Here is a 141,682-nt window from a genome sequence, read left to right as displayed (position 1 = left end):
AGGGCATTTTGCCTCAGAAGCCAGTTTTACCCTAAGCAAGAAGCAAACAGCAGTCTTTGGCACTTCTCCCAAAGCTCACAATCCTGTTGCTGTAAGCACGTACACCTAACGGCATCCCAGAGAGCACATGCAGGACTTCAAAAACCACTGCAGTTCAATTACTGATGATCAGCTCCAAAAGCCAGAAGAAAACAGAGGGACATCAGCCCATATAAGGACTATGAAGATTCTCTTGGGAATCATCTATTTAAGCCTTCACCAAAACAATCCTTGTTCCATCTACAGGCAAATACATCACAATCTATACCTTAGGAGAAATAATATATATATAATATAAACAACCTGTGGTGGATTGGGGTCTGGCACAGTTTTGGTAGCAGGGGAGGGGGCTACAGAGGTGGCTCCTGTAAGAAGCTTCGAGAAGCTCCCTCGGCTCCAATTTCGAACCCGCCTCTGGCCAAGGCCAGGCCAATGGCGCCTCTGTGAATAACTGTGTAAGAGTGAAAGAAGCGGCTGACTGCTGTCTTTGTTTTATTGGTTTGTGCTGGTGAGTGGGTGAGAGAAGGGGGGTGGGAGAGAGACACCCCTGCGGACACCCCGGTCAGTGAGGCAGGAGAGGGGGAGCTGTGCCGGGGCAGGGGTTCCCCTGCGGCCCGCGGGGGGGTGGCGGCTGAGCCCCTGCAGCCCCTGGAGCCCAGCGGTGGCCCAGAGGTCGCCCTGCAGCCCGCGGAGGGCCCCGGGCCGGAGGAGCAGGGACCGGGCCCGGAGCAGCCGCGACTGCGGCCGCGCTGGAGCCGCCCGTCGGTGGGAGGGCGGCAGCCCCGGGAGGGACCCGCGCTGGGGGGTTCTGGGGAGCTGCGGCCCCGCGGGAAGGACTCGCGTTGGGGCAGCGGGAGGAGGAATGTCTGCCGGGAGAGGGACCCCGCGGTGGGGCAGGGGAGGGCTGCGAGGGCCCCTCTCCCTGAGGGGGAAGGAGCAGCGGGGACACCTTGTGCCGGCCGGGCTGTGACCCCCATTCCCTGCCCCCTGCGCTGCTGGGGGGGAAGAGGGAGCAGAGCTGAGCCCGGGAAGACCGGAGGGGTGGGGGTGAGGTGTGTTGTATGTAAGACCTGGTTGTTTCTCTCATTCTCCTTGATGGTGGTGGTTGTGTGTTGTTATCCCCAAGTCGAGTCTGTCTTTTGCTGGTGACCATAACTGGTGAGTGAGCCCTCCCTGTCCTTTGTCTCGACCCTCAAGCCTTTTTGGTTACATTTTCTCCTCCCCCTCCCTCAGGTGACCAGGTAAGAGGTGAGGGAGCTGCTGCGTGGTGCCTTTGTTGCCGCTAGGTAGGCTCAAACCGTGACAACACCCCACAATGTTTATACATAATGACTTTTAAATGTGTTATCTAAATTGTGTTTTATGTACATATGCATGTGCACACATGCAGGCATTTTTTAAAAAGGTAAGTTGTCCTTACAAAGCTTCCTACCATGAGTGCAATCCAAGAAAGCCCAAGCTCACACCTAATATCATAAATTAAGACACAAACACTCATTAGTCCAAAGCTTGCATGACCAGTTCATCTTAATAATATAATTCAGTTCAAAAGTTGAACTAGCTTCACATTAAGCAAAAAACCTTTGCTGTATCTCACTTGTCTTACCCCTCTGCCCCTTTTAATATAAACAATTTTGTTCTTAAAGGCCTGAAAACATTTCTGTAAGAGCCCCGTCCCAATGTTTTCTTTCAAGGCCACATACCTCCAAGAGGCTTCATGTCCAGATTTCCAAGACAAAGCAAGATATGCTGTATTCCTATTTAATATTGTTCATAATTCAACAAATATAAGCCCTTTTCTGGGAGATTATGTTCTAACATATTTTTAAACTTGATTATCAGCTGTGGAACAATAATTTTTTTCCCCAGCATTAAGCTAAAAATCTCTTTGCTACAGGAAAACACTATTTACAAATTAACCCAGTTTGTTACAAATTTAGAAGCTCATAGCTATGTTCCAGTTAATTATAGATTCATTAGCTGAGTTTCCCTGATGTGACCTCATATTAAAATTTCACGTTTAGTCAGCCCTATGAATTACTCCTGCTTTAGAAAGGATAAACACTGAGCCATATATGTTCCTTGAAGTCCAAGGAGGGGGGAGGAATAAAAAGGAAAACAATCAAGTTAGAAATCAGGGAAGAGCTGAACTACAATTAGTCCTTTATGCTACAGCGACCATGACCCTAATTTTAAGTTTTCAGGAAGTATAACTTTTATTTACACACCTTTAGGGAAGAGTGTAAGTGCCACACAAGACCCATTAGAAATATAGAATTTATTTCTCTTTACATTCAGACAGCAATATATTGCAGATTTGAACATGCCACATCTTGTATCATAGGTGACTTATGGATCCTATGTTTATAGTTGTGATAGCTATTGCTAGCCTGGATCAACACAAAATGTGTTTCTGGAGTGGCTCTCTTGAGATCTTTAAGCCATTAGCAGCAATTTTCGCAGAAGGGTAGTCTTGAAAACCCCCTTCATAAAAATTCATCTGTCATAGCCTACATTATCCAGCTGCTTACTGTATCTTACCTTTACAGCTCCAGATCAAGAAAGCAATTTCAACAGTAGTGGACAGGAAAATTGAGGACTTTGCTTCCCTCAGGTAGCAGTTCTCAATAAAGGCAATACCATGTTATAAGGCCACCAAATTCCTCATGGTCCATGAACTGTGCTTTGGACAGGGCAGTTCCTTTCCCATCCTTCAGGGTCTGCAGCCTTTGCTTCCCTTCCCCCCTTGCACATCCAGGTGCAAGCTAATCCAAAAGAGTCAATCTTACAGTTCTGACAACATGCTAAAACATGTTAAGTCCTCTACAACTAAAAGTCTGTGAACAACAGGAAGAGACAAAATTGTTACGTTTAAAGCTTCAAAGTACCATGAACAAGAGGTACCCGTGTCCTGACAGCATCTGTTCAGTGTACTTCCCTTCATCCTTACAAACTCAGAAAACGGTGGTGCTTTTTTCCTTTTGTCTCTTAACTCCCCACACATTCAGCTCAAGAATACCAAGAGCTGCAGTGCATCATTACATGAAGATGGGGAGGGGCAGTGGAATGAGAAGAGTGAAAAGGGAGGGAGAGACACTGCCCTTGGCAGGCTCTGCACCAGCCATACAGACAATATGCATACATGTGATGAGGGATTTTGCTGTTCCAGTTTGTGTTTTGTTTGGTTGTTGGTTGTTTGGGGGGGGGCGATGTTTGTTTTTAAATCAAAAAACATTATTCCTGCTAAGGCTGGTTGTGCAAAATTAGTTTTCAAGAACCACTATTCAGTCTGACTCTGCTCCTGTAGACAGACTTCCTATTGATCCATTTCTCACTAGCATCTTGCTGTAGTTTTTCTGCTGTTCTTCTTTGAAAGTATCTTTGACTTTTGCTCGTTTCAGACCTCCATCCCTGGAACAGAGCAAGAGAGAGAAGTAGCCCATCACAATAGTTAATATAATACCAAGTTTGATAAAAACAGTGTAACAATCTTAGTCAACTCTAGAGTCTTAATCAAAAAGGTTACTAAGAAGGCTTTTCTTTAGAACTTCTAGAACACATGTTTATTAAAACATTTACCTTAAGCCATAATGCTGATGCAGTCCGAATTTTGAGTTTAGCCCATTAGAGCACAGCATGAGTAGGCTAACAGGTTGCAACTACCATAGAAATGTTTGCCGGTCTGGGATGCTATTTCCCTAGGCTCTAGAGGCAATCTTGTGCAGCACCACAGCTGTCTCTTGCCTTACATCATTCAGAGGGTCAGCTGGGCCTCAGTTGAATCTGTTTGCCTACTCTCTTCATCTTACTTTCAAGTTTGTGTTATACACTCCTATGAAATGTAGGCATTATGCTGCCACTTACTGAGGTAGGACATAAGAGTCAGAGCAGAAAGCCTCAAGACCTATGTTTTACTTTTTGTTGTTAGTCGGTTTTGCCAAGTAACTTCACTTCTGCTCCTTACTCTCAGCATGATGAGTCTCAACACAATGAGTCTCAACATGGGAAACAAGGGGCCCTCTTCAAAAGCATCAAGCTTTTAGGTGAAACTCAGTGTGAGAGCTACATGTTCCAAAGACTTTATGCACCTTCCTTGGCTTTTACTTTCACGTACACATATGTGCATGTGAAGTTACTCCCTCATTTTCTCCTGAGTGCAATAAAGTTATGCTGAATGTCACAAAGCTAAGGGAGTAAGCACCTCTCTAACAACACATAATCCATGAAGTCTAACAAGGATGGCATCACTCACCAGGGAAGTTCAGTCAGTCCTCCTTGGCGAGCAATGGCTGACCTCACTCTGTTGGCAAACTGAACAGCATCTTCACCTTCCTTCAAGGGTCATAAATTCAACATAATCAAAGCGGAGAGAAGTAAATTGAAACAGACTTCCACAACACTTTATCTGCCGCCACCTCAAATTAGCTCACTGACAAGCAGATCCGTCCCTTACCATGCCAACACAATCTGATGTTCCAATGTGATACTAATTTAGCTAATTTTTCCCCTTAAGTGTTGAAATTAGGCAAAAATTTTGCTCCAACAGGATGGAACATTAACAGCATTGCTACTGTGAATAGCACTGTATTTACTGCTACCCTCTGCATATTTGATGCACTGCTGATGGTACCAAGCTGCACCAGGAAATGCTAATTCCAATCATACAAAGTCAACACTAACAAAAGTCCAGTATAAAACTCTAATTTGGAGACATGGGGTGAGTAGGGGTTTTGGGGAGGGGGGGGAAGTAAAGAGGCACTTTCAGACACAGTCAGGTTCTTAAATAGTGGTCAACGAGATGCTAGATTAGATTACCTTTCTAACCATTGGTGGCATGTACCACACGTTGCAAACAATGGCCCAGCTGGTCATTATTCGCAGCAGATAGCTCACGATGTTATATTTGCTGCTGTTCCAGAATGCATCTCCAAACTGAGGATCATACTGTGAGGAATCACAAAACACAAATGACAAAACCCATTCCCCAGAGACCATCACAGCCTGTCTCAGATCCAAGAGGGATGCTTTCAGTCACATGCCAGAGTAAGAGAAAATTCACAACTGACATGTTTGCTTAGAAAGAGGCTTTAGAAAAATTAGCCTGTGCTTATTAGTGCTGGTTGTGATTACATGACAGAACCAGCAGCAGATGTCACCCATTTGCCCAAACAGCCAAAAGAACTAAGTCTGCTGCAAGCCACATGCTTCTCTTCCCTTCAGCACTAGGAAGGACTAGTTGGATCTCCCTCCCTTCCAGCTTTCTGGAGGAAGAAGCTGACCCCACCAGGTCCTACCAGCCAGGCTCCATAGGTTGAGGGACTTCACTTTCTTATTTCAGCCACTTATACGCTAGGAGTCATCCACAGCACGTAGCTAATTGCCAGAGCTACTGTGCTTTCATTAGCAGCTATGCTGAGACAGCTTCACAGCACCCTGACAAAAACAGATCCCAAACTTTGGAATTCAGCAACCAGCTATTTCCACTTACTTTGATTGCAACAGGATAGATTGTCCCTCCTATTTCAAAGCTTCCCTTCTTGAACATCATCACAGATGTATTGTTTATGCAGGTGCCTGTTCAGAAGAGAAACTGAAGTTATTACTTCACACAGCCTACCTTCAGTAGCAACACTACATCAACGTACAAGTCTTACACTCACTGAGGAGCAAATGCAGGCCCTTTATGGGTAAGTTAAGCATCCCTCCCCTGCTTGCTTTCATTCTTTGCCTTGTGACTGACTCCCTGAATAAAGCCAGAGCACGCGAGACAAAAAGCATGAGGCTGAGGTTAGATCTGTAGCATAGTGAATTGATATTCACAGGGCAAAACAATCTTCCCATTCTTCTGCCTACTGCTTCTGCCAGGAGACCAAACAGCCAGGGACAGTATTGTGTTGTCTTCCTGTAACCTCATATTAAAGATGAAAAATAGGAATAGCAATGCCCTAATAAAATCTAAGTCAGAGGTGAAGATACATTTGAGCACCAGAAGCCATGAAAGGAGAACAGGGATGACATCTACACTGAATGGAGAGAAGGAATAGTTCAGCTTCTTACCTTCTGGAAAAATTAAGATCGGGAGCTTGCTTTTATCTGCCACATGTTCCCTGAGTCTGTGGAAGCAGAAGGAAAGCTTAAAAATCAGCTCCTTTCCACTCCTCTTTCCCCAGGCAGATGCATTAAAAATATCTTTACATATAACATTTGTTTGAAAGCAAAGCCTTCTACTGGACACTAATTTGTACTTGCATTTCTGTTTCTGACAAACCTGAAGCTTTGTGAAAACCATCCCTTAGGCCCCTGGTGTATTTACACTAAGGCAACATCCTGTTTTCTTTCCTCCATATTATTTTATTAATGACTATCAGGGAAGCCAACAAGTGTATGCCATTAAGTCAGTCCAGTTAACTCTGATCAACTCAACCTGCAAGAAATCACCTACATAAGAAAGTCTTGTGCAGTGGTTCTTCCAGGCTTTGCTTACTTAACAGCAGATTGCTTAAGAGGACTCCTAAATGCCTACAGCTCACACTACTTGAATAAGACTTGGAAGACTTGGCAAAGCTGTCCTGCTGCACAGAGGCCAGTGAGGCGGTGAAGAAGCTAACCTGTCAAAATTAACCTAGAAGTTCTTTAAAAATTAGGAAGAATTTCTATCACTGTACCACAGTGTTCATCTGTATGCCTTTGGTAACATTCTACAGAAAGCTGCCTTTGTAAGCAGCTCAGTTTTATAACTGGACACATTTTTGCCCCTCATCCAAACAAGTAAAGCCTGTTATTTCCAGTGGCTCACAATTTCGAATGAAGTAGAGACAGTTTGTGTCACATAAAGCCCATTTTTTAATCAGTATCACTTTTCAACAGAATGTCCCAGAATTTGAAGTATCTTCACACCCTTTCAAAATATCTATCTGAATTCAGACCTTAGCTATTATGCTGATGGCTACCCAAATGAGATGTTTTGTGACACTCCACTACAATCCAGACCTTACCAGAACCTTTGGTCTGAACTGTTCACCCCGTATAAACTTTTCAAGCCTTCTTTGGTGACCTGGGAACCTGATATTTTGACTACAGTCTGCTGTACCAAAGCTCACACAAGCAAGCATATTTGGGTTATTCTGTATGAGTTTGCTGCATACCACCCCTCCAACTTACTCCAAGAACTGCTGTTGAGCCACTCCTATACTAATTGCTTCCACTCCTACCTACACCTACGGATTTGCAATACCTTGCATCATTCCAGCCTACAGTAATGTGGAATTACACATACCTCTTCTCTCCGCGATTACCATTTATAAGCAGCAGTCATCATTTGGAATAAGACAACTAGACATGGCTCTTGCTAAAAGGAGATGCTTTCACAAGTACGCCTTTTGCCCTCTTGAGATCCCAAGGTTCCAAGTTCCCAGTTTCCCATTGCAAACCCATCAGCTTCCTGGGCTTGTGTCTTTCCAAAGCTTTAATTCCTCATTTGCGTTTTTGATTGCTCAACTGCTCTTCGGGGATCGCGTACCCGGGCGTGGCCTCTCAGGCTCTGGTGGGGACCAGAGTCACACTAGCCCTGCAATCCCCGGCTCCAACCCACACCTCACCTTTTTGTCACTAGATGGCGGTCTTTGATCTCCGACCGTTCGAACCAGACGTGAGGACAGGCCTTGACTGTGGCTCTCTGAATAACTCCCATTAGTCCACCGTGAACCTGGCCAACCTGCAAGTCCAATAAAGCACATCAGCATAAGAGACACTTGAAAAGCAGAACTTCCTCTTCTGCATCCCGCTCAAAAAAACCCAAACACACCGAAGACTGCAAACCAGGACTGGGCAGTGCCCACAAAAACAATTAAAATGCACTCACTTGAAAGGACCTAGACACATGCATGGAAGCGTATCTCAAATATTTTACCAGATGAAGAGCCTAGCATTGACACTGCCATGGCAGCTTCACTAGCACGTAACTTGTAGACCAACTTCAACACAATTCGTACTTTTCCCCACTAACTAGTGCTCAAGTGAACATCTGTACTGTGAAAACTAAGTCCTGAACTCCACAACCAATACCCCACAATCTTTTCCCTTTCCTGGTCTCTCTCCCTCTGCTGTGGTCATCATGGATGTCCTCATACCATTGCATAGCATCCATCATTTGTCAAAATGATCGCGTCTATTGGTGATGTGTGGTTGGCAACACAAATTCCTCCTTTCTGAGGTTTGTTTTCCCTGCAATTACATAATTTTTGTTAGACTACTAGTGCACTAAGCACCACATTACACACACAACAGTTCCATAACGCTGTCAGGTGAGTCAGCATCCAGCATGACATTAACCTGCAGGTCTGGAAAGAGCCACGGCATTTCAAACAGGATACTCACATATAGAAGTATACATACACTTTTGCTATCATATCATCAGCTCACTCACTTGTTATGGTAATGGATAGTACCAGACAGAGCTCTGACAAGGATGCGGGAGCATGTGAGGTGGACCACTTCACTCAGATAGTTTTTCACACTGAAAGAAATCACAGGCATCTGGAGCATCCTAGAAAACAGCTAGACACACACACAATATTCTCCAGCCTACTCAGTGCAACTCAGGGCTGAAATTTTCCTGGTACTTTGGAGCAGAGGGATATTCCCAGCCCTACCACTCACTTGCCACAGCAGCTCAGCCAAAGCATGTCATACCCTTGGTCTCACCTAGGCAAGGCTATCATCTCCTCACTGGGTGTTTTTTATCCCAGCACTGTTATCTCCCCTACAACACCCCCTTTGAGCCTCTCATGACAGCAAGAGGAGCCCATCAGAAATCACCGACCCCAGTGCCAAACCTGGCAAGAAGCCAACCTCAGCCCAAGTTCAAAACGCCACTAAAGGCAAGGCCACAACTTTATGGATGGAGTGAGCTACCAGTAGTCTATCATCTGTAAAATCTGTCCAGTCCTAATGTGTGCATTAATGCAACTTGGCAAATTTATCCCTCATACACCACACAGTACCTACCTGCTGTTTGGCAGCTGTCCTACCATTGTTGTGCCCACAATCATTGAGGTAATCCCAATGGCAGCAAGGGTAAAGCTATAGACAAAATAGACATTAAATCAAAAAAGTAGTTCTGCTCATTTTAATATCACTTTCCCCTTTAAAATAGAAAGGGATTGCAGGAATTCAATTATTCATCAAATAGTTGACACATCCAGATCTCTAACTCAGTAATTCCCTCAAACATTGCTCAAAATCATGGTCTAGCAAGGCAGCAGATTCAGATACCCCAATGCATATAGAGTCAGGGAGCACATCCAAGTTACACTTATGTTGCCAATACACATTGACTTATGGGAAGCATTCACAAAAAAGATGACCACTAGCCCTAATCTACTCTCCACAGTAAATGCCAAGACAAAAGTGGTCTGAATGGCTTCTTAACCATTCAAAGTTTAAGCGGGTTCATCTTCAGTATCTGCTAATGCTGCTTTTGGATTAAAAAAGCTGAGATGATGCTTCCCCAGAAAACACACATTTACGTGTTCCCAGACTGACAAAATCCCTCAGCGTTCATGAGCTTACCGTAGGGGCAGCAGGAAACAATACCGCACTATAACTCCAATAACCCACACAACAGTCAGCCTCAGGCTGATGTAGTGGAAGTTGACATTAGTCCTTGTGAGGAGATTCCAGGAAACCAGTTCTTCAGAGGAAAACCTTTGAGTAACTTCATCTTCCACAATGGCCTCAAACCCTTTTCTGCAGAAGTAGAATATGTCAGAGAATTCAAAGTCCACTCGATGCAGACGTGCAATTTCTTTCTCCATAGGCGTTTCATCTCTTTCAATGATACCTTGGGAAGGAAAGGATAACCATATGAAGAAATAATTCTATACAGTAACAGTCATCTTCCAAATCACTCGCCACTCTTACTCAAGGAGACAAATTTTACTGTCAGAGCCCCTCCTACAATAGCAAATCAGATCGGTAGTTGAACACAGCATACTCTTTAGTAGGCCAGTTCTAGCTCCCCTTCCTTACAAACACCTTGAGCAGCACATATATCAAGTTCTGTTGCCTACTGAAGGTGAAACAAGAAGGCAAACCTTTTCCCACCATCTGACCAGCAACTTTATCCACAACCATCTTATGCTTCCAGAGGAAACCAAGTGAGATCTTGGCCTTTCTATTCCCTTCTCCTATTGCTGAGTATTTAATGGCATTCAGCCTCCACCATAGAGGCTTCCCTGTTCCCTAGGCCCATCCCTTGTCAGGCATTCTGGCATCCCACAGCCACATTCAGCTGAGATGTGCTCTACTGCTACCTGCCACCCCAGACCGCAACAGCTACCTGACGTCTGTGCATGGACCAGCTTTGAACCAAACACATCTCCCTCCCTTGACAGTGCAAATCTTCTCCATAAGCACAGAGGCCCACACTATTTTTTATTTTAGTTTAAATCAAACAAAGAAAAATACTCAAAAAACCCATGAAGTTGTGCCTAGAGGTGCCTTGATATAATTTAGCTTGGCACGAGCAATTGTGTTATAGTTGAACTCTGCCCACATAATGACTGGCAATAGAAAAGAAGGCTGGAGAGTTCAGAATTGCGCTACAAATAGCAAGTATTCCCTCTCCTACCCCCTTTTTGGTTTTTATACTTATGCTCCAATAAGCACTAGAGCTTTCAAAGGCAAGGACAAATTGTGTAAGCCAAATATAAAGATCAAGTAGCTGCCTTCTGGTAAGCAAGTCTGGCTCCAGAAATTGATGACTGAAGAAATCCAGAATAACATTTAACCAGAACAACCATCCCCTGAGACACTCAGCTGGGATTACAGAGGTCCAAGTTCAGGTTGCTACTCTGTCAGACACCCTCTGTCAAATTGCATAATCTCTGTGCTTCCACGTTGAGATTAAAAAAAAAAAATGGAAAAGGAAGAAGCACCCAACTGTTTCAAGCTACTAGGCACTTTCCCACAAATACACATCCCACAATGTAGAAATCTGCATCTCAAGGAAGTCTTGTCAGCAGAAACACTCTGTGAATATATTTGCTGTGCAAATCACATGCAACATTCAAATTACAAGCAAGATGGAAAATCTTTGTATTGCACTGTAGCATACATATGGGATAACATAAGAAGCTCCAAGATACACATCCCACTAAAGAAAAACATGCAAGAGAGACATCGCACTGCAACAAAACCTATTAGCACCTTCAGCTTCAGCTTTGAACTTGACAGCCACAACTTGCAATTCCACCAGGGGACCATCTCAGTGCATTGTCCTATCTCTAGCCTATAAATATAAATTGTTAATATGGCACACACAAACACCCACATGCCCTTCAGGATCTAAATTATACAAACATGCATCACATCAAATACTCTGCAGGATGGACTACACTTCTGTCTTTATTTTAAACCCAAACCCAAGCTCTAGTCTGTGGTTCAATTTTTCTCTCAGCCAGTCCCTTGAACCTCCAAGCTGTGAAACACCCAGAACTGTAGCCAAGTCAGCCCAACCTCTGCTCCATGCTGCTGCTGGGGTAGGAGACAGGTCACAGCCAAGAAACTGGTCACGGGAACTCTCCAGCCCATCACACAAGTACCACTCTTCTCTCCAGTTCCGACGAGAGCTAGGAATGCTTCCTCCTTATCCAGCCCCCGGTTTAGCATCAGCCAAGCAGCTGGCTCCCCTGGCTCCCACTTCTTGGCTGAAAACAGCCCAGGGTTCAGGTTTAACACACTGCTGGCACAGCCAAAGATAGCATGGCTGTAATAGCTTGTCTCACCAGCCTGCACTGTCATTGTCACATGAGACCCCCCATGCACAAGCTGCCTTGCAGCCTTGAAACAAGCTATTCCAAGCCAAGATCTCAGAAGCACCTGTAGGTATTATGAATAGAATTAACACACATGCTGCTTAGGTGATGTACTTAGCCTTCTTGTAATCAAAAGTAACATTTAATGACCTTTAATCCCTTGGCCATGGACAGAGCTGAGTTCACCAAAGACCACTAAAAGGTGGCATTATACAGAAGCACAGAAAATGTTACTCTCAACCAAAAAAAAAACACAAACCAAAGCCACTGCGTTACTCAGTATCACAACACAAGTCCCAAGCCTTTGAGCTCACATACTCTAGTCAGCTAATTATACCAGGCTCAAATTCGATACTATCTACTTACACTCACATTACTTGTATAAGCTGTTCTTTTAGTGGATGTCACTTTCAAAATTCTGACTAAACAGCTTGCTTTTTTTTTTTTAACCCACCAATTTGAAGAGTACTGCTGAAAGCTGGTTATTCAGCTGCAATGAGATAGACATCTAGCCTCCAAGAATCTGCTCAGCCAGGAGCTACCATGGGGCCTGGCACATAAAAGCACTACCCTTTAACACTGAGGGACCTTGAGATGACAGGTACTTTCCCATGCAGCAACTACACCAGACAACATTTTTCTTGGGACTATTCCTTACCACACCACCATCGCAGGGGCACTGGCTGCCACTTCTGTCAACAGATGTGAATATACCGGATTTGGTATGGCAGAGAAAGGTGGTGTCTCCTCAGTCATGCTCTCTCCTGTCTTTCATATTTAGGGACAATAGATTTTAAGGTCTTTAGGCAGGAAAACCTTTGCTCTGCCAGGGAACATGAAAACTTGCCACTACACATGTATCTGCAATGCTCCCTTCTGTCCTGACCACCCTCCTAGTGAGGACTGGACAGTGAGGAAAGATGGAAGAAGAGCTACACATTCCCCTTCAGCACTTAACACGAATATGTGTACAGACACTTACCTTTACCCTGTTTTAATCAGCTATTCTGTAATTCATTATCACCAGGAATTTCTCCTCCCTCAGCAAATATTGTGTAATGCAATTCGGCCTCTCCACCTGCTCATGTTCTGTCACTTCAGAGGATGCAAACTTATGTACTGCACTGTTAGATCTACACCTGCCCTGGCCCTCAAGTACCTTCATCCACATACAGGAACCCAGACTCCTAATCACAAGTCAGTTAGTCCCATGTTTAAAAAGCTCCCAAGAGCAATACACAGAGCACAGACTGACACTACAGAACCCACATCTCCCCTGCTCCCTATACCTTCTCAAGTAAGATTCCAGTTTACTGCAGTAAGAGCCACCTCCAGTGGGGAAACTTTAATTTTAATTTCAAATATAAAAAGGACATTAAAAAGTGTGCTTCAGGCCACCATTGCAATTGTGTATCCCCACCCATAAGACCGCTTGAACATAGCCTGCATGCTAATTATTATCATCTACATGAATTACCTCAGGCCATTTTTACCAACTATCACTAATGCTCCAGACCACAGAGTGCAGTCCGATTAGTCTAGGTTCTGAACTACAGCACATATTAGCACTATATACCCCTCAAGTCACCCATACAGGGGGAATAAATACTTGTAGTTTTATAGAAAGATAGCTCATAGAACATAGTCTACTAGCTGGGTCCTCTCTTCCTTTACCTTTCTCTTCTAGAGAAGAAAAAACTATGTGCCAGAACGATCAGATTTCTAGGAAGACAAGAGCTCCTACTGTATGGTTAAAGCAGCACAGTTGGATCTCTTGCCCTCCCACTGACCCATGACATGGTAGGACACTATCACCCTTACAAGAAGAAAAAGGGTATCTTGCTGCATCACTGACAACCTGTGAAACAGATAGCAGGGCACTGACATTATTTGAAAGGATCACTCACCTTGCCTTCCCACCACCCCAAAAATACCACCACTACCACCTTTCAGGACACCAATCAGTGATAGGGGACATACTTTCTCTCAGCCGCTTTAAAGTCAGCAATTAAATACGACAAATTTTAGCCTGTTTTAAGAGCTGCTGTGCACTACCTCCAGTTTATTATTACAGGTGCTAACTGACAGTTGGGTCTGCTACCATCAGAGCCTGTTTCTTGCCTGGCCTGCAGACAATATAATACCAGTGTTTACAGTATAGACAAGGACACTTCTTTGGAAATTAAATGCACACAACCAGTTCGGCAGTTCAGTTCCCATTACTGTATCAAGTTTGTATGAGCTAATTCATAGAGTCAGGTAACAATTAACTTGTCTACTAACTGGCAAGCTGGTCCTGTTTCCAGCTGTGCTGCCTAGCAAGGGAGCACAGAAAAAAATGCTGACACTGCTGTGAAAAACGAGCAAATCAATAGCAATATCGAGGCAGTTAGGAACCAGGAAAAAAACAAGCACTGGCTGCAATACCCTGTTCAGCCTTCTCCTATTTCCTGGGCAAACTCAGACTGTTCTCACTGTGTTTACAGCTCCAAAGTCTTACAGCCAACTCTGACCTAGTACAGCCTACCATGACACATACAGTATGGGTTAAGATATAGTAAGAGAACCAATTTCAAAATTAGGCTAAAGGAAGAAATACGAAGCAACTTTTCAGCTGCCTTTCTACAGATAATAAGCGTAAGAAATTTGTCTGGCAAACACAGTGGTAACTCCAGGGGGCAAAAGATGAATAGGAGCAGACTGAAAAAAGGGAACAAGTATAACACCACACACTTCCATCCAGCAGTCCTACAACAGAAAAAGCACCGAGCCTGGGAAAGAAAAGTGCTGTCCACTAAACATTCATATCTCCTCAGAGATTATCAAGTGTACTCTGATGCTGTTAGGACTGAGATAGTTAGCCAGCAGCCCTGCAAGCAGTGACCTCAAGACAGATTTCAAGACGACAAAAAAAAAAATCAAGCTCATATCATAACTCAAAAATTTCCCTCAACTGAGGACAGTCTTCATCTTAAGCTCTACTTTGTTTTGCTAAACAATGTTATTTCATACCCTTCATTTCGTCATCCCCTGACTTTTGAGCCATTCAGTACAAGCCAGCAAAAGAAGCATTTCATTCTGCAGAAACCATTCTTGTGCCGGTAGCATTGCAAAACAGTTAGCTCGTAACCACCCCACCTTTTCTCCAGTTCTCTCATGCACACATCTAACTTCTTCATTTGAAAAGGACTCAGTTCTCCTACCTTAGAACATTAGTCTTATCAATTTGACTTTACCCCAAGCTCTCACCATTAGCAGCAGGAGTCTTTAGCATCTGTGGCTGTGGCTTTTTGACACCTTTTTCGATCCGTATAGTGGCCCACTGTTGAAGAGAAAGAAAACATTAATTTCACAAATGTAGTATTCACTTTAATAAGTCACCTAGAAAAGCAACAGTTAATCAAAGACAGTTGCGATTTTCAAAGAATATCTTCACCAGGTAATCATCACTAATCATTCCATCAGATGTGTCAACAAACCCACACACAGTTCCTCTGAGGAAATACTGCCTTAACGTATTTAATAATTGAAAACACCACTCAGTGCTAGTGAAGTGCTTCTCAACTCTGCTTGCCAGTCTTTGGAGAACCAACTCGGTGCTTCACAGATGTTTCAGTTCCAGTTCAGCTTCACAGCCACCAAGAGCCTGATAGGCCTCTGTCAGTCTTGCTGCTTGCAAGAGTCATGGCCACATGGGAAGCTCCAGGAGCTGAGCTAAACAACAGCCCCTGAGCACACAGCACAAGTTCACAGAGCTGACAGACACATCTCAACTCAGCTTTCAGCGTAGTTTCACCACACTGAAGCAAAAAACCTGAAAGTCCTAGCTGGGTTAAGTCAAACTGAGGCCTGCACACACACTCCTCTAAAAACCAAAACAGCATTTGCAGTCATAAGAAATCTCATCTAAGTTCAGTCTCAGCCAAAGTGGATTGCACCCAAGATTTTTTCCATACTGAACAAAACTGAAATTGCCCCCAAGTCTGCAAGTGCTCGTTTCTTGGCATTTTAGAGCTCTGAGCAGCAGTGAAACAGGCCAAATCACTGCCTCTAGCGCACGGCTGCAGATAGTCCCTTCCTCTGCCCTTGAGAAGGGCTGCCAGCTCACAGGGATTAACTTAGTCTTTTCTAGGGGGTGGGCTGAAAGAATGAGGTTGAAATAGGTGATAAAGTAAGCTCTGCTCTCCAGCAAGTGTCAAAGCTTCCCAGCAACTCTGTTCCCTGCAAACCCCTGTGGCAGAACCACACTGGCATCAGGAGACTTCCTCTCATGTCCAGGCGTGATGGGGCTGGAACCAGTTTAACGGGTTCTCAGGCCCAAAGGCTTTCCTGACTTTCAGCTGACACTGTTCCACACAATGCTTTTAAATAGTCCTTCTATCTCCTACATCAGGCTTCATTTTCACTGGGTTAACAATTACAACCCCTTTGCCACCCCAAAACCTGCCCATGATGACAGTAGCTCTTCTGGCCTGGATCCTTCCTTTCCCTACATGGCAGCTTTGTGAAGGGATGGAAAGCTCAGCCAAAGAGGACAGACTTTGTGGCTCCCCATTATGCACATTAATTCCTCCCCCACAAAACTTAATCCTATTTCCAGGAATACTGTTGTAATAGGCATTTCCAAGACAGACAGGTGACCAGGCAGATATCAAAAGATCAGGATATTATCCTGTTCAAACTTTGACAACTTAAGCAGTATCAAAGGCATACTTTAAGAGCATACAGATGGTCCTCGCTGGTCTGCACAGAAAGGACCCAGACCAATGCTAAACCATACAGTTTCCACCTCTCCCCTCCAACAGAGCTGTGGGGCATTTGGGGATCCAGTTCCCTTTTGAAGGGTCAGTATCCTGATTCATGGCATCATCTCTACCACATAACTTCCCAGGAACAGCCAAAACTACTTACCGTATCAGGTCTTGCACACCCTACCTTTCCCATATATTCACTTGTTTTCTCAGTTCTGCTGCTGCTAAGGCAATAGCTGTTCCAGGAACTAATATTACCTGCAGGAATACCTCAGTACTTTCCAGCTACACATCATCCTTGGCAGTGCTAGGGCTATAAAAATTCTAGGAAATACCAAAATGAAACATCGTTCAATGAATAAACTATTCACAATACCTACCTTTCTACATTTCTTCTACCAAAAGGATTTGGGGGCTACAGGCAGACCAGCAAATACATTGACACAATCATTCTCTAACCAGACTTGAACCACTGTATTAAACAAATTAAAATCTCCATAAACAGGTAAGTCACTTATTACATAGACAAGTATGTTCTTACTCTTCTAATGGTCTCAGCCATATGCACTAGCTGAGAAAATAAGTTTTCATCTTTAAATCCTCTCAAATGGGTAATCAAAACCTAGCGCTGCCACCTTCTGCTTTGCAAAACCTGGAAGAACAGTTTCTGTCTGCTTAGAAAGAGCATGCAACGCTCCCTTCACAATGCTCTTGCTACAGAAATCCTGCAATTACAATCTTGTGCTAGACAACGTCAAAAAGTTTGAGCCTCAGCACAAGCCATGAAGACAGAGGCTATTGAGACATACCTTTGTAATGCTCAAAAGCTTTCAACATCCTACTGTACTGCAGTATCTTTTGACATTTTGCTATGCAAAGGAGGCAGCAGACTCTTCCCAAAGCAGACAGAAATTGCAGGGTCATGTAACCCAAGCAAGTTTCTACTGCTTAGGTGCATTTATCTACCCCATTCAGCAAAGTACATTCCTGCTTCGAAAGCAGTCTGACCTTTGGTCTACAGGTTCATCTGACTCCAGAAAGCTACAGCACCGCACCTAGGGGATGTCAGGGACAGGGGCAAAGAGAAAGGCTGGCGAGGGTAGTTCCCTTTGCCCTCTGCCCTTGCCTTCCCCGGAGAGGGGAGCACCACCACAAACTTGACACCAGCATGGCATCTTGTACAAAGGTTGCACAAGCATTCCAGGGGACAGCTGACTTGTGCTCCACAAGTAAATAGTTGAGGCAGTTTTACTTTTGGTGCCAGATCTCCCAGGGAACGTAAGCATACTTCATAAAACCAGTAAGGATGGGACCAGCTCCCCATCTTGCTCTCCTCTTGGCCAGGAGCCTTTGGGCATTCCTAAGGGCCCGTATCTACCAGACGCTACAACAAACCAGTTTTAAGTCCTCTACGTCTGCGTTCTACTTTCCTCAATCCATCATATTTCCAAAAACTATGCATGTTCCAGCAACCAAGCAGCAAAACGTTTTTACTTAGTCTAATCCTTCCACTTATTCTCAGGCACCTGAAACAAAGGCAGCATCATCAAAGACAAAATTTGAACTTTGATCAAGAGAAAAACTTTATATCCAGTTTGGAAAACAAAAGAGACACCACATGCAGCAGCAATGTGAGTAATTTCCCTTCCTTCCTGCTAGCTAGAGCCATTTCAGCTAGTTCCTATGGTAAGGAACAGCTTTATGCTACCAAGAGAATCACAGAATCATTAGGTTGGAATAGACCTCTGAGATCACCAAGTCCAACCATTGAGCTAATATCACCATGCCCACTAAACCATGTCTAGAAGTGCCACATCTACATGTTTTTTGAACACCCCCAGGGACAGTGACTCCACCACTTCCCTGGGCAGCCTGTTCCAATGTTTGCCCACTCTTTCAGGGAAGAAATTTTTCCTAATGTCCAATCTAAACCTCCCCTGGTGCAAATGAAGGCCATTTCCTTTTGTCCTATCACTTGTTACTTGGGAGAACAGACCAACCCCCACCTCACTACAACCTCCTTTCAGGTAGTTGTAGAGAGCAATAAGGTCTCCCCTCAGCCTCCTCTTCTCCAGACTAAACAACCCCAGTTCCCTCAGCTCCTCCTCATAAGACCTGTTCTCCAGATCCTTAACCAGCTTCGTTGCCCTTCTCTGGACACACTCCAGCACCTCAATGTCTTTCTTGTAGTGAGGGGCCCAAAACTACACACAGGATTCAAGATGCGGCCTCACCAGTGCCGAGTACAGGGGCACAATCACCTCCCTGCTCCTGCTGACAACCCTATTCCTGATACAGGCCAGGATGCTCTTGGCCTTCTTGGCCACCTGGGCACACTGCTGGCTCATGTTCAGCTGGCTGTCGACCAACACCCCCAGGTCCTTTTCTGCCAGGCAGCTTTCCAGTCACTCATCCCCAAGCCTGTAGTGCTGCACACGGCTGTTGTGACCCAAGTGCAGGACCCAACACTTGGCCTCGTGGAGCCTCATAGCATTGACCTCAGCCCATCGATCCAGCCTGTCCAGACCCCTCTGCAGAGCCTTCCTACCCTCAAGCAGATCAACAATCTCACCCAATTTAGTGTCATCTGCAAACTTACTGAGGGAGCACTCAATCCCCACATCTAGATCATCAATAAAGATGTTAAACAAGACTGGCCCAAATACTGGCCCCTTGGAGACACTGCCTGTGACCGGCCACCAGCTGGATTTAACTCCATTCACCACCACTCTCTGCGCTCTGTCATCCAGCCAGATTTTAACCCAGCTTAGTGTGCACCTACCTAGGCCATGAGCCACCAGCTTTCTTGGGAGATGGGGTCAAAGGCTCTAGTAAAGTCCAGGTAGATAACATCTACAGCCTTCTCCTCATCGACTAGGCAGGTCACCTGGTCATAGAAGGAGATCAGGCTGGTTAAGCAGGACCTGCCCTTCATGAACCCATGCTGGCTGGGCCCAAGTCCCTGGTTTTCTTGCACCTGCCACATAAGCGTCCTCAAGATGAACCATTCTATAATCTTCCTCAGCACCTATGTCAGGCTGACAATCCTGAAGTTCCCTAGATCCTTCTTCCAGCCCTTCTCGTAGATAGGCATCACATGGGCAAGTCTCCAGTTGTCTGGGACCCCCCATGTTGACCGGGACTCCTGATAAATGACGGAAAGTCATTTGGCCAGCTCCTCCGCCAGCTCCCTCATCACTCTCCAGTGGATCCCATCCAGCCCCGTAGACTTGTGGATGTCCAGGTGGCAAAGCAGGTCTTTAACTGCTTCCTCTTGAATTACAGGGTTTTTTTTTCTGCTCTTGATCCCCATCTTGCAGCTCAGGGGGCTGATTTCCTTGAGGATAGCTTGTCTGACTATTAGAGACTGAGGCAAAGGTGGCATTAAGTACTTCAGTCTTTTCCTCACCCTTGGTGACAATGTTCCCCTCTGCATCCAACAGAGGATGGAGATTCTCCTTTGTTTTCTTTTTGTGCTTAATGTATTTGTAGAAACATTTTTTGTTGTCTCTCACAGTGGCCAGCCTTAGTTCTAGTTGGGTTTTTGCCTCTATTTTTCCCTCTGCATGACCTAACAAGCTCCCTATGCTGTTCCTGAGTTACCTGCCCTTTCTTCCAAGGGTAGTAAACCCTCCTTTTTTCCCCCCTGAGTTCCAGCAAAAGCTCCCTGTTCAACCAGGCCAGTCGTCTTCCTTGCCGGTTCGTCTTCCAGCACACAGGGACAGCCTGCTCCTGCATCCTTAAGATTTCCTCCTTGAAGAATGTCCAGCCTTCCTGGACCCCCTTGCCCTTTAGGACTGCCTCCCAAGAGCTATCACAATGTAAGCTGATCAATCCCACAGAGGGTAAAATAATGTGTTTGTGTATTAGAGATCAAAAAGCATGAAGAGCTATAAACCATAGCCTCCATTCTACTCAGGAGATGAACAAAAAGCAAACTGGAAGGTCTTTTGGATTTATCACTTACCAGTAACATTGACATAAATCTAAGTGGCTCCTCCCAGCTTGCAAGCTGGTGCTGAGCAGGCAGTCTCAAGTACCTTGGTGCAGACCTAAGTCTTCAGCAGGGATTCCTGAAGCAATTTTGGGGAATAAGTATAAAACACCAGGATCCTGAACAGATTAAAAATAGTTCTGCAGCTGGGCTACTCACTGAACTAACACAGAAAGTTAGAAAGCAGCATGACCACAGAAGCTACACAAACACCATCACAGGTCTGATTTTGAAATTTCAGTATTCTTACTGCTCAGTAGCTTGGATGCCTTAATCACACAAGGCACATTCTAAAGATACCACATTTCACTAGGCAAGGAAAACATATCAATCTTTCCCTGAGAAGGTTTCCCTCCTCACCCCCATAGGAAAAAGCTAGTTTATCAGCACCTTAAAAAACCCTCAAACACACAGCAAGTCAACAGCCTCCACAAAATGCTCAAAGGACCAGTTTCACTTATGCATCACTAAGCAATCGCCACATCTATAGTACCTATGCAGTACTTGAGAAAGATCATCAGACCTCAGAGGCAAAACACACATATTTACAAGAGATGTCAAAAAGACTATGTCCAGATAAGATAGTTACCAGATAGGCAACTATCTCCAAATCCAAGCTTGACATGTTTCATGAAAGCACATCTAGGGATTATTAGGATCAACCACAAGTCAAGTTATCAGACATACCTCAGGAACTTCCCTGTTTCCCTAACAGAGGGAGCTTTGCCTTTCACCCAGTTTATCACCTTGACATCACCTCTGGCTTAATAGCAATGCTTGACAATGACTGAAATGCACAGTCATATGGAGTTAGATCACTGGTGTTCCCCTATTTAGAGGCACTGCCAGGTCATGTTCCCAGCAAAAGTTTATACGCTAGTTTAGGCCAGCACTCCTCCTTGGAGGCTCTCCAAACCTCAATAACAACAGGAAGACTTCATAGCACCTCCCAGACAATGCTATGTTGTTTAACGCGGCAAAATCTGCATGCCAATTATTGGGTTGTTTTGTGTGAGGAGAAGAGGAAAATACCACCACCAACAGGAGCATCCACCTCTGACTGAGGGCAAAAGATCCTCTGTGGTCTCCCATGCCATCTTTTCCTCATTCTGATGGGACATCCTTGTCACTGCCTCCAAGCAGCTTTCCAAATTCTTCTGCACATGAGTTGTATAGCAAGTCCTTCCTGGTGGACAGGTATCCAAAGAATAAAGAGTCCAGCTTTACAGAAAACACCAAGGGCAGCAGCAACAGAAATGCCAAGCAGCTTCTTTTACACCAGCTTCACAACCTGTTACTTTAAGGCAAGCTCTGAACACAGCTGCTGTTATCTTTTTTTAACAGCATTTGCTTATCAACAGTATCAGCAATCTCAGTGTTCACATGCTGTGAAATTGACAGCAGTTTCAAATCGGGCTTGTTAACGAAAAACAGCAGAGGGTAGTCCCCAGCTCTGCCAACCTTACTTGTGTGCAAGGAGCCTTGATTATTAAATCTGTGGAATACATACATAACAGCCTTCCTAGGACTGGGATCTAGGTTACTACAGCTCAGGGATTTACTTTAAGATTATGCAGCAGATTGACTAAAATACTATTCCAAAAGTCAGCCCAATCCCTGTAAACAAGTGTGTGTCATTCACATCAGGCACATCTCCAGGACACACTTCTTAACATCTGAGCTGGCAGCCTTCAGAGTTACTCCCTCACTTCAGAGCCCTCCATTTCTCCTCTGCCCAGCAGTCCTTGAAGGATACCAATCACATAGATAGAGGCCTTCATTGACACTGCGCAATGACATTACTCAGCAAAGCTTGCTTCAGAGGCCAGTCAGTTAAGAAACAATCAAAACCCCACAATGATTCACCTATTTATTAGCTTACACATTCTCCTTTTCCCTTCCGTACCCTTATACTCAGCACCACATGCAATCCTGATGGTGGTTCATGGCAAGAAGCTACAGCCTGGCGTACCTGGGACAGGACATAACAGCCCATCCCACCCACCCTGCACAGCCACAACCTACAGTTTGACTACAGGCACCAAAAGGTCCTTCTTTCCCTCCACAGGCATATTATTCTCAAGTTTAGGTCCATTCACATTGCCAGGGTCATCTGCAACACAAGTACCTTTGGCTTCACCTCCTAGCTACCAAACATTACACGCTTGTTCAGCGAAAGCGTGTTCCCTGCAGGGCAGCATAATAAGCTATTAGAAATTGCTTCAGTTACAAGGGGTCACTATCAAATCTAGATGGATCAGTTAGAGGACATGAAAAACATCTATGACTTCAAGCATCTGTTGTGCATTACAGCACAACCAGCAAAACCAACCACCCAAGAAATACTTTCTCTGCTAACTGCAAGCCCCACAATCAAAGAGCCTCAAGAGATCGGGGGGGAGGAGAGGGTGCATTCAAAGTGCTTGCAACCATCAACAAAACATCAGACCAAAAATACACAGTAACATGATGTTAGTTTATAGCTAGGCTGTTTCTTAACACAAGCGTGACCTAATAATTTCACTTCCCTTAGGCTAGCTCATTTCTCAGTATTTCACAAGGAACATGCACCACATAGTTTAAAAACACAAGAAATGTTTTCCCATTAGAAAAAGCAAGCAGGGCAGTCTGTACATGTGTTGCTGACAGGTCAATCCTACTGCCTCAGGCAGCAAGGCACACCCCAAAAAAAAAAAAAAACCACAACAGAGTATTGGAATTAGTTCTTAACAAGGTGAGCTGCAATCTGTCAAGCAGAGATCATTACTCAGGGGGGCCGATCGCTACTGCCAAAATATAGACACACAGTCTAAACTACCCCTCCAGATTTTCTACAAACTGAGGGAAATAGGGAAACAGAGAAACAGATTGCTCTGGGGTAGTGGCTGCTTTATGGGCCTTAATGAAAGACAAATCACATTCTGAAGGCTGGATTTCCCCACTGCTTGGGAAAAGAGCTTGAACAGCATGCTTGCAGGGGCCTTATCAGCCTCAACTCATAGTAGTTTATAAAAGAGGCAACGGATTAAGAGTAAAAATGAGACCAAGAGGTAAAGACACACTAAATTTAAAATTGGAAGCTACCTGATGACATTTAAAAAAAAAAAAAAACAGGGAGAAACACAGCATACTATGATGATCACAAGAGGCAGTTCTCAGCGTTTCAGCAATAGGAAAGTTTTCTGTGGCAAGTGATTTCACAGTCATCAGCATGGCAGGTGACTAGCCCAGACTAGCTCCCCATAGGAAAGAAAAGCTGGTGGAGATGTTTTTGTAGCAGTAACCCAACATTTTAAAAAAAAAAAAGAAAGCCAACACGGTACCAGAGATCCTTCTATTAACACTGAAAGGGAAGCCATAGGCAGAAATGAGCGGTTCTCTAAAAGTTTTCTTAGCTTGGTAAGGCAATTCAGAAGCAAATTAATGTACTTTTGTGATGGGAGAAGCAGATTTTCTAATAGCAAGTAGTCTGCCCGCTGTACTGCATTCCTCTGGTATTAGCATAGCTGGTCATGCTTTTCTGCTCTTTTTCCCCTTATCACATAGAAAAAAAAAATATGTATTCCATATAAAGCTGGTCATCCCTAGTGCTGTACTTAAGGGTCAAATATAACCCACAGCACAACCCAACAGAAGCACATCCTCAACACTGCTGCCTGCACATGCTGCATTTCGCTTAGGAGCATGTGCCTTGCTGAGGCAGCCCAGGACAGAGAAAAAGCTATTGTGCACCCACTGATCCCCCTTGTCAGTAACGTCAGATAGTCAAAGTACAAGAACACTTTGTTCCTAAAAGGTGCTTTTCCCCTCCTTTTCTTGGGCCATGCTTGCAGCACTGGGAACAAGCTTCTCCCCTCCTGAAACAAGCAGGAACAGATTTATTTTTATTGGCAGGAAAAAATTCAAGCAGAAGTCCAGTATAATCCTCAACTTGCTCCATACCACAGCCTAGATGACAACTGAACACCAGACGCATTTTTACGTGCCTTGTTTCATCTGGCATGACAGTGGACCAGCAGACATACCACAGCTAACTGCAGACCCTCCGTCTATTTAGTCCCTGGACTACAGTGCTCAAGCTGACAAACTTGGACCCTCACAACAGATTAGCTTTAATAAAGCACATGTTGTTACCTGACAATATATGCTGTGTAGGAAACAAACTGCATTAGGCACCGTGTCCTCCCACTTTGTCAACATGTGGGATACAAACAGGCAAAGTCAGAGAACAGCTCACTATTAAGCTGGGGTGCACAAACAGCCACCACTTTGCAAACAGTTCATGCGATCTAGCCCGTCAGAGGCAACAAAAGCAGTAGCAGCAGCACCATCCTGACTGAGCACTCTGCAGGCCTAAGGGCCTGCTCTCCTACAACAAGGCAAGGGAGACCACCTGGGAGATCCAGTGCTGGAGGCCAAAGAGGAAGCTTAAGGAAGCTAGTAAGTTAACCACTGTGCTGAAAAAGGTCTCAGCCATCAGAGACTGCAGCATCTTACAACTCAACATAGCCATAAAAGAGACTACTGCTGCTCAGGAGAAAGCCTGCATACTCAATTCAACAGCCCAGGAAGTTTCAGACACCGAGGCAACTGTGCAAGGCTAGCAGCTATCTATTTAACACTTTCCATTGCCAACACGATTTTTGGCAGGGAAAAGTCAGGTGCCACAACACATTTTCAGGGGCTCTTGCAGGTGCTCCTTAGAACCGGCTGGCAGACTATCTGCCTGTCTCTGTCAGGCTGCTAACCAAGACAGACTTGTGAGCCAAGGAACAGAAGACATTTCACAACAAAACACTTTCTTTCAGAGATTATCCCTACACAGGTATTCTGAGGGCATAAAGAATTCACAGGTAAAGCAAGGCCAAGTTGACCTAAGTGGACTACCTAGGTGGATTGAGCTTCTTCACTCTCCTGCAGCAAGTCCAACTTACTAAACTCTTCTCCCCCGAACACTTCCCAATCTGTCATTGGCTCTTCTTTTAGATATTTATGTACAATATAATTACATATTAATAAGATGTATTTTTAACATAATGAATAGCATGTAATTCCAGAAACCATTTAACACAAAAAGTAATGGCAATTCTCAGGGTGAGTCATTATTTCACAGAATGGTAGGGGTTGGAACGGACCTCTGGAGTTCATCTAGTCCGACCCCCCTGTCAAAGCAGGTTCACCTACAGCATGTTGCGCAGGACTGTGTCCAGGCAGGCTTTGAATATCTCCAGAGAAGAAGACTCCACAACCTCTCTGGGCAGCCTGTTCCAGTGCTCTGTCATCCTCAAAGTAAAAAAGTTTTTCCTCATGTTCAGGTGGAACTTCCTGTGTTTGTTTGTGTCCATTGTCCCTTGTCCTGCCACTGGGCACCACTGAAAAAAGCCTGGCCCCATCCTGTTGACACCCACCCCTTAGATACTTGTGTTGATAAGGTCCCCTCTCAGTCTTCTCTTCTTCAGGCTAAAGAGCCACAGGTCTCTCAGCCTCTCCTCATAAGAGATGCTCTAGCCCCCTAATCATCTTCATAGCCCTCTGCTGGACTCTCTCCAGTAGTTCCCTGTCCCTCAAACTGGGGGGCCCAGAACTGGACACAGTGCTCCAGATGTGGCCTCACCAGGGCAGAGCAGAGGCAGAGGAGAACCTCCCTCGACCTGCTGGTCACATTCTTCTTAATGCACCCTGGGATACCGCTGGCCTTCTTGGCCACAAGGGCACATTGCTGGCTCATGGTCAACTTGCTGTCTGCCAGAACTCCCAGGTCCTTCTCCGTAGAGCTGCTCTCCAGCAGGTCGACCCCCAGCCTGCTCTGGTGCATGGGGTTATTCCTCCCCCAGGGCAGGACCCTACACTTGGTCTTATTGAATCTCATTAGGTTCCTCCCAGCACAGCCTTCTGGTGTATCAGCCACTCTTTCAGTTTTGTGTCGTCAGCAAACTTGCCGAAGGTACACTCTGTCCCTTCATCCAAGTCATTGAGGAATATGTTGGATTTCCTCCCTTAGGCATCAGAACAGCTCTTACAAGCCACCATCATCAGTATGTCATCAGCTGCTTCTCCATACTTCTCCCCAAGACATATTGAGTCACCTCTTATCATAATATTTGATGACAGTAAAAAATAATGATTAATGATCTAAGAATAAAGAATGTAAATTGTGGTTAATCCCAGGTGAAGGCAAGTCATCCAAACAAGACTACCTTAATAGACCATCTAGATTGCTCCCTCAGGCCAGTGAGACCTTCACCTCCTCAGCTTCTATCCAAAATTTTTTTTCCAGTAGCAACTGCATCTTCTACCCTTAACAGTTATCTTCATACCATTCAAGGCCCCAGAAAGTACTTCAAGCATGTTCATTCTCACAAGAAGCCTTAAAACATTTTAACTTAAGATGCATTTAACAGATCCCATTTTTATTAGGTGGCTGGTGGGTTTTTTAGCCAAGTATAAAGGATCTTGAAGGCACTGAAGGACATGAGCAAGGTTTGACTGAAAATCTTACAGAACAAGATGAAATTAGACAAAAACCTACTTTCCATAATCACATACTGATGTATATTGCATTGCCACAGACTGCCTTGCATCATTTCACTCTTCCTCCTTACAAGTGTTGTGTTGGTTTGGGTTCCCCTCCTCCTTGGAAAAAGCATAATAAAGATTTAAGCCAGATCATTTCCACCAGCCATTTTAAAACACTCTTTCACCACCACTGTGAGCTTCAGGAGTGTTTTCACACCCATATGAGCTATGTCCCATCCAGAAAGCAGTTCCTTCGCAAGAAACTTGCTTTCTCAGGGAATTTGGGGGGAAATGGCAACTCAGGAGCTAGACACGCTTGACTCGGATGGGAGTCTGCATCTCTGAGCGTCAGCACTCCTGGCACTTGCTGTCACAAGCACTGGGCACACTGCCAGACATTTATACCCTCCAAGAGCATGACCAGGCACTGTTTCACTCAGGTGGGGAACAGCTGACACCAAGCCGAGACAACCGCGCCCAGGACACGGTACAGCCTTAGGCAGCAAGGTTTATTTCGCACTCCTGCAGGTTCAAGGAGCACACACCAAAGTCTGCACAACCACAAAATTCATACAGAGTTAGGTTTCTGCCTAAGGGTTTGAACTCCAAAACTACAAACGGACACTGATGACGCAGACAGCATGTAACCTACCTCCCTCTCCTCCACAGCCCTCGCTCCCCAAGAGACACTTCTCTGGGCTCCCCCAGCCCCGCGCAGGGCCTCACGGGCAGGAACGGCCATCCCCATCCCCTCACCACCTGCCCGCCCGCGCCGGGGCCCCCGCCACCACCCAGGGCGCGGCTGGAAGCGGCGGCGGAGCACTTACGCTTCCTCCGGCCGGAGGGAGCCGTGCCCGGCCAGCGGAGCCCGCCGGGTCTTCTCAGGACGAGGCACAAGTGCGCCGGCGCCACTGGCCGAAGGGGCGCCGTCGTAGAGAAGCAGCCCAGGCCGGGGGAAAGAGAGAAAGGCCCAGCCCCTCCGGGGTGCCCTCCGCCGCACGCCGGCCCCGGGCGACATCTCACCGGGGGCGCCATTTTGGAGTCCCCCGGGGCGGCAGGACAGGCCCCGCGGGCCGCCCCCGCTCCCCGCGACCCGGCGTGTGCGGGAGCGCCCCGGGCTGAGGGGCCGGCGGCCCCCGCCTACCTCCAGCGTCTTCACCAGGACCCACATGTAGGCCTCGGAAATGCCCAGCGAGATGCCCAGCGCCGAGGGCAGCACGATGAGGGCGAGAACCAGCGCTAGCCACACAGCACCGACCCGCGCCGCCGCCGACCCCACGTCCTCCATCACGGGCAGCGCCCGACAACGCCGCTGCCACCGCCCTAAAGGCCCGCGGCCGCCCCCGGCCCGCCCCCGGCCCGCCCCGTTCCGCCCGCCCGGGGCCGGGCAAGGGCAGCGGCGGGGCTGCCAGCGCCGTCGTGCTGCTGCGTGAAGTTGAAGGAGGCTATAGGCGGTTTATTTAAGTAGATGCTTCCACAGCGAGTGTCTTCTTGTAAACGGGAACAGAAGGTGCTCCTTGCCGGACACATCCTTTTGAAAACACAGCTCTAGGGAGATGGGGCTTCGCCTTGGGAGGTGATGCCTGGGGGACAGAACGCAGCTAAAAACAGGCCACGCCTGCACTAAAGAACACCTAGAGTAGGAAAAACGGCTCCAACCGAGCTGGACGGGAGGGCGGCAGTACTGACAGAGTGTGCTGTTGTGCTTCATCGCAGGTGCATGGGCAGGAAAGCCGTAGGAAGCTCGAAAGTAGAAGCTCAGAAAGTAAAAGAGAAAAGAAAATTTGGGGAAAGCTCCTGTATCTAGTAAAGTAGATAAGGACAATTAAAAAAAAAAAAAAAAAAAAAGAGGGACAAGGTCTGCACTTCAGCCAGCAGCATACCTGATCTGCCTGTGTTGTGTCTCGTGCCTTGAGCTGGGAAGAGGGATTCACTGAGGGACCAGCCCCAAGGGTACCTAGCCAGGCACTAGGCACATGCCAAGAGAAATTAAACTTTGTGGAAAACGGCTAGAGAGGGGTTTATCTGCCCAGTTCTGTACACAGCAGTCATATGGCACTTGACATGACACAATCTATACCAAGAAAGTTGTGTAGACAGAAAGAGATTGAAGTAGAAGAGGGATGACAGCCTTGCAGAAGCATCCTGGGGGAAAGGGAAGAACATTTTCCTCCAGGAAAAAGGCCTTCATCCTAGTGTCCGCATGCATCTTTCATAGGTGTTTCCTATAAATGGGACATTTGAATTCCCTCTCCATATTCATCAGGTCAGAAACATACCTAAGAGTCAAGTGCTTGGGATCCAAGGAAAAACCTGAATTAGACTCCAAGGCCTTAAGAACTATTTCCAGGAGAGTCATGTGGACAAGGGCATTGGATTCTACCTCCTATTTTCGGCTCTGGCACTGTGTCGCCTTGGACAAGACCTCTGCTCTCGGCACGTCACCTCTCCACCCACTCCTTGGCCCATCCTAGATAGATAATTTCTCTGAGGCAAAGACAGGATGATCCCTGGTGAAGCCTTTGGCTACAACAACCACAGAAACATCTGCCCAGCTACCTCTGAAATTGCCAACCAGCGCTTCAGTGTTTTCATCCCTTTAAGTGTTTAGTTGTGATCATGCCCAAAAGGGCCAGTTAGGACTGAATGCAGTAGCCTATCAGTGCCGTATACACATTAATGCAAGAGTCACCGCTCCAAAGAGCTGTACTACAAGGGATTTTCAAATGTTACAGGGGTAACCTGTAACCTTGAAAACTGAAAATAAAGAATTTATTTAGCTTAGTTCACATGCTTGTCAACCTCTGCTTTAGTAGAATGCAAAAAAGTCTTGCCACAGCACAGTGTATGTCAAATTTTGTGGCATATGGCAAGTTCCTGAGTCTCAGAGGGCTGAAATCCATCGGTGTTCCTGAAGTAGCAAAAGCAAATTCTGGAGACCTCTACTTGTAACATTCATGACGTGGAATCAAGACATCGCTTTTCTGCTGCAGTAGCCTGGCTATTAGACCTACTGCCACTGTCCACAGGCTCCATAAACAAATAGAAGGAAATGATGAGTCGAGTCGCTGCCAACGTTTGTATTTTAGAGCAGGGGAAGGTGACTGGTTTGGTTCCTGCTGTCAGTACACACCACTAGGGAAAGAATGCTGGCAAAAAGGTATTTTGATGGGAGGCAGTTCTAGGCACAGGCAGCCATTCTGTATAAGCTGAACAGAAGCAGGGCAGAGGCAAGATTCACACGTAAACAGAAACTCTTATTTTGTTGCATTCCCCTCCATGCTTGCACAAATAATTCACAAAGCGTTAATGTTAAATTGGAAAAAAATCAATTCTGTTCTTGAGTTACCTGAAGAACCACCTTCTCTGCCTGGGACAGCAGGGAGGATAAACGTGCCTGCTAACCTGACAGCCTCCTCCTAGTGACTGAGCTGCTGTCAAAGTCCTATCATGAACGTGCTGAAGTTCATCCTTTGAATGTATCTTGCACTCCCATCCAACAATAGCTGGCTGTTAACTGCCAAAACTCAAACAGCTTGCTTTCTTTGCCAAGTGGCCTTTGTTTTTAAAAAATATATAGCTATTATAAACCACTGATCACCTATCTACTGATATATTTGTTTCAAATTAATTCCATCATTACATTTTATTTGTTTGCTCTGTAGCCTGTGAGAACATGCAATTTCTCTGCTTCACTTTTACCAGTGTGCCTGAGCCTGTTTTCCTGAGAGAGGAGGACTTTTTTCTTTCAAGAACTAGGACCATACTTTCAGCATATGTAAGACAGCATGATTCCACTGAAGACATGGAAAGAGTGTTAGTTTTAACAATTTTCCATGCTTTCATTTTTTGAAGGCTTGTTTTATGTACAAAGGCTACATGTAGTCATGCTTTCTAATGGAGTACTTTTGAGTAAAAAATGCAAACCAGGAGAAAAAAAAATATTCCATGGGAATATATCAGAGTTGATAAACTTGGAAGAAAACATTTTCATATATCCCTATTTTTCAGTTTATTTCACAAAGTACAACGCATACAAAAAAAAAAAAAGCTTTAGTTGAAATTATATGCTTCAAGTTTATCTAAACAACGTGCTCCAAATGGATCAAAAAAGTTTTCATTTGTTTTTTATGTCTGTAGTAAGAATGCATTTACATTTATTTCCTTAATATGCACAGCTATGTAATATAATGCATGGTTTTAACAGGGGGTTAGATTGAATCAAAGACTGAGGAAAAGCACATGTAAAAGTCTCATGAGTCTTACCACAGTGTTTTTCTGAATGATTTATTTTTATGTTCCTTTGGCTACACTTATTTTATCCTGCTTAATTATCGGAGCTATCAAGTTTTGGCAGTGCGGGGCATGGCTGCAATCTTCGTTTCCAGGATGAGGGAAGTCTTGTTGAATTGACTCAGGAAGAGGGCCCGGACGGTGTCACCTCATATGGCAGTCACACTCTCCCTTTGCTAAGTTATGGCACTCGTTATTGGCTTCTGGTAGGTCAGATCTAATAAAAAGTAGCTTTTCATTTGTCTCCTGTCACTGGAGCCGGGCAGATTCAGAATATCAAACAGTTTCATCTCATGTAAATATCTGTATTTCATTGGAAATAAATAGGGTCAGGGTAGTTATCCTAGTACTGCCTTTTATCTTCTGCCATTGAGGAATGGCAGGTAGCCAGCAAACCACTCAGGGGAATACTGCGCTCTCTCGTCTGTCTTCTGGCTGCAGGCAGGTCATACTTTCTCTCCACTGCTGTGTTTGCTATAACTCACTGTAAAAATGGATGCCCTTTATACAAGGAGTCAGATGTTTTCAGCTTCATTTCGTATCTGGGAACCTAAGTGTAATTTTACCTTCTGCTGTCAGGGATCTCCAACTCTTATTACACTGAAAATAAATACACATGTCCTGGCTTCTACGTACCCTTTAAGCCTAGCAGTGTGTTTTGACAGAGATGCAGCCTTGTGTGTTGTCTCTAGCAAGGATGAGGGCTCATACACGCTGTGCGCTTCATAAACACAGCACTCGGGCATGCCCCACCTCAAAAAATTTAACTTTCATAACTTCGAAATTTAGGTTTCTAGTAGTTCAGCAATCCAGCTACAATTAAAACCCTGTTAAAAGCCCCGAGCTTACTTTCTCCTTACGAGCTGGAAAATGTGAACGCCCAAGAAGGACATTAACAGAAGCAAGCAGAAGCGGCAGGGATTCCAGCTAGAACAGCTAGGAAACACACTGCAGTGGAGACAACTGCAGGCGACAGAAACTGCACACATGTCCCACGCAACCTCGAGTGTCTCAGAGTTGCCTATGCTGAGGTGACTCGGTGAGAAAGTGAGTCTTTGATGCTGGAGGGGTAAGAGGGAGGAGAGAGATCATCTCTAATGCAATAGTCGTATGAATAAACCCCAGGGGCAAATGTTCCCAGGGGTTCAGCATCCAACACTTTTCAGTTGGATACCCTAAGCACAAGCTTTGTGGTCATTTGGCCTCTTGTCTACAGCAGGATTTTAGCACTTGGAGCATAGCAGCCGAGAGTCCCCGTCAGTCTTGGAAACAGGACCTTGAGACTATTCTAGCAAGCAACACACTTGCACATTTTTCAGTGAGACATCTCAGTGCTTGCTCCTGGAAGTTGCTAAATATGCTGGCCTTTATACAACAAAATATTTAAGTGCATACTTAAAAGCTTGGTTCTGTAGCAGTAGAGGAGCATCAGAAGGCAATTCAGCAATGGTCTTCCCTTCATGACCTTAAAAGCATCTGCACTCAACCGACCAAACCGCCTAGAAGCTTTGACCACTGTGTTAACATGGAAGGGATTTTGTGAGTATCTGAGTGGTTCTATGCATCAAGCACAGGAGGAGATGCAGACACCATCTTCAGAGCAAAAATGCTACAAACAGACAACCCAGCAGACATGAGAGAATCTGCAGCATCAACATAAGGAGCACGCCACAAGGATGGCACCTCCATTTACTGTCCACCATGACCTGAGGCCTTTCCATGGCACTTGGAGAGGAGAAATGGTGAAGAAAAAATATAGATGTGTTACTCCAGAACTTCACAATCTCCTTAATTACTTAAACCTCCAATATAACAAAACTGCCACTTAAAATGATACCGTACTTTTCTGTTCATGCCAGTATTTTAAGGAAGGACAAAACATGCTGATATCCAGTAAATTAACTTTTCTTTTTTTTTTTTCTTGAGTGATATTAAGGCTTGTACTTCTCGAAAGAGTTATTGCCAAGGTTATAGACCTCACAGCAGTGTTGGACACGCATACAGTGCTGCCACCTCCTGGTCCCACAGCAAGAGCGACCCGTCCCCGTTTGAAACGCAGCAGACTGTGCAGTGTAATGTGCGCGCTTGATGCACCCACCAGATTCCCGTGTCACACGCACGATGCAAAGGGTGAGGGTATGACATGCAAAGCCCAAACGTGAAGACAGCATCTGGATAGAAATTAGCCTCAGCTCAAATCTAACATAAATGTATTTTTTACGTAGATATCTCTCCTTCTAATCCCTTGTAGGTGTATTTTATAAAATTATATTAACAAAACACAAGACAAATGGAGCAGCTATTTGAAGTATAACGTACAGATTATTTTATTGAACGTGCATACATACTTACATCTTATGTAAATTTATAAATTATATTAGTAAAAGAGACTGACCATAGCCATATATGATGAGCATTTAAAAAAAAAACAATTATGTAATTGATAAACACAGTATTTAATGTATGAACAACTGAATACTTATGACATAGTTACAAAATAAGCTGTTTAATTGACTCTGTATAAACTTAAAAGATAGTATTTAATAGCTATCCCATATAAAAAGAAGAAATATACCTAAATTATCTAATAACCTTTTTCTTAAAAGTCTGATATGCAAGGATATAGTATTTCCCCCAATATTATTCTATTTAATATCAACCATGTAGATTATTAAATGTGTTTCACCACATGCATCTTTCGTACAGTCAAATACAAATACCAAGGGATATCAACTGATGTCAATAATCCACAATTGCACACAAATCATGACTAGTGATTAGTAAAGCAATTATCATATTAAAAGAGTTCAACAGGGCTCAACATACTGTAAAATTAGAAATCAGTCAATACCACGGCCATTATATAGAACATCATTGATTGGATGTACGAGATGCTAGCCTTGATGACAATTGATCACGATGAACCCTGCTCACAAAGGAGTCTGGTACATTAATTGAGGCAGCATTGTTAAACAGAATAATAAATGGAGGAGAAGGAGGAGGGGAGAGGCGAAATGGTTACAAAGCTAAGGTCCTTCCTGTCTGTACAACAACAACAAAAAAGCAAAGACCCAGGAAGGCCGCTACCTGTCATATGTCCACTAACTTCTAAGCCCACTTTTCCAAAACCAAGTGAATGTGTGAACCCCTCGCAGGTCATGTCCACAATCTGTGCCACAGCTGGGAAACATGCTCAAAAGAGCCTGAGCACCAGGTATATTACCTCAGCACAAAAGCAAATCCCACAGAGAGGCTAGAAAACCCAGAGGTCCTATACATAATGCATCTGTGACCATCTCCATCAGCCTACTTGAAATCAGTCCTCAAACTGCACACATAACCAAAATAGGTTCCTTAGAGCCCCTTGAGGCTAAAAAAACCCACCAGTTGACAAGCTGCCCAGGCTGCTTCCTCACTTTCATTCAGGGCACGCTGCACAAGGAAGAGTTTGAGTAACACCGAGTTGTCAAATTTGGCACTAACTGCTTGCTATTCTCACTACAGCTCAAAGAAACATGTGCTGGTAGAAAACAAGTCCAGAACATCTGCCTTATTATTCCAAAATCATGTTTTCTTCTGAAAGTGTCCCCAGTCCCAGATTGGAAGCAAAGATTATCAAGGTACTGAAGAAACTCATCACAGCAAATGCAAGTGTCATACTGCCTTCTGGAACACCCCAGGCTTGCTGCCTCTACTGAATTTTAAAATAAAAATAAAAGCTCAGGGGTTAGACCCATGCCTGATTTTGGCTCAAAGGACAGAAGTATTTCTGATTTTGGTTTGTCACAGCAAAGAGCCTGGGGAAACCCCACACAACCTAGGCTGCTGAAACTTAGAACAAGCACAAGCTTTGCTGGTAAGTACACCATGACCAATAATCAAAGACCTGGTGTTTGGGGTATGCAGAGTTATTTCTACATTTTCATGGCTTCCTAGAAATGCAGGAGAAATAACAGGCTCATTCATCAGCTTTTAGGGCAACTCTGTATTAAATGAAACATTGAGAAGGCTGTGCAAGGGAGAGTTTGCTATCACTCAGTAGATGCCACTAGATGGGAACCTTTGCACGTTTCATACAATACATGTATGTACAGTTACTGAAACACAACTTAAAACAACAGCAAGCCAGGAAAAAGAGGTGTCTCCAGTAACACAGAGCAGGTCAGCAGAAGTCAGAGACAGACTAGCATTTCAAATGTTCCCAAAGATAAGACACAGCTATAGAAAAAGACATTCGGAGCCAAGAGAATAAAAGACTCTGGCTACATCAGTCAGTCTTAACATGCAGGTACATTCCAGTGAAAGATTATTAGATGTTTTAGCAAACTCCAGTTCAGTTCTCACAGAGTACAAGAGGTCACTAAGTTACTTATCACTACATCTTCTAATAATCTATAACGTTTCTGTTGTTATAATTAACCCATGTTTCTCATATCCATGCTATGCTCCTAATAGATAGTATGCACAGGGGCATCCCCTCATATACATACAGAGCGTGTGTATATATATATATAATCCCAGACACAGAGAAAAAAAAAAGTGATGTATATTTTTATATGTAAAAAAGAGATCTCAAAACTTTTGGTCCCATCTTGTATTTGAGTCACATAAGTTCTTGGAGGCCCAGGAGATATAGAGAACCTGTCTAAAAAACTGGCTCAAATACACTAAAGCAACAATGGCCATTTACACAGAAACTTACCTTACACTGCTTTAACACTGCACAGTTACAACCTTTTTCAGATTGCTTTACACTTTTAGCAGAGCAGCACGATATACTTTTAAACACGAATAGTGGTAACATCCAAATAAACTTCTCTTAGTCCAGAGACAAAAACCCAGAAATATGAGCCAGATGCTAAAACTACTTCGGTCCGCACATTTAGGTTAAAGGGGTCAAAGCATAAATCATCTTTAGTTCTACTCCCAACCAAAGGAAACTTATGTAATAGTAATGCGAACATCCAAAAAGATGCTTTCAGAGTGCTGCTTCTCAAGCTCTGGTTTTGGAAGCCTACCTGATGAAGGAGAGGCATGTTAGACACAGTGACCCAGCCTGTATGGGATTCTGAGAGTTGCCCTTACTTATTCAAGGCTTCAGGATTCTAAATACAGGAGACACAGCTCCAGCCCAGTGCAGAAGTAGGATAGTGCCCAAGTGGCTTAAGGTCCTAGACCACCCCAGGACCCACGCTGTGCACAAAGATTCTGCACTGCGCCTTGGACATGCTGTACAGATTTTACTAAGGATCTAAAGGTGGAGTTTATTAGATATATCTAGTTTTCCATCCACACAGCTGATCAAATAGTGATGTCTTCAACAGTTAGCATAAGCAGCTATTTTGATTCTCCGTCTCACCCACATAGTAAGAGGGCCTGATTTTATTCACTCATTCCAATATACATTTGCTTTCAATCCATGGCCTGCTGTCTTAGGCATCTCAGAAGTTCAGGATGAATGCACCTAGGACTGCTTTTGTTGGTTTCAGTTTCATCAACATGATACGTTAGTACCATAACAACAATTAGCATCACTTAGATGCATCATGTGTAGCTATTAGCTAGCAGCACCAGATTGCAAGGCAAGGCTGTGTAGGTCTTCCCTACAATGATTAGCTGTATCAGAAGAACCTCATATGTTATTTGAAGGAGAGGCCACCCAGTCAATTAATAGTGCATGGTTCATTGGGTAAGGAGCTGAAGGGCAAATAGATTAAAAGGAAAATAATAGAGGAAGTTTGTGCTCTTGAGGAAGACTGAGACACAGGCTTTTCCAAGATGATGATACATCTTGTCTATGTAGCACACACAGTCAGCAAATAAAAAAAAAAAAACCACCAAAAACATTACTTACACTGAATGATTGTTTTTAAGGTTTTGTTGTTGGGGTTTTGTTGTGGGTTTTTTCGGGGTTTTGTGGGTTTTTTGTTTGGGTTTTTTGTTTTTTTTTTTTTTTTTTTTTTTTTTTTAAGTGCCTGATCCACTAAAATATTCCTTCTCTTCCATCTAAGCCTACTAGGTCACACAAATTCGCACACGACCATGCTACCCTTGATCCTGCAAAGGCAGAGCGTTAAAAAGGAGCACAAACAGTGTAGAAGCCCCGTTCCTGCAAGACCCGTGGAAGACAAGCAAAGAGGAGTAACACAAGTGTGAGCTCCTCGATCATGAAAAATAAGCTGCAGTTTACCAGCTTCCCACTCACACGTTATCATGAGAACTTGTTCTTTTTACTGTTACTATGCCCTCCTGCTGTAGTGTCCTCTTGGAAAACAATCAATTCCCCCACAGCCTCAGCACTCTAAGGACAGTATACAATTTCAGTGAAAAGCAATTGCCAAGGCCACTGCTGATAAATGCAAATGAAATACAGAATATCATGAGAAAGGAAAAGGGGTGATGGAAGGTAGGTAAAGAAAGCGCCACCAAAACCCAGGAACTTTTCTTCAAAGCAGGGCAAGACAAAGTTAATTCCCTATTTCAAGTCAGGTTGGCATTTTTACTGGCAGCTAACAAATCACACCGCACCCTTGTCATCCACAAGTTCTTACGTTCATTGTTTGCTTTAAATTTCCTTGTTCTAGGTATGTTCCTTGTACCTACTTCACAGAGTTCTTAGCTTCTTTTGTAAAGACAGCCAAAAAATGGCAGAGAAAATATAGACAACCACACTGCTCCTCCCACAGCTCAACAGGTGACGTGCAATACTTGTACATTCAGAGGTCTGAGATATACTTTTACAAGACTTGGTGTCATAACCATAATGAGGATTACACATCCAAGGGCTCTTCTCTTGGTGAGCTGGGAAGTGTTGCGGGACAGGAAAAAAGGCACATCATCTCCTAATGTCTTACAGAAGCAGAGCCCAAATAAGAAAGTTTCTGTTCCAACAGTTGTTCTCTTTTTCCTGTCTCTGGCCCCTCTTTTCACCTGTTCTGTCTCCCCTTTTACCTCTGAACAGAAAGGCACACAGTAGCAGGAAGGACGGTCCCAACACTTGCCTTAATCCCTTGCATACAATTGCAGTCTCTGTTAGTGACTCTCAGACATCAGTCACACAGAAGGAAAAACTCCCAATTTTAAACTCTGGCATATTGAAGAGATTAAACATTTATCAGGATAGTCTGTCATGTTTCTTCATATTTTTTTATACTGAGAAACTGTATCAACAGCTTCAACAGCTTACTACAGTCAGGAGCAAGCAGACTTCTTTGACAATAGGAGAGCCTAAAGCGATTTTCCTCTGTAGATCTACTGCTAGCACTCTCCCTGCCTGGGTGGTTAATAGCTTTTAAAAGGGCAGTTTCTCCTACTGCTTGCCTATGACACCAAAATTTGGACTGACTGATCCACCAAGAGAATTCACATACCTGTAGCAACTAAACCCAGGGATGATATGCCAGGCCAGGCCACAGACGAGGAGAGCTGAGTTCTATGCTATTTCTGTGCCGTGCAGCCTCAGGACAGTTATCACCTGTGTTAGACCCTCCCCCAAATTAGTTTTATAGACTCCCCAGGGCTGGGAAGTGTTCTATCTAGGCACATATCTTTCTGTAGGGTATATTTGTGCTCACTACTCAGGTTCTCCATCTCTGCTGAGACCTCAGTCAACAGGCTGCTGTCACGTAAATTTTATTAACTGTCCTTACTGACTCATCTGTCTTAAAGCAACTTGGGGAAAATAACCCCTATTCATGTGTGCCTCATTAGTGACGTTCAGATCATTAAAGAAGCCAGATCCTTCCACGTGGGAGTTACTTAACAGGACAGCAAATATCTTATACAAAAAAACACTATAGGTGATGGAAATATTTCCATCTCAGATTCCTTAGGTGCACTTGCTGTATTTATTTCTTCAGGGTGGGCTTGTCAGGAAGCAAATCGGTAGCCTTCATATCAAGCAGTAACACAAGCAGGTGGCTATCCAGAAGTAATTATAACAGGGGATAACAGAGATCACATCACAGGTTTTCTTTTATTTGTGTAATGCATACAGACAGACACAGAAAGGGATATAGCAAAATCAGAAGACACAATATAATTTAAAAATACAATATATTTTTCTATGACATTGTCCTTGGCTATTTTATCCCAGTATCACACATCCAGGCATCAGGAATGCACTGCCCTGGACACTGTTCTGCTGTTTGTCAGTGAGACCCTGGAAAACTTCCCTCGGTGCCATCCCTGGTCTTGTGACATGGAGGGGAAAGTCAGCACCTGCCTCTTGCCCTCTGACATCCAACACTTCCTCTCCAACTTGCAATTCACAAAACATATTTTGGTGAACTGCTTAAATGTCTCCTGGTATCAGGAGATCTATCTCTACAGCAATAGAGTGACTGTGGCTCACAGGAAAACTACTAATCCAAGTCATTGATAGAGGCTAGGAGTACAGAGGTGTTCTATTACAAGTTAAGGAGTTACCATTTAAGCCTTCAGGGTAACTCAAAGATTTTTTTTAAATGGTGTTTTAATGAACCTAAGTACTTTTATTGCAGATTCTTCTCACACAACAGAGAGAATTTTACTAATATATTGTAAGTCTTCCTATTTATAAAATTATATCCTTATTTAATACAAAATACTGTCTCTTTATGGCTTCCCTGCTGTGTCATATGCAAAGTATCTTACAGAGACATAAGCAAAATATGTTTGTTTTAGTATAAAAAATAGCCCCTTTCCTGGTGGACATAAGTCATGGAAAAAGGAGATGAAATAAATACCATTTAACAAACATTTCTGTTTCCCACAGATTCATTTTCTATTACTATCTGGCAATATTTTTTCTGTTGCTCTTCCTTGAAAGACTCTTTGACCTTTTTCCTTTTCAGTCCCCCATCCCTGAAAGATACAGAAAAGAAACAGCCTTCAGCTCACTTCAGGATCAAGGCAGGAAAATATTACAATATTTAGACTACATAGTGAAAGCAGTTTTCACCCTAACATTGTACTGCAAAAGACAACGTTTAAGTGATCTGTACTGCCAAGGCTTTCCACTCAATACAAACAATGCCTTTCTTTTAATCCAGGCAAATAATTCATTTTCACCAAATACTACCTCCTGGCTAGGTCCACCTGTCTCCTCTGTTTCTCTTTTTATAGTATATTAGTCTACTTATTCTAGTGGAACTGTTCAAGGAATAAAGTAGTATTTTCTGACTAGGAGTCACTAAGGGTGATGGACTACAGCCCAAGGAAAGCAAATCTGGAAGAAGTTTTAAAAGATTCCAGGGTAACATTTCAGAATACAGATCACCTAAATACGCTTTAAACCCAACCTCAGAGGTGTTGCTTCTTACCAAGGAAGCACAGACATTCCTCCTTGAGCAGCAATAACGGCCTTAACTCTATTGGCAAAGTGAACAGGGTCTTCTTCTTCCTGAGAAAAGGAAATAAAAAAAGTAGGTGAATGATTTGCTTTACAACTGAAACATTTCCTCCATGTCTCACTTAAGAGATCCTTTTTGTCAGACAGCAGGCACGTTGGTTTATGATAGGCCCACAAGCCAAATGTGACCCACAGGGCAGTTCCAGCCGGTCCTGAGGAACGCCACCTGGTTTGCCACTATTTGGTACCAAAAAGAACTAAGTGGGAGGCTTAGTGATTTCTGGGGCAAATCTCAAACAACACACAGCATGAGGTCACAGGTCTGGCCAGAGCAGGGGATGCATCTGCTCCCAGTACTTCAGTGTCAGTCTGAAGCTCAGAACACACCAACAGGATCACCTTGTAAAAGATGGGATGCCTTGAACAGGGTTGGAGCCTGGTGCATTCCAGATCAGTGAATTATTGTGAGTTCACAGGAGTCTGTCTGCCTGAACTGCAGAGGACTGAAGATACATGGAACCAGGCTAAGGGGCAGGACTCCTGCAGCATAAACCCACATTTTAACAGCTTTTCTAGTCTCTAGGAGCAGAAGAAAGCAAGGCAGCTGCATCCAAGTAAAGAAGTATTTGAGAGCAATAGAGAGCATGGTGCAGAAATGCCTGAATTTCTGCAAACGTAGTTTTTACTTGAAGTTAACTAACCTGTACAAATCTGTGCTCACTTAATTTTAACACTACAGTGTTGCTTTCTGGCCTTTGTCCGTTAAGTTGTCAATAAAGACTCGCAAACATAATGCCAACACACCATGCATAGTAATGCAGACTTTCTCCCAGACATTTGATGAGCATTTTCAAAACATACAAAAGTGTATGTACCTCTTTGACCATCGGTGGCAGGTACCACACATCACAGACAATAGCCCAGCTGGTGATCACATTAAAACCATAGGTCATAATGGAATACTTTGCACTGTTCCAGAATGCATCTCCAAAGCGAGGGTCATACTGGAAGACAAGAAGAATAAGCAAAAGGGCATGATCTGCTACCTTAGCCTAAATCACATAACATGCTCTTTTTTGGCCATGAAGTCACAGTTCAACTTGTTAAATCAGGGGCAAATCTAATCACACCTCCTAAAAGCAGCAGTAAATTCAGAGTAAAGCAAATTTCAACATTATTACAAGTTTATAACTGTTAACCTCTACAAGCAATGCAGGACCCCAAACTGTGACAGACCTATTGAAACACATCTCAGCTATAACCAGATAGAACTACTCAAAATGCAAAGACTTGTCATCTACAGATATGCCGACTGCAAAGGTTTCCTTGCAAAAGGTCACACCAGTTTTAACAATTTCTGTAAGATTAGGCAACATTATAGTTCCAGAAAAAGTAATTAACATATCTAGAGCTAGGGTGACTTGGCTAAAGCTACTCAAGAAAGCCTTGGAAGTGCCAAGAAAAGTGCCTTTACCCCCAGGGTACTCAAGAGCCAGGAGCCCTAGAACAGAAGGAGCAGGCAGAACCCAACACAAAACATAGCAATTGCAAACTGTGCTTTTCAGGTTGCTCCTAACCAGTTGTAAAGACACTCAGTGAAACATTTCCAATTCTGCACTGAACTGCAAGACATAGCGCATCATGAAAAGATCTGTTTTCTCAGGGCTTATTTAGTACCTTACTCAGAGAAAAAAAGCCTTTTTAAGGTTTACACATGATCAGCTTCTCTGACATGAGACAGTTCTGCAAATAATCCCTCAATGTTTCCAAAACTGCAGATACATTACCTTGATTGCTACCGGATGGATGGTCCCTCCCACCTCAAAGCTTCCCTTCTTAAACATCATTACTGATGTGTTGTTTACGCAGGTACCTGGCCAGAATTAAAACAGATGAAGAGTTTAATCCACTCGAAGAAAAGTATCAGCAAATGAATCCTAAACTGTCTTAAGCAGACTTAAATTGCTAAAAGAGAAAGTGAGCTTTAGTTCTGAAACATAGTTCTCTCTTCCATTATGCTATACGCTAAAGAAAACATACTGTCATAAAACTGTTATAAAAGTATTCAAAACTGACTTTTAATATCCCACAAGAGCGAATTAATTCTACAGACTAAAACCAAACACCTCACTTGTAAAGACTGGGTATAATAAACTGCAGTCGGTGGCAAGAAGTGAGAGGAGCAATAAAATCAATATAGTTGTTTCCTACCTTCTGGGAAAATTAAAATGGGTAATTTGGCCTTATCTGCAATGTGTTCTCTAAGTCTGTGGAGAGAAAATAAAATTTCAGTGTATACTTCATTTGTGTATTAGACTCGTATTTGTATTTGGCCAAGAATTTAAACATCCATTACCTCTTATAAGAAAAGTTCTTGCCCAATTACCCTTTACCAGTCAGTAGCCTCAGCCTGGATGTTTGCTAGTTTCAGGCCTTTATCTCAGAGGTTCTCTCTTGCTAATTGCAAAAGTAGGTTTTCTACAAAACTGTATATAGTTTTATTTCACCATTTTAATCCAATTAACACAAAGCCAGAGAGCAGTGGTATTTGAAGCGTGTAAAAATCACTTCCCATTTATCTTTAACAGGTTCCAGCTATGAAAACAAACTTTTCATTTGACTGAAGTATATTCCATATTTCATGTCTTCTAAGTCCATAACATCAGTTTTATATGTATCTAATGATTCTCTGCCTCTAGTTAAAAGATAGGCCACTATTTTACTACACTTGCTGCATCACTTAAAAATAAATGTATTTAAGCAGACTACTGACACAAAATCTATTGTCTTCTGAGACACCTGTCTTTCCCATGACTCAAGAGCGTGCCGTTCCTCTCCAGTCTGCATTAAAGGCACCAAAAGAAGGAGAGAACGATCCAGCATGGGGGTACCTTCTCCATTTTTCTAAGGACAAACTGTCATAGACACTTAATATTACATGTTACTGCATCCTATTTCACTAAGGCCAAGAACAGTCTCTGTAAACACCTGAGAATATAAAAACCACCGTACTGAGTCAAATCCTATTCATGTCCTTCAAGTCCAACATGCTGTCTCTGCCAGGAATCAATACTGCAGGCCTGGAGAACAGTACAGGCATTAAGCAAACATATGACACTTCTCCAGAATACTCTTCCAGCAGCTAGGTGGTAACTTAGTCTATTTTTTTTTGTGCTATGATCAGCCTCCCTTTATCCTGTACTCACAGCAGATTAACTGGCTTTGATACTCAGAGCTGATAAAAAATGTACCAGGGCAAGGCACGATCTGGGAAGCAGATGTGCTGACAGAACTCAGGTTTCTGTCCTGATATCCCAAATCAGTCTCAAAATTGAATGCACAGGCTCCTGCCTGCAGCAGGCAGGGTGATTGTGGCAATGTGGAAATTCCCAGAGGTTACAGGGCAAATGATCAAAAGTTCAGTAGACAATCGCTATGCCCTGCACCTTCATTGATGGAGCAATTCCAAACCTTACACTGATGACAACCCACAGCTGCCCACCAAAGAGAGATGTAAGGTGAGAACAGTCTCAGCTCGTGCTTGGACCTCAATTACTAGACCTGATGGGACAATGAAGCAAACATCTCACTACCTTACTTTTTCCTCACCAGATGACGGTCTTTCATTTCTGAGCGTTCAAATAAAAAATGCTGACTGGTTTGCATGCAAGATTTTTGAATAAGCCCCAGAAGCCCTCCGTGCACCTGGCCAACCTGCAAGCCCAAAAGAAACTGGTTACTATGCAAACACACACACTTAAGTGATAAAAGTCTGAACACAGATGCATCAGCTTCTAAGCTCGTGCACAAGTGACACCAACCCTCTTGGTCGAAAGTATGCACACGCTTGCCTATGTCTATTATATTGCAGTCCTGAATGTGAGTTTGAATGCTATCAAATCCCACTCTTTTTACCCGTAAATTTATCCTCTTACTCCAGACTACATCTATAGGCATCTCAACATTCCCAATATTTACCGACTCTCTTGTTCATACCAAGGAATAGCACCCATCACTGGCCAGGATTAGAACATCTAATGGAGATGTGTGGTTGGCTACACAGATGCCTCCTTCCTGCGGTCTGTTTTCCCTGCAGTGACAAACATAAAAGTAATTACTTAATGTTTATCCTCCAGACTACAGGCCCCATAAGGTGACCCATCCAGTAAGCATACATCCATAACTGAGACTTTCAGTGGCAAAAATATTTCAGGCACGCAGCTTGCCTGCAGGTCCATAGAAAGCAGAACACAAAACATTTTAAAATATTAGTATTACTATGATATACGTTAAAACTTCTGGTAGGACACTAAAGCAGGTAAGTCATCTTTCCTCATACTTTCAAGAGTCCCTTCGCATTTCAGTAGTTTTTACATGTCACCAAAACCAGTTTGCTTTTAGCTCAGAATACAAGACTTCATTGGAGTAGGCATTTTAGCTGCACACATTACCATTCATAGAGGTATATATCAAAGACTACTCGGACACTAAAACTCTAAAAGCAAAGACACTAGAGCATGATTTTGCTAATTTTTCTAAAGCGCAAACAGAAAACATTTCAGAAGCCTCCATTACATAAATCTCCACCACTAAGCAAGCAAGATATCACAAAAACTTACAGGAATACCATCCATGACTTACTTTAGGAGAGATCATGAAGAATTATTTACCAAATAAATCGACTAATAGAACAGTCCAACATTCTATGGCGATGTTCTTGCATATGATTTTAACACATCCATGGCAAACATTGAGGAAATCTCTAAGTGTATATTTAATCAAGAACACAGTACTACTCCACCTTCGCACACCCTGCCAATACACAACAGAAAACACACTAGGACATGCAACATCTTGACTGAGTCTAGATAATCTAAACAGCTTCTTGGATCAAATTGTACCACCATAGTACCTGTGCAATAGTGGAATAAGAATCCTGCTCTGAAACTTGAGACATTGAGTACTGTAAGAAACCAATACCAAACCAACGAGAGCAGGGTGGCACCACTCACCTGTTGTGGAAATGAACAAGACCACTTAGACATCGGACACCTAATGAGGCACATATCATCTGAACCTGGTTGCTCAGCCAGCATTTAACTCTGAAAGAAATGAAGCCATACATACGTTTCCAGTTCTGCGTAGTCACTCCTAGAACAATGTAACATAAACTCTCCAAATTATTCCCAATAGCTATTATTATAAAGACCATACCAAGAAGATTCAAGTGCACTAACAGTGCCAAGCAGGAGGAGCTTATCAGGTATCAGACATATTCTTTGTCCATTCTGCTACTGTAATCTATTCTAAATCCACCAGATTCAGAGAAGGGTTTGTTTTGTTTGTTGTTGTGGTTTTGGTTTTTTTGTGGGTTTTTTTTTTTTAATAGCAGTTGCTTACTGAGAAAATCTGTGACTCATACATTAACTAAATATAAAAAAAATTCAGCTAGTGAATCATGTTTGAGGGGTTTTTGTGCTGACAACATAACTGTCTCACAGTATTAATATGTAATTGGTTCAAGTAGAGCACACTTTAATTTTCCACTCTAAGACATGCTTCAATCAGAACCTATCTGGCTTACGTTGCATGTCCACTTTGAGATGCCATTGCCGTATTCTCTTCTCATAGTGCTCTATGAGTTCACAGTAGAGAAAAAAAAGCACCTCACAATAGTTCACATTAATCCTCCAGACTCCAGCAGATTTGTATTCCACCACACTAATTCAAATCCTTAAAGAAATAAAAAAAGAAATGGAAAGAGCCCTCAGCAAACACCTACCTGCCATTTGGAAACTGTCCTACTACTGTAGTGGCCAAGATCAGCAAGAGGATGTTGAAAACACCCAAGCAGAGACTGCAAAGTAAAATAATCTTAATTAAATGCTAAAAAGCAGAACTGGAAAAGCAAGCAAGAAAACCTTTTATTTAACCCTTTGATCCATTTCACAATGCTTCCCTCAACTACTAATTGCATCTAATTAGCAATACAAACCAGTTAAGGCCAACAGGATAACATGAGCACATTTTCACTCAATCCTGCACTGGGTACAAAACGTTGCGCTGCCTGGAGCCTACCCTTGCACCACACCTTGATGTGAAGCTATCACATGGTGAAGAAGTCATGTTCAAAGAGGATGGTGAGTAGCAGCTAGTGTTCTTTAATGCAGGTGAGATTTAACAGTGCCAAAAGGGACCCATCATCCTATTTCTAAAAACCTACCCAGAAATGTCAGTATATATCTCTACTCCAAGCAGTAGCTACTACATATTCATGAAAATTAAATATCATTCATTCCTAATGGCTGAGCAAAACCAATACTGAAGCCATTTCTACATAAACGTTGTCATCTTAAGCTGCATATCTAAGTTCACACAGAGGCATATGTGCTCTGCTATGTGATTGACTTCTATGACATCCCTCTATGCACTGCAGCTATGTTTTGACTATACTGTGCTCCAATCAAAGAAATTTTAAAAGCTCCTGCTCTTCATAAGAACACATGAATATTTGTAACTGTTTGGTCATATGATAAAAGGCTGGTTTTGCTTAACAGAAGAGTTTAAAAGTCCGAAAAATTTAATACATTCCAACTAGATATCTTTTTTTTTCCTCCATCCAGCCCTGTGCTCCCAGAACATTGGGTCTGCTTCAAATCCCAAGGATTCAGCATACAGTCTCCCGCTCTCTTATTCAGACGGGTAAAGCCCGATTCTTTCAATTGAAAGAGTTGTTACTTTACATAACCAAAGATCTCCAGGTCGTTTCTATACAGTTTTGCCAGATTTTAAAAACAAATTAATTACTATTAAAATGTATGGAACATCAGAAGTGTACATCTTCAGCAACTTTTTTTTTTATACACACACTTTTGGGATGTTTGAGTTTCAAAGGCATCTTGGAAAACGGAGTCATGCTAGGTTCTCCTTTCTGCACTAGTCAACAGCATATTATTTCACATCTTTTGTAAAAAGTAATATAAAAAAACTGATCCCAGCAAATTACATCTGGCTCACCGAAAAGGCAACAGGAGACAATAGCGAACTAGGATCCCAGTGACCCACACGACACTCAACTGCCAGCTGACACAGTGCAAGTTGGCATTGGTTCTGCTGAGGAGATTCCAGGACACCAGCTCCTCAGAAGAGAACCGTCGGGTGACTTCATCTTCTGCAATAGCCTCACACCCCTTCTTGGAAAAGTACATAACATCAGCAAGGTTGAAGCATCCTCGGCGCTGGCCAGCAATCTCCTCTTCCATGGAGGTTTCCTCTCTCTGGATGACCCCTGCATGAGGAAGTGAGTCTTCCTTTGACACAGCGGAATGGACAGTATGATTCCAAAAAGAGTAAAATACGCATGCTTTTTAGAAATAGCTCTCCTCCTACTCCAAGTACCATGATTGCATTGTTATGCCTCATTTATGTACTGGCATTTAGTTCCACAAGTTACTTCCCTAATCCTATCCCACATAACACCACTAAAATGTTGAAGAAAAGAGAAAAGCATTCAGAGCAAGCTCCAAATAAAACCTTCAGCACCCCACCTACTTCATTGTCACTTACCAAAAAAAACCATACGTACATGCACCTAGAAAGGTCAACAGTGAACTGCCAAGACTGCAGGCCCGTCCCTGGTGCCTCGAGTCAAATTCGGGCAGTGTTTGCATAGTTCTTGTTCTTGCTGCTGTTGTTTACTTTTACTTTTCCCCAGCTGTAACAAACACATTGCTCTGATATTTTTTCCTCAGAGCCTTCTCTCTTCCCCCATCCGTTCTCCTTTAAGAGTCGCTTAACTACCAAGAAACTTCAAAGCATCTAGATTTGTCCCCTGAGATATACATAGTGTAACACAGAAGCACGCACAGGAAGAATGAGAACACATTCACACTCCGCATCTGTATAATTATGCCTCATAGGATGGCCACACAGCAAGTCTCAGTGATGTTTGCTGTGGTCACTCTGAGACCAGATTCTTATCTGGATGGTTACAGTGACTAAAATTGTATTGATTCATACCAGCTAACACTTGGCTGTTTTGTTTGTCTTTTTTTTGGGGGGGGGGGGGATGGGGGGGCAGATGGATATATTTCATTTATCTTAATGAACATACTAACCCCTGATCAGAATCACAAAGCTTTCCTCCAGCTGCACTTCAGTCAAACCTTCAACACCCAAGAAAATCATCAGACCTGAAATTCATTAGCTGACAAACCAGTCTATATGACTAATAACTAAAAGTAGCATTAAAGTAAAAGGATTATTATAAGAACTTAACCCAGTCCCTTTCAGTCAAAGAAGAACAGAAAAATAGTTGGAAAGAGAAAAAAAAAAAAAACCTACTCCCTCACATTTTATCCCCATGCCTAGAGAAGAATGCAAATTGTAACTGATCCATAGGATGGTATAGCTCCTTTACTTGAGAGACCCTGGCATTTTGCATGCTAGAAGCAAGAGGTAATCGATACAGAGCAATGTCAAGGGCACAGAATACTCATTCCTCCTTGTAAAGACAGAGCTGATTGATTCAGAAAGTACAAAATACTGATGAAAACAGGAACAGCTTCACAAATGCTTATCAGCAATATCTTTCACTACCCACACTAGTCTCTAACATCTTTTATTCAGAAGACTCAATCACTCACAGAATATCTTGCTTATAACACACTTAAGGTCTCTTTTGTAGATTTGGAACTTCAGCAGTTATTTGCCCATCAAAATCCATTTTGGCCATTCCAGTTTTCTTACTTAACTATGAGATGCAGTTTATGTTTCTGTTTATGCTTTTCTAGATAAGATATTAAAATAGTTGCCTTTTTACAAGATGAATAGTGATATGTCACCTTCATTCAGAGATCTTACCAGTGGAGATTAAATTTTCAAGTGCCAGTGCCTTCTGCTTTTTTACTCCCTCCTCAATTTGCAGCGTGGCCCACTGTTCCCAAAACAAGAAAAGTAGATGTTGATGGTTTTCATTTCATCATTTCCAGGCATTCTGTAATCACCTTAGGTGAACACTCTGAGCCTCTTTTATTGAAGCCAGGTCTTAGATTTTCATTTTTCAAATTCAGCCTGAAGGCTGTCCTGCATGCCTCCTGTTTCATCTGTTACTCAGACTTCTTTTTGCCATTGTCAGTAAAAATAGTTTGTCTCAAATCTCTTTTCAGGACACAGGCAGTTGTTTTTTTCCTGGGGCTTTTTGTTGCTTTGTTTTTGTTTGTTTGTTTTTAAACAAACAAACAACCCACCCCCAACACTCACACCCCACCCCCCCAATTACTGAGCTACCTAAGAGACTGAGGACCATGGGTCCAAAAACTCTCTTCCCCAGTCAGCTTCAGGCAACAGAGAAAATCAAAATACTGTCACTAACATTAGAGATATGCTGGAAAAAAATAGATCAAAAATGGATTTTTAAAGAATAAAACAGATTACCTCAGCTTTAGGACATTCATGCAGTTTTTGTTAAAAGACAGAGGAGGGACCATTTTATACCCACAGTATTTTGGAGTAGTAGTTTTGATAATGAGCTTTCACCCTTCACAAAAAGGTAAAGGTTTTTATCTTTTTGAGCTAAACCAAGTTTCTCCACCCTATGCAGAGCAGCATAAAACTCCCCCATTAGCAAAATCAAATATACCAATATGCCTAATCTTTGAAGTTTTCATATTTTTGAATATTTTCATCATATATACACACATATAAATTTCAGCTCTCATGAAGACTAGATCTTCCCGTATTTACATCAAGATATCTGGCCGAACAAAGGACACAGGATGCTTGTGTGTAGGCTCTGCTCACTATTAAGGAATCAATGACCCATTCAACTTATGGCCTCACCTGCTATTAAGGCTTCCCACCTACAACATATAAGGTCACATCCTTCTGCTTCAGGACAAACTCTTGCTAAACAGTTTATTCCACTCTTACTGACATGTACAGCCATTTATGTCATCGTGAAGCTTGATCTCAAATAATCTTCACCACACTACAATGTGCTGCACGTGCCAACAACATCAACTATCTTTTTGTCATCCTTAAGTTTTGCATGCTCACTGCCAGCTCTTTCTGTAGCTATTGAAGTTTAAGTCAATAACGAAAAAAGGGACACTATCACAGCACAAATAGGATATTTTAGTTACATTTAGCTGACTTTTTTTACCAGCCATCTTAAAAGAAAATAAGAAAAAGAGAACGCAAAATGGGCAATATGATATTTTAAACTCCATGCAAACCATCTGTTATAACACCAAAAAAAAAAAACCCCAAAAAACACAAAACACCACAGTCCTTCAGTCCTTCACCTTGTCTATACTTTCCAGTTATTCCCTAAGAAAAGTAAGCTGGTACATCATCTGTCTCAACATCATCAATCTTTTGCAATATATGGAGACTCATTCGGGACTGGGGAGCCAGAGTATGTCAAAAAAGGTGGCAGCCCACACATTGAGAAATGAAAGAATATATGGCACAGGAACAAGAACATTGCAAAAGAGAGTAAAGGCAAACATGCGGTGAACTAACCTCATAACGTACTGCTGGTCCTCACCCCTTCCCCAATATCCTTTAGAGCAGTTGTATGGCATGAGGGAGGAAAACAATAAAAATCACCTAGCTTGTCAAATAAAGCCCTTTGCCTCATCTCTGCTTTCCTCTCTGTCTTGCCTATCACAGCCCTCCTACAGGAACCAGTACCTGCTGGTTGGCAAGCACTGCCTGAAATGAGCTTGCTCATACTGCCTTGAAGGATTTGGAATACCTGAAGGAGGCTGGCTTTTTAATGTCAGGTAGAAAAAGGGTGATGATCACTGACCAAGCTAACACACAAAAATACGTTAACTAATTCAAATGAGCAAGACAAGTCAAAACCAAACAAGTATTTAAGAAGTCGACTAGTAAAGCATAAAGTCCTGCCAGGCTATTACCTAGTGCCTCATAGCAGAGAAACAGTGGGACAAAAGTGGCAGCCTGTAATTAAACAGTCAGCCAAGGCTACAAAGGCAGAGGACTAGGCAGATGAGGAAGAGTTTTCAATAGGCAAGTGGTTACACAGGACTTGTAGCTCAGAAAAGAATTGGCTGAGACAGCATATGACAGAGGGCTACAAAGTCTGGGCTGGCACAGAGCAGGTGCATAAGGAACAGTTATCCATTTTCTCTTCTAATACAAGAACTAGGGAGCATCATATGCAAGCATTGGGCATGGCGTATGAGCAAGGAAAAGGTAACATATTTCCACAAAACACAGTTAAGTTGTGGAGTTCATTGTCAAAGACATATTGCCAGAGATCAACTGAAATGGGAGCAGTTTCATAAAAACATGGATGAAAATCATCATGGGACACAAAACTTTCAGAAATCATGAGCCAGCATGAGAGGCTGAAGCAATAAGCAGCTGGGAAGGTAATCCTGGCAATATGGCCATACAATCATAGGTTTTTCATCAGGCAGTTGAGTTGATGCCTGTCAAAGCCAGGTTATCTGTCTGGGTCAAACTCTGGACTGACCCAGCAGAGTAGATTCTATGTTCTTCTGCATTTGGTGGTATCTGTACATTTAATTTGTTTTTAAAATATGAAATTAGGCTCTATGATCACCTTTGTTTTGCACAGTATTGAGACAGAGCTGTCACACTGGTCTTTGTTGCAAAACAGTAATGAAAGGATGTTTCAAATACCTTACAAAAACACAGATGTTGCAACTAACATTGCAACTAACACAGAATTTACGTGTTAAATGGAGCAACTTCATTCCTAAGTTTGTTGACTGCATGAGAACTCGGGTGCTACGCTTTCCTCCCTCTCATTTCTGAAGTGATGAGGACACAAGGAGATCAAGCATCCAGTGGGTGATCCTGGCTGGAATACTGAGAACTTGACAGCTTAACTCCAACAGCCCATTTGTTTGAGCCTTCCTATAATTACATTCTGAACAAAGTAAGGGTGCCTAATACTTCATTAGATTAATCACTTTCTTCATAGCACATGACATGAAAAGCTACACAATATGGAATGTTCATTTTTAAAATATCACATCTTGTGTGTTTTCCTCCCTTTTTCCTTTTAAGTACAGTTCAGTACTCCATTTTTCCATACTGTGTAATAATTAATTTTTGCCTCTCTTCCTCTACTTTCCCATATTTTGATACCTCTTCTCCCATGTTCTCACAAAAGCTTTTTCTAATCACTCATTCCACCAGCTTTTTACAATCCTTTTCTTGGCTTTGTTCTCAGCTGTGACAAAGGTCTCAGGGCAATTACTCCACATAAAGTCTTCCGGTTACAAAGAGAAAATCAGTAGGTTTTTAGTGCAAGCCAAAAATCACCATCTAAGATCAAGCACTTATGACTTTTTTCATCCAACAGTCCTTTCTGTCTGGCCCCATTTCCCCATTCGCATTCCAAACAAGAACCCAGACCAAATGATCTGTGTATTACATTGCATGTCTGAGAGGATATGCAAGCAGTGACCATCCACAATCAGACACAAAAAGCACTTGCAAATCTAGCTGCTCTAGCGAGGGCAGATTAAATAGATTGAGAAGGGTCACAAATATTTGTTTGGGATAAAAGCACAAGTATCGTTTCTTTATTTTTTGATGTAGTGGCTAGCTCAGGATAATCATGTATTTGAAAGCACAGCAATGAGCTTCTTCCACTAGCTTAGGTGTCTGCAACATCTGCCCATACTCCACTGGGAGTTTATAGCATATTAGCTACCGCAATATACAAATGAACTATCAAGTCAAAGAATATCCACAATTATTAGCTGGCCGATGTCTTTCCTACACATGAGTATTTCTCAAGAAACAACAATACTCCAATTTCACACAGAAGCTCAGATCTCATAAAACACCAGAAGATTGTTGGCAAATGGAGCTACAGCTGTTTAACTGTTTATTTGACTCTCCACAGGACTGCAAGAACATGGTCTCGATTTCATTCTAGCAAATACATTTTCTTTTGCAGCTGCCACATTAAAAAGCTGGAATAATGTCCCTAGCATAGCTTTGCCAGTATTGTCATTTCCACCAAAGCCCATCACAGAGAAGCAAACACAAAGCTTAGAGAAAACATATTATTTCACAAATAAAAGCTTGCAAGCACATAGGAAAGAATAACCCTATTGGAAACCAAACCAAATTAATCTTTTACATTTCCAGAAATATTTTAAGAATAAATGAATGGTAATAATAGTAATTATGGGCTAACAGTTATGCAATTGAGAAATTACCAGCCTGGAAGTCTTTTACTATTATACTGTCTATATATCCTCAAACAAAAAAATGAAAAAACAACCCACAAACACAAAAAAAAACCCCACACTAACAAAAACAATCTCTCCCCAAATTTTAAAACCTTGACTCTTGCCTTTCTAAAAAGGTTTGTTTTGTTTCTAAAAAAACAAGTACCTACATTCCTTGATGGAGCAGCAGCAAAGGGTAAGAATTCTTTTCATACATAGATTACATCTTGCCCAGTTGTTCCAGTCACTGTTCACACTGCTAACACACTTCAGTGAAGTCAGGAAATCAAAATCACTCGTCATATGCCACCATTACTCATTGCTTAGGATAAAGCCGGAATTTGCAGATCTATTACTAAAACACCTAGGGCTCCTAGCAAGTTCAGTAAGGGCTACAGATATGCTTCCTTTGAAAACATAACTTTTAAAGTCAAAAGATACTTTTTTCAAGTCCTTGATTTCAATCTCTACTCATTTTTCTCAAATTGACAAAACTTGAAGGAAAATAAAACATGTTTTCCCTCTGCCTCCAAATTTGCATAGTTATTTACAGCTGTAAGAAACAAATAAAGTGTTCTTAGCTAAGAAGTTTTCTATTGATTTTGCTGGTCTACATAACAGACTAAGTCAAATACAACACAACGGAGAAGCCAGTCATAGTGCTTAAGGGTAGATTTTTGGTGAAACATCAACCAGTTATTTGGTACTTCCTAGAGCACAGATATTCGTGCAATATAGTCAGCAGTGTGCTAATACACGACTAAGCACCTGCTTTCAGCATTTTCAGCGCAGCTATCTGACAAGCCATCCTATTTCACCATCCACGCTAGCAACAGGAACCAAGGATGGTCTTTGTGCATTACCCCGTTAGCAAGATCGCGGGTAGATAACGTCACAGCTAGAAACAAGTTGACACTTCACTAGACTATCAACGTCAAGTTTTTGACATTTTTGAACAAAGGGCACATATAAGCCTGCTTTAGAGCTAACTATAGCCCAAGCAGAAATCTCAGCCATATGCTGGTGAATAATCCCCAGGACTCCCAGAAGAGGCCCAGCAATTCAATGCACAAGCTTTAACCCAGCATTTCCCAGCCCTAACCTTACTTCCGAAGAGCCAAGAGGGCCATAGCACAAGCAAAGGAGACCTAACATGCATTCCATCCTCTCTCCCTCCCATTTTCCCACCAAGATAGCTCTTCATTACTCTTTTGGCACAATGAGAAGCGTTTGAACTATTCTTCAAAGAAAACAGCTGAAATTAATCATAAGATGAAAACAGAGGAAACTCCTTTTTTGCCCACAGGACAATAAGGGAACAACTTTCAACTAAAGAACAAACAAGCCAGCCTGAACTGTAGTACAGGGAGCTGTGCTCTTCCTGTTATTAGCTGCTGCAGCAATGGGGAACTAGACATAAATTATTTTAATGTCTGACAACTCCAGCAGCAAAGCTGTCCAAAGCCCTCCTCAGGTCTGTGTTTGATACAAGAGAGTCTGATGAAATAAATTCCAAGTGCCATGAGCCTCTTACTCAGGGTACCAGTAAGAACTTAATTAGCATACCACTGGCTGATAAAAAAAAAAAAAAGTCACATATAAAAGCCAATATTACATGTATCCACTGCAGACAGTCTTTTCCCATTGACATCAGTATCTGAAAAAATAAGTAACCCCTAAAGTTTGCAGTCATGTCCTTATGCTAAAGGATGTTGATGCAGCTGAAGACAGTCCCTGCCCAAGAGCTCTTAATCAGTAGTAAAAAAAAAAAAAGAAGAATGAAATAAGACAGAATCGGCAAGGTAAGACAGAGGCAGTCATGGCATTAACTGTAACAATACTAGTAATAAGTTTTTTGCCACAAATAGTAAGCATATTCATGAAAAGCAGGTTTATGCCAGAAAGACAAAGTTAATGTACTAGAAAATGGAAATGCTTCACTGTTCAGTATGATGAATTCACAGCACCTACTTTTGGCCACTGATGGTTATGAAAAGTCGGACTTGAAAAATTATATGCAATTCTGGCTTATTAAAAGCCCCAGAAAAACTTTTACAGATATCAGCAAAATCAGGATCTTAGCCATGACCTGTTTATCTCTAGAAAAATTACACTTTTACAAGGTTGCATGGATTCCTCGAGGCTAACACAGCAGAACTTGTGACTGCTGGATTCCCCAGATTTACAACTGAAAGAAGCAAATACACACAGTCAGTACTTTTTCCTAAAACAGTACTCATTAATACCATGTAATTAAAATAATCCAGATAAAACCACTGGAACTTACGTACATCTAAAATACATGTTCTTGTAACTTATCAACTACCATAAATTAAGATATCTTTTTACTTATATTTGACTTGTCATGAGCATGAAGTATTCTAACCAGCTTGAACTAGAAGCAATATCATAGAATCTCTACTTTAACCCAAGAAAACATCAAACCAGTACCAGATTATAACCCAGCACATAACTAGTTATCATTAATGACACCATTCAAGAGAAATAACATGTAAGCTAAAGATGCAAACAACACATTCAAGTTAATGGAATTCTTTCTGCTGCCTTTTATAGCATCTATAGCGAATGTACAGATTTTTTTTTTATTAAACATGTCCTGTAGCAAACATATATCTTATTAACCCAATTCTCAACTTACCTCTAATATTTTTGTTACAATTTTCACGTAGAAATGAGAAATTCCCAGTGACACTCTAAATACCGAAGGCAACAAAACTAACACTATAAACAAACCCATCCAGATTGACAAAATCTTGCCCTCTCCAAGGCCACAGCTCTCTCTATTTTCTTCCATGCTTGCTCCTTCAAAATACCAGCCCACTGTCTTTCTGAGAATACAGCACTCATCTGTAGCGCAGAATCCAGCAAGCTTTGAAGGACAGAGACAAATAAAAACTATACATTCTAAGAGCCAAAGCTATCTCCAGGAGAAGGCTGCTACCTTCTGAAGCCCAACAGCACAAATGCTCTCAATGATAAGGGAATTTCTACCCCGTGTCCCGCCCTAACTCCACCTACTTCCTTTTAATTGATAAGCATTTACTCACCAGATATAATACAGGGGAGAAGAAAGAAAAAAACATGGTAAATAATAATATATGTTAGGTAATAAGATACCGCCAATAAGGAAGCTTGTCAATACATCAACTAGCTTTCACAAGGTGTCCCACAAATAAATTACAACACAAAATTAAGTAGGTGTGGTTTTCAGACTGCCTAAAATCTATTCTTCTAAAACTCATTTAATGCATATGAAGCACTTCAACTAACATTTGCTCAAATTAGTGACTTATTTAGTTAGACTTTCTACTTCATGGTGAAATGACTGCCTCATTTTGGTATTTGACCAAAGGAACTAAACTGATACTTGAGGTGCAAGTCAGGCTTTTTTATTTTACTTTTGAATAACACCTGTGAAATAAAGATGCACACTTCAGCAGGCAGGAGTTGACAAAGTAATAAAACCTGCTCCCTCCCCTGCTCTAAAAAAATTAGCCAAACTGTATTACAGGGTTACAAAATGCACCATGGTGAAGTAAAGTCACCTACCTTTGCATCTATTTGACTACAGAATTTAAATACAATAGATAAGCAGGTTTCTCTTCCTATCCTATCAAATGCCAATAATTTAATTCAGTATTTTTTAGGAAAGACCCAGTTCAGCCCCTTACACCAACGCCCTCTCCTGCCTTTTTGTATCTGTATCACAGAAGAAACATGTCAATAACTGTATTTCTAGAACCTAAGAGGAGCCCAGCAGCTGCTCAGAATCACACAATAAATTAACTAACCTTGGTGGAATGAGCATTTAGGATAACTTCCAAGATAGTGATACGCTCATCCATGGAAGATCTTTCCTTAGTACATGATTACATTAGCATGTCTGTCTGAAGCTGGAGATGTCCTTTTAAAATATCCCCATATACCGTTGTTTCATTTGTGTTGTGGAGCAGCCTTGGTACACACAAACTGGATTCCTTAGAAATGAAAGCAGACTCAAAGATCCTCTGTAGAAAGTGCACCCAATACTCTCCATTCAGTATCAGAAGCACAGACATCAGTGGGCTGACCACCACTAAGTCCTCTAGTTTATACCCTGCACCCAGGACCAACAAGCAGGCTGACATGTTACAAGCTGACATGATACCATGACATTATTCTTGTACCATATGATGAGCCAAGTAGCTTTTGTATCTTCAGACTTGCTGCTGAATGCCATCCCTCAGGTCTTTGTAACTGCATCACATCTTCTTCAGCAATCTAACTTTTCTTTTACATCTTCTTTTCATTATTTACCTGCTTTACTTTCTCTTCCCTTTTGTATCTTCTGCAAAACCTCACTGGTTTCTGCCTTCCCATTGCTCTTTCTCTTAATGGCAACCTCAAGCCCCTCACTCTCCCACTACAATGCTGCTGCCAGTCACATCATTATCCACTATTCCTCACCTGCCTCACCAAAAGGGTCTAGAACTAGGCTTCTCTAGGAACAATGTTTCATTGTTTGTAAACCAGCTTTGCTGCCCCATTTCTGTTTAGCTACCATTCCTCACATTCTCATTTCTGGTCTCTTCCTCAGGTGGCTTGCCCTGCTAAGACACATTCCCTAGGGTGGCATACGGTAGAGAGCTGGATGAGCAGGCATTGATCCTCTGGCACAACACAGTGCATCTCTGAATACCTGCCTTCAGCCTCTGCGCAGGGGATTGGTATGCATGTCGTCTGGGAGCTAAAATCTTTGTGGGTGTGAGGGTGGAGGTAGTTTCTGGGACCTGATTTGCGGCAGGAAATGTGGGTCAAATGAAGTATTGATAGTGCTCCAGGAAGTAACAGGAAGGTGTGGTGACTCTTTTAACAGGATGCCTCAGCAATAAGCCTAGGCACACAAAGAGGGATCATTTCTTAAAAGGAGAGAGGGAAAGAGACTTCCCTACCCTCGGGGGAGGAAGAGGTTTCCTCTCCAGAATGAGGGAGAATTGTTTTCCATCCTGTGAGACCTTATCATTTGCACTGCCTGTCTAACCCTTACAAAGTCATATACCCTGCCACACCAGAAGCACAGACACTGTAATCCTTCCCTGCCACCTTCTAAAAAAACAGAGAGCTGGCAACCCCTCCCACGCTCATCCCTCCATCAAGCTGAATGACAGAACTGCAGCCCTTTGTCAGCTATAATTTTCCCTGGCAAACCACTCAGTCCAAGACACATGAAGTTTTCTGGGGACTGCTGAGACAGCTGTCACAGCCTTACCAAAATTTTTAAAAAAAAAAAAGAAAAAGAAAAAGAACAAGTTTGGAAGGGGAACAAATAAAACAGAGAGGCTTTAGCACTCTCTTGCTTTTCACCCAACATGTCACATTTGCCACACACCAAAAGACAATTACTACACCCATTCCACTCAGCTTGCTCCTGGACAACCCACTGCAGTGAAATTATCACCTTGAATTCATGGGCCAGCCTGGGAGCCCCAGCCCCTTGCAGGATTGTGAAACAGGAGGCCATAGCAATGGCACTCACATATAAAGTGAAATAAGATGAAGAGTTGCTAGTAGCCTCTCTACCGAGGTGGTCAAACTACCTAGGTCACAGGCACCACAAGATCGATATGGACAGGTCTCTTCCTATCTTCATTCTTTGCTTTATCTGCTTTGTACCTCCCGAAATCATGCAAAACATTTCAGTGTTCTTACTGTTCTACTGCAAACCTTTAATGTCACAAGGTTTGGAGGGTAAAAAACCAAAACAAAATCCAAACACCAAAACCACCCAAACTGGGAACAACACCAAAATCAAGTGCCTCTACATCTACCTATTAACAGTACAGAATAAAAAATCCAATGCAACAGAAAATTGTCCCAAAAAGCACTAAAGGACGTGCTTGAGTACTGCAATTGGTCCACTCATGACCAAGGGTTTCAGTCTTGGTTAATTTTCTGCCAAAAGTGGCTGGCAAAGCTTCTAAAGCATCTTTCTGCTCTTGGGATCATGAGCATGGAAACAGCTGAGACATGGTGGTCAAAGCAGGTCTACTTCTTAACTCCAAAGCACTTGGGATTACTGTAGAAGTAAATCTGGACTTGAATTGTATCTCTGCCTTGTATGATGCACTTGCTTGTGATGTGAAGAAGAAAGGAATTCTTTATATGTCCAGGCAATTTATAACACAGCTTCCTATTTTCCAGTCAGAAAGTTGCCATAGCTTGTTGCACTCCCATCATTCCTGTGCCCTTCTTGCATTTATCCCCCTTACCAACAGCCAGCCTGCTGCAATCATGTCCATTTTGAAGCTGGAAGAGGTACTTTATCCAGAAGTATGAAGGTATTGCAAATAATTCAAATAAACATGCAGCAACAGAATGTAGTTTCACTCATTTGTAAGGTCCAGTAAATAAGAGCTGATGAATTCATACCAAACAACTACAAGCACTTATTTATGATGAAGTACCCTGTATCTCAGGAAAAGTCACAAGGCACTTATGTGCAAAGCTCTTTGTTCATTTGGAAGAATGAAATGCAACTTAGAAGAAAGAGATGCTGGTGACACAGGAGGAATTCAAAAGCAAAGCTCCCTTTAATTCAATGGATCTCAGATCAACACCTGCAAAGAAATTAACTTGAAACAACGAAGATATTCCTGGTCTCCTAGGGAAATGAGAAGGAGATGGAGTGGGTGTCAGCTGTCTGCTCTTGGCTCTTCATCCTTGAGGTCATTCTACTAATTTCTTATTATTAGGGAAAGTTTTGCAATTGTCTGATGGAATCGGAATTATGACCCATTGATTTTTTCACTGCAAGGAGAAGCAAAACCAGCGCTGACCTCTGCCTATCTGTAGCGCCTCGTACGGAAGGGTTAAATCCAGTATAAACAGCCTTTTCCTGCACAGGAGTGGCTATACAGCAGCCATCTTCCAAGCAGGTGCACGTACACCTTGAACAGCTAAAAACTGCAAAAGGACATCAGAGCTTTCAAAGAGCACTGCTGTGGTTTTGTCCCTCCTCTGATACGTTACCTGCTGCAGATACAGACTAGAACGAACACTGGGCATAGTCTCTGAAGAGAAGGAATCACAGAAATTTTGGGAACCGCTCTTTCCAGGTGTGCCTCCTTCCTGTCCAATAGTAACTATTCCAGCGACTCCAAAATGGCACTCCCACATAAAGTGAATGGCATCCAAAAGATGCCATTGAGGAGAGTTTGCAACCAATACCAGCTGCCTTTCTTTTAATATCTTTCTTATCAGACTACCAGAACATCGTATATCCCTGTCGTGGTTTAAGCCTACGCAGCTGGCTCCAAAAGCACCAGGCAGCTGCTCACTCAGCCCTACCCCGTCCCCTGAGGGATGGGGAGGAGAAAATGCAATCAAAAGGGCTTGAGGGTCGAGACAAAGGACAGGGAGGGCTCACTCACCAGTTATGGTCACCAGCAAAAGACAGACTCGACTTGGGGATAACAACACACATTTAATACAAAACAATCACCTCCATCAAAGAGAATGAGAGAAACAACCAGGTCTTAAATACAACACAACTCCCCGCCCCCAACCCCTCCAGTCTTCCCGGGCTCAGCTCTGCTCCCTCTTCCCCCCCAGCAGCGCAGGGGCAGGGAATGGGGGTCACAGTCCGGCCGGCACAAGGGGTCTCCGCTGCTCCTTCCCCCTCAGGGAGAGGGGCCCTCGCAGCCCTCCCCTGCCCCACTGCGGGGTCCCTCTCCCGGCAGACATTCCTCCTCCCGCTGCCCCAACGCGAGTCCTTCCCGCGGGGCCGCAGCTCCCCAGAACCCCCCAGCGCGGGTCCCTCCCGGCGCTGCCGCCCTCCCACCGACGGGCGGCTCCAGCGCGGCCGCAGTCGCGGCTGCTCCGGGCCCGGTCCCTGCTCCTCCGGCCCGGGGCCCTCCGCGGGCTGCAGGGCGACCTCTGGGCCACCGCTGGGCTCCAGGGGCTGCAGGGGCTCAGCCGCCACCCCCCCGCGGGCCGCAGGGGAACCCCTGCCCCGGCACAGCTCCCCCTCTCCTGCCTCACTGACCGGGGTGTCCGCAGGGATGTCTCTCTCCCACCGCTCTTCTCTCACCAACACAAACAGAACAGAAAGACAGCAGTCAACCGCTTCTTTCACTCTTACATAGTTATTCGCAGAGGCACCATTGGTCTGGCCTTGGCCAGAGGTGAGTCCAAAATTGGAGCCGGGGGAGCTTCTCGAAACCTCTTAGAGGAGCCACCTCTGTAGCCCCCTTTCCCACTGCCAAAACCCCACCAGACACCAAATCACCGCAGACCCTAGCAGATAGCATTCCGAAAGCACGCTGACACATAACTTCAGCCAGGTGGTGCTTCAGATGTTGATGCAATCGATTCCCTACAGGCTAAGAAAGAGATATTTCTGTCTGAGGCATATAACAATAGGATCCAGGACTATCAATCATGGTTAATCTTCTCTCAGTTGATCTTTTTTAAAGTAAATATATAGGGTATATTGTTTGCCTGTTTTGAGCTGCAACATAATCAGAAGTTGCTTACATCTAGAAGTACACCCTAGTATTGTCATTAGGCACATGAAGGTGTTACTATTGCTAAAAGTGTTCCTCTGACTTTGGTTGTAGGGCTCCCTGGTATTTCTGTGCAAGTGTTGCCGTGCTACAAAGACAGCAAAGCAGACTGATCTACTTAGAAAAGCCCTGTAAGTCAGTAACACAAAGTCAGAACAGCAAGCTGTTTTCCCAGCACCTCCTAACATCCAGGAGTACCAGGATTATGTTTTGCAGCATAAGAAAGACTTTCAAACAGGACTGACCAGAGCATTCTACAATCCAGTAATTCTGATGTGTGTACTCGCACATAAAATCTACTAAGAATATCTCTTTTCTGATCAAACTTATAACAGCTACAAGAAAAAAAAAAAAAAAGGTCCTTTTGGTTTTTGCTTATGTCTTCTCAATATTTCAACCTTACATTCAGCATACTCCTCATCTGTTTGCCACTCGAGCAAAATAATCTCTGGTAGTTCTGTTTCAATTTTTATCAAGACTGGGCTTCATGCTTCATTTTTGAAATATCCTCCAAAGGCCAGAATAACCTTAAAGATCACCTATTGCATGGTAAGCAATGTCAGGTGTAATATTTATTTATGGAAACCACACAGTCTTCATGCACTAAAGTTCAAATATCCACTCCTCTGCATTTGTACTCTAACTGATCTAGGTCTGCTGCTCTTTAGATCTGCACAGATGCCATGGACACCACTAACCAGATGTGTGTTTATATCTGACCGCAGTAAGACTGTGCTATTTGTGGTTTATCTCTGGCCATCAACAGCTGAATTATGAAAACACTGAAGAAGTATGTTTAAGTGTTGTATCCGTCATTAGGATGACTGTATCATATTTAGCTCTGACCACACAAGCCCTACCATTTCCACACAAGATAAATGCAACAATTAGAGAACCTTATTTATCATACCCTGTAGCTTACAAGAGGCTTGTGTCTTTGTATCACGGAAGTGGGAAGTCCACTCCACGTTCAGTTTTGTTTGCCTCAGCAACGTATAGATACCCATCAGATGTGTGGGCATTACATGACTGTCAACACATATCTCATATATTGTCAATTATACGCGTATGATTTGCATATCATCGATACTGAATGCAATAGAACAATTTGTCAATGCCCAACATTTATTACATTGATTAAATGCATAAAAATTTTTCACAGCTCTGGTTTAGGAGTGACTGCAATCACGGTACAGGGTCCTTTGGGGCAATTTCTGAAAGATGTCACCTTTCATCATTTTTCTCCACAAACGGCTATGGAAGCTGGTCACATCCATCTGTTCTTGCTGCCTCCACCGTGGCAACGTGGTCCATAATAGAGTCATTTGTTGCAATGTATCGCTTCAGTTGTGTTGTACTTACTGCCCATTTGTTTAATACCACGTGGCTTGCATTGGAAGAAATGCATACTAACTCTTTCCCATTCACCTCATCAATCATTCTGTATCATCTGGAGACTCGTCATTCCCTTATTCAGAGATCTAGATCATTTATGAGTGTGTTGAGAAATAAGTCTTAGCTGGTCCCTCTCTCCACTGTGACAACTGGTAAAAATCACATTTTTCCTCTTCTAAATATTGGCACCATTACCATTTTAAATAGGACTTAAGGAATTTTATTGAAACGTAACTATGTCAGAACTAACCATTCTCCTTCTAAATCTTGCCAACAACTTTTAAGGAAAAAGAAATTCCACTAAAAAGGTTAGTTTTATATGCAACTAAAAAATACATGGGTGACAACCCAAAATCATGGAAACACCTCTTGAAAGACTACAGGAGCATACATCCTATTTCATTCAGGAAAAGAATGTCTAAGGCTAAGAACATGCTTACCCATAGTCCTGGTGAGGAATGAAATCAAACATTTGCTGTCCTGAAGGGCAAAATCTCCTGCGGCCTTTAGGCTGGATCTATAATCGTGTTTCAAACAACACTGTCACTTTTAACTATCCCTTCCTGAAATTTTTTTCTAGAGCTTTCTTCTGGCTGATACGGTCAGGAACACCTGCTAGAATGTGAAAATAATATGTTACAAAAATATTAAAAAGAAGTAAAATGTCACCATTGAAAAAAGACAAAACATATTCTGCAAGATCAGTTTGTATCTTAGGAAGAAGTGGTAAAATTTACTGCTGTCAGATCATTGTTTAGCATCATTTTATTACTTCCTTACCACAGTTTATTAGGTTGTTAACTCAGAAGACTCTCACCACGATCCTGAACAGTACAGTGCACCTTCGGACATACTCACAGCTGCATGACCTGTTTCAAAAGGTACAACCTTGTTATACACAGGAGCTCAGCCACCGCCATGCCCTTTCATATTGCAGGCTGGCATGACACAATCCTCCCATGCTGAAGACATGAATACAGCTTCCTCCACCCACACTCCCAGCTGCATGATGTGGGACAGACAGATGGGTTGAAATGCTGTTTTGATGCTTTGCTAAAGCAGGCGGTTCTGTAAGTGCAGATCCTGACTTTCGGCCTGGAGCGGTGTCAGGTCCCGGAGCCTGCAGGCAGGTGACCTGCAGGCATCAGAGAAGCCGGGACACCTCACCTTGCCCTCGGGAGCAAGCCCTTGCCGCTGGCACCTGCAGTCCTTCGCTCCAGAAGCCATCCGTGAGACGCAGGGGGGCTGAACACCCTTCCTAAATCGGAGGAGGCCTGTTTCACCTTAAGGGTAAAAACAAAGCAGGAATTTAGACTTTAAGCATTACACCGTTTAGGGCAAACCGAAAGGGCTGGTTTTGAAGCAAGCCTCGCCGGGCAGGGGGCGGGAAGAGGCCGGGAAAGCGAGGGAGGATTGAAGCGGGCGCGGAGGCGGTGAGTGCTGACGCAGTGCGGGGAGGGCGGCGGCGGAGAACCCCCGCCCCGCCGCCGGAGCGGCCCAGGACAGGTCGCTGCCCGGCCCCCGCACGCCTCCTCCTCCCTCTCCCCCTGCCCTTGCTCACGGGCTGGGATGTGCCCGATCGGGCCCTGCCCTGCCGCCGGCGGCCGCTGGGGGCTCCCGCCGCCGCGCCACAGCCCGCCATTGTCGGGGGCATGGAGGGCGAGAGCACCTCGGCGCTGCTCTCAGGCTTCGTCTTCGGCGCCCTCGCCTTCCAGCACCTCAGCACCGACTCGGACACGGTGAGTGCCGCGGGCCCCGGCGCCGGGAGCGGCTCGAGGGGGCGGGGCGGGCCGGGCGGGGGGACATCGCGGGCCGGTGAAGGGGGGAGCGGAAGGGAGGAGGGAGGGAGGGGCGGCCGTTGGCCGCGCGGGCAGCCCGCCGCCGCCGCCATGGCGGAGCCGCCGCCGGGCCTGCCCGTCCCCGTCCGGAGGGCGCGCTGCCTCCCGCCGCAGGCCGCCGCGACGGGCCCCGTGGACAGCCGGGGCCTCCCTGCGTGCCGCGCTGCAACGAGGTTTGTGCAGCGTATTCCCTCCCCGCTGCAACGGAGGTTGCTTTCCGTACCGACTAATGCAGGGAATTTTTTTTTTTTCCTTTTCTTTTAAAACGTGGAGGTGTGGGACACCGAACGCCCGGTGTGGCAGCGGCAGCACCGCGCCCCCAAAGGCTGACTGCGATGCCGGTCAGGCCTTCTGGCCTCAGCCCTGGAGGTGGGCATCACCGGTACAGCCACAAACTGTTCACTTGTGAATGAAAACGTGGAATCATAGAATCACAGAATGTATTGGGTTGGAAGGGACCTCCAAAGGCCACCTAGTCCAACCCCCCTACAATAAGCAGGAACATCTCTAACTTGGTCAGGTTGCTCAGAGTCCCATCAAGCCTGACCCTGAATGTCTCCAGGGATGGGGCTTCCACTACCTCTCTGAGCAACCTGTTCCAGTGATCCACCACTCTCATATTAAAGAACTTTTTTCTAACGACCAACCTAAATCTACCCTTTTCTAGCTTAAAACCATTACCCCGCATCCTATTGCTACAGACCCGTGTGAACAGTTCTTCCCCTGCCTTCTTATACACCCCTTTCAGGTATTGGAAGGCCACTCTAAGGTCTCCCCGGAGCCTTCTTTTCTCCAGGCTGAACAACTCCAGCTCTCTCAGCCTGTCCTCATAGGAGGGGTGCTCGAGCCCTCTGATCACCTTCGTGGCCCTCCTCCGGACCCACTCCAACAGGTCCATGTCCTTCTTGTGCTGGGGGCTCCAGAGCTGGATGCAGTACTCCAGGTGAGGTCTCACCAGGGCAGAGTAGAAGGACAGAACCAACTCTCTCCATCTGCTGGCCACACTTCTTTTGATGAAGCCCAGGGTGCAAGCAGCTTCTGAGCTGCAATTGTGCACTGGTGGCTCATGTCCAGCTCTTCATCCTCCAGTACCCCCAAGTCTTTTTCTACAGGACTGCTCTCTAGCATGTCTTTTCCCAGCCTGTATTGATAGCAGTGGTGGTCCCGGCCCAGGTGCAGGACCCTGCACTTGGCCTTGTTGAACCTCATGAGGCTCACCTGGGCCCATCTTTCCAACCTGTCCAGGTCCCTCTGGATGGCATCCTGTCCCTCTGGCATATTGACTGCACCACCAGCTTGGTGTCATCGGCAAATGTGCTGAGGGTGCACTCAATGCCACTGTCAATATCATTAATGAAAATATTAAACAGCACTGGTCCCAGTATGGACCCCTGAGGGACACCACTTGTCACCATTTTCCATCTGGACATTGAACCATTGACCTCTACTCTCTGGATGTGACCATCCAGCTAATTCCTTATCCACTGAATGGTCCACCCATCGAACCCGTATCTCTCCAACTTAGAGAGAAGGATGTTGGGGGGGACTATGTCAAAGGCCTTGCAGAATTCCAGATAGATGACATCCATAGCTCTTCCCTTGTCCACTGATGCAGTCACTCCATTGTAGAAAGCCACTAGGTTCATCAGGCAGGACTTGCCCCTAGTAAAGCCATGCTGACTGTCTTGAACCACCTCCCTGTCCTCCATGTGCCTTAGCATATCTTCTAGGAGGATCTGTTCCATGATCTTCCCAGGCACAGAGGTGAGGCTGACAGGTTGGTAGTTCCCAGGGTCCTACTTTCTACCCTTTTAAAAATGTGACTTCCAGTCACTAGGGTCTTCGCCTGATTACCATGACTTCAAATATCATGGAGAGTGGCTTGGCAACTGCATCAGACAATTCCCTCAGGACTCTGGGATGCATCTCACCAAGTTCCATGGACTTGTGTATGTTCAGGTTCCTCAGATGGTCACGAACCTTGTCTTCACTTACAGTGGGAGGGACTTTGTCTCCCTGGTCCCCATCTTGTAGGCCATTAACTTGAGAGCTGTGAGGAGAGAGGTTGCCAGTGAAAACTGAGGCAAAAAAGTTGTTGAGAACCTCAGCCTTCTCCTCATCTGTTGTTACTGGTTCACCATTGCTGCTCATCAGGGGGATACGCTTTCTTTGACTTTCCTTTTCTGGTTTACGTACCTGTAGAAGCCCTTTTTGTTTTTCTTTGCATCCCTTGCCAAGTTCAGCTCCAGCCGTGCCTTGGCCTTCCTCACCTTGTCCCTACACAACTGGGCAACGTCCCTGTACTCTTCCCAGGATACCTGTCCCTGCTTTCACTGCCTGTGCCATTCCATCTTGCCTTTTAGTTTGACCAGCAGATCTCAACTCAGCCATGCTGGTCTCTTGCCCTCCTTGCCTGATGTCTTATACCTGGGGATCGAGAGCTTTTGTGCTGTATGGAAAGCATCCTTAAAGATCTGGCAGCTCTGCTCTGCTCCCTTGTCCCTGAGGGCTGTTTCCCAGGGGGTCCTATTGACTAACTCCTTGAAGAGCTGGAGGTTTGCTTTCCTAAAATTTAAGGTCCTGACTATGCTTTTCATCTGTTTCATACCCCTTAGGGCAGTGAACTGCACTAGTGCATGATCACTGCAGCCCAGGCTGCCTCCAGTCTTGACACCCCTGATGACTTCACATGCATTTGTGACCATCAGGTCCAATATCGCATCCCCTCGGGTAGGGCTGTCTGTTTCTTGCCTTAAGAAGTTCTCATCTAGGCACACCAGGAGTCTCCTGGATTGCCTACAGCTTGCCATGCCACTTTTCTAACAGATGTCGGGGCGGTCGAATCCCCCAGCAGGACAAGAGCCTGTGTGCGTGATGTCTTCTGGAGCTGGAGTAAGAAGGCTTCATCAATAGGTTCCCTTTGATCAAGTGGCCTGTAGTAGACATCAACCACAAGGCTCCCTTTATTGTCTTTATCCCTAGTTCTTATCCGTAGCTTTTGACCTTCTCAAGACTGTTCTTTAGGGACAACTCTTGACGCTCTATCCATTTCTTAACATAGAGGGCAACACCTCCATCCCTTCTTCCACTCGTGTCCCTTCTGAACAGCCTGTAGCCATCAATAGTCACACTCCAGTCATAGGATTCATCCCACCAAGTTTCAGTAATGGTCACTATGTCGTAGCCTTCCTGTAGCACGGTAGCTTCCAATTTCTCCTGTTTGCTGCCCATGCTGCATGCATTGGTGTAGAGGCACTTCAGCTGGGCTGCTGGCCATGTCACCTTTTTAGAGAGACACTCCTTTATACCCCCAAGGTGTTTCATGGATGCTACCCTGTTGGCTCCTATTTCCTCAGGAGCCCCTGGCTCATCTCTATAAGACTTTGCCTGTGATGCAGTGTCCACAACATGCCTCAGGGCAGCAGGTTGAAGGCCCTTATTATCACCCCATCCCTCCAACCCTGGTGTGTCATCCTGCTGCTTGTCACAGATAATCTTGATATTATTATCCCCCTCCCCCTTCCCATCTAGTTTAAAGCCCTGTCAATCAGCCTCGCAATCTCTTGGGCAAAGACCCTCTTCCCCCTTTGAGAAAGGTGTCTCCCATTTGATGTCAGCATTCCTGGTACTGCCATCCCATTATCAAAAAACCCCAAAACTGTGGCAGTGACACCAGCCACAGAGCCGTGTGTTGATATGAAAACATAAGGAACGGAGAACAGCTGAGTACACATTCCAGTTTTTTAAACAGGGACAGGTACTGAAAAACGAGTGAGAATCTACTGTGTTTTTAAAAAAAACAGTTCATTTTGACAGCTTTTTTTCCTCTCCCAAAGACACCATTTACACTGTCAATACTACACAGAGAGCAAGTCCTGTTCGATGCTGCTGTTAATATGAGCTTTTTTTTCTCTCCCCCTATAAAGGAAGGTTTTCTCCTTGGAGATGTGAAAGGTGAAGCCAAGAACAGCATTACTGACTCACAAATGGATGATGTTGAAGTTGTTTATACAATAGGTTAGTCTGTCCACATTTTTAAAACTATGCTTGGTTTCAGGCACTGTACAACTGCTTACAGTTTTGAATGAGGGCAGTCAACACCTTACAGCAACATCAAAGCTGCTAGATCCTGGGGTCCACATTGACATTAAAAAAAAAAACACACGGAAGGGTTATTTTGTAACATCTTAATTGCTAAAAAAATTACAGTTTTAATGTAGAAAATACAGTAATTTAACAGAAATATGTTACTATTTCTGTTATTATTAATTCCTCGAATGGCTGCTCTTTGCCAAATACCTTGTCACATTAAATGTAATTTAGGGCTTAGACTCCTCCATCTTGGCCACATCACAAACTCTCCAAGACTACAGCTGCCCTGTAAAAACTCTGCCTGTTTCAATGATGTGAACTGTAATGTGTTAGCATCTAATTTGGAGCTTATAAAATACTGTGTGTGAAAGCTGCAAACTACTTAATGTATTTCATTAAGCAGATGCCAGAAGCATTTTTCTTTATAGTCTTCATGGGACTGGAGGGGATGTGCATTTTATACTAGCCCTTAACAAAAAACATTTGTATACATGAACATGCACACACATTTAACCCATTCCTTTAAAATGCAGTTACAGAAAAAAAGAAAAAGGTAAAACAGTATGTGCCTTCTTTCCAGTCTTTCTGAAAATATGGTAGGGAGAAATTGCATCCCAATTAAGGTGTAATGCTTTCCTCCACTAAGTCTCACAGCTGAACCAATCATGTGGGGCATGTTTTCTGGTGGCATTGATCAAGTTACCCAGAATCTCATCATCACATTCTCATAGGCAGAGTTAGTTTCTCCAAAGTTTGGTGGTTTTTTTCAGTTAACTTGTGAAAATAAAAGTAGTGGAGAATTTAGGAAAAGGATTTAGAATGCCATTAGATCACCTACTGTGTTTTTTTTTCTGGTAGTCAGTCTTCCAGTTATCATCTACTCTATGGATTTCTACTCTCCAGCCTCATCTTTCATACTAACAGCATCCACACTTGCTGCAGAGTAACTCAAGTGAAATCTTTCATGCTACATACTAGTCCTGTACTCAGCAGAAGGGAGGTAAAAATAAAGTGTCCAGTTTGATTTTTCACTTGACAAAACAGAAGAATGTGTAAAAAATGCAGTTTATATAAGTGGTTCCCTCTACATTTGAAAAATATTTAAAAAAATATTCTAATTCATTTATTTTCTTAACCTTATTTAAATGTTAATGCATTTCATTTTAAGAAATTATATTATATAGAATTCTTTCTTTGTTCTTCTACCTCTTTAATTCTGATCGTAGCATACAGAAGAATATACATCTTTGCACAGTTTGAGGCTGGGCCGGCCACTAATGAATGACAGATGCTCTCTACTAACCCCTCTCCCCTCCCAAAAGGGAAAAGGAGAGAGAACAAGGGAGAGAGACTTTATGGTTTGGAAAAGAAAACTAAAACAGCTTTAATGAAACAATAACAATAAAAGAAAAGATAATAATAAGAATAAGGAAAAAATGAAATATATACAATATGTACAAATAGATACAAACCCAATACCAAACCCAACTCCCCCCCACCCTGATGACAATACGTCACCACCACACTGCAGGGCTGGCACTGGGGCAGTCCCAGGCTGGACTCGGCAGCAGACAGGGACGGGATACAGGAGCTGGACTCAGGCACTGGATTCAGGGATGCACGGATCAGTCCTCCTCAGATGTCGGCCATCGAAGAAGAGAGGAAGAGACGAAGAGAGAGACGAGACCCTCATGATCTCTCAGCTTTATACTGAATATGACGTATATGGGATGGAATACTCTGTTGGTCAGGTTTGGGTCACCTGTCCGGTTCGCTCCTCCCTGTAGGTGCGACCCTTTTCACTCCTGGCACCCCAACATCGAGTACAAGATTTAGCAGTGACCTTGGTCGCCATAAGAACAAGTATAAGCAAGGGCCTCTCTGCATCCCATTCCTTGGTACTGACTATAAACATCAGGCCTTATCACTGCTGGGAGCAGTCACTGTCTGGAAAAACAGGCTGCTGTTTCAGAAAATGCCGTTAGTTAGAGGAGACTTAACTGAAAAGTTAAAAGCACTAAAACAGAATTAGTTCTGATTTAGCCCAAACCAGGACAATCTTGAACTGATGAACCCAGAGTAATATTACCTTCTCTTTCCAGATATACAGAAGCATATTCCATGCTACCAGTTGTTCAGGTAAGAATCTTAAGTAAACAGATATACAAAAGTTAAAATTAACCCTAACTTAAATTCTTCAAGAGTTAAACAGGTATTACATTACTGAGAAAATCATCCAGCTATAACTACAGTGGCCATATCAACCCCTTGGAATTACAGATGCAAAATGCCTTATGTTACTCCTATTTTAGTTCTTCATGTACTTTTTTGGTGTTTGTACAGCATACTGAACCTTCTGGTGAGCTATGATACCATATAAACTACAGAATAATGTCAACATACTAGAAAAAACAACATTGCTTTTCTAAAAGCATACACTCCTTTCCCTCACCCTCAAAAAGAAAAAAAAAAAGAAATTAAAAGGTAGCATCAGCTATAGGCTTCTAAGCAGGTCAAAAAAGAAACACTTGTTAGCCCCATGGCAGGAGTAGTTTCAAGGACTAGTATTTAGAGTTCCATTACAGATGGGAACATAGCTATGCAGGTTTGCACACCTGTAAGGGAAGAATCACATAATTTCCTTCACAAATTTTTCTGAAAAGTAACAGATCCAGATGTTATTAGAAAGGCACTTCATATCAAATTGAAGGCATCTCACTATTTTGTAGTTTAGATAATATAGATGCTACCTTTCACTTGTGTCCCAGTAGCACTGATGCCAGAACAGCATCTGGGCTGTACAAGACTGCCTACATAGCTATTTCAGTAATGAAGTTAACTGCGCTGCCCTAGCAGAGAAGCTGTGTCAGCATATTTTTATATTTACCATGGGAAAAAAAGCTATTAAAGTGAGATGACTGCCAGACTGCTTGAGAATAATTATTTCTACAGTAGCATTTTTTATCTCTAATTGTTCTAATTTTCTTCTAGCTTTTATAATTCTGCAGGAGAACTGAATGAACTTGCCCTGAAGAAAATTCTATCAGGCTGTAAGAAGGTATCTTATTTTCAAACCTAAATCATACCAAGGAGCTTGCTCAGATTTGGGGGACCATTCTTGTATCAAGCTTTTTTTTTTTTCCCCTCTCTCCTTTTTTTTTTTAAATCTTGTCTCTAGTCCCTCACGCTGCTGGTCAAGGCAGCTGCATCATCTTTTCCCCTTGAAAGATGAGGTTATTTTTAGTAGGGTTTGCCTACATATATGTCACAACTTTATTTTTTCTTATTCATTTCTCAAGAAAACAGTTCAAATATCCCAAAGGAATTCTATGATTTCTGGCTTATGATCAGCTGAGGTCAGCTCACCCAAGAGGCTAAGCATCACTTGACCAAAAAAATCTACAATCTTCTCTACAGAAGAAAGTAGAAGCTGGAAGGAGACAAAGAGCAAAATAGGAGATCAAAGTTTGCTGAGTTTCAGCTTGAGCACAAGCTCAGAAAAACAGGCTGGTTCAACACATGGTTTTGAAGGAAAGAGAGAAGTTGTGATACTCGAATTAGGCTTAGATGTTTTAAGGGTTTCAAGTTAACTAACTGCTTGAATACATACACATCACCAAAAAATTCAGATTCATAACTTCGTACTGAATCCTCTAACTTGCTTCAGTATGACACAGGGACAGCGATTTAACAGTAATCATGAATTTTCTTCTGCCTGCAGAGTGTAATAGGATGGTACAAATTCAGACGTAACACGGACCAGACCATGACATTCCGGGAAAGACTTCTTCATAAGAATTTACAGTCACACCTATCAAATCAGGGCCTTGTATTCCTTTTATTAACCTCTACCGTGATGACAGAAAGTTGTTCTACTTACAGACTGGAACACGCTTTACATCGGCCACAAGAAGGGTAATTGGTTTGTTCTCTAGTTTTAATACAGCAGTAGCACAGCATGCACTAGAACTTTGAACAGTTTGGGTTTACTTTGTTGCACAGGAATTAACACTGTTTTACCCATGAAACTTACACATTAAGTAAGGGTATTCCTTATATTGCTAAAGCCCAGTTGAAATCTTACCCTGGAGTTCTCTTCAGGGATTTGCCTTTATAACGATCTGTAGTGCCAGTGTCAACAGGCAGGCACTGTCAGGTCATTTATGCACATAATTTGGTTTTGTGTATAGGACTTCAGCTATGCATGGTGTTCATCTTTCCGTATCATTGAAATGCTTAAGTTGGTGGTAATTTTTAGAGTCATGCTGCCTGTAGGCTAGGCTTAACAAGCAATTTTATTGTGTGACTCGTACCCAGAAAGAGGGGAAAAAACTAGAGACATTGCTCAGTCTTGTTGCTCTTGCAGTTCACCTTTTGCCATAAGTTGTCATCTATGTGTGACATTGTACATCTAGCAAGAACTAACTGTATTGTAAACCTCCATCTGGGATGCTTAATAGTCAAGAACCTTTAACTATCAAAGAGAAGCCTTTGGATGTTAATAAATCATGTTCTCATACTTCTTTTTAAGTCTTTTCCAGAAGGTTCCTTTGGTGGTTACCAACTTGGGTATGGCAGAACAGCAAGGTTACAGAACAGTGTCTGGTTCCTGCGTATCTTCTGGTTTTGTGAGAGCAGTAAGACAACACAGGTACAATATATGCCATATTTACTGATTGATAACTGTAGCTTTCAGTTAAGAGAAGTATAGTTATCTTTCTATTAAAGTATTTTAAGTGCTTTTGCAAATGCTACAGCCATACCCTACTCGCTTGTTGAGGTGTTTCCTGCAATTATTCACCTTTCCAAGGTACTTGAAAAATCAGTCAAGTCCTATACTGTGCCATGAGAGGAGCTGTCTGTCTCAACATAGGCACCTAGTGTTGAAGCTCAAAATGCTCCTTTATTTATTATACCTCCTACTAAGTGCTGTGATCATTAATTCACAATTATACGATTATATTCTTGGTCCACAGGTCAGAATTCTTTTACACCGATGGATCCTTACAAGAGGTTCATAAGATAAATGAGATGTATGCCACCTTGCAGGAGGAACTGAAGGTAAGTCAGGCATCCCTGCCGGTAAGGTTACTTCCAGCAGTACCACAAAACCAAGTCAAGCAAAGGGTACACTGCCTTGCACTGAATGAGGAACAAAGCTGTGTCTTGGATGCACATATTGAAAGATCAGGGAGTTCCATTTACTGTTAGTAGCTGCACACTAAGCTCTCAAAGTTGAAGACTTTAAGTTTCCATTTGATCAGAAGTACACTGATAAATTCTCACAAGAGGGCTATTTTGAAGGAGCACCATCTATGGCTCGTCAGAGCTCTTTTACAAGTAAAACATTTTGCACCTCATTCAACACAAGGTTTAGAGATAACTTAGCTCTAAAGTCCACCTCAAGCTCATTACTTGAGCTTTTTAATACTTTGTCCAACTTTCAAAATCATGAGTACCTTTAAGGATTTTTGCAACAGTGTTCAAGTCAGCTTCTGTGAATACGGTTAATTCTGACAAATGCTCTTTTCCTTGCAGAAAATATGCTCTACAGTAGAAGCCAGTGAACGATCTGTAGAGAAACTCTTAGCAGAGGTGAGGCAATTAAAAGAAGAAATAAAGAGGAAAAAGCAACAACGTTGTTCAGGTAAGTTAAATAAACCGCAATCCCACTCTTAGTAAGGCTTCCAAAGTTGATTCAAATGGCAGAAGCACAAAACACTTCTGAACTTGACACAGCCAAAACAGCAGTGGTAGAAGTGTGCAAGAGGGACTGTAACTCTAGCTTTTCTTTTTTTTTCAGAAGACAGAGATTTCCCAGGAGAGCCAAAGGAGAATGTCCTCCTGTGTCAGGCACTGCAAACATTTTTCCCCAATTCTGGACTTCAGACATGTATTGTTTCCTTCAAGGGCCAACAGATATCCAAGAACTGCTGTAACATTGACCATAACATTAATGTCATGGACAAACTGACTCTCATGGTAGAGGAAAGAGACTTCACTGAAGCTGAAACAAGACACTTAACCAAGCGTAAAGTCAGAGGGACCACAGCAGGATCAAAGTCATTCAAGAAATCCAGATCACTGCAGCTTCACCAAAAATTACTTCGAGACCAAGAGGACAGTGACCAGGAAAGGAAGCTTACACTGAGTAGCACTGAAACAGATGAGGATGTGTTTGAAAAAATTAGAGACACAAGTGAATACCCACACTCTCCTACTTTCTGATCTGTTAATGATTTGTCGAGATGACTTGGCACCAAAAGGTACTGCCAGCACATTCAAGTGACATATCAATTTATAGCACTGCAGCGATAAAATAACAGTGCATTTTTACAAGACCTATGGGTTTGGTGGGTTTTTTCCCAATGCATGAATCGTGTTTGGCACAGAGGTAAGTCCAGATGACATTCCTTCATTCTGCCTTGCAGAGTTAAATCTGTATTTGCTCTCTCAGGGTTTAAAGACTATGCTAGCAGTATGTTAGCAGTCATATAACTATGTCACGTACTGCTTCAGAGTAATAGAACCTCAGGCTGCTCTCGAAGAACCAGTACTACCCCCTTCCCTCAGCAGAAGCTGAGGCAGGGAGCATCAAATGAACACAGGTAGCGTGCTTAACAGAATTAGCTGTCTACAGAAATTGCCACAATTTAAATACTTTATCCTTAGCTATCCACTACTTGTTAATTTTTCCCTCCTTTCCAATCCAGCAAGGGAAAAAGGAGCCACCTGAACTTTACCAAAACCTGTGAGCAGAGGAAGTGGTCCATAGAGTTGTCCATTTCCCCGACTGCTTTCATCTTTTATACTTCCTTCAGCCAATTTTAGAGATGTGACACTTCCTAAAAAGCAACTGACATCCACCCTTCAGTCAGCGATGCGTAATGCTAGTCAACAACATTTCCAGTAAACAAGTGTATAAACATCAAAATTAGTTTTATTGTTTATTCCTTTATAGTACATTATTCTGGATACTTGACATTACATATCTTGGGGTCTGTGAGAAATGATGGGTTCTTAAACATAACTGGCATAAATCCTGTAAAAAGATAAGATGGAGGGGTTTTTAATAGGAAAGTAGGCTTGACTTGCAAAACTCAAAAGCACAGTCATACTTACCAAATACATGAGCTCTTTTAATGGCTTTTGTAATTTCCTTCTGCTTCTTGTTGCACAAGCCTAAAAAGAAATCATTTTCAGTCTCTTAAGTCAAGAATAACCAAACCATTAGTTTAAAGGGTGAAAGTGGTGGTGTTACTGACACTTCCCCTAGCTTTGTCTAAGTCTTCCTAGAAAAATGTATGTGTGCTTATACTGTTAAATACAAAAAGCCCCATGCAATTAAGGAATATTTTCAGTCCTTGATGAAGGCTACCAAGTCAGAGGAATACCATTACAAAGTGCATAAGGTTGGCAGTAGTTACTTCTGGAAAGATAGCTAATATACAGTTACTTGGAGTCACATTAATATTAACTAGTAAATTATTTAATATAATGGCTCACATACCTGTTATATGCCTGCCATAAATGCAGCCAGTATGCGGAGAAACAAACTGGGAAAGAAGCTATTTAAAATTAAGAGATCCAAAGTCAGTTTAAGAACTTTTTTTTAGAGAGCTTTAGTTTATCTTGCTACTTGCATTGCATTTTCCATTTTTTGATCTGTTTTTACATAACTCAGTTTTCTACCTGGAGACAAGAAAAAGTATAGCTTGGAGTCAGACAGCATTTTACACACCGTAACATTTAAACTCTGTAACAGTGCAGTTAGAATTGAGGACTCTAGTTGGTAAAGAACAAAGTTGTAACATCTGCACGTACAACTAGCAGACTGAACAGCTTATCACAACTGCAGTATTTGACCCTTATCTGCACACATTCTTACTCTTCAAGTGTTAAACCCCTAACATACAAATTAATTTTTCATTTTTTATCCTTGTGGGCTTCCTACACATGTGTGTAAAAACAGTAAACTGGTTACCTTCATCTAAAGACAGGAATTTTCAAACTCACCTGCACATTCTTGTAGTCCACATTTATTCCACATAAGACACATTTTTTAGGAGGCTCTTTATAGGGGTTCTCCATTTGTATGGGCTGGAATTAGAGAATTAACATCTGTAAGCTTCACAAGAACTTAAGACAAAACATGCCTTGAAGCCAAAAATGCATCGCTGAAGTTTTTCAGTAACTTTCTTACCTCTGTTTCTCTAACACACTAATTGGTACCTAGCAATCTGAAAGACTTCTCACAGCCACACAGCCATTTATATCTTGATTATAATGACAATTAACAAGTTATGTAAAGCCGTAAGGTTGTGCTTACACCCTTCACTTAGAAGGCAGTATCAGCAGAAGCTGGGAGGAAGGTAGGTCTGTCCGGTAAGAGACTTTTTTTGAAAATAATTTCAAAGCAAATGGCCTGAGAGCGCTCCTGTCAGCTCACACACTTTAACAGAGATTTCCAAATATCTCCCAAACCCTGAAGGGCTCCTTAAGCTTCAAAAAAACCCCACACCCAGCACCAAATCCTTGGAAGATGTGAATTAAAGGAGGAACTTCATTTTTGCATAGCCAGAATTTGGGCACAGAAGGAATAGTTTTAAAAGTTTTTGCCAGTACTAGACAACACATTTCTGACACAACAGCCACCCCTAGTGCATTCCCCTAAGTCTTCTTCTCAGGTACATACAGGAAATCAGCGCTACCAAAGGTTCGGCTCCGCATCCGGGTTACTGAGACAGCCGTGACCACAGCCAAGCCACCGGACTACAGATCCTTAACGGCAGCACCCTGTGACCCCCCTCAGCGCGGGGGTCCCGCTCCGCAACACGCAAAGAGTCCCAGAGTTCAGGCAGTTTAGGAGCCCGAGCTACAAGGACCGACACGTCTTCGGGCCCCCCCCCCGCTGCCTGAGCGGAGCCCCTCCTGACGAGGGCGGCAGCGACCCGAGAGCCGGCAGGAACAGCGCTGGCCGCGGGCTGCACTCCGGGAAGCCTCACCTGGTCGTCCCGCCCGGGCTGCCCGTCGTGCTGCCAGCGGCAAGGCCGCGCCCACAGCGCCGCTGCAAGGGAAGGAGCGGCAGGATTAGCGGCGAGAGAGACACCCCCCGCAGGCCCCGCGGCCGCTGGGGCCCAGCTGCCTCCCTCGAAGGGGAGGGGGACGGGAAAGGAGAGAGAACCCACCGGGCACCAGCCGCCGCCACGGCCTAGCCGCCACCGCCACGGCCACGGCCTGCGCCGCCATACTGCCTCCCAGAGCGCACCGCCCACAAGCGACGCTACTTCCGTCTATGTGCCCCTACCGCCTGTACAACTACTAGTCGCTGGCCAATGGGGTCGCGCCCTGCCCTCCTTAAGGCAGGCGATTGGCCGCTGCCTGATGACGATCTCTTTATTTCCTCAGCTCGCTGACGGAAGTGATGCTGAGGGAAGCGGCGGTTGGTTCTCTTCGCTTCATGGCGGTCCTATCTTCCCGTGGCGGTTCTCCTGCCTCCCCCTCCCGCCGTGCCCTGCTGCGGCCGTGACGGTCCCCGCAGCCCCGGTCTCAGGGCGGAGGCTGATACCCGCCCGCTCCGGCTCCGCGGGGCGGCGGTGATGGCCGAGCACGGCCTCGCCGTGCGGAGGAAGGGCCGCCCCGGCTCTGCCCGCAAGCGGAGCCGGGCCCCCGTGCAGCCCAGCGCCGTCTGCTCGCCGGTGGCTCGCAAGAGATCTGGCTCCGGTGGCGAGGCGCCGCCGGCGGAGGCCCAGGTACGGGGATGGCGGGGTGCGGGCAGGCTTCTCGGGCTGGGTATTGGGGCGGGGGCCCCGTCGGGGAGGGTGGCTTGGCACAGACGGAGCCTACCTGACCTTGATCGGGGAGGGCCCTGCTTTGGGTGAGAAGGGATGCCGTTTGTGTTTAACCTTAAAAAGATTCATTACCACTAAGTCGCTACACAGGCATCATGTGTACTTGTAGGTTAAGTGTCACTGAGTTAAAGCATGTATTCCTTTAGAAGGCAAGCAAGGTTTTCCTCATAAACATCAGAAAAGCACTTAACTTTCTTGTCAAGTTCGGGAGGACTGAAATGACTTGCATTTGATGTGTCTGCTGTACAAGTTATGCTGCCTTTTTTGGTGTTGCTTTGGAGTATTAATACTCATTATGTTTTTACAGTGTGGTAATGATAGTGAAGAAGATATGTTTGGTGACTATGACAGCTTTTATGGAAATGATTCTTTGTTAGCTCAAGTTGATATTCTAGACCTCAAATGCCTGCAGGATAAAAATATGGATATTAAAGCAGCTGGAGAAATCACACCTGGAAGTCTTCAGTCAGGAATTCACCAGAAAAAACAAGATAACTTTTCTGCTTCAGAAAATTTGATTGTTCTTAAAGCTGACAAAGAGGATGCTTTCCAGATGAATGAAAATGACCCGGTGGATAGCAACCAAGAACTGACTGAATCTATTTTAGATGACTTGCCATCATCACAACTTTTGTATTTTGAGAAAATGGATGAACTTCCTTCTGGTTCTAGAGTATCTTCAATCTCAGAAAGGAAGAATAAATGTTTGAATGCCTCCTTGGACAAAATTGGGAGTCTGTCATCTTTTTGTCCTGATGCTGAACACGGGAACATACCTACTGACTTTTCCTCAGACTCTAAGTGTGATTTGGTTAAAACTGAGAGTCTTAGAGATCATCTGAAAAGTGCTATGACTGGAAATGCCAAAGCCCAGACTCTGCAGGTCTCTAAGACCAAACAGCTTAAAGAAGCTGTTTTGTCTGAAGAGATTTGTGTTGCTAGGAAAACTATTGAATCTTCTTCTGTTGATATAGGCCCTTTTTATGGATTACCTAGCAAAGTTAAAGATCTTTTCAGACAATATCGAGGGATTGAAATGCTTTATGGTAATGTAACTAATGGTTTGTTTAAAAGAAAAAAATTGTTAGTGAAGTGTTACCCATTTTACCCATTACCCTGTAAAAATATTTAAGTTAAGGTAGAATTTAATGTAAACCATGTTGGAAAGTGATTGTCTTAAGTGGTTATTTTGGGTTTTTAGATGGGTGGGAAAGGTTGATATGGCTTATAGAATACCTTGGAAGGCTCAATCACTGGAAGCTTTTAGCAGTTTATTGAAGAAAAGCTAGGCTTAAAATATTGTATGCAAAACGTAAGTATTTTGATATTGGTTAACGTGCCCCTGGGGGTTGCTTGTAATTTTTTTTTAATTTTACAGAATGGCAGCATGATTGCTTAATGTTAGAATCTCTACAGCAAAGAAAGAATTTAATATATTCATTGCCAACCAGTGGTGGAAAAACACTTGTAGCTGAAATAATAATTCTCCAAGAATTACTCTGCAGGCAGAAGGATGTTCTGATGATCCTGCCATATGTTGCCATTGTCCAAGAAAAGGTCTGGTCTGAATACAGTGTTTCTTATACTGCTTGTCTTTTCTTATATGCCATGTTACTTGTCTGGTTTTAACACTAATTTTAGCAAACTCCATGATTGTCATAAATATGTGGTGGGAAGTGAGTGAATTCTTTCCTAAATGCTGCTCTGAGGGTCAGTAGTCTCATAGTAAAAGAGACTTAAATTGAGATGAAGATGCTGACTTATAAAGTAAAATGTGCTGAATTTGAAATAATAGCTTCTTGCAATGTTATGTATAGTTCTGCAGCCTTAGAGCTGTATTGCCCACCTTGCTAAAGAAATGGTCTTGAAATAAAAACTAATAATTTTTTGATATAAAGGAGAAGTTAATTTTACAGAGCAGATGTAACCCAAGATTGGTAACACTTGTAAACACTTCAGCTTTGCAATTGGAAAATGTAGGCATAGCTAATATGTTTTGACTAATTCAAACAGTTGATTGTGGTGCGGGTTGGCTATATGCATGATTTTAAGACAGCTCTGAAATCCAAAAATGAGCATGAATTTGTTCTGTAATTGATTTTTTACAGGTTAGGGGTTTATCAAGTTTTGGGATAGAATTGGGTTTCCTGGTTGAAGAATATGCAGGAAGTAAAGGAAGATTTCCACCAATCAAGAGGAGAATAAAAAAATCTCTTTATATTGCTACTATAGAAAAAGGACATGCTCTAGTGAATTCCTTAATTGAAACAAAAAGAATTGATGACCTTGGTCTGGTTGTAGTAGATGAGGTATGCTATATTTATGATACACAAGTATTAGGAAAGAGCAATTTTTGATTACTTGGTTTTGCTTTGAGTGTTTGTCATGAAAGTATTACTACTTAACTAAGTTTTTTCTTCATTGGTACGTAGTTCTGTAATATTGAAAGTTATTTTTCTTTAACTGAAGCATTTGTTGCTGTATCAGGACAATAGATTCCATAGTGAGAGATCTGCTGTGTAGCAGTTGATGGTGAAGTACTTAGTACCTGCTTATCAATTAGACATCTCTAATGGATTAGAAAAAACATAAATAATTTTAACTGTATGGAATGTATTTTATGTATCATAGAATCATTAGGTTAGAATAGACCTCTAAGATCATCAGGTCCAACCATTGACCTGACACCACTGTGCCCCCTAAACCATGTCTAGAAGTGCTACATAAACAAGTTTCTTGAACACCTCCAGGGATGGTGACTCCACCACTTCCCTGGGCAGCCTGTTCCAATGTTTGACAACCTGTTCAGTAAATTTTTTCGTAATGTCCAATCTAAACCTCTCCTGGTGCAACTGGAGGCCATTTCCTCTTGTCCTATCACTTCTTACTTAGGAGAAGAGACCAACCCCCACCTCACTGCAACCTCACTACAAGGTAGTGGTAGAGAGCGATAAGGTCTCCCCTCAGCCTCCTCTTCTCCAGACTAAACAACCTCAGTTCCCTCAGCCGCTCCTCATGAGACTTGTGCTCCAGACCCTTCACCAGCTTCGTTGCCCTTCTCTGGACATGCTCCAGCACATCAATGTCTGTCTTGTAGTGAGGGGCCCAAAACTGCACACCGCATTCAAGGTGCGGCCTCACCAGTGCTGAGTACAGGGGCACGATCACCTCCCTGCTCCTGCTGGCCACACTATTGCGGATACAGGCCAGGATGCTGTTGGCCTTCTTGGCTGGTTCATGTTCGGCCACCTGTCAACCAGCACCCCCAGGTCCTTTTCTGCTGGGCAGCTTTCCAGCCACTCATCCCCCAGCCTGTAGCGCTACACGGGGTTGTTGTGACCCAAGTGCAGGACCCAACACTTGGCCTTGTTAAACCTCATAGCATTGGCCTCAGCCCATTGATCCAGCCTGTCCAGACCCCTCTGCAGAGCCTTCCTACCCTCGAGCAGAACAACAATCCCACCCAATTTAGTGTCATCTGCAAACTTACTGAGGGAGCACTAGATCCCCACATCTAGATCATCAATAAAGAAGTTAAACAAGACCAGCCCCAATACTGAGCCCTAGGGGACACCACTTGTGACCAACCACCAGCTGGATTTGACTCCATTCACCACCACTCTGTGCTCTGCCATCCAGCCAGATTTTAACCCAGCTTAGTGTGCACCTGCCTAGGCCATGAGCCACCAGCTTTCTTGGGAGATGGTGTCAAAGGCTCTAGTAAAGTCCAGGTAGATAACATCTACAGCCTTCCCCTCATTGACTAGGTGGGTCACCTGGTCATAGAAGGAGATCAGGCTGGTTAAGCAGGACCTGCCCTTCATGAACCCATGCTGGCTGGGCCTGAGTCCCTGGTTGTCCTGCACTTGCCATGTGAGCGTCCTCAAGATGAACCATCCCATAACTTTCCCTGGCACTAAGGTCAGGCTGACAGGCCTGAAGTTCCCCAGATCCTCCTTCCAGCCCTTCTTGTAGATGGATGTCACATGGGCAAGTCTGCAATTGTCTGGGACCTCCCCTGTTGACCAGGACTCCTGATAAATGATGGAAAGTCATTTGGCCAGCTCCCTCAGCACTCTCTGGTGGATCCCATCCAGCCTCATAGACTTGTGGATGTCCAGGTGGCAAAGCAGGTCATTAACAATTATGGGGTTTTTTTTCTGCTCTTGATCCCCATCTTGCAGCTCAGGGGGCTGATTTCCTAGAGGATAGCTTGTCTGACTATTAGAGACTGAGGCAAAGGCGGCATTAAGTACCTCAGCCTTTTCCTCATCCTTGGTGGCGATGTTCCCCTCTGCATCCAATAGAGGATAGAGATTCTCCTTGGCTCTTTTTTTGTGGTTAATGTATTTGTAGAAACATTTTTTTGTTTTCTTTCACAACAGTGGCCAGCCTTAGTTCTAGTTGGGTTTTTGCCTCTCTAATTTTCCCTCTGCATGACCTAACAAGCTCTCTATACTCTTCTTGAGTTGCCCACCCTTTCTTCCAAGAGTGGTAAACCTCCTTTTTTCCCTGAGTTCCAGCAAAAGCTCCCTGTTCAACCAGGCCAGTCATCTTCCCCGCCGATTTGTCTTTGCCTGCTCCTGCGTCCTTAAGACTTCTGCCTTGAAGAATTGTCAGCCTTCCTGGACCCCCTTGTCCTTCAGGACTGCCTCCCAAGGGACTCTCTCAACCAGTGTTGTGGACAGCCCAAAGTCAGCTCTCCGCAAGTCCATGGTTGTGGTGTTGTGGTTTGACTGTCTCTCCTCCTAACTTGACCTAACTTCTTATCATTTCATGGTCACTAAGCCCAAGACTGCCTCCAACCACCACATCTCCCACCAGTTCTTCTCTGTTTGTAAGCAGTAGGTCAAGCAAGGCACCTCCCCTGTTAGGCTCCCTTGCACACTCCAGGAACCTCCTAGACTGTTTCCTCTCTGCTGTGTTGTATTTCCAGCAGACATCTGGTCAGTTGAAGTCCCCCACGAGGACAAGGGCTGACGATTGTGAGAATCCTGCCAGCTGCTTGCAGAATGCCTCATCATCCTGGTTGGGTGGTCTATAACAGACTCCCAGCAGGATATCTGCCTCGTTGGCCTTCCCCCCTCATCCTTACCCATAAGCACTCAGCCTTGTCCTCACAATCATCAAGTTCTACACAATTAAACCACTTTCTAACATAGAAGGTCGCCCCACTGCCTCTCCTTCCTTGCCTGTCCCTTCTGAAGAGCTTATAGCCATCCATTGCAGCACTAGAACTAGAACACATAAATGTGAAACCATGAGACTTTGTTTCTGGTGAAACCATGTGACTTTGAAACCATGAGGCTTTGTGTCTGGTATTAATAATGACTCAAGTATTAAAAAAAGAAAATACCAAGTAACATTTGACAGTCAGAATTGCCCCTTATTCTGCTTTTTAGTGGTGTGGCTGAGTTGTGCTACTAAAGGTTGATTGTAGGGTTGAATCACATGTATAACATCTAACAGGGATGTTTAATTCGTGGAATGCTTCAGGCTGACTGACCTTACTTTAACACAGTAGCTTCTAAACAGAAGGCAGCTTAAGAATTAACTTCTACTGTTTCTGGAAGTTGCTGGCTGATAGAAAAAAAGTTATATTAACTGCCACTGTAAGTGTTGTTTAAAATGTGGTTTGTTTAAAATAGCTTTAGGCTGGTGAATACAAAGATCTCCACATCGACTGTTTACTGTCAGGACTTAACTGTTTGTGTCAGTTATGGTCTAGTTAAGTGGAACGTAAATCTTGTTATCTACATCTGCTCTTGGGTCTGTTCTTCTCTGATTCTTAAACATTGTTTTAGTGAAGCTATACTTCTGGAAGGAGCTTAGCAGACAAAATTTACCAGGGGGCTATCATGAGGAAGTCCAACAAAGACATTCCTGTAATATTTGTTCAGGACTACATAATTTGGGGTTTTTGTAGTAATACTCTTAACTCGGTGATGATCTTTCATTCTTCTTTTTCCCCTCTGTGCACAGTTGCATATGCTTGGTGAGGGAAGTCGTGGAGCAACACTGGAAATTACTCTTGCGAAAATCCTTTACACTAACAGTAAGTCACGGCCACAGTTAATGTTATTAAAACATTGTAGTGATGGCATCTCTAGAGAGAAGTCATACTTTTGCTTTCTGTATTTGTGTTCTGGTGGCTTTTGGAAAACGTGGCATGACTCCATGCAGTAACTGCGTTTACTCATCTAAGTGTTAGTTGACCCTGTAATGATGGGCTGGATGTTTTTGCAGCTTTTTTGATGCTACTCTTAGAAATCCTGAGTATTGTCAAATGCCTTCCATTTCTTCATAGGAGCCTCTTAGCCATTCCGATTAAAGGCTTCTATAGAGAAGGATTCCTTTTTATGTTTACATCTCAGGTAATATTTCTTAGCTGCTACTAAACTGCTACTATTTCAAAGCTGCTGCTTTGGCATTTAAAAGGACTAACAATGAAGAAGCAGGCTCATGAATTAAATACTGAGCAGAAGTGTTAAAAATTGTGAATGTGGCAATAAATTCATCTCAACTTCTGTTTTACAGAAAACACACAAATAGTTGGAATGAGTGCAACTTTGAATAATGTTGGAGACCTGCAGAAGTTCCTGCAAGCAGAATACTATACTAATAATTTTAGACCGGTCTGTATACAAGATACCATAAACTAGCAAAGAAGATATTTGGCTTTAAAATTATAACAAATCTGTTTAGGATCCTGTCGCAGCTTTTGCGCTTAATTTCACTGTGTAATGTAATATAATGCCTGCTACTGCTTGTAATTGTAGCAGTATAATAAATCGCACTATGCACTTGTAAATGCAAGTTCCTTTATATTGTTGTTAAGCTATTTGTGTCATTTTAACGAAACCAATTTCTAAATTACAGCTGCTGTGATTAAATCATTAGGGTCATTTGATATAACTAGAATCCATACCTGAATGTGGTCATGACAATGGTTTATGAATAGTTCATGGGATCCAACATTTGTCATATTCTTTGTTATAATTAGACACTTTCTCAAGTGTCTCATAATTAAAATAATTAACTTTTTAAAAAACTCTTTGATGGCATAGAGTGTGTGCTTATGTGCATGCAAGTATGTATATGAAATGCGATGCTTAGAAAAAAACATTAGCTGAACATCAGTAATAGCTTAATCTTTAGAGAAGACTTGGTAATTTAACTAAAGTTTCTGTTTATGGCTTTTATCTTCATAGGTAGAATTAAAGGAATACGTAAAGATACGAGACACCATTTACACAGTTGACAGCAGAACAGAAAAGGGCTTTACTTTTTCACGTCTTCTTAATTTCAAGGTAAAAACAAAGTACTTATGGTTTCTTTGAACTACAGTTATGAAATGTATTATTTTACACTGATTTGTTTACACAGCTTTTAACAAAGAAATTACTTAAACATGATAATTCATTTGTAATACTTAGGAGAAATAAACTGGCAGGCTTTGGGGAGGAAAAAGGCTTTTAAAATACTGAATGCTTAACTTGATTTTTCACTTTTTTACTGCTCTTTAAGGTAGAGATTTCTTCAGCATTTTGATGTGTGAAGAGCAATGGGTTTGAATATTCTGCTTACTCAATGCTTTTTGGTTTTGGGTAGATTTTCTCAACAGTTAATCACTCTTAGATACTGAAAGACATCTTTTTTTGGGTTTTGTCAGCTTATTACTGACTTGTAGGGATTAATTTCAACCTATAAAAAGAAAAACACATGTTATGGTAGACTGCCAGTAGCACAAGAAACATCATTATGGTGTCACTGAAAGAAACTGCAGCATTAAGGGGAAAAAGCAGAGCATTTGATACTTACATCCCTCCGTTCAATCTAGATGTATTAATAAACTCTTTCAAGTGAGGACTGGAAGAAAAGTTTATTCTACAACTTCTTGCAATTATGTCACATTAAAGCAAATGGGAGTGTTCTAGCTAGTTGAGAACAAGTACTGAGTACTTAGTTTATGACTAAGTTTAAATGTTTGTCAGTCTGTGTTTGTGATAGTATTCTAGTAATCTGGAGAAAGAAGATCCTGACCACATCGTTGCACTGGTTACTGAAGTTATTCCTAAATATTCCTGCCTAATCTTTTGTCCCACTAAAAAGAACTGTGAAAATGTGGCTTCAATGGTATGCAAATACCTCAAGAAGTAAGTTTCTGTCATGATTTTTTAATTATATATGAAATAATTGGTCAGAACTTAGGATTTATCTTCACTAGTTTGCAAGTGGCTTTCCCTGGTGATCAGAAGTAAATACTTTGAATACGGGATCTCGCTAACAGCATAAATGATAGCAAACTGCTCAAGGCTCGTTAAGGAAATGTTTTACCAAAAAAAAAAAGATTTTTTTTACACAAACTGGTTGAAAAAATGGTTATTGGAGGACAAATAATAAAGAAAAAAGGAAAAGCATACTAAATTAATCTAACTTTGTGTCCCTTTGGCACTGATATCTGCAAGCTTAGAAAAAACATTTTCTCTGCAGCCCAGTGTTTGGTAATGTATGTTACCATGTGTGTTACTAGTCAGTTGAGTATCTCTGCTCCATACCTACTTTGGAAATGTAATTTGTAAAATCCAAGCCAGGCTTCATTAATAAAGAAAAAAAGACTTAACCTTTGGTGTCATTTAAATGTGATTTGATCACCTCATAATGGTCTAGCAAAACTAAATTTTATGTAGGAAGAAATTACATGAAAATAAACAAATCCCCTCCTTTGCTGTCAAAATTGGAACCATTTTTGACATAGCTATAATCTTCATTACGAGCTGACATTGGCCCTATTTCCTTTCTTCAGCACACTCGATACCCACACCCAGTCAGTATTTGATCCCTTCTGTACCTGTGCTTACAAACAAAAAGAGTTCTATTGCAGCTTACCCAGTCTCCTGTGTATTGCTGTTCAAAAGTTACTGGAAATAACTATTTCTGCAACCTAGGTGTTCGAGGGATTGTTAATGAACAAAAATAGACAGTAAGCTTGTCTCTTGATTTTTTTATGTAGTCAATGGTTGATCAACATCTAAAGAAATGCTTTTCCTCCTCTAAGAGAATTTAGAGCTCACAGGGAGAAAGAGAAACAAGATCTCATCAAGAACCTAAAGAATATTGGAAATGGAAGTGTCTGTCCTGTTCTGAAGCAAACAATCCCTTTTGGTATTGCCTATCACCATAGTGGCCTTACCAATGATGAAAGAAAAAGTATAGAGGAAGCATATTCTACAGGTGTCCTGTGTTTACTTGCTTGCACAGCTACTTTAGCTGCTGGAGTCAACCTGCCAGCTAGAAGGTTAGTAACTGAAACATATTTCATTGCTGCGTTGGTTTTTTGCTTTGTAAAATATAGCTTTAATAAACTGGAAATATTGGTGCTATTTAAAGTATGTTTCTGCTTTTGCTAGCAAATTGAAAGCATAAGGGCATTTGTGTTCAACTCAGGACACAAGACTGCAAAGTTTTTTACTTGGGAAATGCAAATCAGTAGCAAGTCCCTCAGAATGCATAGCTGAAGAGCACTTATCCAAATGGATTAAGGAAATTTTAATAAATTCAGGAAGTGCTTCAGTATTTTAGTGATGTTATACAGAAGAATAAGGAATTCTTGGTGGTTTCTTTAGATATTGTCTGAAAAACAGTGTTTAAATTGTAAAATAAATCTTTTCTGAGGAGGTATAGTTTGAATATGTTTTAACACAAAAATGTGTTATCTTTTCTTACACAAGTAAGACACTGATGATATGACTGCCGTGCTCTGTATGACCAAAGACTGTCTGCTAAGAATTCAGTTTGTGTGCATGTATGTTGGAATAATGCATCTGAGGGAAGAAAAAAATTTCATACAGACAGGTGTTGTTTTTCTAGCATAACTGATGTATGGTCAGTGTAGCTTATGGTTTTTTAGTAGGGTCTACTTTATATCGCAGTGATTTTCACTTTTAAACGCAGGCCTTTGAGCAGATGTAAAGACTAGTTCCAAAGGTTTCACAAAACATAATGAACTTGGCTTATCATTCAATAAACCTTAAACTGTTAAATGTTTTCCTGGTTGATTTACACATCTGTTCAAACTGGTGCATTTAGTTTTATTAGTTACTAAGCAAGGGACATATATAAATAATGCATTTGTAAAATTTTATTGCTGCTTTAGTAATTTTAATATTAAAGCATAACTAAAGACTTCTTTACAGGGTTATTCTCAGAGCTCCTTATGTTGCTAATGACTTCTTGAAGAAGAACCAGTATAAACAAATGATTGGCAGAGCTGGTCGAGCTGGTATTGACAGTGCTGGAGAAAGTATTCTCATAGTGCAAGAAAGAGACAAACACTTGGTAATGTTTACAAAGCTGTTGATAATTTAAATTGAGCTGGTGGGATAAGCAGGAGGAGCTGAGCTGCCTAGCTTAATTTTTGTTCACTTAACATTGCACTTGTTTGACTTTACTTTGTAGGTATTATATACTAATACCTATAAACCACCTTTATGTAGATTGTTTGCAGATGTGAACTGTAAACTTTATACATCTATCTACGCTTATTTCCATTGTAAGCTGAATCGTGTGGAACAGTATTTGTAAAAGTGTAAAACTAGTGCATAAATATTTTCCCTAAACTAGTATATTTCTTGCTCTTTTTAGGTTCAGGATTTAGTTAACAGTCCTTTGGAGAACTGTTACAGCAATCTTCTGCTGGAGTTGACCAAGGGAATGCAGAGCTTGTTGTTATCTTTGGTCGGACTGCAGGTATCAGTTAACTCTTCTCTGCAAGTAACTTAAGTGCTTGGGAATGCAAAGAAAACTTTATCTGTTGATCCTATAGAAAAAAACAAACTTTTCAAACAGGTTGGCTCACAAGTTCAGAATAGCTCCTAATCAGATAAGACAGACAAAGATTTGAGAGGTCTTTTTTTTAACTCAGTTGTCAAGTAATCACATAACGTGACAATTTCCTAATGTGTGAAAGTCAAAATTTTATCTACCTTACGATACATTACAGTGTTAATAACAATTTCTGATACTTGATTTAAAATACAAATAGAAACAGTAGAAACAAATTAGCGTGACGCAGTAGCTAGAAAAATAGAACAGATGGATAGCGATCCCATCAGATTTGTTGTAGACTGTCTATCATTCTATTTGTTGTCATCTATTTATATAGAAACACATTACCAGGCTATCAAACTGCTTCTCTAGTCAGTAAATTTTTTCATATAGCTTATGAAATGTGTTATGTGAAATGACACCTTTAAACATGCTAATCACTTGCAAAACTGATGCAGATAGCAGTTACCCGTGAAGAAGTCACCAATTTTATGTGCAGTACATTGCTGGGTGTTCAGCAGCAGCTGCTGTCTAAAGAGAAGAGCCTGTCAAAGATCATTAAAGATGGGCTAGAAAATCTAATAGAAAAAGGACTCCTAAAACGAAGAATATCAGAGAAGGACCACAATTCCAAATGTACACTAGCAATCACACCGTTGGGTAAAGCTACATACAAAGGTAAGACTTTTGTATTCTTGTTATAATCTTCATTTCAACAAGCCCTTTCATCTCAGCCTTATCTCAGCTTGATATGTTTTCCCATCTTCAGTCTGAAACTGCAATGAAAAACGAGTTGTAGAAATCAGTTTTGATTACTACATGATGTGCTGGATTGAAAATGTGAATGAACAAAGTAGTGCATGACTGAACAAGGTGGGAATGAAGTGTAGTAACATTGGCCCAACGGGAATAAAACCAGAACTCTACCCCCCAAAAAAATGATTTAAAGATTTGATTCAGTAATTGTAATCAAAATGGCTCATGATCTTGTTTTATAATTCATTTTTATGCACAGGTATTGTGAACAGGGGTATTTCTTGACCTAGAGGGAAGCTTAAGAGGGAAAGGAAGCATATGACATGTAGACCAGTTATAATAAAGAAGAGAGTATATCAGGAAGTTCTGTTTTCCTTTCATAGCATAAAGATAGAGAGTATGGAACACAATTGGAATAGGATGAATCTCTGAAAGATTCCTTCAACTTACAAGACTGTTTCATGATTTCATTAAAGCCAAGGCAATTCACAGACACTCCAAAACCACACAGAGAGCAGACATACATGGAAATAGGTGACTGCCTTTCTTCTGTTCCATTTCACTGCTTGTGTTAGGTTAGAGCACTTATTTGGGTTACAGTTATTTCTCTTCACTTCAGACGGCATAACAAGGTTTTGGGGAAGATAAAGGAAATGCTGACTTTATGTTAAAATCTATTTCACTTAACTCTACCTGTTTAAAATTGCAATACATTGTGTGCTTATTATAGGGTCTATAGACTTGGCATACTGCAATCTTCTTTACAGAGAATTGAAGAAAGGTTTGGAAGGGCTGGTGCTTGAGAGCAACCTTCATCTTCTGTATCTGGCAACTCCGTATGATATGACTTCTAACTGTAGCCCGGATTGGATGATATACTTGAGACAGGTGAGAATTTACTAGCAAACATGCGTTGGGGCATATAATAATCCTGCTTGTTACATTTTAAGTAAGTTCATACGCACAGGAAATGTAGATAGTGGGGTAATGATTTGATGAAAAGTTAAGATATGCTGTCTTATTTTCAGTCACAGGGCAGAAATGCTTTCCTGTGTTGCATAAAAACCTAAGTTCTCATTTGCACCTATAATATTTGACCCTGTTTGGGGAAACAGTGGCATGAAACACATTTGATTTGCGAGTACTCCAAATCCTGACTCTAACCTTGGTGCTAGCCTTGCCGTCGCCAGAGCCTGGTTAATCTTGCACAAGACTTTCCTATAAACTAGTTATATGTAACCGCATCATTGTAGTCTTGCAAGAAAACCACTATGAAATTAATCAAGAGCCATATTTACCTTCTGTGATGCTTGTTCATTTAATCTTTGTTTGATATCTGAGTCTACTGTGTAACTCCAGCCATGACTGCAGCTATACCTGTGATCAATACCTTCCTACAGACTGCTATGCTTATGTCAGCCTTAGCAGCACAGCCCTTATCCTAGTCTTAGACACTCTGTAAAATCCACCCATAATTCAACTACTCCCTTATCTGTAAAGGGGTGTATACTAGAGGCAGCACTAAAATCTATTTTGATGAAATGTGGCATTCAGAGATGGACAGCTACAGGTAATTCAAAGTAGGCAAAGAAGCTGCAGATCTGACTGTCTAGTGATGATAGTACTGGTCTGGTGACTAAGTACTATGTAGAGATATTGAAAAACGTTTCACTTTGAATAATAGACTTGTGTTTTCTATAATATTAAGAGAACGAAATATCTGAAAATTCTTTATAAAATCTTACTTTAGTTCAACCAGCTAAGTGCAGCAGAGCAAAAAGTAGTGGATATTGTGGGAGTACCTGAAAGCTTTATTACAAAAAAGGCTTCTGGTCAAGCCATCAGAAAGGTAGGCTGGAGGTTTCTCATACCTAAGATGACAATTTAGTAACTTCATTTAATCATTTACAAATTCTAGATTGTTTTTCTGCTAGTGTTCTTTATTTCTATATTTATAAATACATAAATAAATACGTGTGTGTGTATATTTATAAATAAATAAACAAATATTTACGTTATCTTTATATCTATTATAATATATATAAATAAATATCTATTTATTTGTATATATTATTATTATAAATGTTCTACTTATTAAGGTTCTTTTAACCTCATTGGTTCATTTTCTTAATGTTGTTTAATGCCTTTGGGTACAATATAGATATGTTTTAGAGATGTGAAGGAGTAGAGTTGAAAAGAATTTCCTTGTAGCACTATCTTGAATGTGATATTGGCTCTGAATTCTAACTTGCTTTATTCCTAGAATGTGGACAGTGCTGTGGTAAACAGGCTGTACCTGACATTTGTCCTTTATACCCTGCTGAAAGAGACCAATATATGGAGCATTTCAGAGAAATTTAATATGTCCCGAGGATATGTGCAAAATCTCCTTAATTCTGCTGCCTCATTCGCCTCCTGTGTTCTACGTTTCTGTGAGGTAGTGTGTTAAGTGAATTCCAATAAATTCTTTGGGATTGGTTTTGCAAAATCTGGAGTTTTGGTTTTTTACATTTGAACCAAACACAGGTGTTATATTTCACCTTCCCTGTGCAAAACTATTTTTTCACCTTTCCTGTTCAAAATTATTTTTCCTGGTTAGAAAAGCATGCTTGTATGGTGGTATTTCTTGTATTAAAAGTAAGCTTTATGCACTGAGAATGTGAAAATATACAAATTGTACAGGGTATTGATCAGTGTCAGTGCTGTTGGGGAAATAATTGACAGTTTTACCTTTCTCTTGGAAATAAGGCCATCTGGTTGTGGAATGTCATCTTGGGAAAACAGCTGACTTGTTCTCTCCGTTTTTTCCTCTATTGAAATAATGCATTGCCTTCAGAACTTCCCTAACTTTGGGATGTTCAGCTGAAGAGTGCTGAATACAACTCTGCAACTAGCTGAAAGGATAACTAGAAATAATAGTACTTCCTCTGTCTAAAAGCCAAATAGACTCTCGTTGCTCAGCAGAGCTCTTATCAGTCGTACCCCCCAAATACAGAACTTAGGATCTGTTTTTTAATGATCTTTGTCTCTGCAGGAATTGGAAGAATTCTGGGTTTATAAAGCCTTGCTGACAGAACTTACAAAGCGGTTGACATACTGTGTTAAGACAGAACTCATCCCTCTAATGGAGGTAGCAGGGGTTCTGGAGGTTAGTAAACCTGGCTTTCTGAGATTTTTCGATGTAAACTTGTATGCTAAATGTTAGTGGGCCTTTCCAGTAAACCGAGAACACCAAGCTAGTTTTTTATTGAGAATTTGGCATAGAGCAGGTATCCCACAACAGTCCTGGAGACTGGGGAAAAAGTGGTCTGTTGATGAAATGTGAGCTGGAGCCGATAACGATTTTCTTCCAGCTGCTGCCACAGCAACACTGAAAATGCTGTATTTGAACAATAATTTTGCTGTATCCTCAGCTGGAAAAGAGAATCCAGGTTTATTTTGCGATAAGGATTCTTCAGTTCATAGGAGTAAAGAGCAATAAAAATTTACATGTTTAAGTTAGAAGATTCTCGCGAAAATATGTGAAGTCCTATTGGGAACTTAGGCTTTTACAATCACTTGCAGTGCTGCACGTATTCTAAATAATAAACGTTAACTGGTCTCTGAATCAAAGACTCCTATTAAAGTAGGAAATCTTTTTGGATTTCAGTGCAAGGTTATAAGTAATTGCTGGACTTCTCTGCAAAATGATCAAACTTGCCCGTCCAGCCTATTGTAGAATCAGTTTGTTGGCAAACCATTTAATTTAGTGGCGCTAAGGTTTTATTCTGAGAAGCTAAACAATTATGAAGACTTAAGAGCCTAATGTGGGTTTTTTTGTATGTCAAATTTTCTGAATTGGATGCAAAAGATAGGTCACTCAATGTGGGAGCATTTCTGTGTAAGGGCAAAACCAGCCTGGACAGCATGATTCTGCTAAAGTTGTGTTTTAAAGATGACTCTTCAAAATTACTTCTATAACCAAGGTACTTCTGCACTGGAGTTAAAACTATACCGACAGCTGATATTTGTAGCAGGTAGACTGTCTTCCTGAACAGATGTGATGTGCTTAGATTTCTTAAGAATCAATCTTAAGGTTACTGTAGTGAAAGAGAAAATTACTTTTTGCGCATTTACTTGCACAGTTTTCGAAGAGCAATCTAAAACTTTTTTGTGAGATTTAAGTCATTAGTGGGGAAACATTCTGCATCATCAGTCATACTGTGCATATAACAGCCAGATTGAGCACAGAAAATATTTGCTGGCAATCAGTTATTATATTTGGTGAAACTAATGACACCTACTTCACATCAATGAACATGCGTAGTTCTGTTACCATGGAGGAAGATAATATATTGTAGGCTGTTAGCTGTTGGGTGCTAAAAAACCCCGTATATGCCGTCAAATAAATGCCTTTCTATTCCTTGTTGTCTTTAAAAGAGGAGGGGGAGGGGAACAAAAGGTAATTGACCAAATGTTTGGAGGTGTAACACTTGTTCATCGAATGGGTATTATTTCATAACTGAGGATACTAAAGCCTTGAGTATACTAAATTACTCCACTACAGTGTAGAAATGCATTTTAACTTAAACTTTGTAAAGTTCTAGCAGCATTTGTTTTGCAAAAGAAATGTTTGCCCGGAGACCCTCTGTTAGGCAGGTACTGCTTGGCTACCTTACATAGGAACAGGCTCAAACCAAGTTAAGAGAAGCAGATAATGCATACCCCCTTACATACACTGGTGATAATCAAATTCCAGAGAACCTCTCCTGTGATGTGTATCTCTGCTGTAGACGTGAGCTCACAGCCATGACTTCACACAAAACTAGAAAAATAAAAAGGATACTGTGATACTAAAGGAAAAATTATTTATAAGCTTGGAACAGGACAGTGTAGTGTTTTCTGGAATTTTGTGAAAGCTCTGTTCTGTGAAAGTTCTGTGAAAAAAAAAAAGCTGTTATAAAACTGGCCACCCTTTCACTTAGACACCTCCAAAGAATGTGACAGCGATTCCTGTCACTGACAGCGAATGGAGAAAACATAATGACAAAAGAGGATGACAGAGTCTGTGTCGGGTAGGCTCAGAGAAAATAGTGACAAATGGGTTCCTAAGAGCTGGGTAAGAGCTGGGAAGTAAATCTTGTAGCTGTATTTTTAGGGAAGTAAAGATTCTTGGTGAATATTCATGTTCTTAGAAAGATGAAGAGACTTGGATTGATATGCAAAGATGAAATGTTTGAGGTTGCTGGCACTTAATGGTAATTCTTATTGCCTGTTCTAAAAACCTAACATGATTTTTGGACTTGCAGGCACGAGCAAAACAGCTTTATAATGCAGGCTACAAAACTTTAGCACATTTGGCTAATGCAAATCCAGAAACTCTGGTCAGGATGATTGAACACTTGTCACGACGTCAAGCCAAACAAATTGTTTCATCTGCAAAGGTAAGTTAAAAACAAAGTTAAAAAAACCTGCTTCAGAACTTCAATATGTCAAAAGTGGATGTTTGAATGACATTAAAAGTGAAGGATTCAGTTTACTAGTAAAGACATTAGTGGATATTTGTGATTCAGATATTGATCTGTATTAAGAATATATTGAAATATTTTCTCGATGGTATCATTTCTCTGAGATGGTTAAAATGAATTGAGCAGTTGCTGACCTTGATGCTCCTGAACGACAGGCAAACTTAATTTTTTCTTAAAACAATTTGTTATGTACAGGATAGTGGAAAGTTGTGGTCTTTTTCAGAGGGGAAGCAAAGGGCGAAAAAGTTTGACAGCTTGTCTGATGAAATGCGGCAGTTAAATGACTACATGATCTCTGTGCTGAGTCGTCATAACTGAAAAGGCTCAATTCTGCCAATACCTCTGGACTTACTGTACAGAAATTCTAGTGGTAGTTGTGATAAAAGAACAGGATTTTCAGGATTGCAGAAATGGAAGCCAACAAGGTATAGGGGTAACCTCACCTATTTAGGTTGCTTTGTCGTACCCTGTTATTCTTTTCTTTCTAATTGTTTTCCATTTTGAATATGCATCATTAGAAGGGCCTCCATCTAATATCTGCCTCCGGGGCACACTTAATGCCTTAGCACACATAAGTAGTCCAAGGGAAAGGATCTGTAGCAAACATTGATTTGTGCCTAAACAAAAACATACAGGAAGTATTTTATTTATCAAGTGGTAGTATTTTCTCTCCTCAGTCTCTATTAGTCATCTGCTGTTGGAATGGCATCAGTTTCATGTTGGATTCTGCTGAAACAGCAAGCTTTTGGTAAAGGGAGTGCCTAGAATAAATAAATGCATGATTGGTGTGAAAAATGACGCAGTCAATAACAGAGTCTTGATTTGTATGTTCTCACAGGGTAGCTCGCACTTTGAGGTTTATGTGCTTAAAAAGAGGTCACGGCCATTTAATGGTGTAGGCTCCTTACTGCTTTTTTTGCTGCTGTGTGAGCCAAGAGAAAGGGATGTATGCAGATTCCTCATCTGCGTCAGCGCCAAATCCAGCAAGCTAGTTTACCCTCATGCTCAGACGTTAAACTGGTGGGGTTTTCTCTAACTGGGAAGTTACAAGAGTGCCTGAATGTGTTATGCTACACGTGCTGCTGGCGGACTGTTACTCTGCCACTGCCAGCAATGAACAGTTCAGGGCAGTGGGTTAGACAGTTGCTAATATCGGCGTCCTGTATGTCTGTTGTAAAATGCTGTAGTAAGAAATTTCTCATTAAGCAGGAAATTGGCAACTTGGCAGGGACAACTTACGAATGTTTATTCCAACGTGGAAAATAAATGTTTACGTTTAAAAATGCTCTTGTTAACAGTTCTAGACAAAACTGTTTATGTTCTGTTAAATTTTGTGTATTGTGTGATGGCAGAACTGAGAAAACCAGCTGTGCACTGTATGAATTTTTGTGTTAGTGTTTTTCATATGGGAATACACTAAACAGTAAAAAATATTGGTGGTAGTACTTGTGAAAATGTTAGTCCTTTGTGGCAAAAGTACTGCGGTCCTGTGGTCAGCAGCAGAGGTTTTCTTACAGACCAGGTGCAAGTTTAGAAAGAAACATTGGTGGTTTAACCTGTCTAACAGTTACAGCTAATGCTTGTATTAATTTTTCTAATGGTTTGGTGTTTTTTCCACTATAGATGCTGCTGAGTGAAAAAGCTGAGGCTTTACAAGAAGAAGTTGAGGTACTCTTAAAGGTGCCTACAGATATCCCAGGGACCTACTGACCAACTGTCATGAAGAAAAATCATGAATCAAAAAATTGGGATATTTTAAAATTTTTAAATTTCTGGTGTAAAGCTGCTGTAATTATAATAAATATTTAATGTCTTTTGTATACCTGAATTTTGTGTGAGTTCTGAGTTCAGAGTGTTTCTTGGAAAGTTAACTTCATTTGAAGGTTTTCATTATGAACCTCTTGAGCATTAGGCTAGAATCAAAATAATTCTTAATTCTTAAAAAAAATAATTAAATAAAATCTTAATTCGTTCCTGTTTTTAGATATACCCCTGGGAGGGCTTTGGGGACTGGACTAACTGCCTGGTGTGTACTTCTGCCTAGAGCTTAGGTTTATAGCTGACTTAAATGATGCCTTTACATTGGATCTTCCCTTCAGGCCACGTGTGCTTGAGTGAGCTACTCCAAAACTCCTGCTTGCAGGAATCTCTGTACTCTAGGTGTAGCTAATGGAAGGAGAGAAACAGAGTAGCAATTCATAACAAAGAAGTTGTCCCAGAGTTGTGTAAGAAATTAGAAATGATGCCTAGTTTAAGCCTTTCTATAAGATACGAATATCAAATTTTTAGTCAGTCTCCATCAATTCCCCGAGAGAGCATTCTTTCAGGATGTTTCTGTAGCAGTCTTCCAAACAGAAAGTTTGTGGTTTCTTTAATGTTTTTAAATTTTTTGCTTAAATGTGAAGACTAATAAAGATGAAGGCTTGAAGAACTGGTGTTTTGAGAAGCCATATCAAGTTCTGAGACTCCATGGGCATGTGTCAGTCACTAGTCACACTGGCAAAAAGTTAGACTTCACGAAAGTCATTTTGAAGATGCCTGAAACTTCTTCAGTTGTGATACAGCAAACTCCTTTTCAAAGCTGGTGTGTAGTACGTGACAATGTTAGAGCACTGCACATTAAGAAGGACTTGAAAGCTGTGACAGACTGCTGGGTTAACTCATGGCAGCCAGTATACTGACATACTTAAATATGGCATTTCTGTGTATAATCAAGTGTCCCTTCTCAGTAAAGGAAAAGTAAGATTAAACCTTAATTCAGCTGTCTGTTTTATTCAACTTAGGTTAGTTGGGTTTTGATTCTAGAGGTGAACAGGAATTTTTTTAAATCCAGTGGTGTCGTTAGAAGTTGAACACCTGACTGAAAGGGGTTATGGTGAAAAAATGATGAAAAGGCTAGTATTTTACTGCTCATTCTGTTGTTGCATTAGAGAAATCATAGGTAGCAATTGAATAAATTCCTTATAAGCCTTCATTTAGCAGAAACCTGCCTCAAAGAAAGACCATAATTTTGATATGTCATAGCGGCTTACAAAGTTCAGATAAGCGAAATATTTAAGCGCATCCAGTGTTAAACCAGGTCAAGAATTCAAAACCAGCACTTCTCAGAGGCAGCATGATTCACTTCCACTGCTAAGTTCAGTGTCCACAAGGGAATCACGTTATGGATGCTTAAGTGCCTAAGGCACAAATGGGTTTGGAAGCATGAGAACACATCAAGTTGGCCCTAATAATGTATAACTCGTCCTCAAGTGCAGAAGAAATGTTTGCCGTGGCTTGGTTATCTAGGTCTGTCCCTTAATGCCTTACCCTTAATTAATTGAGTTTTTGACCAAATAAGATATAATATGAAACTCTCTATTGGTTTATTTGCATTATCTTCAAAAGACAGACGATGCTCATTCCAGCATAAATGTGAGTGCATATCCAAGCGGTTGATGTAGCATGCGTGTAGGAAAATGTTAGTGATGCCTCTTAGGCCTAACCGGTTGCTCTAAAGGTTTACAGGTGCTTGACGGTGTTCCTCCAACGTTTGAAAGAGTCTTGCCTGGATTTGGGAGGGGAATTACTGTAAAATTATTCATTCTGAATACTGAGTTATTGCAATAACTGATGTTGTGGAAATAATCCATTAATTGCTGCTTTAACTACCAGACTAGTTAATGAGCCATTAACCTCTGTCACAATACTTTCCGTTATATTTGTACTTGTATGCTAATTTTAAAAATTGTAGGGTTTTATGTTGTGGAGGGGAACAGCAGGGAAAGATTATTTCTGGCAGCTGTCTGTTGTTGGGTCACTGGCTGCCTGTCCTCATACTTGTGCATCACCGTAACAAGCAGCACTATTGCAAGATCAGGTTTTAGTGAGATGTGTGTTCAGGAAAGAAGTCCTATAAACTCTGGAGCCCCTTTGAAAACGGTAGCAAAAGCTGGTTTGAAACAAGCGAGTGGATTCAGGTCTGCATGAAGCTGGTCCGGAAAGAAAATGCTCTCTGCTGCTCTGTTTATACAGGCTGTGCTTTGTCAGATGGATGAGTGCAGCTCCCCTAAGGCTTTCTCTGTGACCTTTGATAACATCAGAAGTGAAATGAATGAAACTGCAGTGATTTGCACTAGAACTTTGCTATATGTAGCTTCTCTTATTTTTCTGAAATCAAACCTCAGTCAAGGCAGTACCCATCTTTCACACTGCTTTTTCTTTCTACAGTATGTATTAATGTATGATTAAATGCTTTTCACAGGAAGCTTTTTTAACTGGGCTTTTCCCCTGGGTGGAGATGGGAGAAGGAAAAAAAACTGTACAACAGATGCTGGTCACAGTGGTTTTGTGCTGCTGGATGATGCTGAGGTACTTAGGTGACAAGTACAGTCCTGGGCTCATAAATCGCACCATAACGTGCAGGTGTCAGAATGGGTGTACATCGGTTTGGCAAATGTCTGTTACGAGCGGTTGTGCCATCGGAAAGCTTGTGCTAAGGATGGGTTCAGGATGTTTTGGAAGGCAAAGATTTCTCACTTGTTTCGATGGGACATTTATATTCTAAAGCCTGCGTCAAAGGGAAAAAGCAACAATGATTAGCTTATCTATGTGAAAGAACGATAGATGCTTCAAAGCCAAAGTAGGTCACAAAAAATACGCTCTTTAGGATGTTCCTGCCAATTTCTTCATAACCCACAGTAAACTGGATGAGAGGTATGGTGTGCGTTAGTCTGAACAAGTAGTGCAGATCAAGTGTTCTGACCAAAAACCTTGGGGCGTATTTCTCAGTCTTTATGCCTGTTCACTCCCCTTTCCAACTTGCCCACATAGACCAGTTCCTGTGTTTGTGCGATTCCCTTCCCTTCCTTCCCTTGACTTCGTAATTCTGTACTTTCAGGAATCCCTGTGCCTAACTTGCTGAAAACTATCTCTCTGGAAGGACAGGTAAGAGGGTCAGGCTTACGTTAACGTTTAGCTGTTAATTTTCATTGTGTGAAGGAGACCTATTGTGTTCCTGTGTTCTGGAAAGCCGCTTCCATGTGAGCTAGTCCTGCCTAGGCAGCTCTCACTTTGTCCTTCCTTTTAAAGCTTCATTTCATCTCTTTCAGCATGGTGGTCCAGCACTGAGTATCAGTTGCAATGAGAGCCAAATAGTATCACTTAAAAGCTTGGTTTGGATTAGAAGGGAGGCTGAGTGATTTCACGGTGCTCTGTTTGGTGTGCTGGAGCCCAGCAGCTCCCGCGGTACCTGAATTTGTCAGCTGCCCTCAGTGGAAACAAAATCTTTTAGCAATATCTATAAAGCTGTGTGCACTTCAAAGAGAACTGCTAAAAACTAGACCCAAAGTGTCATTTCCACCTCAATAAACAGAGCGGGTGCCGTCTGAGAGTCTCGTAACCAGCTGCGTTCAGAAATAAAACCAGCTGGGAGTGCTGAGAGCTGTGTGCTGTGTCAGGTCAAGGTCTGGCTGGGGGTTTGAGGGCAGGGAGTAAGGATAGCTTACAAAAACACCTTGATAGGCATCTCTGTGTTTTTACAGTTTCTTGGCACCAGCTTAGTCTTAGTTCCATCTTACTGAGGCTTCTTACATAGAAACATGGATTAATTGCTATTCTAATACGAGTCAGCATCCTCCCAAATGCTGCTGTGTCACAAGAATTGTTTGCCTTGTGTAGGGACAACTCTTCCCTTCTGAATTCCCTTAATACCCACAGGTAAAGCAGTGACTTAGATATATATATAAATATAGATATCTGTTCTCGACTCTTGCCCAGGAACAGCAGGGGGTCCCTGTTAGCAATACCACAGTGCTGCTGCTGTGGACGGTTGAAATTCCTGTAAAGTTTTATTTTTAGTTCTTCTTAGTTGTAAAAACCTACTTGGCACAGTGTGTCTGTTAATGGCACCGCTGCCATGGGAGAAGCAGAACTGCCTGATAGAGCTGTATAACCAAAGCATTTGAATACATAAGGCAGGGTCTAGGCTTTCTGTGGAGTGAGGAAGCTGGATGGGGTGCTGGTATGGAGCTGGCTTCAAACAACATGCAAGTAGGTTGAACTCTAGTTCCGGTTCTTATCCCCTCCCCTTGTATCTCACAGGGCATCACTCAAATTCTGCTCTAATTTCCATGAGATTCCAAATACCTCTGTATTGATCTCACCTACTTTGCAATATTTAAAAATGGGTATAATACAATGTGAAAAATGCCCAGGCAAAAGCTACCAATTCCCGTTTAATACCTGTAGCTCTTCCAGGTAGTAATGCTGGAAGGCATTCTTTTCCAGCTACAAGGTTTTGCAGGCTGCTAAAAGCATAACATGTGCTAGACCTTCCATATGCCCATCTGCATGCAGCAACTGAACCCAAAACGTAGCATTTACCATTTGAAATACATACCTTGTGCCCCTGCTGTGAGAAACACAGTGCGGTGGCAAGCAACTCAAAGCGCCTCTTTCTAAAGCAGCACAGTGAGGGAATTAAGGGAGAAGCAGTGAATTCCAACTGAAAAAAATTGTGCGCAGGCTGCATCTCACCTGATGGCTATTAACATTTTCCGTACCTGTAGTAATGACCTTAACCTGGTTTGCAGCAATGATTTGTCATGCGCCAAGCTGCATTCTTAAATCCTTGGTTCACTTGTGGGGCTTGGCAGTTTGGGTAGCGCTCCAATCATCTGCTGATAGATGAATTATTCCTCTGGCAGATAGTCATCCCAGCCCTTCCTGCGGGCGTAAGCATATAATCGGTGGTGCACCCCCGAAATGGGAAGTGTTACACTGACTAAGATACGGAGACAGTCAGGAGTGTCACTGATGTTTCCTTTCTGGCAGAGCCATGGATGTCTTTATCAAAAACAGAGTTAACTTGGTCTAGTTCTTCTTGTTCTGGTGGCAAGTTACTTAACAGTACAAAAATGTAGAGCAAGCAGGAACAGGAAGGGCCAGGCAGGCGAGCGCTTGAGCCACACTGATTAATGCCCTGCCTGTGGTGTGCGTGAGAAGCGCTGCACCCAAATAAAGTAACAGATAAGGACTGGGCAATGTGGAGTGTGTTCCAGCAGGCAAGCGTTTTGAAGACAAACTTAGTAAAAAACACGGATGCTTCAGGATGAACTGACGCAGATGGGAAATGTAATGGTAACGTTAAGTGTAATTGTTTAAAAACTCTGCAAAAGTTTCAATAGCGTGCATATTAAGCGATACCTGCCCCGTGGCTGTAGCTGGCTGTTTCCTGACAGGGCTCCCCACCAAGACTAGCAGTTGCCGAAGAAGGAGGAGTTTTCGCACAGGCTGGACTCTGCAGGGAGCACCCGGAGGGGCAGACCCAGAGCGTGCTCGGGTCTTGTTTTGCAACAGCAATTCCAAGTCGCCTGTTGGCTGTAATTAAGAAATACGCTTGTTCCAGCGCAGGGAAGGTGGGTTTCAGCCTGAAGCGGTAGGTTCACCCATTGGCACTTGGCACAGGCTCGCTGCCTGCTGCTGTGACTTGGTGCCCCGCAGCGGGGGCCCGTGGCCGGGATGTCCGGCTGGCATCTCGCCCCTCGAGCAGCAGCGGGGGGCAGCGCTCGGCGTGCAGGGGCTCTCCGCCCCGCCGCAGGGCGCCAGGGGCACGGCGGAAAGCGGCAGGCGTTGGCCGGTCGGCTGCAGCGTGCTGCGACGCTGGAACGATTTGAGCAGGCAAGGAACCGGCTCGAAACCCGGGTTCATTTTGTAACGGTGGAGGCCGTTGGGGAGCAGCCCCCGGCTTCAGGGCGTGAGGCGCCGCGCGGTGGCGGGGCTCGAAGAGCGGGCCTGCGGCCCAGGGGCGCTATCGCAGCCCGAAGCCCCTTTCAGACGGTAAGGAGGGTCTCGGAGCTGGCTGCTCGCCACAGCCCTGTCCTTCCCAGCGGGGAGGGGAGGGCTGCACCCCGGGCCGGGCCCGCCCTCCGCGGGGGTGGTGCCGGCGGCGCGGCGGGCCGGGAGAGAGGATGCTGCCGCCGCCGCTGCTGCCGCTGCTGCCGCCGCTGCTGCTGCTGCTGCTGCTGCCGCCGCCGCTGGCAGAGGGGCGGCGGGTGGCAGGGCTGCGGCTGGGGCTGCGGGGCAGCCCCCGCAAGGAGGTGAGCCCGGCTTTCCTCTCCCTCACCCTGGACGCCAGCCTGGCCCGCGACCCGCGCTATGTCGCCTTGCTCAGGTGAGCTGCTTCCCTCCCCTCTTGGGCAAAGGACCCGGGGCGGGGGGGGAGAGGGGGAGTGGGGGCAGGCAACAGAAGGGTCCCCCAGAGCGGGCGGGAGAGGTCCCCGGCAGGCAGAGAGGTCCGCAGCCGCGGGGAGGGGAGCCCGGGCATCCCGGCGGGAAGGCGGCAGAGGCGCCGGTGCCCGGCGGGCTCCGGAGGGGCCGGGCAGGGGAGCGAGCTGGGGGGAACGGGGAGACCCCATCCCTGGAGCTGGGGCCGGGAGGGTGCTGCTGGATCCCCTCTGCTTCGGGATTCACCGAGTTCATCCTCCCGGGGCGGCAAGGGGGGACCTGCCGCGGGCACCTGCTGGGGGCATGAGCGGCAGGGCCGGGTGGCCGGAGGGAAGGCGCAGCTCGGGCGGCGCTCGCTGGAAGCAGCGCGGGGATAAATGTGGGAGAGGAGCTGCTCTGCGAGCAGCAAAAAAGAAAAGAAGGAAACTGCCGAGCAGAAGGGTTGCATGTGGCCGGGCTGGGGGCTGCTAGCCCTGCCTCTCCGCGAGATCGAAATCATCTGAGTCCTCGGGGAGCTTTGCAGACACTTGCTAGGGCACTGTCAAGGTAAAGTCAAATAAATGCTGAGGAAGGGCTGTCACTATCAAAGCTGAATCAAGAGATTCTAAAAATGAAGCCTTTTTTCCCCCTTGGATAGCACTGGACGACACTGGACTGCCAAGTGATGGTGTTCCCTGGCTGTTTTTTGGCTCTGACCTCTCTTGCCTTTCTTTCCCCACCTTTGCTCTATTTTTTTGTACTCTATTCCTTTTGATTCTACCTTTTCCGGAGGCTTTCTTAATTCTTTCTTTTTCATCTGTCTAATCCTATTTTTCAGCCCCACGGGCTATTTCTCTAGTCCTGATTTTTCCCTCCTCCCACCATTTCCATCTTTTCCTGCTCACCAAGGTGGGGAGAAAGGTGACACCAGCTTTACTGGAAAGTGCTCAGGTCTCCAACCTCAACTGCACACCTTGGGGTTCAGTCTGGGTCTAGCCCTGCCACCAAGAGGAGCAGGAAGTATTTGGTGGCCTCTAATCTGCTGTGTGTCACCACCGAGCAGATAGTGCTTGTGTGGCTGCCATCCTCTGATGCTTCACAATTTCTCCCAGTGAAGGCCGGGTGTTGGTGCCGCACATCCTGCACAGTGAGTGCTCAAGCTGTAGAAGTAGACCTTACGTTATTTTATAAACCTGCTTTGCTAAAGCTAACGAATGTTTTTCCCAGCGTGGAATATTAATCTCTTTTGGTATAAAAGGCATCACTTTGGGTGTCCTTCATGGAAATTGGGACTGATGGTGTAAAGTAAGTTTGATGTCCACCTTCTCAGGGGATTGGTATGTTAGTTTTGTATAAACAAACTCAAAAAATCTAGGGGCAAAGGATGCTTAGGACAAAAAAATACCTGTTTCAAAGTATTTCCTTACTTTGCCCCCAGGATTTATCTCCCTGTCCATGAGCATCTTCCCTGGGACACATCTTCCCCTTGCTGTCTCACCGACACTCTCCTGGCCCACTTAGCCAGCAGTGTCTCTGTTGCATAGGGCAGAGAGCTGCGGCGCAGGTCCAGCGAGGGGTCAGGAGTGCCCTGAGGCTACTGGGTAGCCTCAGGTCACCTACTGCATCATGTCCCTCTGAGCACTTGCCGTGACACCAAAGCCATAGTCTGCATGAACACAGTGTTTCTTCTGTTTCTTGATGTCCCTTCCTCAGCAATCCCAAACTGCGTGCCCTGGCGACGGCCCTGTCCCCAGGCTTCCTGAGGTTCGGTGGCACTGAGACGGATTTTCTCATCTTTGATCCCAACAAGGATTCAACTTTGGAAGAAAAGATCCTCTGGGAACTTCAGGCCCAGCAAGGTAAAACAGGCATCAACGTGTTAGAGTTGAAACCACCCTGGGTTTAGGAGGTGGCTTTGGTGCAGGCTGGGGATGCCACAAGGGCACAGCACTGCACTGAGGGTCCTCCATGGGGTCAGCATTGCTCTCCTCCGTGGAGGGGAGATCCATGGACCTTCAGCACCCTCTGAGGAGCTGTGCCAGCTGTGGGAAAGCCAGGAAGGGCGCAGGAGACCTCATGTCCAACTTGGCATCTGCAGGGCCTTTCTCTTTGCCTCTCTGTGTTTCCCATGCTCCCTGCAGCAGCCTTGGGAGCTCTCCTGCTGCCTGGGAGGCAGTCAAGGTCAGTTCAAATGTTGTGGTTTCATTGTAAAAATTAAGTAACAGATGGAAGAAATAGTCTGATGAGAACAGAGTGTCTGTTTTCTCTATCTTGGCCAAAACTAGAGCTAGGCAGCAGGCACAGACTTGCCCTCCTGTCACTTCAACAGGGCAGGTGCAAACCCACCGGACTGCTGCCAGTTGCTTGAGCTTGGTCCTCATGCATGAGATTCCCCACTGCATTAAAGTCCATTTCCTTTTTAAACTTAGCAGAAGCACGCAAACCTTTCTAGAGGTGTTTCAGATGAAAAAAAATCCTGTCTATTCCTGTGGTAGAGAGCATAACAGTGCAATCATATGTCACTGTACAACCAGCGATACTCGGTTTTGAAGTCTAGTGGTGCTTTACCCTCTGTACCACTTTGCTGAGCAGCTGCCTCCTCTCTGGGTAACTGTGAGTCCAGCTGATGCCTTTCTCTCTGGTTATGGTTTGTTCCTGGTTCGCATGCTGAGAAAAAACATGAGCTTTGGAAAAAAAAGTGTCTTATGACTCCTGCCAGTGTTGCTGTTGGAGTCGTGTGGGGCAGTCACCGCTTTCCCCTGCACAAGATGGGCAGTGCAGGAAGCATTGCCCTCTATCTGCCCACAGCAAGGCAAGCCATGAACCCTGCCATACCGCTGCACGCCAGAGTGGCTTATCTGCTCCTCAGGCTCCTCAGCCCGCACTTTGTCAGATCATGGGAACGAGGGTTTCCGGATGGTGCTCCAGCTAAAATAGCTTATTGGGGTGTGACCACCACGATACCAGCCTCCAGAAGCACAGCTCAATCTACCCCCCCCCCCCCAACTCCATCACCTTAAATTGGAAATATACATTATATACATAATATATATTTATGCATTAAGCCATCCCTCTTTTTCTGTGTGGTTAACGTTGTGAAAGTAGGGGTGCATTTCACAGAAGTGCACAACTGGCTATCAGCTTGGCACCAAGCGGTTGTGTTTCCTCCTGAGGGATGCCGCCCTTTGCATGCTGGACCCTGGCTGTGAAGATGAGGATTTAATTGCTGTCATCCTTCTTCTGCCCTACAGAGGCTTGTGGCTTCAGGCCTGCATTTGCTGCTGTTGAGAAGCTACTACTGGCCCAGTGGCCCAGCCAGGAGAAGCTGATTCTTGCAGAGCATAACTGGAAAAAGCACAAAAACACCACCATTACAAGTAAGACTTCAATGGATTTTTCTGCTGGGGTTTATGATCAGGGGGCTGCAAATCTCTGCCCCGCAGTAAAAGGGTCGTAGGCTGTTAGGAGCTGAAAACATCAAAAATGAGTATTTTCCCAAGTGGAAAAATATTTTTCTACTGTCTGCCACCTCATATATAATAGTATTCAGCTGCTGCAGGAGTTGGGAGGATCTCAACACCTTGCAGGATGGTGTGTAGCAAGGTCTGGGATCTTCTGTCTGCTGGGAGAGCTTGGCACATCTGCAGCGTCAAGCTAAAGAAATACAGGCAGTAAAGACTGTCACTTGGCCGGAGCTCAACTAGTATACCATAACCTTGAGATAAACACCCTCCCTTTCTCTTTCGCGCAGGAAATACTCTGGATATTCTTTACAGCTTTGCAAATTGCTCAGGGTTTCACCTGATCTTTGGACTCAATGCCTTGCTGCGGAAAGACGGCTTGCAGTGGGACAGCTCAAATGCCCAGGCACTGCTGAACTACTGCACCTCGCGGGGGTACAACATCTCCTGGGAGCTTGGGAATGGTAAGTGTGAAGCCTGCTTGTGGGCCAGGCCAGCAGTCACTTGGAAAGGTACCACCACAGGGTATGGGCTGGTAATTTTGGATGTTTTGGATGATGGCCTGTAAGAGCAAAGTGATGTTTTATTGGGAAACAGTAAAGTCTTAATTTACAAGGAGGGATTTCACAGAAGGCCCAATAAATGAGCAAATTCAGATGATATTGCTGCTCCTACCAAGGCTCTGAGATGAGGTGAACGACGCCCTGCGAGGTGCAGGATATCACCTATGGGGACTGGCCAGGACAAAGTGCTGGAGAGCAGCACGATTCATCACCCAGGCTTTTGAGTTCATGCTCATAAGCTTCAAATATCTCACCCGTACCATGCCAGATCACGTGAAGCCATAGGGTGTAGGTGCTCGAGCTGCCCTACTTTGTGCCCTGAAACCAGAATGGGGTGCTGATGTGCCTGTGTCTTCCCTAGAGCCCAATAGCTTCAGGAAGAAATCTGGCATCTACATCGACGGCTTCCAGCTGGGGCAAGATTTTATTCACTTACGCCAGCTTCTGAGTAACTATACCCTCTACCGGCATGCAAAGCTCTATGGTCCCGACGTCGGGCAGCCCCGAAAGCACACGCAGAGGCTGCTGAGAAGGTAGGGGTGTGGGGCCCAGCAGCACCCCATGGGGTGGGCAGGCGTGGGTAGCAGTGGCTCATCTGCACCCAGATGCAGGGAGCGTGAGGAGACATCTGGGCAGAGTTTTAAGGATTTTCTGCTCCAAATCAATAGTAAGGATGTACAAATGGATATATCCAGTCAATCTGAGAACTAATTTCTTGCATTTTTCCTTAAACTAAAAACATGTAAATTTTTTTCTTGACTGGCGGTGACTGAAATGTTATCTGCGTGCATAAGCTCAGGGTGTGTTTACTCAGACAGTTGAAACTAAGACGCTAGCAGTACTTCAGTGATCTTTGCAAACTTTCAGTTGGGCACTGACTCTAGTGCTGTATTAACAAGGGCTTTTCTCCTAGAAATCTCCGCGTGTTACGCAAGCATTAATTCATCCTCCCAGCAACCCGCTGAGGCAGCTGGGCTGCCCAAAGCCTGTTTAAAAGCCATCGCAAGCGTACCCCCAAAGGGGTTCACCGTCACTACTGCCAGCTGGGGGGAGAGGGGAGGGCTGTGTGTAGCAGCTTGCTTGGGGGGGGGGCAGAACCCACCACCAGTACCCACTAACCCCCGGCTCTTCACTGCATCCCCTCTGGTTGCAGCTTCCTGAAATCAGGAGGGAAGGTGATCGACTCTGTCACGTGGCACCAGTAAGTACCGCTCGGGTACTATTGTCACTCTGCTTACTGCCTGTTTGCTTTACAAAGCGTCAATTTGAACTTGTCAACAGGAGGGAGAGGGTGAAATACCCCTTTCAGCAGTTCCTTGGGTGCCTCTCTGCAAACTGCTCTGCTCAGAATAAGAGACGAATTGAGGGAGCCTGTTACAGAAGTGCAGGTCTCCAAACAGGCTACTTGGTGCAGAGACCCAAAAGCAGTGGTGGGGGTTTGTAACATAGGCACAGCAGCAGAGAACGAACGCATGCAAGGCAGTCATTTTGCTTGCTAAATATGTGCACTGAGAAAAACAGAAGTGTGGAGAAAAAGATGGCACAGCAGCTTTGCTGCTCAGAAGAGTGCAAGGGGGTAGGTCACAGCTCTTCCCCCGCACGAGGAGAGTTTCTGCAACTGTTGAGCCTTTTTGCACATGCCATGTTTCAACATGTAGCGAAAGCTAGTGGCAACTAAGCAGCAGCCCAGGCTGTTTCAAAGCTCCAAGTTGCCAGCCTCTGCAAATAAAATGCACTTTCCCATGGGAAGAAGGGTGCATTGTATAAAAGGAAAAGAAGGTAGCTCGGACTTACTCAGCAGAGATGCCTCTGCTGGACTTTTGCAAGAGCAGAAGGTTTTTAACATAAGGTTTTAAACAACGCGTGGGGTGTCAGTACCCCTGACATTGGTGCTCTTCCTGGCGTTAGAAAGGCTGAATCTGCTTGAGTGAAGGCTTCACTCCCTAAAAGCTAATTCAGGGAGTCACTGATGACCCTGCTGACAAATGCACCCAACTCCTTGTAAAATATGCAGCAGAAGCCTTGTTAAATTTGTGGTATGTGCTGCCTTTTTTCTCTATTTATGTCTATTTGATATAAACAAAAAGCCCTGCAGGTCTGGCTGACCCTTACCCATAGAGAAGTGCTAGCAGCTTCCTCTGCTCTCTCACTTTTGCTCTCCAGGTCAGCTCAGGCTGTGTGTGTGGGTAACCCACCCTCAGATCCCACCCGCTGTGCAAACAGCACCGGCACAGTCCCAGCCCTTTGCTCTTGTGCCATGGCTTAGAGTTGCAGTCTTAAAGTGCTGAGGTGGGCAGTGGGGTAAGTCAGCCCCAGGGCATCTGCCATGAATTCCATGTGTTTGAAAGTGACTTCCATGTGAAGGTGGTTTTCTTTCCAGAGTCGAATGCAGCATGGTGACATGCAGCAGTCAGGTAACAGTGGGAAAAGATGCATATGCTTACGTTATATATATGCATACATATATGACTTACGTACGTATTTTCAGCTGCTAGCAAGGCATAAAACATGTCCTTTCCCCTTCCTGGGCTGTTCTTGCCCTGCGGCTGCCTTTGCTTTAAATGGGCATGCATTATTTTCTTCACTAATTTAGGATTATCGGGTTTTAGCTTCCTCTTGTGGCTGGAAGACTTCAGCTACTTCTGGTAGGACTGAGTGACAGCGTGATGAAATGCAAAAATCACAGGGATCCCAATTTCCTGTTCTTCATTCAAACAAACCAGACTTAAAAGCTCTTCTGCTTATGGTGGAGTGCAACCTTCATCCCATAGGGATGCCTCCATCCCATTCCACTCCAGATGGCCAAAATACTCCAACAGAGGAACAGAAGCTGGGATCTGATATTTTTTAATATATAACTTGATACAGTAAAGCAAGTGATCGTAGAGGAGTGTCAGACTCCTCAGCAAGAGGAGATTTACAGAAGCTGGCTCTTATTCAGTGATGTTTTCTTTGTTCTAAATAAGTAGATGCAAAAAAACCCCTACTATGTCTGTTGATGAACATTTTTATGATATCCTGCCTCCATCAAGGTAATTATACCTGATAGTCCCTTAATTACAAACAACGTACACATTTGGGAAACAAAAAAAAAAGAAAAAGAACTAGACAGAAAAATAGTGCTGTGGGTAAGTATATCAAGCAATGGAGTACTTTCAGTGATGTTTTGTGGTGGTATTTTGCCTTAATTTTGGCTATGTGGGTTTTTTTTTTTTTCTATTTCCAGTTACTATGTGAATGGTAGAAGTGCAACGAGGAAGGATTTCTTGAGCCCTGACGTGCTGGATACCTTTGCCACAGCTGTACACGAAGTCCTGGAGGTGTCTTGTCCTGTTCAATCGTTCCCACGTTCAGTTTCCAGGGGGTTATCAGAGAATCTGGAATAAAGTACAATTTCTCACTAGCAATAAGCAGGGATCCTCAAAGCTTGGGTGCTGCTGTCATTGTAAATTAAAAAAAAAAAAAAAGTTAACAATACTAATAATAAATGAGCTCCAATAATTCGCCATGCAGCAAGCATGGTGCCAGATACATCACAAACCTACAGCATTCTCACTTATCAATGTAGTCATTAATCAGGGATGTAACTTATGGTCATACCCCCCACCTCTTTTGTATTTTGAGAGCCTGACAACAGTATAACTTAGAGCATACAACTACTTAGCACAAGAAGAATTACAGGGCCTGTCTTTTAGTGATGTTCTCCTCGTTCTGCTTGCGTAGATGTAATTTTTTGGAGGGGGGAAGTAAATCCTCTTCTAGTCCTTTTGATCAAAATTTCTGTGACATCCCACCTTGGGTGGTGTTAAATGCAAACGTCGTACGTAGGCATTTGGCTAAAGCACAAAATTTTGATTGTCCATTAATTTCAGTAGCCAAAAAACTTAACTATTGTCTTTTTCTCTTCTTCCCTACACCACACTGGCCAGACTGTTGGTGGGACTGTGCCCGACAAGAAGGTCTGGCTAGGAGAGACGAGCTCTGCCTACGGAGGGGGAGCTCCTAGGCTGTCCAACACTTACGTTGCTGGCTTTATGTGAGTACCATGTCACAGGTATGGGGAAATTACACATTTTACCAGCTGAAGGGGGTTGTGTACGTGCCCTGTAGGAGGAACATCTCCCTCAGGCTTCCCGGGAACACAGGCAACGGGTGGGTTGATGATCAGTCGTAACCCTCCCACCGCTCCCTCTGTGCTTACCCTGTGCTTGAGGTTTGAGGTAGGCCCAGGTAATGGCAGATTCCTATGGGAAACGGGGGATGAGAAGCATGAGAAAGTTGTATTTTTGCCCTTGAATCTGCAATGCTAACTCCGTCCTTTTGTGAGGATGGAAAGTCATTCCGGAGATGGGTGTCCTTTTCCGACGTCATTCTTTGACCACCATGAAATAATTAACCAAAGGGAAAGTAAGTCATGAAAATAATTTTCTGCAAGGACTCTAATTGTAGCATTTTGTTGAAATAAAAGAATTCAGGCTTTTCTTAGCACTTTGATCGGTTTATAGATTCAGGGAGATAAAATTGCAAGGGAATGTGTGGTTCACACTTTGAAAATTTACCGAAAACGTGGTTGCAATATTTTTTTTCCCCTCCTATAAGGCATGATGATCTTTTCATCAGGGCCTGGTGGGTCAGCAAGACAAAGCCTAGCAATGGCAAGCAACCTTGTTATTGGTGTGATGATTTCTCTCAGCCTTCAGGCCCTTGGCCAGTTCAGGAGCATCTGCTGCTGCTCCTGGTTTCCACCACCTGCAAACAGGGGAGTGGAGCAACTGTTCCACCAACTCGGACCTCCAGAGGTGGCCTGAAATTATTTTTTAAGATAATCTCAATGCAAGACTTGAATTGAAATTAGTTGTGTGATTTTAAGGGAGTCAGCATCATGCCCTAATTCTTGCTTTCTTACTTCCCGAGCTGGTTGGAGAGGGGCAACGGTGTACAGTTGAGGTCAGCAAATTCATCTGCATATTATTTGCTCGTTTTTTGGCAGGTGGTTGGACAAACTCGGGCTTTCAGCCAGGCAAGGGATCGACGTGGTGATGAGACAGGTTTTCTTCGGGGCAGGGACCTATCACCTGGTGGATGCCAACTTTGAGCCTTTGCCAGTACGTATGCAACCCCGCTAACACCATCTGAATGCTGCATCTATTTCTGCACAGGCAACGCTGGATGTGGAGATACAAGTCAGCTATTTTAACAATGCAAGATAGCAACAGATTTTGTAGAACAGTTGCAGTTAGCCTTGCACCTAAAATTAGCTCACGTTTCATTATGGGTTCATGTATTATATATAGCTACATACAAGATATTTACTGCAACGGCAGGGATGCAGCTATTCTTCAGCACAGCAGAGACTGATTTCTGGGGCATGAGGCTCTGATTTGTAAGCAGACACTTCTGGAGTTCACAGGGCTTTTCTGGATAGACTGTTTTGTTTTGAGTCCTCCTCAGCTAAGGGATGAATAGCTTTTAAACAGAAGTGATACGAGGTATTAAAATAAATTATATCCTGAGTGAAAACCAAACCAACATGAAGTCAAGACTCAAGCATTTCTCACGTCATAAGCATCTTTAGGCTTCAGTAGTGGCTGAAGGATAATTAAATGAAAACATGCATTTCATATAGCTTGATTTATTAGGAAATAACATTCTGCTGTGACACAACATCATTATTTGAACTATACATTGTCCTTGTACATTTCTTTGTGCTGATAGCACTTACCTTGGGGTGAGAGGATAGGGTCTTTCTTTTTAGTTTTCCTCTCATTTTTCTGCTTCCAAGCTGTGGTTTTCACAGGCTCATAGAGACCATCTGAGAGGAAACCCAGCATATAGGGATTTTCTGTCCTGCTTGTTCAGCTGGTCTCTATGCCAGGGGCTGCGTTGTCAGGCTTGTAGCTTTAGAGATTTTATTCCATCATTTAAAATAGATTTAAGTTGGACTGAAAGGATGTCCCTTGTTCCTCACCTACAGGCAGTACAGATGTTATTCAAGCTAATAATGCTTTAGAGGCAGGGAAATCCAAACCCAGGTCCACCAGTTTTAGTAAGCATGGAAATGAAGAAACACAGCAGTGTCAGAAGGTTGCATCTCCTTGCAGAGGAGCTGAGCATACAGGCCAACAGGAAAAGTCACTTCCCGGGCCCGTGGTGAGTCAGAGGAGAAGCACAACCGTTTTCTTTCTAGGAAAACCTCAGAGACAGACAGATGAGGTGGGAGAAGCCCTCTGTAACCCACCAGCCGGAGCACATCCTTCCCTGGGGCTGCGCTCAAAAAAGCTATGCTGCAAAATGCAGCCTGCCTGCAGCTTCCTAGTCCCAAAACACATCCACACAGGCTGTGCGCTCTCTTTCGTACAGTCATGGACTTCACAGAGGAAAAGCAGCAGCCAAGATGCAAGAAAAAGCAGACCTGGAAAAAATGAAGAGTCTGCACTGGGCATCACCCTGCTCTCCGGCATTGTCCTGGGCTGTCAGAGGATTTGCTTGACTGCCATTCAAAACTTAATCCTGAGACTGGTTCAAAAGCACCGTGTTAGTGAAAGATATAAAAGTTGTTGGGGGCTTCTTCCTGACCTTACGCCTGTGGATTGGGCACAGGCTTTCTTCCAGGAAGCGTAGCTCATTGCCCTCAGGTTCAGCCCTGAGGTGCTCTGTGCCCAGCAGAAGGGTGTTTCCAAAGTGCAAACAGTCTCTTCCCCCACAGAAAGAGCTCTGAGATTTGCATATGAAGGGGAAAATTATTCTGAGGTACCTTGTAAACACAGCTGCTGAGCAGCTTGGAGGCAGGGTTTTCTCTTTAGCTATGCTGTTAGTGGGAATTTAAATAGATACAGTGAAAAACGGTAAAGCAAAAAATTATAGGGAAAAACCCCCTGAAATTGCCAGCAAAATGAATGTTATGTTAAGCACCATGTGGAGTACCTGGCATGTGCGCAAGTGCTTACCTGTGTTTTTGTGCCTCCCAGGACTACTGGCTGTCACTGCTCTACAAGAAGCTGGTGGGTACCAAGGTGCTGCAGGTTGGCTTGTCGGGAGCCGATGAGAGAAAGCTCCGTGTCTACCTCCACTGCACGAACGCCCTCCAGTAAGCCTCCAGAAAGGGCAAAATATCCCAGAAACTGAGCCCACGGCCACCCCCAGGCCAACAAAAGCAATCTGGGACAGTGCGAGGATGCACGTTATTTCTGTGAAACCTCTTTCTCTCCTGATCCTCACCATCATTTTCTCTTGCCTTGCAGCCCAAAGTACAGAGAAGGGGACGTGACGCTGTTTGCCTTAAACCTCTACAATATTACCCAACATTTGCAGCTACCGAATTACTTATCGAGCAAGCACGTGGATCAGTACCTCTTACTGCCTCATGGCAAAGAGAACATACTTTCCAGGTAAGGGTGCAATTCCTCCTGCCTCTGTAGAAAGGTTTGTGAGTAAAGTTAGATGGCCTCTAAAACCTCATCTTGTTCAATTTGCAAGGTGAGGAGGGGGGAAGAGGTTGCCATTCAGTCATCTGGGGTTTTTTTCAGTAAGGACTGACTGCGGTTAAATGAGTTCTCTTAAAATCAGGCTGCTGAAAGCTTGCTAAGGTGTGAGGACCCTTGTTTGATGCTAATTGGGAAGCTTTTTCCCAGCAGCCTTCAGGGCTCTGGACCAGCTGCTAAAGTCCTTTTTTCTTTTGCACAAGCACAGGTATATTGCTTTCCCAAATGCTGGCTCCTGATTTACAGCAACGTGTTCAGGCTTTGTATGGTTTCTTTTGTTGTTACTGCTAATGCATCCTCACAGGAAGGATCTGCTCTGTGGGCATAGAAGATATCTTAATATCTGCAGGAGGAAAAACAATTAAAATTCGTACTGTCCCACAGCCTGTCCCACTGTTAACCTCACTAGAAGAGTAAGAAACACGTACTTTTCAACTTGCTTGTGCTACCACTCTAAAGGAGTCCTTCCAGAGGGAGTGCAGCAGGTGCTTTGTGCGTGTGCCTCCCTCAAGGGAAGTTTAGTTTGGCTTTGGGCTGAGTTTATGTTTACACTCAGGTCCAGAACTGTTTGTGCTCAATGGCAAACAGAGCACAGCTGCCCAAACAGTCTCTCTGTCCCTCTCCAGGTCTATCGAGCTGAACGGACACGTGCTGCGTATGGTGGATGACAAAACACTGCCAGAGCTCATCGAAAAACCCCTTGGTCCCGGCAGCATACTTGGCCTTCCAGCCTTCTCTTATGGCTTTTATGTTATCAAAAATGCCAAAGCTATTGCTTGCATTTAAATGGTTAGTGCACATGCCCAGGATAAATGTAAAGCACTTGGATGGTAGGGAAGTTTAATCCTAGAAATTCACACTTCTACCATGAGATTTAATTCTGGCAAGGGATGCAAATGTGGCTGCACTGGTACAATCTGTGGGCTGGGGAAGACACGAGGTCCTGCTGGGTAATTTGTACATAACAGATGCTCGTTAAGCTCCGGGGAGAATTATCCAGGTAAAGCAAGACCAGACAGGGGCTGGTTTTGCTCTCTGTGCAGCCTGGGTCACTGCGCTCAAGCACGAGGCCCTTCTCCACGCCACATGCACAGCAGCATCAACTTCTCACGCTGCGCTTGGGGCTCTGCCAGCCACGAACTGCAACCTCCCCTCGCCTTCTCATTTCTGCAAGCACAGCTCTTAAAGCAGTTCCTTCGAAAGCTTGCCTTCAGAAAGGATGAGCAGGGGGTTTATCTTAGCTGTACAGCTGTGATTTTGCCTGCACCATGTGGGAAAGCCTGAGGAGGGGTTGTGGTTGCTGAGGGCATCTCAGGGTGGAAAGCAGACACACGCCGAGGTTGGGGTGCCTGCAGGGGAAAACGCCTTGTTGAGAAACCGGGTCCTCCGTGGGATCTGAGGCAGCACTGCTCGTTTTTCCCAGGCTAGGAGAGTTCAGTCACAAGATGGAGCTGTGGCCACGTGCTTTCCAAAGGCGAGTTTTTGACACACGAAATGCAGGCTGCTCCTGCCGAGTGGTCTGCCTCTGCCCTCCCACACATCATCCCTTGGAGGAAAGGAGAGGAGCCCACCAGCACCCCGGCAAACCCCACGGCGAGGGCTCGCAACTCCTCCACCTTCACCGTCCTGCTGATGGTTCATCTGGAAAAGACTTCCCTGAACCTGTCTGCAGGTGAAGCTCTGCTTTATGCTCCCTAACTTGCTCAAGTCTCTTCTGTCCTTGAGGAAACAGGCGAGTAAAGAGACTGAGCAAACCACCCACCCCTTCACCATCAGAGGGACGTTAGTGGCCTTAGAGCATCCTGGGGACAAACCTGCCTGGCCAGGCTGATATCCCTCCTGCTTGGGGAAAAGCTATTTTGGGCAGAAATCTGTATTGGCAGTGGCTTTTCCCCCTGTATGCATGCTGCTGCAGTTTGGTGGGCCACTGGCTGCTTTCCTCTGGCACACGGGCTGCCGGTCTGCAGGGTAGCAAAACGCCTCAGAGAATACCTGTGGTCTCCCACACTGAAACAAGTGTGTATTTGCATCTACTTTTCTTGAAGATCTATAACCCACGCCGCTGTCAATGCCTTACGATATTTTGAGCGCAGCGGGGGCAAACACCACCACTGCACCCCTCTACTTCCCTTTTTAAGCCCTAAAAGGATGCTACCAGCTACACGGTGTTTCAAAGCGGGGGGGGGGAGGGAACTTTTTAATGAGAAGTCTTTAAAAACAGATGTACTTTCAAAGCTGTGATGAAAAATTGCAAAATAAGAAGGTTATATTTAAGTTCAGCGTGTCAAAGCAGTGTTTCAATCCACAGCACAGATGCATTCTGTGAAGAGGGTAATATAGATCAGCAATGAGACTAAGGAAGGCTAAGTTTGTTTACATTGTCCAAGTTCAATAAAAGAAGTAAAGAGAGCATAAAATGGAGTGAAAAGCCTTACATACTGGCAACATAAAGTTAATAACATTATTATTATATGTTACAACTAAGACATCGCAGTTATTGTGTGCCTGGTAGCTTCTTTTTAGAACTTTTCTAACAGTTCTGTTTATTCCAATGCTTGTGACTTTTATATTTGAAGATTTTAATTAAAGTGATTTATACCTGGTTTGGGCAATCTTCCTTTTTTTTTTTTTTTTCTTTTTTTTTCTTTTTTTTTTTTTTTCTTTTTTTTTTTTTTTTTTTAAGATTCCTTTTTGGCATACTGATACCCCAAAACTCCCTACATTTCTTTTAGTCATGCATCACCTGCACTTCGTATGATTCCCAACAAGAGTACCCAAGTAAATAAAAATGAAAGAAAGCATATCCAGGTTGGTGTGTTTTGACTGTAGTTGGCCACCAGTTCAGAAGCTTTCTGCCCCACTGTCTTGACTCTGACACAATACATGGGCTGATGACTGGCACGCAGAAACTGCCAGGAAGGGTACAGGGATGGTCTGGGTGTGCAAATGACAGCTGCTCTCGCTTCACCTCCCAGTCACGTCTCCTCCTCTGAGCACACGGCCTGGTTCTTCACATGGCGGGGTGATGAGAGGCGTGAGTTACAGCTCACATAACCACTTTCAACTTAAAAAGCTCTACACCCAGATAACTTCTCTTTACACACTGTTGTACATTAAGCTGATAGCTACTGTTAGCTCTGTACAAACAAAGCAGGAAGGAAAGAAGTGTAGGAAAGGTGATGTGGGATCCCAGCACACCAAGACAGGTACGGTCAGAACCAGAGGAGAACATCGCCCTCCTGAGACCCTGCAGCAGCAATGCTTGCCACACAGGCACCTTATCTCAAGGGCTTTCTTTCCTCTGTGAATGTTGTAATATATATATATATGTGTATATATATATATATATATATATATATATATATGTATATATATATATATATATATGTGTGTATATATATATATATATATATATATATATATTTATACACACACACACACCTATCTGAGACCAGGAAGAACGATTACACCTTGCACAAGTTCCAATTTACTTTTGCATTTTTGACTCCTGAGCTTGGATTACTCCCTTTGGATTTACTGTAAATCAGTTCCTCGAAGGTGGAGTAAGTTGCGTCCTAAGAACTTTGTACGAGGGATCATTTAATGTCTGTGAAAATAAGGAAACTGATAGTCTCCTTAGAATCAGGAGGAATTTGACCATCAACGCAGATTTGTGTCAAAAAAGACAGTGAGGCTGTAATAGCTTTTGGTGATTTTTCTAAGTCTGAAATGTGATGTTTTTTTTTTCAGCAAGGGGCCAGACCACCTTATATTGAATATAAATCTAGTGATAAAAGTTTGCTTTTCTGCTTTACTTTCATGAGCTCCTTAAAAATTGTATGCAGACGGTCCAAGGTTTGCTTACCACATCACGCATAAAAAAACTAAACCCAAAACACACACAGCATCTGCACAGCAGCAGCTACCCGGTGAAAATTGGAGTATTGGAGTTCCTAGGGAGACAGCAGGCAGAAAGGCTGTGGGCGCTCGTTGGACTTGCTCCCTGCCCTTCAGGATGCACTGTTCAAACACGCCTCAGGCACTCGTCAGTGCCTGAATAAAGCCATTGATGACAGCGTCAGTGCGAAACAGAGCCAAGGCCCCCCTCAAAAAAATTTTACTAACATCAGAGTTGAGCAACCGTTTTCTTTATGGTCCTGTGCAAATCATTTTATTGCTTATTAAAACAGTGAATGGAAAACTGTGAAAGTTACTTCTCCACCATGTTGGTTTTTTACTTCCTCCTGGTAGTCAACATTTTGTGAGATCAAATTTTCCCTTGTTTTTTAACAGTTTGTCAGTTGATCAACCTGAAGGAAGTGTGGAATGAGACAGAAATTATATGCTACAGAGACAGTAGCAAATCTGGGGACTGAATTAAAATCACTGAAACCATGCTTTGCAAGATAAAGTTTATGGCTCTGTCCAAAGCTCCCCTCCCTCCCTTGTTTAGCCGATAACTCACGTAAGATGGTAGGAGAACCGAGCGAATGACGACAGAGATCCAAACGCCACGTATGTTATCAGAAATTTTTATTATCTAGTCTGGAAACGTTTGGGAGATGAGACATATGCTGATGCATGAACACGTATGTCTTGATGACGGTATGTTTCACTGACACACAGTCACCTACGGGATTTCAACAAACAGCATGGAAGGCTCTGAAGAAACTCAGGAGCGAACCCAGCACACATGCTTTCAGTGAGGTGCTGAGGTACAGCAGCTAAACATTACAGAAGTTACTAAATCTGTGCAACCTGTTGTTTTGCCACCGGTCCCCCTCGGGTGCTCTGGCAGTCAATAGCCACTGCTCGAAGCCGATGCCAGGCAAAGCTCCAAGCCCCCTCACACAAGCCAGGAACCTTGGCTGCCGTCTTCCGTACCCGGGCCAGGCCCACGGCAGATCGACTCCTGCTGATACCCTGCCAGGCCCCGCGGCCTACGAGGGAACGGCTGCTCCGGCGCCGCCGGGGCGGGCAGTTTCGATTCCCGGGAGTGAAGGACCAGGCGCCACACAGCAGCCGGGCGAGGAGCGGTGACACCCGCCCCGGTGACCCGGAAGCGGGGACGCCCAAACCCAGGCCCCGGCCCCGGCCCCGGCCCCGGCCCCGCTCCCGCTCCCTCCGACGGGGAGGACAGGGCCGCCGCGCATGCGCCGCGCCTGGAGACACGGCCGCGCCGGAAGCGCGGTGGCAAGATGGCGGCGCTCCTGGTGCGGCTCCGTCGGGGCGCCTCCGGCCTCCGCGCCGCCCGCCTGCCCCTCGCCGCCGCCGCCCTGCCGCCGCTACGCCGCCCCTCCGCGCCGCCCGGACCCCCGCGGCCGCTCAGCTTTTCGGCGGCCGAGCTGGTGCGCGCCGCGCCGGGCCCGCTGCGGCCCTACCTGCGCCTCATGCGGCTGCACCAGCCCGCCGGTGAGCGGGGCGGGGCCGTAGCCGTGGCGGCGCGGCAGCCTTGGGGGCGCGGTAGCCACGGCGACGCGGTAACCACGGCGATGCGGCAACCATGGCGATGCGGCAGCCATGGCGACGCGCAGGGCTGCGGCGGCCGCTGCCGGTCCGGGCGCGCCGCTGGTGCCGGCGCCGACGGGCGGCCGGGGGTGCGGCGGGGAGCGCGTGGGGGGTCCCGTGCCGGTGCCCGTAGCACCCCGCCCCGGGCACAGCCGCCCTCGCTTTGGGCAGAGCGTTTTGCCAAAGCAGCGTGTGCTTGCTCGGCGGTGCCGTTACTCGGCAGCAGCTGCCGTCCGGCCCTGCCGCCGCCCGCTCCTTGTTTCCCCCTCACCGCACCCGCGGATTTTGTCTCCCCTCAGGGACGTGGCTGCTGTACCTGCCGTGCACCTGGAGCATCGGCTTGGCGGCCGAGCCGGGCTGCCTCCCGGACTGGCACATGCTGTCCCTGTTCGGCGTCGGAGCGGTGCTCATGCGCGGAGCCGGCTGCACGATCAATGACATGTGGGATCGTGACTACGACAAAAAGGTACAGAAGCCCCCGTGGGCTCCCGAAGACCCACGGAAGTGAATTGCCGGTGAATCAACCAAGTACAAGTCCGCTCATCTCCAGCAGCATCCTTGCTGAGTGCAGGCTTTTATCAGAGATGTGTGCAATTAGTTTGTCTATGTTTCCTGGAATAGTAGAAATAATTTTATCTTGTGTAACGTTTTTCTGTCTAGGACTGTAATGAGTCTTCTAAAGTACGTACCTCTGCGTAAGATAAAAATAGGTTGGTGTCAGCTGTGGGCAGTACAAGTTTATTTTTCAACTTTGTTTTGCATGACAACAAAATAAATAACACACTTTTGCTATAATTCCTAGTTATGATCTACCCAAGAACACTTTTTTTTTTTTTTTTTTTAAATTTTCAGGAGCAGGGTTTCCTCGAGTATTCTTAATTTCTTCATGAGAATGGCTGTTGAGAGTATCATGCCCAACCCTGAGCTAATCCTCTTCTATTATGTCATAGTTTTCATCTTCATTTTGTTCAGAAGAGGGAAATAAGCAAAAGGCAGTGCCCAGTGTTGGATGTTGAAATGTGCACAGGTACAGGCTTGGAGGGGTGTATCCTGGTGATGTGTTACTGTTTGCATTGCCTGTTTTCTGTACCTGTATTGTTCTGCTGGTTTTGGGTTTTGGTGCTGGCAAGAGACAGGATAATGAGCCAATCTGATACATGAAGTTCTTTTTTACAACGCTTGTATTTGTGCTGTTGAGAATCCAATGAATCAGTACAGGTTTTGGGTGGTTTAGGGTTTGGTGGTTATTAACAACGACAGATGCTAAAATACTTGACAGGGCGGGATGCGTGATTGGTAAGATGGTATTTTCAATATAAGGAGTTTGTTTATGCATTAATGTGATGTGGTTAGATGTAAAATTAAAAAAATTTCCATCGCAGCTCTTTCTTACATACCTTTAGAGGATATCTTCAAAACAAGTGTGATAGAGGCCAGGTCAGTAGCAGGATGTTGACTTGTGTTGGTGATGGTGGTTTGGGGTGTTAGATTTTATGCTACTGATTGTTTGGTAAATGTTTTCTTTTCTTTAAATGAAACATCCCATGTTTGGTTATGGTGTGCGGTGGAATTGGTTGCAGATATGTTAAGTGCGTGCTTAAACTGCAACAGCAGTATTTGGCATTTAACGTAACCTGATGGCGGGGACGCGGAGAACAAACTGAAAGAGCTTATTTAAATTCACATTAATAAGGCATATGCAGAATGCTTTATACATACATAGTATTCTGTAAAAAGTTGGCTTTTGAACGTCTTCAGATAGACTTTACGCCATTTTCATCAACATGCAAAACTTTTGTCTTTTTTTCTCTTTTGGCAAGGGTCACCTTGGGCAAGTAATTCACCATACATTTCAGTTCAACTTTTTTTCTTCTTTCAGTTTGCCTTGTATGAGCTCCGGTTCCAGACAGAGTTTCTAAACTCCATTGCATCCCAACTAGGATTAAGTTAATTGTCCTTTTGCGGTTATTAACGAAGGTTATGTGTGCTCGAGGAGCCCTGCATCTTTGTGATATTGTACACGGTAATCACTTCAAAGCATTTAAGCACAGATGTGCTGCTCAAAATCAGGATAGTTAGCTCACAACTTTTTACGTCTGATTTTTTTTCTTAAGGTAATAAAATTTGTATGCAAGATGGCTACAGTGTTTCTAATCAGCCTCATTGCACACAAGAGGCGTTTTATTTCTGCTTTAGTTTTTAAAGCCTGCGTGCTTCTATTATAAGTGTTGCTGCTTAGAAGTACAGCTCACATCCGTGATGATATACTAGGTTTGTATTGTGGAAGAACCCCGTCTCATATATTCTGTGACCTGTTTCTGTTTACTTTTCTGCTTATATGCCAATGGTGTGACTTTTTAGTTTTAAGATACATTGGAACGCATCGTGTTGGATCTGATATTAGCATTATTCTTTCCATTTTTAGGTTGCGAGAACAGCAAGTAGGCCCCTGGCAGCTGGAGATATCTCTACTTTTCAGTCCTTCATTTTTCTTGGGGGACAACTTAGCTTGGCGCTTTGTGTGCTTCTCTGTCTGAATTACTATAGGTGACGTATAAGTTATCTTTTGTTTTTAAAAATGTGATTCTGGGTCCAGACTTAAGCACAGAAATTTTCAGTAGAAAAGATGTTGGAGGCAAAGGGAGGAGATTGTTAGTCATGGAACTGTATTTGAAAGGAAAAGAATTAGTTTGGTGCTATGTGCAGCTGCTGTAATGCTGCACTAGATCTTGTGATCTTTAGACTGGCAAACAATAAACCTCTTGGTACTTTTTACAGTATTGTTCTGGGAGCAGCCTCTTTGTCTCTTGTGATCACCTACCCTCTGATGAAGAGAATAACATACTGGCCACAGTTAGTTTTGGGTGAGCTGGAAATATTTTTACTATTTTTTTCTTCAGATGTAGTTTTTGAGGTTTTTTTATAAATTAGTAATTGAACTTCAGCAAATAAAAATACCTTCTAGACAAAGTTCTGATGTGCCACAGGCTTCTTAAACAATTTATAACACATGTAAGAATTGTTTGGGTCTGGGGTTTCTTTGGTTAAAAAATCAGTTCATTATTTTGACAGGGGGAGGGGAGGGAGAAAATATGTGTCATTTGAGAAGCAGCTTTAGTTTTGGAGTTATCTTGAAACCTTTCTTAAACATACATTTGTCCTGCATTTCAGTCTTCAGCCTCTAAAATAAGTCCTGTGCCGAAACCGATGGTGCTTGTATTTCAGATTGAGCTACTAAAACCTGTCTTTGTATCTGGGCCTTCACGTTCCAGCTGCCTTCAGCTTTTTCAACCAAAATTGTCATTTTCAGCCTTGAAGTACCATAGAGGGGTGCTGTGCATTCTTTTGCAGTCAGTTATACTGACATCTTTTGTTATACTGATGTCTGTTGTTTGAGTACACTGGAATAGTGCTGTGCAAATGATTCGCTACGCTAATGAAGTCAGATTTAAATTGGGGGAAAATGCATGACTGTACGTATTTCTCCTTGTATGTCCAGAGTATTTAATGTCAAATTACTTGTATTTATTACCTGCCTGAAAATAACTGGTAGTAAAATAGAGATGCCAGTATTGTACAAAAAGCTGCTGATACAATATACACTTGAACAAATGACATTTAATTCTGTACATTTAACTTAGATTCCTCTTGGCAATCTTGTAACTTTTTTTCTTTCTTTTACTCTCTTTGTGGTTTTAGGACTTACATTTAATTGGGGAGCCCTTCTTGGCTGGTCTGCCATCAAAGGGTCGTGTGAGTGGTCTGTGTGTTTGCCCTTGTACTTCGCAGGAGTAATGTGGACGCTGGTGTATGATACCATTTATGCACATCAGGTAGAGTAACAGTGGGAAATTTCAGGTATATATGTATGTTTGTGTGATTAATTTACAACTTTCTTGTCAAACAGCAATACTGTCTATTGCAGTTCTTTACCCTTTGCTGAACTAAAACAGCACCAAAGAAACTGCAGCCCTTGCACCTTTTATTGCTGTTTGCAAATGTTTTACGTATCAGGTAGAAAGCTGGAAGTATAATCTACTTTGTGTGCTTATGCATTTGCATTGTGTAAATAACTTTGATGCTGGTATTAGCTCTTGGCTGCTAAAGCAGCTCTAAGGACCAGCCTTCTAATTTAAATTTTAATGTAGGGACCTACAAATGCACTTAAATTGGGTTCCTAATAAGAAGCATTGGAAACTTAAGCTGGGCCTCCCTTCTCATTTCCCTTGTGAAGTGGCAGTTGGATTGTGGATTTTTTGCTAATTCATCCTTTCATCCTAGGATAAGAGGGACGACATCATTATCGGTGTGAAGTCAACAGCATTACAGTTCAAGGAGGACACGAAGCAGTGGCTCAGTGGCTTCAGCCTTGCAATGCTCCTGAGTTTGTGCGTGGCAGGAATGAATTGTAACCAGACGCTCCCGTATTACTCAGCTGTGGCTGCCATAGGGACTCACCTAGCGCACCAGGTCTGATGGATTTATTTATACTTTTTCCATGTGGAAGGTCTTGATAAGAAATCAGAGTGCTTTTCAATCCCCATCAATTCGCTAATGACATAAAAAAAAATTCCTGTAGAGAGAACTGAAGTCTTCTGACAATAAGCTTGCTTCTCTTAAGTACCTTTTGCAGACCTTTTGTTTGAAGAGGCCTCCAGTGGTCCGCAGACTGTAGAGCACTGTTTTTCAACCTGTGCCTAACCAAAAGAACTGCCTCACATTAAGCTGTGATCTCAAGGGAATGGTTTTCTTCTTGTTTCGAGTAGCTATAGCTAGATCCACCTCGGTATCCTGCAAGACTGTGCACTTTTGACTGTTCTGACACAGCTCTTGTTAGGTCTGGCGCATATGATCTGAGACTGCAAGTGATACATGTTATGATCGTTCACTTACTTTAAAAGATTATATGGTCTACAGTATCAAGGACATATGCAGACCCTTTTTTTTTTTTATATATAACATGCTGTACAGTAGCTATATGAAAATGAATGTTGCATGTTCTGTCTCTCATAGATGGTTAATTTTACATCTAAATAATTATTCTATGCTGTGGTCTGGAGCTTCAGTCTGGGATCTGACAGTATAACAAAATTTTCTGTGGCTTGTTCACTACTACTTGTAGCAGATGTTAATATTATAATTTTATGGTAGTTGACAGTTATAATTCATAGTTCTTTTTATAGCAGAGAACAATCCAATTCAGTCTTGTAGTTGTGTTAGTTTAGAAATGTTAGTGAATAACAGAAAGAAAGAAATTAGCTTTGTCAGTAAAGGAACCAGATAGGATCTTGTTACCCTGTTCTTTCTGAATCTTAACAACTGTGTTGCCAGTCTTGTAGCACAAGTGAGTCTGTATGAAACTTAAATTGCTCGTCTTAATGGGTGAGTGATAGCAAAGAGGTTTGTGTGTTGCAAGTAGTAAAGTAGTCTGAGCAGTTAAGTCTGTGGTTAACATGAAACTTTTTAAAACGCATTAGACTTATGTTACACTTTAACGGGGGGAGCTCGTGCAGGTGATGGATATACCTCAGAGTAAGAGGATTCTTGCGATGTTGTAGTCTGGTGCTTGTCAGCCGCTGCTCTTCATAGCAGTTGTGCTTGGAAATCTATGAGGGAAAGAATACTACATTCTGCTGCATAATAATTTGCAGTTTGAATTGTCAGAGAGGCCTTACATTGTAGTTTGGCACAAATGGAATTTACTTCCCTGCAGGGTGGGGTTTTATAAGTGAGAATGGAGACCCATGGAATGCAAGTGGTGAAGCGTGCACAGCAATAGTGTAGATTGCCAAAGTCACAAGAGCGGTTCTGTGTACTACAGAGTAGCTTCTTTTTGAGTGATTGTTTTAATGTCAGTTTTGCCTAAACGTTCTCGTGCTTATCTTCTTGTTCAAGATTTCTGAACATGTGCTTAACTGAGTGTAGAAAGCTGGGTAAGCCACATAAGGGGTAGGTTTTCCTTAACTCATTGAATTTGTGCCTGAGACAGAGGAATTTGTGTCATGAAGATGTCAGATTTCTATCCCACATAAGAAGTTCACCAATAGAAAAATAACATCTTTTATTTGCTTTGCATTTCTGAAGGTGTGTCTCGTGGCTTAGCTGCGTTGAGTTGTATTTGACAGTTCAGTGGTTTTAGTTCCCCGTGCTTGAGGGACTGACAGGTTTTCAAGGGTGTAGATAACATCATGTCTTAGAAGCTTGTGGATATTTCAGATTATTTGATCAGAACCCAGCCCTGTCACCTCTGTACAACTGTAAATAGCAGAGGAACAGGTTTCCCAGGGAAGGTTTCAGTTCTTTTAGTTGGGTACATTTTGGTTTGACTTCTTCAGAGGCTGAATTGCAAGGTTCGAGTTTGGGCGGGGGGGTACTTTTCTATTAATCCTTTCACTTGTTTTGCTTAACATTTCCTCTTGTCATCCTTCTCAAGACTTCTGCACCCAGTTTTGTTTCCGGGAATATTTTTCAGTAACTTTGCTGTTGCTGCAATGTGTGGGGTTTTTTCACCTTCAGTTGTGACTCACAGCAGACAGCTGCCAAGCTGGGCAAGCCTTGCTTCTGGCTGTTGTGGCGGGTGTCCTGGTTCTTTTTTTTGCAAGAGTTGAACGGACTGGCTAAGAGTGACTGGACTAAACCACCTCTGTGTGACTGGGCAGGGGCAGGCACCTTCCTTTGTGTTCCGGTTAGTCCGGTTCACTGCTGGCTCACCAGTGCCTTGTCTCTACTGAAACACGGAGCAACACCTTGCAGCAGAGATTTAAAGGTGCAGGCAGGTTTTGGGCGTTTTGTTGTTATTTAAATTTCCCACTGAAGGTAGCTACCTGCTGAGGAAAATCCCCAAAAGACTTCTTTACATGCGCAGGTATTTTTACATTTTTAAATGTCAAAGCAGACACATGAGTATCCAGGCTGTTTATATGGTCCTTCATTGAGAGGGTCCAGGAATTGTGTTCGTATATGATACTTGACTTTTCCACTGTATGTTAAATAAATCTGTCAAGTAAACATAGGTGCCAGTTATGCACAAAATCCCTTGTAAGCACAGAGTATTCCTGTTTATTGTGGAGGTACGGGTAGACTTTAGATTTTGAGATTCCGTTTTTGAAGGTACAGACCTTTTTGTGTCCTTTTGTGATGTGTCAAATATTTACAAGCCTGTAGAATAATAATACTAGAATGTTATACTGTACTTCTGCAGATTTACACTTTGAACATAGACAAACCTGAAGACTGTTGGAAGAAATTTGCTTCAAATCGTACTGTAGGAGTTCTGCTCTTCACAGGGATTGTGCTTGGAAATCTGTGGAAACAAAAAGACTCAAAAAACGTGGAAGAGCCTTTAGAAAACAGGTAGTTGAGATTACTGTAAAGACTGATATTTTAGTCCAGGTAAAATGTAAGTACTGTAAGAAGGAAAACACTTTTGACATAACTGTAGCTGCTTTACACTGTTTATTTATAAAAGCTGTTGAAAACTTTCTTGTTTCTAAAAACACGCAAATGAGATTATCCTACAATGTAAATTTTGATTATCCCTAAAAGACTTCAACCTCTGTAGAAGCTTCAACAAGTGAAGCTGCTCTGCTGGTCCTGTCTGGTACAAGCAAACTTCTATCAAGCTCTCAAGACTGTGAGCCCAAGATTTTATATGAAAGAGATGTCTCTTAGTGACAGTATGTGGGAAAATACAAAGTGATCTCAGGCTGTAAATAAAATCTGGCTGTGCATGTTGGGTGTTCTGATTTATTACATCAGTAATTTTCAGTTTGAGTTGGAGCTTGTTGCGTGGAAGAATTGCAATAAGAATTTTTATTCTGAGATGTCTAGAAGTACTGTCCTGGTTTCAACTGTGATAGAGCTAATTTTCCTTCTTAGTAGCTAGAACAGTGCTGTGTTTTGGATTCAGTATGGGAATTGGTGTGAGAAGAATGTTGATACTATACTGATGTTTTTAGCTGTTGCTAGGAAATCGAGGACTTTTTCAACTTCCCGTGTTTTGCTAGTGTGCAGGTGCACAAGAAGCTGCGAGGGAGCATGGCCAGGGCAGCTGACCCAAACTAGCCAAAGGGATCTTCCATACCATAGAACGTCATTCCCAGTATATAAACTGGGGGGGGCTGGCAGGAGGGGGAAGGGGGTGGATCACTGCTTCGGCATCGTTCAGCGGGGGGTGAGCCGTTGCATTGTGCATCACTTGTCTTTTCTTGGGTTTTATTTCTCTCTCTTTTCATTACATTCCTTTTCATTACAATTACTATTATTATTATTGTCATGCTTTATTATTATCGTTAATATTTTATTTTACTTTAGTTATTAAACTGTTCTTATCTCAATCCACGAGTTTGGGGGTTGGGATTTTTTTGTCCAGTTTTCCTCCCCATCCCACTGGGACGGGAGAGGAGTGAGTGAGCGGCTGCATGGTGTTTGGTTGGTGGCTGGGGTTGAACCACAACAAGCAGTCGGGACTCTGTGAGTGTGTAAGGTCCAGAATAAGAAGTCAATAGAGAAGTATTTAAAATTACCTTTTGCCCTTGCTGTGATCGCTGGCAGTGGTTCCTTTTCACATGAAAAGAACATGCTTCTGCTAAGTTGCCAGCACAGAGTGAGCTGAGCTTGTTTATCAAGAATGGTTTGAACACAGACTACTGACTTAAAGCAAAAACAGAGCAGCCCAGAGCTTCCTTGGTTGACTCAGCTCCGTATTCATCATGCAGAGTGATCCTCAGTGATCCTCTTTTTTTTTATTTTTTATTTTTTTTAAAATTCTGTTCATTTTGACTTATGTCTACTGGGTTTATTTGTGATCTAACAATAACTTGTTCATAGGAGGATGCCTGTAAGCAATAAAAATAGCAATTGCAGGCTAACAATTACATTGCTCCAAACCATTCGTGTTTTCAACCGGTTTATGCTCTCTCAGTTACATGATTTGCCTGGTAGTTAACCTTTTCTGTGACTCATGGTGTTAAAGAGCTTGTATGACACATTCTGGAATTTATTTCTGTGGAAGAAGCAACAGACATGCCTGTACCAGGAAAGTGATAGGGTGGTGTTTACCTCTGTTTACTTCCTGGCGGGCAGGGCAAGCACGCTGTTCTCCACAGGTGGCTTTGCGTACGCCTGCTTGCGGGGCTGTGCTTCAGTGGTGCAGAGCGTTCAGTTGCCAAACTCACTATGGTATTCCGACAAACTTTCCTAGTGTCTGCTCAGCTCCTTGAGTGGTGGGGACGACTGTGCGTGCAGTCGCACCAAACCCAGGGCTGCGTACTGCTCTAGCTCTGAAGATGGGTATCATATTTTAAGGTTGTTTAAACAAATATGGCCAAGAGACATTGCAGTCCAGAGCCATGCGTTCAGGGTTTGCTAACTGTGGTTTTGCGTTACCAATGATGGTCAACAGGCAAAGAAGTTGCAGGGAAATGAGAAAGCATGTAATGAGTCAATGGCTTTGGTCACAGAAGATCCCTTTTGGGGCTGGAACAGACTTCTGTGGGTTCTGAACACTTATTTTTAATATGTACCCTGTAAAGCTGGGTTTTTTTCTTTTACTATTTAAACAAGTGATGTCAAATATATTTTGACCAAATTAGAAAAAGCAGATTTTTCAGCCTGTCTGCATATAAGATGGAAATATATGAAAATGTTAGGAAGTGTAACTGCTTTTAGGGCCTCCTTAGTCCTTACACAGAAGTTGTTCTTAGATAGGATTTATAATTTTGGGATGGAGGAAGTATTAAGTTGAAGAAAACCAGTTTAAAAACGAAGAATAACAAGTTTCTGAACAATTATGTGACAAAGTTACATTTTGTAGAGGGAGAACTGGATGCATCCAACTTCATGTTGAACTTTGGTTATAAGGCATTTTCTGGTAATAAAAAGGTCTCGTGATGTAATTAGTGTGGATCAGTTTCTTAATACTGTGGCAAAAATTATTAATCCATTTTTAACATATTGAAGTATCTTTAAGTAGCTTAGATTTGGGAAAAGCTCACATTTTGTATTGCCTTTGAACCTACTAGTGTCCTTTGTCTGATGACAACTTGTTACAAGCGAGCGTTTGTCTTGTAATGAGAGGAAGAAGAAGGTGTAGAGTAAAAATTCAATTTTCAAAACAGTCCTTGTGTCCTAAACTTGAAAATCATTTCATGTTTTCTGTGGGAGTTTTCCCAATTAATCTCAAGATGCATTTTACAAAGATAAGCCATGGCTATATTTTAGGTTTATTGCCTGAAAAAATGAAGAAAAGTTTATGTTCTAGGCTGTAATACTGAGAGTATTGTGCGTGTGAGCATTTTATGATTAGTACACAGAAATAAGAACTTTCTAAGTGCAAAAGAGACAAAGGCTGAACTACTTCCTGGCTAAAACCCTGTTTGTTTCTGCTGCCAGGTACATGTGCCTATCTTCTCTTCCTCTTCCATTCCCAAGCTATTCTATTCCAAATCTTCATGAAGACACTCTCTGCTGTATTTAGATAAAGACTGTTAAAAAATTCTCAAATACACTTATCTCTAAGCAGCAGCTTCCTTACTGGCTAGCGTGCTTTTGCACAAATAAACAGGGTCCTCTGGAAGTTTCTCCTCCAGTGTGAAACATTGCATTTCTCCTCCCCTTCCTTTTCCAAATGGTCCTCCACAGGATGTTGAGATAACAAATATTTTTGGAGGCAGCGGGAGGGTCAAGTGTGCCTTGTAAAGATAAACTTGAAACTCTGGCAGTTGCTCAGTGAAACAGAAAACGCTGTAACCAACACAAACACTAGCCTTTGTGTGCTCCCATTGTACTTTGTAGAAAGATGTATCAAAGCAACACCAGCTCTTTGTCCAGGAGTAACCGTTGGTACGTAGGGATGCTAGTTCCTGCAGGGGTACGGGGCGGGGTTGCCAAGGCATTGGCAGCCTTCGTGGTGGGGCTGATCTTTAACTTGGAAGCCCACTTGGGACAGTGGCACATGGGAGCTTTCACACTCACTTTGCCAGGGGAAGGACTCACCATAGGGTCATCCAAGGCAAATTGTGTCAGGATATTGCTACTCATGTATTTCTTGGTAAATATGGTATCATGAATGCAAGGGGGTCAGATTTTTCCCTCCCTCTAATTTCAGGACAGCATGCTCTTGCAGGCACTTAGCTCAGGACCTGTGGTGTGCAAACAGCGTGGACCAGAGGACGTGGGACAGCCAGCGTGGCTGGAAGGCAGTCCGGTTGCAGCGCGTCACCAGATCAGTAGGTCAGGCGCAGCACCAGCCACTGGTAGCTTAATGTGGGAATGAAAAGGCCAGAAAGTCAGAAAGGGGTGTCAGCGTGTGGAAAAAGATTAGAGCATGCTGTGGGCTGAAGTCACTAAAAAGCTGGATGAAAATGAAGGTAACCCGTCACCTGAGCCAGCACAGCGTTGTGGTTAGCCGGTATTCAAGGAAGACATGGAAAGCACAACTGTTGTGATGAAGGACTGGTGTGGTAAACAGAAGCAGGACAGTGTATGTTGTGGGTGCTTCCTTTTTTTTTACTTTTTGGCGAAAGCAGGGAAAGGGCCATTAATTTGTTTCTAAACACATTGCAGTGCGAGAGAGAAGGTCTGTTTAAGCTTTGAAAGAAAGCTGACAAGAAAGAATGTGGATGTTAACCAGCCAGGGATAATGCAAAGTTTTGGTACTAGCTGGAGGCTCCTGCCATACTGGAGAGCTGAGTTTCCTGCAGCACCTCCCTGTAGTTTATGAGAGGCAAAAGGCCAGAGCAAATTTTAACACAGAATCACAAAGGAAATTGCAAAAAACCTTGTTGGTTTTACAGCACTTTTATTTTCCTGGATGGTGATGTTTAAAAAACAACACGCCCCTACCCCCAGCCAGGCAGCTGTACACACATGGTTTTGTCTGAACTAAGCAGGAAGAAGTCTAATACAATTAAAACCCAAACAAAACCAACAACAAAAAGCAATGTTCAAATGCCAAGTTCAAAACTTTTAAAAATACAGCTTTAATTTCTGGAATAGTGATCGCCCTGCCCTAATGAAAAAAAAAAAAACCACAAAACCCACCCCTGAAGGTGTACACCAGCAGAACACGATTCCTCCAAATTGCAGAGCTTTTTGGCTTTTTGGCTATGACAGATAGAGTAACAAGGAGAAATAAAATACGTTAACTTGAACTGTACAAAGAACAGAACCAAGCCTGTAACAAGCTGTGAGGGTGGGGAAGCAACTGCATGCCCATTCCGCAGTACCTTGGTTTTTTTCCTCAACTGGCATTGAAGTAGTGAATTTAATGCAGAAGCTCTGAATTAAAAGTATATAGAAGGGAAATAATTTTATCTCTAAGTTAACACTGCAGGCAACAGCACATGCATAGCATGAGGGGACTATTTTGAGGAGGAACTTCAAGTGTTAAGTGGCTGCTTAACAGAAAGACCTATGCATTTTGTGGTGGCTGTCATGGTGTAGCATGGCCAAGTATTTGTCAAAACAGACTTTCCAGCTTCATCAGAGCTTATTTTCCCCCAAGTGCTGTCATGCTATAAACCACTTTTTCAGGAAATATATAAATGGAAACAAAAGTACTTGAGAGAATCGTGAAGGAAAACACAGATTTATGTACACCATCATGTGTTTTTTGGCAATACCTGCATTAATGTTGTGCTTTATTTAAGCACTGGTTGGAAGGAACCTTAAATAATTTATTTACTTAGTGTTGACATGATGCTTTCCCCCCCCCAACTTCCATGTGCATGACAGCACACATGGATGCAGTAATGCAATAAATGAATGCAGTGGTTTAACCTCAGCTGGCAACTAAGCACCACGCAGCAGCTCCCTTACTCCCTTAGGACCAGACCATCGGGTTTAACATGGTAACGAGCTCCTCCCCTTGCCCCTGCTCCGGCTTGGACTTACGCACAGACTGCAGTCCCTTAGGGGTGTACCTGCTCCAAGTGGAGCCTTATCTATGAGCTGGTGTCTCTTCAGGGGTGTAATTGCTGTGGCACAGACTTATCCACAGCTGTAGTTGCTTTGAGGTGCGCTTGTTCCAGCATGGCCTTCTCCATGGGCCACAAGCCCTTCAGAGGTATACCTGCTGTGGCACAGACATAACCACGGCCACAGATGCTTTGAGATGTACCTGCTCTGGCATCGGCTTATCCATGGCCACAGGTGCTTCGGGGTGTCCTGCTCCCATGTGGACTCATCCACAGGTCACAGTCCCCTTGACTCTAGTTCACGCTGGAGTTCCAGCCTGTCCAGTTGTGGTGATTTGGTGTCTGGTGGAGTTTTGGCGCAGTTTTGGTAGCGGGGGAGGGCGCTACAGAGGTGGCTTAAAGAAGCTCCCCCTGCTCCAATTTCGGACCCACTTCTGGCCAGGGAAATGGGCACCTCTGCGAATATCTAAGAGTGAAAGAACCTGTTGAGAAGTTCTTTGTTCATCTGTCTTTGTTGGTGAGCTTAAGAGAGAAGGAGGGTGGGAGAGAGACACCCCTGCGGACACCCCGGTCAGTGAGGCAGGAGAGGGGGAGCTGTGCCGGGGCAGGGGTTCCCCTGCGGCCCGCGGGGGGGTGGCGGCTGAGCCCCTGCAGCCCCTGGAGCCCAGCGGTGGCCCAGAGGTCGCCCTGCAGCCCGCGGAGGGCCCCGGGCCGGAGGAGCAGGGACCGGGCCCGGAGCAGCCGCGACTGCGGCCGCGCTGGAGCCGCCCGTCGGTGGGAGGGCGGCAGCCCCGGGAGGGACCCGCGCTGGGGGGTTCTGGGGAGCTGCGGCCCCGCGGGAAGGACTCGCGTTGGGGCAGCGGGAGGAGGAATGTCTGCCGGGAGAGGGACCCCGCGGTGGGGCAGGGGAGGGCTGCGAGGGCCCCTCTCCCTGAGGGGGAAGGAGAGTATGATGATGAGTACAGCAAGCAGCAGCAGCAAAAGGCAGCCACTAATGAGCACTAGACTCTAATATATAGTAAGGCGAGCAAGCCCCATGGCAAGCACAGGAGCCTGCTGATTAATAGCTAAACAGCAAAACCACCTATAAATTCTATCTAGCGTTCCAATCCAACCTGTTGTTATCTCAAGGCTTTCAAGCCCTATGTTGGGTGCAAAAAAGGACTGTTGTGGTTTAATCTAAGCCTGCAACTAAGTACGACGCGGCAGCTCGCTCCCTCCCCCCGGATGGGATGGGAAAGAGACCTGGAAGAGTAAAAGTGAGAAAACTTGTGGGTTGAGATAAAGGCAGTTTAAGAGGTAAAGCGTAAGTCATGTGCACAAGCACAACAAAACAAGGAATTCATTCAGTCCTTCCCATCGGCAGGCGGGTGTTCGGCCATCTCCAGGAAAGCAGGGCTCCATCACGTGTAATGGTTACTTGGGAAGACAAACATCATCACTCCGAATGTCCCCCCTTCCCTCTTCTTCCCCCAGCTTTATATGCTGAGCATGACGTCATATGGTATAGAACATCCCTTTGGTCAGTTGGGGTCAGCTGTCCCAGCTTTGTCCCCTCCCAAATTCTTGTGCACCCCCAGCCTACTCGCTGGTGGGGTGGTGTGAGGAACAGAAAAGGCCTTGACTTTGTGTAAGCCCTGCTCAGCAACAGCTAAAACATACCTGAATTCTTTATGCTGTTTCCAGCACAAATCCAAAACATAGCCCCATACCAGCTACTATGAAGGAAATTAATGCTACCCCAGCCAAAACCAGCACAACATGGAGACTGCCATCAAACTGGAGGTGAGCAAAGCTCTCTGAAGAAGACTTGTGGTCTCGTGCGTGCAGCAGGGTGGAGCCATGCAGCTTCCCACTCTTGATCATCATCTCTCCCAGTCCACTTCTCTCTCAGATTGCCTTCTCCCATCTGTCTTAAAAAGCATATTTGTTATTAAGTAGTAAAGGCCCTTTTTAATCAACAGTACTTACTCTACTAAGTAACATCAATAAATTTAAAACGTACTTGTCACATGTCAAATTCTGTTGCAAAGTGTGCTGGACATCATTCCACCAATACCTTGGTTAATGTTGGATTAACTTCATGATGCACCACACGTGGCTGTTTGCTCAGCTCCTGCTCAAGTGTTTGCCTTAACATGCCACTCCTCATGTACACTGGGAGCAGCGCCATTGGGTTAAAGCAAGAGCATCACGCATGCTGGAGACAAGGGACAAGACAAGGTAAGGTCCATCATCCCTCGCAGCATGGTGGCAGCAGCTGGCAGTTTTATTGCAGAAATCACCAGATTTAGGATTTTAGGATACTGCTTGGAAGTCCCCTTACTTTTCCTATCTTGATTTGAATATCAAGAATTCTAATTAGTGGATATTAGTAGGAGAGACTAATGATTATTTTGGGAAAATAAGTCTCAAATGGAATAAATGATCAAGTATAAAATAAAATCTGTATTGCCAATGCTGCCAGCATACCACTGTAAAGTCCCAAACCTAAGGTATTTATTAACCAATGATCTATTAGTGGTTAGAAACAGGCTAATATGTTATAGTCCAAGATGTCTGCTAGATAGGATTTATTATGGTACTCATTGCGTGTAATCTTTGAATCGTGACCATGATCTGTGAAAGAACTCCGCAATCCGAGTTGATTGTGAAGCAGGTGTGTTTATTACAGCTCTGCAGCGCTGGGTGCAGCGAGGGTCCGGTGCCCTCAGGATGCTTGCACCCCGAGCCGTGGTAATTGCCTCCTATTTAAAGCAACAAAACTTACATATTTACATATTTATCACTCTGTCCCGCTTCGGATGTAAATTAGATCTCCTCCCCCTTGCGCAGGCGCAGTCTTCCCCTTCGAGGGTCTTTTGGTGGTCTTGGGGAGGAAGTAAGAGTTCCTCGATAGTCTTCATCATGATTGTCGTTTTGAACCCATCCTCCGGAGTGCGCAGTCCAGGGACAGCTGGGCAGTGTCTCCCCACTCCACCCCCCACTCCACACACCCCACACCCCTGCTCTTGGTCACGGTCTGTTGCACAAATACAATTCCTCCCCCATCCCCATCTCACCTAAAACAATGAAGCAGGCCTTCGAGTGACCAGGACCCTACTTGAGCACACTGAAGCAGGCCTTCGAGTGATCAAGACCCTACTTAAGCCCTGCCAAGGGCAGGGGGTTACGCTCTTGTTTACCAAAGACAAGGCTGGCTAGCTGATATTGCAGAGACTAAAGCATATCACGTATTTCAAAAAGAATATTTTCAGATATTTTCTATTTTCCCATATCAATCAAAGTAGGTACGAGCCAAGAGCCTACGAGCCAAGGACATGTTCCTTGACCATACATGATCAATTCAAGGAATGGTCGAGACCCACGGACCACCTACCCAAATTATACCACCTACTCAAAAGAGAACAATAGAAGACTACAACAAAGGCTGTGCGCTAATTGGCATCAGAAGCGAGAAGAGAAGAACAAATGATTGAGAGAATGATAACAAATATGCATTGTATAGACTGAATATGTATGAATTTAATATATACATATTTGTTATTACAACGTGCAGGCGGACATCTTTGGGAAGGATCCCATGTCCCCGGTGCGCATGGCACACATCGTTAATAAAGGACATCTCTACTTATCTAACTTTGTGTAGATAAGTTTTTCTTACCACTGCAGATTTGCAACAGTTCGGGATGAAACTCTTGGGAGGCTGTAGAAATGGCACAGAGCACACGTCCAAGCTGGAAGGTAGACACAGGTCAGCTTACCCAAAAAAGCCTCTGGAGCTGGCTCAAGAGCAGCTGGACTGCTGAGGTTCTCCCGCTTCCCACCACTGCGTAGGGACAGGGATAGGGACAGGAAGGCCAGCACTTGCACCCTTGGTGATACAAAATTTGGAGCTTCCAAACCCCCTTGCTTTCTAATGCTCCTCACCAAGGTGGGAGGCTCGGTGCGGCTGGGTAAGGATTCCAAGATGAAAACTCAATAACAACAGGGTGTTACTAAGCAGGCATTCTTTATTGCAGCGCTGGGCAGCACTGGGGTTCGTTCCACCATGAGTGCTCCTATGGGTTAGCAAAACACATCAGTTCATATACACAAAAATCATACATATTCATCAGATTTCCTGAGAAGGGCAGTCTTACGGTGATGAGATCCTGGAATTCATTTACATAGTCCAAGGATGCGCAGTAAATTTAGGGTTAGGGTCTTTTCACCCTCTGGTGGTCGCTCATAGTCTTCCTCATGCTGTCCTGTAGTTGAATCCTCCTTCTTGAGCACAAGCCAGGGCCCCTTTTCTGTGCAACCTCTTGTTGCATCAGTCCTGTACTAGACGGGTCTCCTTAATGTCTGGAGCTTTGTCTCCTTGATGTCAGGCAGATGTTATCTATTTATCAACTTTGCTCAGCAAATAGTTAAAACCATCCTTGTGGGGGAAGGAAAACTCAAGAAAACAAAGAAGCAAGTGAAACTAAACAAAAATATGCAAGTAAAGCCTTAGTCAGGGATTGTCAGGATTTAGCTCTTTCACTGGTAGCTCTTCTGCTTGTGTATGGGTGCTAGTAAATTTGTGAGTTAGGGAATTAATGAAGTGGCAGATTACAAAATTAACGAGTTGGACTGGTCTGTTACAAGGGGATTGCTTTGATTGTTGAATTTTACCTTAGTTTTTTTTTACTTTGTGGGCTCCTGAGAGGAAGTTTTATTCCCAGAGGGCATTGTCCTGTAAATCTGAGTGACCCAGAGCGGCGCCACTGAAAGGATGGTGAGAAAGAACAGACTACAAGTGCAGGAAGCAGAAGCTTGGGCAGGCTGCATGAAGCATCTTGTGACAAACCTTTGCCCAAGCCAGCACACGACCCTAGATGGATGTGAAACCACTTCTGCTTTCCTTTGGGTCGGATGCATTGTGGCTTCGACCTGCTGCAAAGCAGGTGATGCCCTTGGCCCCACCTGTGAGCTCCCTGCCATGTGCTGGGGCCTCATCTTTGGGGGTCTGTGGCACGAGGGGTCTGGGCAGCTTGTCCAGGTGGCAATGCACCCCCCCAGCCATAACCGCAGTGTCCTTTTTTCTCTGATCAGCCAGCCGAGTGGATCCACGCCACTGTGTGCGGTGTCCCTGGAGTGGGAGGGACAACAGACACGCAAAAGTGGGCAGGGAACAGCTCTCTTCCTATGCCAACTGCAGTCACTTTGGTTTCGGTGAAATGGGAACCTGACCCTTAGCTGGATTTTCAAAGGCTCTGAAAATTTCCCCTAGCACTTGCTCATCTCCTTTCCCCTCCAACTTTTAGAACTGCGGGGATTTTCCTTTCACCTAAGTCATTCAAAGTTGTAGGAAGGAGGCAAGGTTTGGTGCAGAGGTGCTCTTCCATTGAACCAACTGAGACGTCTGGGGACAAAAAAAGTTTCAGACACAGAAGCCCTTCTGCATGTCTGAAACAAAACCCAGTTGAAACCCTGAGGTAACCCAAGATGTTACTCTGAATCTTGAAAGGGCTGGTGAGACCAGAGCTTTGGAGAGAGGCCCCCAGGCACCCTCCTCCTCCAGGCAGGCCCCCTGACCTGCACAAAGCGGACCCTCTGTAAACAAACCCACTTCTCACCACTCGAGACACCAGGGTTTGTGTAGCTAGGAGTACGAGGCAGTGTATTGGGGAAGGTGGCTTTGCTCATTTGTGGTAGTGTTTTAAGTTGCATGATGGAGTTGTTTCAAATGCTATAGAGAACAGGTGGGAACTTTTGCATGTGGATGGCATCATCGTGGAATGGAATAATCTAGATTCTGGTTGCCACTTCTCTGTAAAATACAATGGTAGACCATGTAATTTACACTTTGTTCTTTACAGAGAAAGCAAAAACATGTTCAGAGAGGTTTTTTTAATCTGTACTCCTGAATCTTTATTGAAATTGCATTTACTGTAATACATGTTAAGTTGGTGAATATTAATTTCAGCTGATTTTTTCCATTGTCTGCTTGGAAATAATCTTTCATGCTTCCTACATGGAGAAAGGCACTACAGGTTTGGTTTTGTTAGACATTTCCTTTCTTCCTAGCTACTGAGACATTTTGCTCTTTCTTGTCTTGCTGTGGCTAAGAGAAGCATACTTTGCAGCTGACTGCCCATCTTCCTGCAGTGCCACTTCACGGACCTGGAGAAGCCACACAGGAAGGGGACCGCGGCCGGCAGCCATGTGCAGAGCCCCAGCCAGGCCCTGTGATGAGCTCCCGTCAGAAACCATGGCAGCTGCAATGGGAGGCAACAGGCGCTTCTGGGTGGTGCTGAGCAAGGGTAATGCTCTTCCTGCGAGTTTCAGGAGTTCGTGTTTTGGTCTCGCTGGTGAGATTTTTTGCAGGGCTTTTTGTCCGACTTAAATGCCAGGTGAAGGTAATAAGCTGAGGTAAGTGTTTATGGTGGTGTTTTCTCAGGGTGCAAAGGGCAGTTACACTTTGATGCACTAGGATTGCAGGTAGAAGTGGGCTGCTTTTCTGTGGAAGAAAAGCACTTGCAGGGCCTGGTTGCTCAGACAGTCAGTGTCACCCCAGCTCTGAACAGAGGACAGACTGTTAAAATCCTTAAAATGTTGCTGATGAGCTTTTTTTCTTAATGTGATACCGACCGTGCATTTCAGCTTCCCATTTCCCTCCCACCCCAGCAGACTCCTAGCCTAGCTGCCATTTTGCATGAGCCTAGTCTAGCCAGCTGGTGGGGTGTCAGGTATCTCCTCTTCTAGAAAGCATTTGCTGAACTACAAC

At 43.6% G+C, this 141,682-nt stretch overlaps 7 protein-coding genes across 8 annotated transcripts; 4 read left to right on the top strand and 3 right to left on the bottom strand.

Moving 5' to 3' along the window:
* Nucleotides 1–3,317: 3,317 nt before the first annotated feature.
* On the bottom strand, nt 3,318–28,404 carry LOC104354662 (glycerol-3-phosphate acyltransferase 3). Its single transcript, XM_086464128.1, has 12 exons — nt 28,261–28,404; nt 15,105–15,177; nt 9,610–9,880; nt 9,046–9,120; nt 8,465–8,554; nt 8,169–8,262; nt 7,638–7,753; nt 6,097–6,152; nt 5,528–5,613; nt 4,855–4,983; nt 4,292–4,371; nt 3,318–3,450 (listed from the first exon to the last, which is right to left on the bottom strand). Exons 1-12 carry the CDS (start codon nt 28,402–28,404, stop codon nt 3,324–3,326), a joined length of 1,341 nt encoding a protein of 446 aa, XP_086320254.1. The 3' UTR covers nt 3,318–3,323.
* An 11,734-nt stretch (nt 28,405–40,138) lies between these two features.
* On the bottom strand, nt 40,139–56,799 carry LOC104346888 (glycerol-3-phosphate acyltransferase 3). Of its 2 annotated transcripts, XM_086464130.1 has the most exons (13): nt 56,646–56,799; nt 50,176–50,204; nt 49,603–49,675; nt 47,758–48,028; nt 46,523–46,597; nt 45,753–45,842; nt 44,737–44,830; nt 44,339–44,454; nt 42,952–43,007; nt 42,528–42,613; nt 41,616–41,744; nt 40,712–40,791; nt 40,139–40,253 (listed from the first exon to the last, which is right to left on the bottom strand). In XM_086464130.1, exons 1-13 carry the CDS (start codon nt 56,797–56,799, stop codon nt 40,139–40,141), a joined length of 1,368 nt encoding a protein of 455 aa, XP_086320256.1. The 2 variants fall into 2 exon arrangements, with proteins under 2 accessions (XP_086320256.1, XP_009950089.1); XM_009951787.2 differs by lacking the exon at nt 50,176–50,204 and having other exon boundaries at nt 56,644–56,799.
* An 8,796-nt stretch (nt 56,800–65,595) lies between these two features.
* On the top strand, nt 65,596–76,514 carry ABRAXAS1 (abraxas 1, BRCA1 A complex subunit). The gene is made up of 9 exons (XM_086464030.1): nt 65,596–65,682; nt 69,708–69,798; nt 71,976–72,012; nt 72,865–72,931; nt 73,595–73,788; nt 74,405–74,524; nt 74,850–74,934; nt 75,412–75,520; nt 75,677–76,514. The coding sequence occupies exons 1-9, from the start codon at nt 65,596–65,598 to the stop codon at nt 76,099–76,101; spliced, it is 1,215 nt and encodes a 404-aa protein (XP_086320156.1). The 3' UTR covers nt 76,102–76,514.
* A 281-nt stretch (nt 76,515–76,795) lies between these two features.
* On the bottom strand, nt 76,796–79,122 carry MRPS18C (mitochondrial ribosomal protein S18C). Its single transcript, XM_086464031.1, has 6 exons — nt 79,062–79,122; nt 78,879–78,940; nt 77,890–77,973; nt 77,384–77,441; nt 76,996–77,055; nt 76,796–76,915 (listed from the first exon to the last, which is right to left on the bottom strand). The coding sequence occupies exons 1-6, from the start codon at nt 79,120–79,122 to the stop codon at nt 76,839–76,841; spliced, it is 402 nt and encodes a 133-aa protein (XP_086320157.1). The 3' UTR covers nt 76,796–76,838.
* A 350-nt stretch (nt 79,123–79,472) lies between these two features.
* On the top strand, nt 79,473–98,642 carry HELQ (helicase, POLQ like). Its single transcript, XM_086463710.1, has 18 exons — nt 79,473–79,625; nt 80,032–80,770; nt 81,103–81,281; nt 81,833–82,033; nt 85,707–85,779; nt 86,262–86,359; nt 86,936–87,034; nt 87,735–87,880; nt 88,783–89,022; nt 89,921–90,062; nt 90,369–90,473; nt 91,010–91,229; nt 92,038–92,195; nt 93,058–93,156; nt 93,571–93,744; nt 94,342–94,455; nt 96,596–96,730; nt 98,438–98,642. Exons 1-18 carry the CDS (start codon nt 79,473–79,475, stop codon nt 98,522–98,524), a joined length of 3,162 nt encoding a protein of 1,053 aa, XP_086319836.1. The 3' UTR covers nt 98,525–98,642.
* A 6,121-nt stretch (nt 98,643–104,763) lies between these two features.
* HPSE (heparanase) lies at nt 104,764–119,106 on the top strand. Its single transcript, XM_086464415.1, has 12 exons — nt 104,764–104,966; nt 106,712–106,857; nt 108,250–108,375; nt 108,750–108,923; nt 109,384–109,555; nt 110,176–110,223; nt 112,249–112,342; nt 112,952–113,058; nt 114,013–114,127; nt 115,991–116,109; nt 116,264–116,410; nt 117,130–119,106. Exons 1-12 carry the CDS (start codon nt 104,764–104,766, stop codon nt 117,287–117,289), a joined length of 1,611 nt encoding a protein of 536 aa, XP_086320541.1. The 3' UTR covers nt 117,290–119,106.
* Nucleotides 119,107–121,701: 2,595 nt separating this feature from the next.
* On the top strand, nt 121,702–129,741 carry COQ2 (coenzyme Q2, polyprenyltransferase). Its single transcript, XM_086463914.1, has 7 exons — nt 121,702–121,915; nt 122,311–122,477; nt 124,437–124,558; nt 124,790–124,875; nt 125,711–125,844; nt 126,293–126,481; nt 129,213–129,741. Exons 1-7 carry the CDS (start codon nt 121,702–121,704, stop codon nt 129,366–129,368), a joined length of 1,068 nt encoding a protein of 355 aa, XP_086320040.1. The 3' UTR covers nt 129,369–129,741.
* The last annotated feature ends 11,941 nt before the right edge of the window (nt 129,742–141,682 follow it).

Source organism: Leptosomus discolor, chromosome 4, assembly GCF_034619465.1.
Source record: "Leptosomus discolor isolate bLepDis1 chromosome 4, bLepDis1.hap2, whole genome shotgun sequence".
Lineage (NCBI taxonomy): Eukaryota > Metazoa > Chordata > Aves > Leptosomiformes > Leptosomidae > Leptosomus > Leptosomus discolor.
Note: the sequence above shows the minus strand (reverse complement) of the source record. Positions and strands in the feature narration are given on the sequence as shown.

What these genes read in the sequence shown, in the direction of transcription:
- ABRAXAS1 (XM_086464030.1), top strand. Translation starts at nt 65,596, where the DNA reads ATGGAGGGCGAGAGCACCTCGGCGCTGCTCTCAGGCTTCGTCTTCGGC. An exon ending in TGAAGTTGTTTATACAATAG is followed by an intron (nt 69,799 to 71,975) that starts GTTAGTCTGTCC and finishes TTCTCTTTCCAG; the next exon opens with ATATACAGAAGCATATTCCA. An exon ending in AGAGCAGTAAGACAACACAG is followed by an intron (nt 74,525 to 74,849) that starts GTACAATATATG and finishes CTTGGTCCACAG; the next exon opens with GTCAGAATTCTTTTACACCG.
- HELQ (XM_086463710.1), top strand. Translation starts at nt 79,473, where the DNA reads ATGGCCGAGCACGGCCTCGCCGTGCGGAGGAAGGGCCGCCCCGGCTCT. An exon ending in ATACTAATAATTTTAGACCG is followed by an intron (nt 86,360 to 86,935) that starts GTCTGTATACAA and finishes TTATCTTCATAG; the next exon opens with GTAGAATTAAAGGAATACGT. An exon ending in CTGGTCAAGCCATCAGAAAG is followed by an intron (nt 93,157 to 93,570) that starts GTAGGCTGGAGG and finishes CTTTATTCCTAG; the next exon opens with AATGTGGACAGTGCTGTGGT.
- LOC104354662 (XM_086464128.1), bottom strand. Translation starts at nt 28,404, where the DNA reads ATGGAGGACGTGGGGTCGGCGGCGGCGCGGGTCGGTGCTGTGTGGCTA. An exon ending in TCCTGGTGAAGACGCTGGAG is followed by an intron (nt 15,178 to 28,260) that starts GTAGGCGGGGGC and finishes TCTCTTCAACAG; the next exon opens with TGGGCCACTATACGGATCGA. An exon ending in TCTATCCTGTTGCAATCAAA is followed by an intron (nt 4,984 to 5,527) that starts GTAAGTGGAAAT and finishes GATTCCTCACAG; the next exon opens with TATGATCCTCAGTTTGGAGA.
- HPSE (XM_086464415.1), top strand. Translation starts at nt 104,764, where the DNA reads ATGCTGCCGCCGCCGCTGCTGCCGCTGCTGCCGCCGCTGCTGCTGCTG. An exon ending in CCAACTTTGAGCCTTTGCCA is followed by an intron (nt 114,128 to 115,990) that starts GTACGTATGCAA and finishes TGTGCCTCCCAG; the next exon opens with GACTACTGGCTGTCACTGCT. An exon ending in CACTGCACGAACGCCCTCCA is followed by an intron (nt 116,110 to 116,263) that starts GTAAGCCTCCAG and finishes CTTGCCTTGCAG; the next exon opens with CCCAAAGTACAGAGAAGGGG.
- LOC104346888 (XM_086464130.1), bottom strand. Translation starts at nt 56,799, where the DNA reads ATGGAAGAAAATAGAGAGAGCTGTGGCCTTGGAGAGGGCAAGATTTTG. An exon ending in ATGAATGTCCTAAAGCTGAG is followed by an intron (nt 49,676 to 50,175) that starts GTAATCTGTTTT and finishes TTTTGGGAACAG; the next exon opens with TGGGCCACGCTGCAAATTGA. An exon ending in TGTCTCCTGTTGCCTTTTCG is followed by an intron (nt 46,598 to 47,757) that starts GTGAGCCAGATG and finishes TTTACTTTGCAG; the next exon opens with TCTCTGCTTGGGTGTTTTCA.
- MRPS18C (XM_086464031.1), bottom strand. Translation starts at nt 79,122, where the DNA reads ATGGCGGCGCAGGCCGTGGCCGTGGCGGTGGCGGCTAGGCCGTGGCGG. An exon ending in AGCCCGGGCGGGACGACCAG is followed by an intron (nt 77,974 to 78,878) that starts GTGAGGCTTCCC and finishes CTCTAATTCCAG; the next exon opens with CCCATACAAATGGAGAACCC. An exon ending in TGGACTACAAGAATGTGCAG is followed by an intron (nt 77,442 to 77,889) that starts GTGAGTTTGAAA and finishes AATTTTAAATAG; the next exon opens with CTTCTTTCCCAGTTTGTTTC.
- COQ2 (XM_086463914.1), top strand. Translation starts at nt 121,702, where the DNA reads ATGGCGGCGCTCCTGGTGCGGCTCCGTCGGGGCGCCTCCGGCCTCCGC. An exon ending in GCGGCTGCACCAGCCCGCCG is followed by an intron (nt 121,916 to 122,310) that starts GTGAGCGGGGCG and finishes GTCTCCCCTCAG; the next exon opens with GGACGTGGCTGCTGTACCTG. An exon ending in GGACTCACCTAGCGCACCAG is followed by an intron (nt 126,482 to 129,212) that starts GTCTGATGGATT and finishes GTACTTCTGCAG; the next exon opens with ATTTACACTTTGAACATAGA.